The following is a 144179-nucleotide window of genomic DNA, read 5'->3' on the forward strand; positions in this document are numbered from 1 at the left end:
ACTTGGAGGGGTCATACAATATCAAGGAAGTTTCATAAAGATCCCTGTGTTGAAAATTTGGGTTTGGGCATAAAGAGTAGTAGTTCATGGCATGGAAAGGGTGATGGAGAAGAATAAAGAAAGTGATTTTATACAGGATAAAAAAACTGGCTTCCCAACTTTGCTAAGGGCCATCTCAGAGTTAAAGAAGCATTACTATTCATCTGAAAGAACTTACTTTTGCCTGGATCTATCACACTTGCCTGTCAGACTTCTTTAACTTGTGTCTGTAACTACAGTTCATTCACACTCTCATGACCTCTGCAAAAAAGCCTCTGGAGGTTTTTTCTTTTTTTTTTTTGTCTTACTCTTGTCAATAGGGCCTTTTTTCTCCTTCCCTGACTGATATTATTCTTCAAAGGACTCAGTTTATACTCACCAAACAAGGGCAAGATGGCAGCTACAGGGAGTCAGAAGCTCATTCCCATCACATGGACTCCCCTTCTTCCTGAGCTGACCTCTTCAATCCTGCTGGAAAAGTCCTGAGTCTCCTTCACATTGTATTCTTTTTTTTTCATTATTTTTACTTTATTGATTTTTAAAACAAAAATAAATGACAGATGAATGCATTACAGTTCTTACTACACATATACAGCACAATTTTTCATGTCTCTGGTTATATATAATGTATGTTGACACCAATTCATACCTTCATACATGCACTTTGGATAATGATGTCTATCACATTCCACCACACTTGCAAATCTCCTGCTCTCTCCCTTTCCCTCTAATCCCTCTGCCCTATCTAGAGATCATCTATTCCTCTCATTTTCCCACTCCATACCCCACTATGAGTCAGCCTCCTTATATCAGAGAAAACATTTGACATATGATTTTGGGGGGATTGGCTAACTTCACTTAGCATTATATTTTACAACTTCATCCATTGTTCTGCACATGCCATAATTTTATTCTCTTTTATTATAGTGCAAGAATTAAAACCAAGAATCAATAAATGGAATGGATTAGAACTAAAATGTTTTTTTTTTCTCAGCAAAAGAAACAATCTGTGAGGTGAACAGAGAGTATACATCTTGGGAGAAAATTTTTACCCCTCACACATCAAATAGAGCACCAATCTCTAGGATATATAAAGAACTCAAAAAGCTAGGCACCAAAAAAGCAAATAACACAATCAATAAATGGGCCAGAGACCTGAATAGACACTTCTCAGAAGAGGATATGTAATCATTCATCAATTATATGAAAAAGTGCTCATCTTTGACATTAATTGACATTTAAAATGGGTTTTAATAGAGGCAGCAGGAGGGTATATTTGTCTGGTTTACATGTATTGGGATGCTTTCATTTTTAAACTACCTTCTTGTCTAAAGAATGACATCTGATCAACACAGATACTTTTTTTTAAAGCAATCGTCTTTTTTTTTTAAATGAAATATAAGCAGAAAGAATCCATTGCATATTCATGGGAATGAATTTGTGTTTCCCCTGAACTGGTGAAGAAGGGAAAGCAGTCAGCCAATTTCACAGTGGGCCCAACCAGCCAAGCCAGCCCCTGCCTATGTGCCAAAGGGTGCTGCCAATCTAGGGCAGGGTAGCCTATTAGAAAACAGCTTCTGCTTTTATTTTCCATTATATCCTATCCTCACCTAAGATTTACCTAAAACTGCAGCTCCTGAATCTTAGTTTTGGGAAAGCTAGAGAGAGAAGGTAGTGGACAACCAGTAAGTGCTACCTGTGGCAAGAAAGAGGGAGGAGATTGTGATGCAGGATTTTAGCTGCAGTGGGAGAAAGGTCTGAATACATCTCCAGGGGAAAAGTAATTATGGCGTGTGTGTTTTTAACTCATGGTAGAAGTGGAGCAGCATAGTTTGCTCTTTCATTATTGATTTATATGATATGAAATACCTGTGTGTTTATCATGTTCCTCAATCTCCAGAAACCCTCTGTCTCTGGAAAGAGCATTTATTACATATTGTTATGTTTTAGATGTGAGCTTTCCACTTAAACTAATATGTGAGACAATACAAAATGGTTTAGAGGGGATATGATTGGGTCATGAGAGTCTTAAAGCAAAGAATGAAATTAGTCATCTATGGATTGAAATCTCTGAAGCTGTGGGTCCCCAAATAAACTTTTTCTTCTCTAAAATTGTTCTTGTCTGGTCTTTCAGTGACAGCAGTGAAAAAGCTGATTAAAGCAAATGAAACTAGAATGCAAAAAGAAACTAGTGCTAGCAAAGGGAAGATGAGACTTGAACCTATCCAGGGCACAAGGTCTGCAGGTGGTGCAGCTCACCTCTGCAGGAGACATCATGGTGTCACTGTTGCTGTGGCCTGAGAAACTACTTCATTAATCCCCCCCATCAATGAAAGGCCCAGTTTCCCCCTAAGATCTCAATGGGCTGGTTCAGCCTTCTCCACTGCTCTGCTATGAAAGATGGAAGCAATTTCCATTCTGAAGGGGGGACATTGCATGTTTGAGGGCCCACCCAAGGTAACCGAACACATCAGTTGCCTCATTATGCAATATTTATTCATGAGGAAGATGCATTTTAAAAAGGGGAGACTTAAAATGTGGTTTTAACACTTAACGCTTGAGGTCAAAATACTCTTACAAAGCTTACTTATTAAGAATAGTGAAAGAGAGAAATGAAATAGCTATTTCAAAGTGTCACTCCTCTTCTCTCTCATTCATATATACATATAGTCATATTTATATAACTATATTTAGAGAGATGTATAAAATCTATCTATCTATCTATCTATCTATCTATCTATCTATCTATCTAGCTAGCATTTCTCTTTCCAAGAAAATACAAATCAGGAAGGACTGTGATGTAGAAACCCAGCTGCTTTCTGAGACTTTGATACTCCTGCCAAGGGCCTTCTCTAGCTTTTTCCAGGGAATTTCATGTTTTCATTATTTTTTCTCTTTCCTTTTCTTCCTCTGACTCTTCTTTCTTTGCTTCCAAGGACTTTCTGTGTATAATTCACTTTAGCCAGCACTTCTTAGTTTTTAAATTACTATTGTCACTGTCAGAGCCTCTCTTTTTGAAATTGCCATAATTTTCTTCTTTGACTGATTCCCCTAATCCCATTGCTTAACCTTCTCACCCTTTGATACCCATTAGCATGTTGGATGCATCCCCTGGCAATCTACTGTGAGATGGAGCAAATGTGACTCCATTTTGTTTTATGACTTCATCCTGTAAAAGAAACATCTCAAGTAGAAGAGTCATGACTGAGGCAAGATGTTCTTTTCCTTTTGCTATAGCAACCTTTAAGAACAGAAAACTACCTAATGGGGTATTGATTCTGTAAATAGGGTAATGGGCCTCTGTTTCTGTAACTGGTGTAATTGGGCTAACTGTGATTTGTTAAGCTTCCCTCTGCTTGCCTGCACTGTCCTGCTTCTGCAACCTGGCATTGAGTTACCATAACAAACCAAAAACCTCACCCCAAAATTTTAAAGCAATACCAATTTACTCTTTACTGTTCTGCAGTTCCAAAATTGGTCATGCTGGGCTAAAATCAAGGTGTTAGCAAGACTGTGTTCCTTCTGGAGACTCTAGGAGCATCAGTTGTTTTTTTTTTTTTGGCTTGTGGGTCCCTTTTGTATCTTAAAAACTCACCATATCAGGCTGAATTCTTCTTATGCTGCTGCTTCTCTTACTTTTACTTCTGTTGTATCTCTGTTTTTCCTTCCATCTTCCTACTTTCCTTCCATTTTCCTACTTTAAGGACTTTTGTGATTACAGTGTTTCATTCTTCCACCCATGGGTAGGTACCATGCAATGTTTTGCTGTACTGCAATAGGCTCAGAGTTTAATAAAACCTTGTCTCAAAGTTATTTAATTTACCACCTTTTTTAAATAGACAGCCTAATTCTTCTGTGCGTTATAACTTAACTTCTATGGGTTTGAGGGGGTAGGATGTGTACACCTCTGGGGAGTTGTTAATACCTACCACAGATAGCTTCTGCCATGCGACCAGTGCGAGCTTCATAAAAGAAGGTTGGATGAATAAAAAATTGCTAGTGAGTTTTAAATTAAAGAGACAGACTCTCATTTATCTGTAAACCCCAGCTCTGAGATGGCTTCTCCTAGCTCTCGCCTTTAGCCAAATAATGCAGTGGCGAGTTTTACAGAAGAAACTAGTGAGAGAGGGAGAGCACACCAGGGAGTGAGCATTTATTAGGGAACAAAAAATTCAAGGGAAAATCCTATTCAAAGAAGGTTAAGAGGGGCAGCATCCCAAGATCAGGGCCGGCAATTGTGTCTTCAGGTCAGTGGCCAGGCATGCTCTGCATGGCCAGGCCCTCGGACCTGGGAAAGGGTGTGGGATGGCTTTAACACCACTGTGTCCAAGCGCCTCTCACCAGTCAGGGAGGTAACTCAAATTACATGCGAGGATAGCCTCTCACAATAGTTCTTAAAAATAAGAGCATTGCCATTCTGTGGCACACAACTTCAATCTCAGTGAGGGAGGTGAGGCAGGAGGACTGCAAATTCAAAGCCAGCCTCAACAAAAGAAAGGTGCTAAGTAAACAGTGAGAATCTGTTTATATATATATATATATATATATATATATACACACACACACACACACACACACACACACACACACACACACTAGGTCTGAGGATGCGACTCGGTGGTTGGATGGCCCCAAGTTTAATCGATGGTACCAAAAGTGTGGGGATGGTGGTGGGGACTGAGCATTGTGGAGCAGACCTCAATCTAAACCCTGACCTTGAGGCATGTGTAGCAGAGAGCAACAGAGTAGCCCCAAATGACCTGCAAGCACATGGCAAACCATAAAATCTATTATCGTATCACTGGAATATTGAAGTTCTTTGCTGTTATTGTGTCAACAGTAGACTAACTCATCTATAGACAAACTCAGCTTAAAATTTTAACCTGGCTTTGAGAGAAGCCAAAACTTTTCTGAAAATTTCTCATAATCTTTTCTTGGCTAACCATGCAAATTAATTCAGCCTTTTACATTGGATCTTCATTTATGTAATGATGCTAGATTGCTGTCAGTTCTGATCCTTGATATCTTTTTTTTTTTTAAAGCAAGGATTGTCTTCTTCAGAATCCCTTCCATCACAAGGCTCTGGGTCAGAATTAAACAATGAGTAGTACTGCAATAAAATTTTGAAGGAAGAAGAAAAGGAATAGTAATTAATCTTTGAATGCAGCTCCAAATAAGGAAGCGAGCAGAGGAGTGACTCAAATGATGTTCCCACCATAAAAAGAAATCAAATTCCTCTTTCACTGAACTCCAGTGAGAATTTGGAAGGTTCATTCCTTTTCAGATGATGATTGCATTTGTTTAAAATTCATCTTTCGTTCCTTCCTTCTTTTCTTTCTTCCTTCCTTCCTTCTTTTCTTCCTTTCTTCCTTCCTTCCTTTCTTCCTTCCTTCTTTTGTGATTTTCTTAATGTATTACAATTTTTATTGGTGCATTAATATTGTATATGAGAGTTGGATTCATTTTTATTTCCCTTTCTATTCAGATGAAACATTTACTAGGTATGTCCTTTAGACTTTGGAATAGCCTTGCCTGTAATTATCACCTGTTCCAATATAAATATTTTTATTTTTAAAGTTACTTATTATAACATATATTTGTGGCAAATGCTTTCTTACTAGGGCACATACTTGCACTCCCAATACCATATTCCCATATTGGTGTTTTGTATGTCTGTCTTTCCTCACCAACTTGCTTAATATTTTAGATTCATATTTTTCTAGGATTCTGAAATTAGATCTATTGCATTAACTTGCTTTCTAGTGACTGGGTACTCTTGTCCTTGATGAATTGCTTGATTTGGCCCATGGCTTGCCTTGCCCTTGAGCTTCAGTCTTCACATTCCTCACTGTCTTGCTTTCAGCACAGGGCTCTGTGCAGCCCAATTCTATATGTCCTTGACTTATTCAAATCTACTTATTTAATCTTCTTACCTTAAAGAGAAGTTCTTAAGGAGAAAGCACACAGTAAAGAACCAGCTTTACAGGAAGTCCTGCCCACTGTGTGCATGCATGTTCTGGTTTGAGCAGACACAGAAGCAAGGTGCTAGGCATGTGCAGTGGTTTAAGTCCACAAGTGCAAGGCTTGGAAGGAGCAGGACCTTTCACAACCAATCCAGGCCACACAGATGTCACCTTTTACACACACTATGTGCATGAGTGTGAGATCAATGAAGGCAAAAGAAGCATTAGCCTGCTTACCTTAAAGTGGTGTCTATACAAACAAATTTTAAGGTGACACAACCTTCATATTTTAGCAGTCCAACATGTTCAAGAACAAATTAAAATTCTGAGTTTAACATGTAAAAATGCTTGCACAATTAAAAAAATGTTTTTATGCTTCCCAATATTTTATGGTTTCCTAATTGGAAATGGATTCTATTTTTATTGGAAGGGGTATATAAAATCAAATAGCCGAACAAATTGTGCTCCATATATACAGCAACCTTTGTCAAAATGTGGTTCACATGATATTTCCTGATACTAGATAAATAAAGACAAGATTCTGTTTGCAAGGGTTGTATAAAATCAAATAGCTGAATAAATTATGCTCCATATATATAGCAGCCTCTGTCAAAATGTGGTCCATGTGATATTCACTGATACTAGATGAATAAAACCAAGATTGTGTTTGAAAATTTAAGAAATATTAAATTTTATCAAAGTTAGAAGGTTTCTTTTATGTAGGTTTTCTCTGAACCACAGGGCTACTTAATGTCCAGGGCTGGGAGCTAAAGGCACTGATCTACATGATGCTGGACGTTAGCGAAATTGGCAGCACCAACAGAGCCCATGTGCAACTGCTCCCTGGTTTCACCTGTGGTGGCTGTGTGCCACCCTGACCCTGTGGCTTTGCACACTAAAATTGGACAATGGAAGGTGGATATACTGCAAGCTTCCTCACTGTGAAAATAGGAAGTGCAGGTAAGCCAAGTCCAGAAGAACCCAGTGGGAGGACTGGAGGAAAGGACATCATGAATGCCAGTTCTGCCTGATTCTGACCAGTTTGGACACATGTGGAAAATGGGGAGGATGTGTGTGGTTTTGTGGTTATAGCATGACAGGCCTAGAAGTAATAATGCATATCAAGGAGGCCAGAGCCAGCTCTTGGTTCCTACAGGTTTTCTCACATCAAAGGAAGGGGCTTCTTGGATAAAGGATTGCAGCAGGAGATACACTAGTGGTCCTGGAGTGTCTCAGGGTACCACAGTGTACGGTAGTTCTTAAAGAGAAAAGCACACAGTAAAGAACCTCACTCCCTGGAACACAGAGGCAACTGGACATACTTTAAGTGGCCAAAAGTTAGAGCAATTGAGCAATTGAGTAACGAATGAAGTTAGAGTGTATTGTAGCCAAGAGTCAAAATAAACAGTCTTAAGGCCATTTTGGTGTAAACAAATGACTTAATGGATAGGCAAATGTGGAGAAAAGCCCCAACTCCCATGCCAAATATTCTCACATGGCTGCTTTGCCTTCAAGGAGGGGAGCAGAGCCCTCCACTCTTGCTGCCTGAGATACCAGTATTCAATGGAGGAAAAAAAGAGGAATAAAAGAGCCACTTTCCAATGGATCACCTCAGCCAGGGATAAGGGCCAACATCAGCGGGGACCTCACCTCAGTTGTCTGGGGCCAGATCATATGTGAACAGAATTGCACATTGTTTCTGGGTATTCCTCCCGTAAATCCATAACCCCAGTTTACTTGTGAGAAAAACCAAAGCAGTAGTCATTGAAGGTCTTTCTCCCAGACACCTGATAACAATCCACAGCACTGTCCTGGAGAACGTCTGAAGTGAGGATCCTTTTTGTAAATATGAGAGTTGTTTTGTTGACTGTAAGAGGCCCACCATGCCAAAATAAGAGGAATATAGGAAAAGAGGGGGGAAGAGAGGAAAGCTGAGTGGGAGGCCTGTGCATGGCTGTGTCCTCCCAGACCTTCTGTGAGCCTGTCACTATAATGTAAGAGTGAGGCTAAATGCAAAGCTTTGCACTATACTACAACACCTAAGAGGGACATGAGGAAAATGTCATAAATGCCATATTCCCACTACCATTATCATCAGCAGGCTAATGCTTGTTTTGCCTTCATTGGTCTCACACTCATGCACATAGTGTGTGTAAAAGGTGACATCTGTGTGGCCTGGATTGGTTGTGAAAGGCCCTGCTTCTCCCAAGCCTTGCACTTGTGGACTTAAACCACTTCACATACCTAGCACCTTGCTTCTATGTCTGCTCAAACCAGAACATTCATGCACACAGTGGGCACGACTCCCTGTACAGCTGGGTCTCCCTCTGTGTTCCTACCTTCACCCTACACAAAGCTCCCCAGCAGCTGAGGGTGGTCTGTGTCTCTCCTCCTGGATCTGCCCAGGACCACACTGCTTAGCTCATTTCATACTGTCTCCAGTGACCAGCATCCCACTTGTCTCCAGGTCTCTGCCTCTGTTTGTCTGTGACATCTCAGGCAGCATTCTAATCCTGCAGTAAACATTGAGGACTGTAAATTATCAGTGCATTAAAAATGTGTGAGGTGTCTGTTCAAATTAATCTTTCTTACTGAGTATTAACTTTTGCTATGACTAAATTTTCAATGACTACTTCTCTCTTTTCTAAAGATCAATCCATAATCATTTTTCAATTTATTTTTAATAACTGATCTTGTCAAATTTCCAGTTCTTCTTGGATCATTTTTATAGTGATCATTTTACCAGATAATTATTTTCATTTTCCTCTTTCCCCCTATAGTTATGCTTAATATTTGATTCTAATTACATTAACTCTTATTTGTTTGATTATGTCTCTATGCTCTTAGGGTTGCCAATTTGTGGGCTGGAGGTGGAGGACTTGCCCAGCATGCCCAAGGCCCTGGGTTACACCCTCAGCACCACTCCCTGCCACCACACACAGGAGATCATCAAACTGTGTCTAAGACCCATGTTCATTTTAATTGTGTTATAAAAAGAACATTTTAATAAACCTTATCATTTTTGTATTATATTTGCATTACAGCCATAAACACACACATATAATATATATAAATTTATATATTACATATATAATAGTTATATATATATATATATATATATATATATATATATATATATATATATATAAAGTGCTGAGAAATAAACCTAGATGTTTTCTACCACTTACCTACATCTCCAACCCTTTTCATTTTCTCCTTGAAACAGGTTTTGCTGAGTTACTGGAGCTGGCCTTGAAATTTTGATCCACCTGTCTCAGCCTCCTGAGGCACTGGGATTTTAGGCATGTGCCAAAAGACCTGGCTTCCAGTTTTTAATCTTTATTGACCTTATTTCATAGTCTCTTTTTATTGTTTTGTCTTTCTTTTTCTAGTTTTTCAAAATTAACATATAGGTTCTTAATTTTGCTCCTTTTCTCTGGAAGCCAAACCTCAGAGCTTTTGTGGTGCCCTGTGTGTTCACATACAAGCTTCTACCCATTGCTTGGAAGGTGATTTGCAGCTTCAGGAGTCTTGAATGCTTTTTCTTTGTGTGTCTGGAAAGAAAATGTATGCAGAGAACTAATCCATGGAAAAATCATTGATTCACTAGGTGTGGGCTACCAAAAGTGGGATTTAGGGAAGGTGGAAAAAGATTACTCATATGTTTTTTTGTTTTTAAACCAGAAACGATAACCAAATAAGCTAAATACCTGTTAGACATGAGAAATGTCTAGAGTGATCCCCATGATTTTGATCATGACAAGTGTCTCAGTTCACTTCAGTGGGGTTCCTGGTGCCCCTCTTTGTTCACTGTGCCAGGATCCTACCTTCTTTCCCTCTGCATTTCAGGCCTTGATGTGCCCTGAGAAAACTTAATAGGCATTATATTCCCAAGTTATCTTTTTTTTATTTTTTATAACTATATTATTATTAGTTTATATGACCTCTAAATTCTTTAACATTGAAAAGCTGTTATCATTTTAAGTCAAATTATCTGTTTTCTAACAATACAAGTTTTTATATATAACACCCCAAAGATTCTATGCAAAAAAAAAAAATTTGTTAGAATAAACAAATACAGCAAAGTTACAAGATGAAAACCATCAACAAAATCAGTTTTATTTCTTTATATTACAAGTGTACAACCCAAAAAGAAAATTAAGAAAAAGTTTCTTTTATAATATCATCAAAAATAATAAAATTCCTAGAAATAAAATTAAAGATTTGAAAAATTGATACACAAATGTCATTGAAAGAAATTAAAGATACAGATAAATAGAGGAAATCCTGCATTGAAAAACTTACTACTAATGTGAGTGCCACCAAAGCAATTCAAACATTTTATAAAATCCTGATTAAATTTCATTAGTAAGCCAGGCATGGGGGCACATGTCTGTTATTCCAGTGGCTTGGGAGGCATGAGGATCATGAGTTCAAAGTCATCTCAGAAACTTAATGAGGCACTTAAGCAACTCAGCAAGACCCTGTGTCTAAAGAATATATTTAAAAGGTTTGGGATGTGTTTTAGTTTTAAAGCACCCCTGGATTTAATCCCCAGTGCCAAAACAAATTTCATTAGCATTTTCTAATGTGAAAACATCAAAACATCATATTAAAACTGAAGATACTTTGAATAATCAAAACAACCTTAAGAAGAGCAAGATTAGGGGTGCACCCTCCGATTTCAGGGTTTCCTATAAAGGCTCAGGAAGCAGAGGTTTGTGAAGCTAACGGGCATATTGGGTGAGTGGATGGACTCAAACTTTGGATGTGCAGCCAGTGACTTATGACAAGGATACAGGATGGCTCCATGGAGAAAGGACAATCTTCAGCAAAGGGTCTTGGGAAACTGGACATTCATATGCTAAGGAGTAAAGCCAGGCCCTTCCTCACAAAAGCACAGAAGTTAGCACAAAACAATCCAAGACTTGGGCTTAAGACAAAACCTATAAACTTCTCAGGAGAGCTGGAAAGTCTACAAGATTAGATTTTTGATGACTTCTCAGATATGACATCAAAGAATTTGGGGAAAAAACCCAAATGGACCACAGGAAAATCACCACATCCTGCAAAGGCACCTTAGCACACACACACACAAAAAGACTAAGTAGGGAGTCCACAGGGAGAGGGCCCTTGCGAATGATATAGCTGCCAATGAGTTAATATGCAGAATGGATGAAGGACTGCTTTAAATCAGCCACAGCTAAACAAAATAATAAATAAAACTCAAAATACCCCATTTAAAAACTGAGCAAAGCACTTGAATATATGTCCTCCCATGGAAGACACAGAGGAGATCAAAAGGTAGAGTAGTAGACCCTCAGGGGTCAGACCAAACCACAGAGAAGTAACCTCCCAGTTTTAGGAGGAAAGCAAGCAACAATGTGGGAAGTGATGCATGGCTATGACAAGGGGAGCCTGGGCCTTGGACCTTGTTGATGGGGATGCCCAAATGTACAATCACAGTGGAACACAGCATGGAGTTTCATCCAGAAATTAAGAGTAGGATCACCATGCAGTGCAGTCACACTGATCCTAGAACCCAGCTAAGGTACTGGTTTTGAAGATACACTTGTGCACCTGTGTTCACAGCAGTTTATTTTTCACAGCCAGGATGTGAAAGGACCCAGGTGTCCCTGGATGGAGGATTGAAAAGGTAAACTGTGCTATGTAAGTATGATGGAACAGTATTTGCCCTTAGAACAGAACAAACTACTTTCACAGTTTACAGCTTGATTACATTGGTGACTGGCTTCTTTAAAGCAAACACTGTAAGGTTTTACTTACATGAGGTGTCAAGAGAAGTCAAGCCCTTGAAAATTAGACTTCATTGGTTGTCAAGATCCAAGGGAAGAGGAAGCCCATGGGGTTGGCGAAGGAAGCTACTTTCAAGGTTGTTACTGAATATAAATGAGATGTCAGAGAAATTTCAGAACCCCATGGAGAGAAAACTCAAGGGCAGATACTCAGTGAGAGAAAGCAATCCTACAAGGCTGCACACTGCATGATTCTAACTACATAACACTCTGTAAAAGACCATACTGAGGACAGTGAAAAGATCAGTGGTTCTCAGAGTGAAGGAGGCTGGGGAGGGATGGACAGCAGGCATAGAGAAACTTCAGGAGAGAGAATTAATTCTGTATGATGCTATGGTGATGATACATGCCATTATGTTTGCTAAAACCCACAGACTGTACACCATGAAGACTGAACTCTATGAAAATTATGGATAGTAGTTAATAGCAGTGTGTCAGTATTGGTTCATGATCTGGGCAAATTTACTGCCCTGTCATAAGGGTCAATTACAAGGTATAATGTGTAGGGGAAGCAGGTCCAGGGTAACTCTGGGCTTTCTTTCTGTATTTCAGTAAATTTAAAACTGCTCTACAACATAAAGCTAATTGACTGGAACATACCAAATTGTATTGTCAAATTATGTGGCAAGGATATGGCAACATCCAAAATAGCAAACATTTACATTAAAAAAATCATACAATACTTGAAATAAAAAACCTGGTGGATAGATTAAATGGTACATTAGACCCATATGCAAAGAGAATTAGTAAATTGGAATATGGAGTTAAAGAAATCAATCAATGTATAGCACAAAAGCAGAAAGATAGAGAAGTGAAGGTGTCATTGATGGAGTGGTAGGAAAGATAATCTTTATTTGGAAACAGTATTCTGGGAGAAGTGGGACTATACCAAGCAATGATAGATAGAATTATTTCAGACCTGCTGAAAAGCAAAATCTGGGAACTCAGGAGGCCCAATACAACTGTAGAAGAGTAAATAGAAATCTGCTTCTGGACACACCAACAGAGGTACAGCATTGAATCCAATCAGGTATCTTTAAAGCACTGAGAAAAAATAAATAGCCCTCTAAAATTTTCTAACCAATGAAACTACTGTTCTATAAAGGGGATAAAATAGAGATACTCTTAACAAAATATAAACATAAGAAGGCTTACTACCCACAAAAGCTCAGGATATTTTTCTTTTCTTGAGGAGGGTTGAACTCAAGGGCACTTGGCCACTTAACCACATCCTCAGCCCTATTTTGTATTTTATTTAGAGACAGGGTCTCACTGAGTTGCTTAGTGCCTCAATTTTGCTGAGGCTGGCTTTGAACTTGCAATCCTCCTGTCTCAGCCTCCAGAATTGCGGGGATTACAGTACCACAGAAACTGACTCAGGACATTCTTAATAAAGGCCAGATGCATGTCTGGAAAAACAGGAGGGAGTCCAAGGCCACAGAATAACAGGGACACATGTCATGTATTATTGTGATATAAAGTGATAAATTTCTAAATTAGGTATTTATAACAATTAATAAAAATAGAACTGAATTATGTAAGAGCAAATAAGTTCCAAGATTCTACGTATTATTCAAAGAGAGATAAAGTAATATGACTTTCAGTTTCACAGTTTTGAATATGCATTTTAAACTATCTAGAATTATTCCTAAAAGAAATAAAGTATATAACTTCAAATTACTAAAAAAGGAAGATCAAGAAAGCAACAATGAAAATTGTGTCAAAAGAAACAAAAAATAAAAAAGTAAAACTGTACAAAGTTAGATGTAAATTTCAATATTTTCAACATTTCAACATTTCAACATTTTAGTTCTGTCATATAGAGAACTAAATAGTTCTCAAATAGAAATGGCATGAATATTCAAAAAATTTCTATAAAAGACTCTTTTAAATAACTCTAATGAATAACTAGCAATAAATTCAGTGAAATTCAAAATTTTTGGAGAAAATAACAAAGTTTTATTGGAAGATACTATCAAAGAGCAAAATAAATGAAGAAACATTTTGCTGATACACAACGGCTTTTTTAAAAATGCAGTTGCAATATTTTTTGTAACTATTCATTTTTCCTTGTATTTATTAGTTTTGTTTTCTGGATTTTGAAAAGGCTGCAGACTAATAATTTATCTCCAGACTGTTTGAAAGTATACATTCAAGTACAGCAGTTACTCTTATCAGTTTTTCTTTTAGAGGAGTCCTGCCTGTAGTCTTCATCTTCAGGATTTCCTGTTGACTTCATGCTCTTCTCACCTCCCCCCTTTAATAGTTAGGTTTCTAGTTTACAAACCATGGCTACCTTGTAAGTAACAAAATATCTTCTTTTCCTTTCACATCAGACTGTGTCTCTTAACTCTCCCCCTTATTCGAACACCATAACCATTCCAATTATGCTTTCCTCCCTCCTATAACATTCCCACTTGTATTTTTACATAAAGAGTAATGACTTTCACATTCTATTCTCTAACAGTAATTAAGTATTTCCTTAAAAGGTGAAAAACACACACAGAAATTGCATTATGATGGTAAAATATTATTCAATGATTAGCCAAGTTTTATGCTGTTTTGATTTCCTTTTTGCAAAGGTCATGATGCCAATGCTGCTCACAGGGATGTCAAAGCAGAATGCATATTCTCACCCTTCCACCATTTGTTCAAAATCGTGCAGCATTTCACATTTAGTGTTTGGAGGATGTTTTTTCTAAACAGTTTTGCTTTGTCCTTCACGTTGGATGAAAAAAAATATGCCTTCCACTTCATATTCTTAATACTATCGACTTTTTCTTCAGCATGTTGCTAATAATCCACACTGGTATTCCCTAAGTTTACTGATCTCTTAATTTTCACTCAGGCCAAGAATTTGTTGCACACTCAATTTTTTTTCCCGAATAATTCAGTCTTCCTTTTTAATAACATTCTGTGCCCTTGTATTATATCCTGGAATTCGATCGGAGTTTAACAATACAAAGTTTCTGATTTTCTTTGGTTTTAGCCGAAGGTCTCAGTTCCCAGAATCCGCTATAGCCTCTTTTTCATCCCAGCAGGGGTCCCACCATGGTCTAGGGATTGCAGAAGCACAGAGGGCAGGCGCCCAGTGCGTCCAGGCCCCCTCCAAGATGTCCAAGCCCCTTGCTTGCATGTTAACCAAGTCCCTGGGAAGCCTGGGAGTGAGTGGTCATGCTGGCCACCCAAGGCCGGCGGCTTAGTCACTTTTCTAAATGTGTACGTGCAAACGGATGTTCAGGATCACCGAGCCTGCCATGTAGAACTATGGGAAATTCATCTGTAGCTTCCAGGCCAGCTCAAAGAAGGTGAGCAGGGTGCAAGAGAGCCCCTTGCAAAAGACCCCATAGGAGGTAGTGGCTGCTGCTGGGTTTGGGGCCTTGACAGCTAGGGACAGCGGAGCCGCCACAGGAGGCATCAGTGGAGCCATGGACCCAATGCCCAGCACCTGGAATGGAGGTTCCTCCTAGGCTCTGCAGGCCCCAGAGCAATGACCAGGACCAAAGGTCCCAAATAGCAAAGAGGCCACGAGGCTCACAGGCGCCTCCCACTATTTTGAGCATCTTAACAGATCCTCTGAAATATAAGAAAACTCTAGCATCAAACAAACAAAATCCATGGGATCACCAGAGGTTAGTGTATTGATGGACCTTTCTAGTGGATTTATTTATGCTTTTCTTGCGAAAGAGTGTCAATATGATGAAAAGTACAGTGAAAATAAAATGTAATTCATGTTTGCATAAAAACCTAAAAGAATGATGGAAAGGGTAACAGTGAACTTCTATACCCAAACGTATAAGCTACTTAAGGTGAAGCAAAGTGAATTGTATCAAAAACTATAGAAGCCAATCTGTGCTTTGTGCTGGCTGGCATTTCTTCTGATTTCTGTGTTACCTGCATTTCTTGTTCCCAGGAATCACATTTCTCCAGCACCTGTGCTGTCTTCCATTTTACTCTGCTCCTTCCTGCTGTGACCAATTGGCCCTACTTAACATTTTCAAGAAAATGTTGCAAAAGTATACACCCAGGAAATGTTTACAAAATTACATTGAGGGTATGTTGCTGCTTTACAAGATAATATGCAAGGTTTAAAAGGGTATTCTTTTTACATTATACCCCAAAATCCCACTTCAACTCTAAAAGTAGTTTATTGGAAATAAACAATTCAGGGAAAATATATTGTTCCATTAAAGAGAAAGACAAATGTTAGCTGTTAAAATATCGAAATCATCAAATTTATAATATGGAAAAGTACTGAAGTCTTGTAAATTACACCTTTTCTCCCTCTTCTGCCCCCCACAGCCCCTCAACCATACTTGGTTCTCACTTGCTGACTTCTCCAGGTGAAGAGAGGGCTTTGCCAAAATGATGAACTTATGGATGGAAAATAACACAAAATATGGGAAAGCTGAAAATGCAAAATTGGTAAAGTAATTTTAATTTTGCTCTACCTATGTTAAGGTACTTAGAGTAACTTTGTGAAGGAGCCCAACTGTGTGAAGACAGATGTGTGGAAATTGATGAAGTGTGCGCCTTCCCTCTCTAGGGGTGCTGTACAACAAGCATGCTATTCTGCTTCTGGAGCTCACTATTCCCTGGGCACCAGAGACCACCTGTGGGGTTCCAAGCAACCTTGCAAGGTCATGGGGGTGATGCCCTCTGCTGTATATCTCTTGGCCACTTGCACTTCTGATATGAGAGGATAAGGACTGGCTTTCAGCCAATAGTCCTTGATGCCAGGTGTACCAAGGGCAGAGGACGTGACCATGCAGGGAAGGGATGGCTGCCTGCATCAACCACCATCGTGCAGTCCTCCTGATGGCACACGCTGGCTTCTTCTCCTTCACCTGCCCCACTGTTAATGTACAGAAACATCTCAGGCAGGACCAGTGCAATGCTGCTTATCTCTGCAACCCAGCTCCTGACATCCTGGGAGCAGGTAGGATGTCTGGAGCTGGACAAATCACTGCTCTGACCTTCTGACCTGTGGAGGGCAGCTTCCTCTGCACCTTCCCATGGGAGATGGGTTGACCTGACCTACTCTGAGGAGGCCAAGGTGCTCTCTCACCCATCAGGTGGCATTAAGGAAAACTGTTGGGGCCAGGCAAACCAACCAGAGGTGCAGGTTTGCACAAAAATTTCTAACATGGTGATTAGCAGATAGGCAAGCGGATCAGTGCAATTGAGTGTGCTCACTGAGCTCAGAATTGCCTTTTCTCCTCAGGGCAGGAAGCAGAGGTCCTCTGTAGGAATCTGAGGCTTGAGGGAGAGGAATGTGAATACCCTTAAGTGACCATGTAGGGAAGTTCTGGAGCCCTGGAGAGACAGCTTTCCTGGCTGATGCTGTATCTATGATCAGACCAAAGACTACACCACTTTGATTAATGTCACCTTCTAGTCAAGAATTCTGCTAGAGTGCATCCTCTGGCTTTCAGCCAACCCTGAAATGATCAATTATCTATGTGTTCTCATCCCAGGAACAGATATGGAATCAGTAGATTCACCTAGAGCACAGTTCTGTCTTTACAGTGGTGTACTAAGTCCACATGTATTTAATATGATATAGTTTGGTTTAGGCTTATCATATTGACACTTGATTGCTATTAGTGCCATATATATGTGTGTTTATTCAATTTTTCTGCTCTCTTGGGGATAACTGAAATTTTTATTAGTCTATTCTAACTTCTATATTGATTTAAAGCTCAATGTCTTGACATTCTTTTCTACTCCTTGCTCCAGAGATTACAAGGTGCATCTCCACTTTTCACTGTCTACCTGGACTTGGTACTTGACTGCTTCCTTTTAGACAAATTTTGTAATGCGCTATGTCCTTTTATTGATATATAATAAAACCATATTTAAGAATTACAGTTCTGCTTTGAAGAGTCATGTGACTTAAAGAAACCAAGAAAGCAGAAAGAAGAATTCAGCATTGACCAACCTTGTGCCCTCTGTTCCTGACAGATCTGGTCTGGCTTCTGTTGGACTGGAGGATCTATGTTGTAGATTTATGTTAGTATAACTGCTTAGGCAGTTCTTCAGATGATGAAATTTTCATTTCCTTGATCTGAAAATTCTTCTGAAAGGTATTTGCTGCATCTAGGGTTCATTCTTATCTTTCCTGTTTGAGTTCATTGGGTAATTGTCTTCTCTTCATGCCTTTTCAAGTGGGAAATCAGTGTCCTTTACATTATTTTTATTTTCCTCTTTACATTTTTAGTTTATCTTTGGTTTCAGCAATTAGAATAGGATATGCTCAGACATACGGGTTTTTACATTTGAATTTTTATTGGTTGAATGTCCTGGCTTTTTTCCGAATCAGTTGACTGATTTCTTTTATTAGTATTCAAATATTATTAGACATTATCCTTTGAAATATTTCTTCTGTCTTCCTTGTTTTCCTCTCCTCTGGGCCTACAGACACCAAGGATGTCCTTCCACAGGCTCACAGTCTACCCTGGTGTCATCATGTCCTGGCTGTGGTTGATCCTATTAATCTTTTCCTTGTGTTTCAACCTATAGTTTGTATCTGTCTTTCTTCAAGTTTACTCTTTTGCACGTTTAGCAGAGAGGTAGTTTCTCCCATCTTTCCAAGTGTGTTGTGGAACTTTTTTACTGTGTCCTCATAATTTTAAGGTCTAGAGGTGAACATGGATATCTCAGTCTTCTGTTGACTACTTTCTCTATTGACCAGGGAAGCTATTTTCTTACCTTTTCATGTGTCCTTTAACTTCTTACTCTGCTCCAGATGGTGTGTATAAAATGGTAGAAGTCCCTGAGACACATCACTCACGTAGAGTGGCCTGTGCCCTCTCTGGCCAGGCTGGCTCTCTTGGCTTCTCTGCCTGCTTGCTCTGCATTGGAACTAGGGGGTTCTTTTTGTTGTAGCACTGGTTGTATTTTGGTCAACAGACGCTTTAGAAAGTTTGGAGGAAGCCTCAGGATTCACATTCTGGAACCTTATGTCTGAACACTGCACAGCCATGAACCCTGTTCTGTGCTCGACAGTGGTGGCCATCTGTCTGCATCAGGCATAAACTTTCTGACCCCCAGGTGGGGTGTCGAATTTCTGGGCCTGTGGGCTGCCATCTTTCTGCATCACAACAAAACAGGAAGCTCCACCTTAATCAGGATTGTGAACTTTGATGCCACATGTGGCCAATGAAAGTCTTTTAAAGTTGCACTACTTTCTCCTTAAACCCCCACTCAGGAAGTGAAAAGGCTGCAGTCCTCCTTCCCCTTACTAACACTAGTTGACTTCTATTTTTAGGTATATAAAGTTTCCTGTTCTTCATTCTCTGATGGATTCTGAAACTATGGCTCTACAGCAAATCCTGGCAGTCCTGGTTCTCATGGTGAAGTTTCTTGTCCCATAAAGACCCCACAGGGAGAGCAGAGGCTGCTCTTTTCATCTTGACACTGTGGACTCAGGGCCACTCATAGGGATGTGGCAATGAAATTTATCATCTGAGTGTGGCATATTTCAGTGTAAAAGAAAATGATAAAAGTAAGTTGAATTCCATCATCAAGGTGTTCATCTTATTTTTATTTTTATTTAATGCTAAGGACCAAACCCAGTGCCTCACACAAGCTAGGCAAGCACTCTACCACTTATCTACAGCCCCAGCCCAAATTGTTTATTTTTTTAAATGGCAATTTGTTTTGATTTTATGCATATATTTATATTAATCTATAACATTGTTCTTCTCTAAACTATTTCAATCTATAACATTGTTCTTCTCAAAAAACTGTTTCAAAACAAATTATTTTGAAAAGATATAGACTTCATATATCTGCATACACTAAAGCCACCTGTAAAAATACCTGTTTATATGAGTTATTTTTCATTAAGTGAGCATGAGTAGTAATCATGAGGTATATCTGTCTCATCCTAATATCTTCCTACTACTCTGAAAATATATTTTAATTTTTTGTTACTTTGAACATTTAATATAATTTTTTTTAATCATCTTCAAAAGTTGAGTGTTATGATTAATAATTTTAAAATTGCTGGCATTGTAGTAGACTCTTTTCCATAGCTGCATTTTCTTTTTATAAGAAAAGAAGCTCTCCATAGACCCTGAGATACTTGGTGGCTTCAGGGGCAACTCTACATATGAAGGATAGTCTTGATTTCTACTTTCATACTGAACTGCACACAGAGTTCAGCCTTCATGTTTCCCCAGGTACTATATTTCCCTTTTATTGAGAAGCCAAGTAAAAAGCATAAATATAATAAGATACAATGAATGCTCTGAAATTAATTTTCAGTATGATTTTTCATAAATTTTGTAAACTTTGGATTACAAAAATTATAGATCTCAAATCTCTATCTGTATTCATAATATAAACAAATCTAATAGTAATATAAGTTTTCTCTAAATACACTTATAAGTTCAGACATTCAAAATACATTTAATTTCCAAATTAAATCATATGCCATTTGAACTCTCAACAATCTATAACATTGGTGAGTTCTGCTTGGCTTCACCTTGCTTCAACGAATGCTGGGTCATAAAGGTCTTTCTTGTGTGTCAGCCAAATCATCCTATAATAGACATTATATTGCTCAGTTTTCTGGGGTTTTTTTTTTGTGTGTGTTTTTGCTTTGCTTTATGTGGTATGTCTCTTTATCCTTTTCACAGGAGGAGAGGTAACTTCTGAACTGGGCAATAATACAGTTCACTAATGCTTCAGAACTTGACATTTTTGGCAAAAATTTGATTAAATATCGGATTAAATATCTGAAAATAACTATGTAATATACTTCACAAATTTAAGGGAATTGATTATTTCATAATAAATTTATTATAAGATGCTTTGGCTGATACACAAGAGATACCTTTTTGACCCAGCAGTTGTTGAAACAAGGTGGATCCAGGCAGAACCCACCAAGCCAAGGAGGTTCCCCAGATAATACCCACTTCTTCACAGGAAGCATGGTTCAGTTACTCTGGGCAACAGAGCAGAGTTTTCAACCTTAACTTCCCCCAGTGGAATTTCATACCTTGTCCACACAGCCATGAATTCTGCAGGCAGAGCAGCCCATCCCAGATTGATTAATGCTGCAGAAGCTCCACAATTTAGGACATACATTGCTTGTACCATAAAGCTGTTTAATCAAAATTTGCCTTTTGTAATCACCACCACCATACAAATTGCAATTAATGTTAAAATTTTGCTAAATACATATGATTCATAATATACTTACAATTTTTACTTCTTGTTAGATTTAAGAAAGTTTTTGAGCTGAATGTAGTGGCATATGCCTGTAATCCCAGTGGCTCAGAAGGCTGAGATAAAAGATTGCAAGTTCAACCCCAGCCTCAACAACTATGAGGCTCGAAGCAACTCAGTGAGACCCTGTCTCTAAATTAAATACAAAATAGGGCTGGGGATATGGCTCAGTGGTTGAGTGACCCTGATTTCCACACCTTGTGCCACCCCCAAAATTAAGTTTTGAATAAAGAAGTGGATAAACTCTTGAGCCATTATTAAAAATAATAGCTGCTTATCTAGTTAACCACAATAATGGTACTGATATAAAATGGAATTATATAATTTATTTATTTATTTATTTTGCTGCAAAGCCAATGATTGATTTTTGCTTTACTGTCACATACACACACAGGCACCCACACAGGAAGTAAAAATGCTATATGTTAATTTAGAAGAATGCTCATATGACATACATGGAAGGTTACACTTGGTGGCACACATATGAAATCCTGGCCCCTCAGGAAGCTGAGTCAGGAGGACTGCAGATTTGAAGCCAGCCTGAGGAACTTAGTGAAACCCTATCTCGAAAGCAGAATGAAACAATATTTAAAACCTGAGACCTATGTTAAAGCTGCAGTCCTCAGAATGACACATAAATATCTCCTGATGCAGGGCAGATGATGGGCACTGTGCATGGTAGTCTTCCTAGCATGTGTGGGTTTCAGAAAGGCTGTTAGAAGTTTACCTGTGCAGTTGTCTTCAGGTTTTGTGACATTATAACTGTGGAACCACTGTGGCTTCCAGGGAGATGGTAAATGATGATAAATATTTTATGCAAATTATGTTCATCTTTAAGTTTTTTGAACAATGGAGATTTGGTACTTAATTTTTAAATTAAATATCTTCTTCAAAGACGTTTGCTTCTTGGGGTATTATTGCCAACAGCACAGATTTTGCAATAAAGGACAACACCCACCAGGATCTGCAGGTTCTTGGCAGACTTCCAGGACCAAGCCACTGGGCACTGGGCTTTTCCTACATACAAATCACTCAAGACAGATTCTCATGGTTCCCACTGCCTCTGGCTTGGGGCACCTCAATAGTGTTTGTATCTGTAAGGCCAAGCCATGCCTGGAAGGAAAATCTAGCCAGGAAAGACAGATATGTCCCTGCACCATGAAAAATGAGAAAGTCATGGCCCCTGACCATGGATCCATTTATGATGGAGCACTGAGATGCTGGTTTTGAAGGAACCTAGTTATGTGGAGTCTGATAAGGTTTTGGGGGAAAATGGTAAGATTCATTTTTATAATAGTGTTTCCTTTTTTTTCTAACCACTTATTGAAGTGGGAGTTCTGCTGACTTTCAAGTCTCTAGTACCAGGAAGGCCTTGGCAGAGTCTTGCAGAACCCAGTGGATATGGGCCAAACCCACCTGAGGTTCACAGCTTTCCTGCATCTTGCCTTGTTAATGCCACCATTAATGATATACTTTAAAGAAATGCTCAGACAGAATCTCAGGATTAAACGAGAGTTTGTGTCTAGACAGCTGGATGTAAAGATGGAAAGAGGTGGGTCTGTAGCCAGGCTAAGAGTTATAGCAAGTTTCCTTCTAATAGACAGATTTGGGAAGACTGGTGGTCATGGCAACACCTTGAAGCACACACAGTCACCTAGTAAGGGCTTCTTCCATGTTAACTGTATTCAGGAAAATTTATTAAAATGTTATTCATAGTTTAACAAAAGGGATATTGGGACCAGATGAAACATACAGCTTTTTTCAGAGTTAACACAACATGGTCTCACAGAGACAAGCTTCTGCTGCGTGATTGTTTTTGTGGGGTCATGAGGCAAGACAGGAGGTGAGGACATGCTGTTGTTTATGAAGGCAGCAGTGCTTATTTGAATCAATGGCACCTGGGGTCACTCCTGGAGCAGTGACAGGAGGTCTCTTATGCCTAATCGTTTCCCAGAATGTCCTACTCTCAGGAGGGTGTCATCATTCCCTGTTTACCCTTAGTAGTGACCCCAGGCCATTACCACCACAAGCACAGGAGCACCAGAGTGTGGTGGACTGCAGTCCTGAAGTAGGCGTTTTCAGTTTTCCTCCTGTCCCCACCTCAGTGGGTCATGGTATGGATGCCATGATCCAGAATGGATTCTTACCTTCTCTGCTTGACTTCACATGGGAAAAATAGGAACAACATTTAGCTCTCAAGCAGGTTCAATTAACTTTGTGTGGAGAAGTGGTAGGTCCTCACCTCTGGAGTTCACCATAAAGTATGCTTGTCAAGAGAAACTGCACACAAACATAAAATTTAGAGGAACAAACTGGGAAAGAAAGGGCCAGTCCAAGCCTAGGAGTGGGGACCACATGGGCCTTAGGATGGTTCCAAGGGGGCCTTCCTATGCTCCTCTCCACACCAACACCTTCCTCTCTGGGCTTTGGGCTCTTAGTGCCACCATTACAGCACTGAAGGGAAAGCCTGGTGTATTTTCTGTAATAATCATGAGTAAAGTAAAATGCAGCCTTTCACACCACAATGGATCTCACATGATCTCAACTGGTAAAAACACTCCATAAGAGTACCTGCCCTAGGGCAGACTTGGCACTCACAGCTGCATACACTGTGGGGATCATACCAAGCTCCTGGGAGGAAGTGAAATAAGGCCATGCAGAAGAACAGTGATTGACACAGGGTCAATGCTTGGCTGTGCTAAGTCATTATTCTATAATTTATACATAGGTTATTGAGACAGAAAAATGTAAAGCAAAGAATATTTTATCACCTTGACCATGAAAGGAGCATCAAATATCACCAATTCCTGTCATATATCACAGACAAGGAAGCCCATTGCTGGGTTGAGCTTTTCAGCTTCTGACTATTGAAGGTGTTACCTAGTGATTGGGCAGAGGAGGAGTGAGGGTGCAAAGGAGGACAAGAGTATAACTGAGAGTGGCTGAAACAGGTCATGCCAGTGGTGTGGCAGTGGGAAGGGCCTGCATGCTCAGTGAAGGGTGGAGATGCATTCCAGAGACCTGGGAGCCTCTCCCAGGTGCCCTGGGCTGCAGAGTGCATGTGGCTGATTCCCAGGTGTGCAAGCACAATGTTCTTATTTTCACATTTCTCAATTGACTTTAACAGTAGCCTTGAAACTGGTAGCCTGTGCTACAGACTATAACCAACAGCCCCACAAGAGTCCTGCCATGGGCTGCCTGAGATTCCCAGGCTGGCTTGCTCAAGGTGTCAATTTCACAATTACACATTGTTTCCAAAGTCTGAGTGCACAGGCTTGGGAATGCCTTACTCCTGAGGCACTGTCAGCTGCTCCCTTCTGAAACTCCTTGTCACTGCCTCAGTGACAAGATGCCTCAGTCCTGAGTGACTCACAGGAGATAATCAAAATATTTTGTCCATACTTGAAGAAGATGTGAATAAGTCAGTTTTGGGGAAGTCAAAATTAATCCACTTTACGAGGTGTATCAATTTAGAAAAAAATATTATTTTAAACCTGAAAAACATCTTCTGAACAACCAACCTGCTAGATTATCTCATTGCTGTAGATCACTGAATTAAAGTTTTATTTAATTAAATTTTTATCACTCATTTTATTTACATTTTTGTTTAACTTATTTGAATTTTTATGATGAGGTTAATAAAGAATTGTTTTAGTGTTCTCTTTTATATCCAGAATGAGCCATTCACTCATTAAAACGATGAATGTTTGTGGACTGTTGTGTGCCTTCCCACTCCTCCCATGAACATCTCTCACTCATGCTCTTTCACTTATATGGGATCTAACTGCATGGAAGGACATCTGCAGTCTCAGACAGCAGGAGACACTCCTCCATGGTCCCTGTCTCTAATGACATGCTAGGCACGGATGTCTGAGGTTTCATACCAATGTCTCCCAGGGACACAGGGAGGGACAAATACACAGGGACTGATTGACTGATGTCTGACAGGATTTCACTCAGGCTTTCTACTTCAAGCATTGGCTGGCTTCCAATTCTTATCCCAAGGTAGTATTATGCACCTTTTTATCACTTTTTGAAAATCTAACGAATTCATAAGCACACTGTTATACCCTAAGAAAATTGTTTTATCTGAAAAAACAACCCCCAAAATAAATAAATAAATAAACACACAGGATAACCAGTAACTTTGTCCACACAAGAAGTGACATTATTTAAAGAACAATTCTATGGTCTCTGTTAATTTTTGAATCTTTATTTTGTTATTTTCTATAAAAATCATTACAGAACCATTTGAAAATATTATTTGTCCTGGAATCCTGTTCTAGAATACCTTTACAGTATTCAGAATTTCTCTACAAATTGTTTATACATATGTCTGCACATATATTCACACATACACATGCTCATTCACACGTTCACACAACATGTTTGCATACAGATATGCTCGCACACATTCATACTTGCACACACATGCTCACATATGTTCACACTTGCACACACATGCTCACACAGGTGTTCACATGTGTGTACAATATGCTCACACACATATTTCTAACAGTCTACATTTAAGAACTTTACATTTTTCTTTTCCTTTTTTTCAGTTTTCAACATATGAGGCCTTTCATAGTATGTTGTAGTTAAAGTCAAACTGAAGCAATGACATGAAGTAGCCTAGATGCCCAGTGATGGTTGTTTGGAACATGGACTGTAACACAGAGAGGAAGGGTGGGTGGATAGGTAGGTTTGGATATTCCACAGAGTTAATCAAGGATGCATACATACCAAAGTGATTCTTCCTCATGGATAGTTTCTGTTCTTAGGTGCATTGGCTTTTTGATTTGGGCATTTAACATTTTAGCATTTTTTCCATGTGCAACTTGGTGGACATCTGGGACTTTTACCACAGGGTATGAAAAGTTAAGAGCAAATTGGGGGAAGTGAGAGATTGTGCTCTCCTCTGGAATCCTGCCTCCTCCTGGCTACATTCAAGGGGAATGTGCTTCTGTACAGGGAGATGGATGCTTCTTCAGCCATCCTTCCTGACCTGTCCAAGACAAAATTCAGAGGTCACATTGTGAACACACATAGGGCCTGCCACCATTTACCACCTGTGGGAGGGTCATACTTGCTCAAGGGAGAGAGTGTGCAGAGTGGCCTTGGAAGTCCTCTAGTGGGCCTTCCAGATACAGAGTTGTGATGCTTGCCAGGAGCAGAGCCCTAAACTCCAGCTCTGGGCTCCTAAGCCATTCTCCTCTCAGAGTGGACACCAACCATCACACAGTGCCTGCTCACATTTTAGGGCAAAACTTATCTAACATGAACAGTTAAGCCTCTGAGTGCACTCCCTGAGGTGAAGTTGGAATGAAGGTGCCATGCACAGGTCTAAGGGAGCTTACATTCACCCACCAACTGTCTCAAGACCTCTCCACCTCCAGGGAACAGAAGAACACCAGTGCCCTCTCTCTGCTCATGCACTTAGCAACAGTGTTCCCCTTACTGCACACAGCCTTTAAAAGCAAACATTAATTTGCAGCTTAGTAGAGAAATTCTAGTGGATACAAAAGGTTCACTCAAGACCCCCTGGTCGTGTGGAGTTACCATTTTCTCCATCACTTGTAGGTTCATAAGGGTAAGCTTCCTCACTCAATCACTCAGGTGGACAGACACCAGATAGCTATGACTCAAAGCGGAACTCCAGGCTGCAAACATCTCTTCAGCACAACATGGCGAGCACCACAAAGACCTGAGCAGGGCTGCCAAAAGTGTGCAGAGTGCATGGGCAAGGATGGTCTTCAGATGCGTCCAGCCTGCTCACTCTGTTCAGGGTCCCTTTGGGGTAGAGGGCACTGGCATATTATTCAGGCCTGCCTCATTCCCTCTGTGGTCTAATCATTGCACTGTTTCCTGCTTGCTAAAAAATATTCTGAAGATAGAAAAGACCATTTTTGTGCCAGTATGTGACAGTCTTTTGTCCTGAATTATCAGCACCCATTAGAAGTTCAACCATATTCTCCACTGGTATAGATGGTATGCGTGGGCCAATCACTTACTCTTCCCAGTCTACCAACATCCTTCAAGTAAGCACTTGCATCCCTAAAGCCCATCCTACCACAACTTAGGAAAATGCAGAGTAGAGAGAAAAATGCCCACCACCTGGAATATTTCCAGGTCTGAAATGGTTCATTATGAATATTGTATTTGGATACAAATAAAATAAATAAGACTATGACCCCATGTTGGTCACTGGACTAGTGTTCTAGGTGTGTGTGGAGGACATGTGTGTGAATTGCCTGCAGCGGAGCCTTAAGAAGTCTGGGCAAGTAAGGGAAGTGAGGCACCCAGACTTGGTCCTCCACCTGAACTTCATGGCTACTCATGGTGGCTCCACACTTGTTCACCCTGTTGGCAGCTGCTGCCTTGCTCCACTAGACTCCACAGTGTATGCTGCAGCTGTGGCTGTTTCTAGGAAAACTGTCCAAGCCACATTTCCTCATCTTACAGAAGGTGGTTTTTGCTGCATGACACATGATTTGTTTTCTGAGACAGCTTCTCACAAGCTGCCTTGGGGTCTCATGTCTCACCTTTCTCTGCAAGGTCACCAGAAATGCACCCAGGTTTCACCTGAATGCTACTCTTCCTTTTGTTTCTGTAGTTGCCAATTCCTTTACAACACAAGCTTTCAAATTATTCTCTTTAAAGGAAGGTTTAACTTTTTAATATAAAAGTGTTGAAAGTAACAAAGGAAGGAGGAAGGAAGGAAGGAAAGAAAAAGGAAGAGAAAATACTCTAAGCCTAAGGCTATAAACAGAGGGGAACACTGAAGGCCATGCAATCTGAGCTTCAGTCCTGCTCCACAGAACCCAGGTGCTGAGGTGCACAGATTGTTCTTGATAATTCTTCCTGTCTCTTTCTCTTTCTTCTAGAGTGAAGCCCCACACTGGCACCGTGACTGGAGGTCACTGGATCCTCACAGACCCTGAAGCTCCCTTCAAGATGTTTTTCATCTGACAACCAAAATAGCCTTTCTGGCAAGAAGGGAAGGCTCTTCCTCCCTCTGCATGGACATGTCTATCAGGTCCAGGAGGAGCAGCAGGCAGCCCAGCCGTCCAGAGTCCTGCTGGCAGGGAGCAGCCACACAGTTTCCACCCTGTGGGTAAAGTCCACATGCACCCACCAGGCAGCATGGCCATGAAAAGCTGTCCCCCAAATGAGTTGAACAGAGACTTTGCCTGCAGTTTTGCCTCTGCAGCCACAGTTGCATCAGAAGTCCACTTCTCTGAACAGTCCCAACTAAAATATGAGAAACCAGAAAAGGCATGCCTGGCTTATGCACATGGGCAGACCAGAGCTAATCACCATGGCAAGGAACAGCTGCAGAAGATGCACCCTTTGAAAATGGATTAAATGTACACACATTTTGTAATGATTGTAATGAAAGTCAAGTGGATTATAATAAAATATAGAGTTTTATAAAATAAAACTACTCTATGCATAATATTACTGGGGAAATATTTAATAGCTTCTCACTGCATGCTATTGTCAAAGTTAATAATACCCAAGACAAATTTAAAAAGTGGCTTTTACTCTAATGTGATGCAGAAAAATCAGTCATTTAATATGTTAATCAGTATAAATTCAGTAACTATCTATTCAATATGAAGCAAATATGTTTACAATGTTACCTGCCATCTGTTTAATAGATGTGAGAACACTTAGGGCTGGATTCTCAAAGAGGATTGTTGAAAATTTGTTTCAAAATTAGTGGAGCAGATTTTTAATTCTGGAAAGGTTTTTCATGTGTAGGAGCACCTCCACCATGAGACAGTACTTCACAGCCCTGCTCCTGAGAGGAGCGAGAGAACCTGTAATGGATTCCAGCAGATGCTCACAGATCCAAGAGTGGGAACATTTTTTAAAGATAGCTATGAATACTTTGATATATCTATACAGATATAACAGTAGCTCATGAAAAGTAGATGTAGTTCTACACAAAATACTTTGAAGCCCAAATTTATGAATAATTTATGGTTCCATTTGCTCACAACATACACTATTACTGTACTCAGCAATTTTTCAGGATGTCATACTGGAAAGTTTCAGTTTTTCAGTATGCTCCCATTAAAATTAATTCTCAAAGTGCTTTTTGAACTGCTGCTTAAGGATGGATTTTAAATCATTATTTGAAAGAGAGCTGAAAATAAAATTAGTGATAGTCAAGGGGGTTATTGGCAGTGCTATTTTCATTCTAAATTGAGCAGGCTGGACTAGCAGAGGGTCCCGGGCAGAGACCTAGAATGGAGTTTAATTCCCAAAACAGTTTTCTTGCCCCATCTCCATTGCTCTGGAAAGGCTATTTTGCTGCAAATCAAACATAGATCATCTGCATTCCAGGACATTCCCTTTGACCCAGCCCTGTTCTGTTCTTCTCTCTCATTAAAGACATACCAAGTTTTGTGACTAGTTCTGTGGTATTTCATAATAACAGTTAGCAGTAAAGTTTATCTTTAATGATGTGGCTGAACACACCATCTAGTATGCACAAATGTAACTCAGACCAATTGTGTTGCCTGCTATTCTGCACCAACAGTGCTTTGCTTTTGCCCATGCTCTGAGTTATCACTGTGCTACGTCAATTCTTAGTAACAAATCAAACTCACCTCTACATGACAGCCACCCAGAACTGATGCTCCTCATTGTTTTTTACTGGACCAGTTAAAATCAGTTCTCTATTTCAGTTTCTCTCTTTGCTTCAAAGTGAAAAGCAGCATCTGTGTTTTAAATCTGGCTTGCACTTGGTGTGAGTGTTCCTCTGGAATTCTCTAAGGGTACACAGTTCTTGCAGGAAAAATGATAAATCCCATCTTGTAAAAGCCTGGGGAAGGTCTCATTCACAGACTGCTAGGTGGCAGCTCATTCGGGCCTGCTTCCCACTTTCTGTTCCCACTCCCACCGCAGGAGTAAGTCCAGTGCTCCTGCATTGGCACTTTGAAGGAGAAAAGGCGAGGAGGATTTATGCCAGGAGGAGCCAGAGTCTGTAGATCCCCTTTGCCTCTGAACTTTTTTTATGGCTTAAGATGTGAGTGACCTCGGAGCTCTGGCCTTTGGGAACCCACCTATGACATGCACCGTGTACCCACCAAAGCCTGAGAGGGGCTTTCCATGCTGAGATTTCACATGTCCTCACAGGCCACCCCAGGTGGAAAGGTTTTACTGGGTCTGAGAATGATTCTTTGACACAATGTAGGTGTTACCCTAAATGTGTTTTCTGTTCTTGACTTATTCCACAGTGATTATCACACTCCAGTGCTGAGAGCAAGTAAGTGTGTGAGCCCTTGGGCAGATGCAGCCAACAAGTACATGGTCATTCCTCAGGTTTCAGCCCTGCTGCCTCCTGGGTGCCAAGGTTTTATTACAAACACCTCCCCAGTCCTGTCCCCAGGTCTTCAAAACAAATTGCATTTCTGGCTACCAGGAGTTAGGTGTGTGGGCACCTGATTCCACAGACCTTCTGGACACAATGCAAAGTTCAGCAGAGATGTTACAAGATTAAACCCATTGTAACATTATAAACCTCAATTCATCTATTCCTAATGGTGTTTCAATAGTATCCTAGTAACCTCTCCGGAAAAGCTTCATCTGGTCTGTTTTTGCAAGAGCTATTTAAAAGGGCCTTGCATACAGGAGAGAAGGCTGCATTAAATCTCACCTCTGAGCTGTGGGGAGAGGTTCAGGGGCCACCATTGGCTGGAGTATTTGCCAATGTGCAATATGGGAGACATGGTTGGGAATTTTTTCCCTAGATTGATTAAATGTTACTGGCAGAGTTCAAATGCATCATTAAATTTCAAAAGTATAAGAAACTGATTTTTTCTTATGTTGTTGAATGCTCCAGAGGGTTGAGCAGTAGAAGTGAAGGCAGGCTGCCACCCTGTGATCAGCGTGCATTGGGATGGTGCTAATTTGATTATAAAACAGTAATCTCTGAATATTACAGCTATTCAAATAAATATTCTAATTAACCTGAAATGTTAGGCAAATGATACTAATTACAAATATTCTCCTGAGATTCACAGCAATGAAAATGACACTTGCAACTGATATTTCAAGCCAATGTTTCATAACAATGTTCTATATCATAGGCCTTCAGATTATTAAAATGCAGTTAATTTGCCTCAACATCATTTGTTTAATGACATTGGCATTTTGTTTGAAATTATAATAAATGCACATCCCGCTTTCAAATAAAGTTTAAAATGAGTGGTAATCCTTTGGGTAACTTAAGATTCATGTTTAGAGACCTGACACTTTATTCAGTAAGCGGAATAGTTTGAGATTAACTTTCAGCCATTAACCAATTGATTGTTTAAAAATGCTAATTTTCTTCAAAATATAAACAGGATATTTTGGAGTAAAATTTCATGATGCCACCCATGTGACAGGTCTCCCACTGTGAAGCCCTGGCACTTGAACTTTCCTTCCCATTCCTGGGAGAGAAGCTACATTCTAGAGGATGGCTGGTGTCCTTAAAGAACCATTCTACAGGGAAAAGTTTCCACACCCATGCCTGCATGGCACCAATGCTCTTCCCTGAACATCATTTTTACTCCTTAGATGTAGCTGGATTTCAATTTAGCCAACCTCCTATGTTGAGGAGCCTCAGCCTGGTCAGCAGTCCCTCTCCACAGCACTCCTGCCATCCCCTCCAAGCCTAACCAGGCTCACCCTTGGTGGACTGGGGAAGGTGCCACCTCTACAGGGAGTTCTGCACTTTGTCCTGGTGGGCTCAGAGGTCTGCTGTGTGCTGCTGGGTCCTAAAGCTGCATTTCTGGGGACAAGCAGGACAAGGCAGGACTGGCATTGAGGTCTTTATCATCCTGTTGTACAGGTCCGAGGCACAGAGGGGCTGGTCTCAGCCTGCAGTCTGTGACCAAGGTTCAGGGTAACAGGAGGCAGGAGCACCCGGGAAGGGTGTGGGTCACAACTGAAATGTGGAGACACTGGGTATTTGAAGAGGTGATCATGGGGTGAAGAGTTCCCAGGAACTGGAGATTGGGGATGGAAGGGATACATTCTGCACTAGCCTGTTTAACAACATATCAACAGACACTGGGACTAAAATTGTCAGAAAAAGCAAAGAAGATGAGGAGGGCACTGCACTGTGTGCCTAGCAACTTACAGGCTCTGGGGCTCTGGATGGGGACTCAGGGGCCCAGGGCTCCTGCCCTGTTTATGCTGGCACTGGACATTCCTGAAACCCACCAGAGCAGGAAGTGAGCTACAGGATGCCATCTCTGTGTGGCCAAATTGCTTCCATGTGAAGTGTGAAGATATGGCCCTGGAAGGAGGGATATGCTGGACGATTTACCTTTATAAACACTGGTGTAATAAAACACCCAGGCAGTACATTTATCCCTCAGAAGCAGAGGAATTAAAGGAGAGGACTTTCATTTTTGTAAAGTACATAGAGTGGAATAATAAACAGGAGGCACAAATGATGCCTCACAATGTGGACATTAACAAGAGAGCAAAAACTGTGAAGGAGACAGCTTTTACAAAGAGGGATTTCCACACTGAAGAAATGTGAACACTGGTTTAGTGAATGAGCAGGCAGCTGGGATCAGCCTCTTTCCCTAGAATTTTATCCAGAATGTATAAAATCCAGTGCTGAGAAAGGGAATGTTTCCAGAACCGTCTATGTGGAGAACTGAGCTTCCTGCAGGTCAGCACACCCCAAGTCCAGGAGCCCTGGGCCCACAGGCCTCTAAGAGCTGTCAGGTAGAAATACAGCAGGGCACCTTGCTGGAGTTCTGGAGAGTCTAGGTGGCATGTGCCAGCCTGCAGAGTGCAGACCACCAAGCAGATGCAGAGGCAGCAAGAGTGGCATTCTAGCAGAGTCCTGAGGGGCATGTAGCTTCTCAGCAGAGACCTGGAACTTTCAGAGCCCTCTGTGTTCCTGGGAGCTTTTCTGAGCAGCCAGTTAGAACCATGGATGAGACAATCACAGGCCAAAAGCAACATAGAACATTTAAAATAAAACTCATATTCTGGTGATTTTCCTCAGTTGTCAGTGACACACCCAGTGTGGAATCGAGGACTTGCACCCAAGTGTTTCAGGTCTGGTTTTTGAGAAACTCTTCCGTGGTATGAGGCCCAGCCTCCTGGTCCCTGAGAGGATGGTTGCAGGGGTGCCGAGTGCACACATCAGTGACCAAAATATAATCATGGAAAAGGAAAGAAATGAGGCAGAAATCAGTGAAGGAAAGAGGGACATAATAGAAAAAGAGAAAGTGAAAATTAAAACCTCCTTCAGAAATAGGCCAAATCTGAGAGCTGCTGCTTGAAGTTTCAATGGCCCCTGTAAAGTGGTATATCCAGTTCTGGAATGTTCTCTGGCTGTTCTGGTTTTTTGCACATGGGACACTAAAAGTGAGTAATGTGAGGCCTCCAAGGAAGAACAGCCTACTGGAGGCTATGGAGCAGGGCATAAATAGGGCCCTCACATTCCAAACACTATCATTTTTTCCTCTACATATTCAGCATGATGGATACTACTCAGATGCCAAAAAATTTCTGTCCAGTAGCCGGTGTTTGGGTCCTTGTAAAAGAATGTAACTGTATTTTGGGGTTAGGATGTTGGTCCCCAGACACCCTAAAAAATGCAGAAGCATTTACCCAGAAGCCAGAATCCTAAACTGAGGAGGTTTGCATCTACACAGTGGTGGCCTGCAGCACTGTGTGATTTCAGGCAGACAGGCTCTTTTGACATGTTCTCCCGGGGGGAGCGTCTTCAGTCAGGGACCACAGGGCCAACCTGTGCACATCATCCAGCTCCTCTTCTTCATGGTGTTCCTGGGTCTCCCATCCCAGTAGTCAATCACACTCCACACTGGGCCCCGTGGCTGTGCAGGGGCTTCTTGACTGGTCTTCCAAGGATAAGCTGGGTTCTGCCATTGAGGGTTTCCACCAGCACACACGAGCTGGGAGACACATCTGGTGCCAGCATCTTGCCCAGCCAATGCCAGCCCCACATCCACAGTTCTGTAGACCTCAGGATTCCTCCCACCACCATTAGTCACATGTCCATAGATTTCTTTTGTGCACTTGGGTGGTACCTCGCCTGAGCACTATACACAGGATTTAGAACTCTCTGATTCCCATGATGCTGAGAATCTGTACACCTGGCCAGACTGCACCTGAAATCCAGAGTACCTCCATATGGATGGGAATGAAGAAACACAAAAAAAGATCCCCAGCACACCTACAGCCACTAGAGGCAATTCCACATGAAATAAAGAGTGGGGCAAATCAGGTGAGGTGCCCAGGCTATAAAGTCTGTTATTTTGTGACATGTTTTTATGATATAGTTATAATGATGTGAAAGACACTCAACTGGAACCATTAATTTTCTTACCCCATGAAAATTGCCCAAGCCTGTATAATCTTTTTAATCACTTGATATTCATATTTTTACACAGAGATCTCTGAATATGTCATGTGTGTAATACTGATGCAAGACCTGGCACTGTAGGCACAACCAGCAATATGTTTCAATAAGGTAATTTTCTTGCTGTGTAGGAACATCAGCATAGAGCAATCCAAAATAAAAACAGAGTATGACATCTTATTGAAGCATACATCTGGAGAACAAATCTATACCTTATTAGAGGAAAATGGAATCTCAGAATTGTTTTGACAAGTGAAGCAAATGCACACCCAGTTTACATATGGTGCAGTGGAGGAATCAGCAATTAGCCCTGGAAGGACAGCTGGCCAGGCTGATGGGCACGGCAGGGCACCAGGCTCTGGGATGGACCTGGAAGGACAAAGGAGGACACCAAGACAGCATCTGCTTTCATTTCTCATTTTTGCTTCTTTATGTTTAGAGTCAGGGAACTAAGAATTCCTCCAGGGACCACAATGCAGGTAGCTTTCCTGTCCTCTTAAAAGTCAACTGACAATTCTACCTTCCATTATTTTTTAGGGTCAACCTAATTCTGTGCATGTGAAGGGGGAGATATACATACTTTGGTCTTCTTAAATCAATTTAAGCATTGAGATATGAAATAAATACTGAAAAGAATGTCACATTTTTAAATACTGGTTGTGTTCAAACTCACCGTGCTGTAAATCATCTGCTCTGATAACTCCCCACATCTTTATTACCCTTGTGAAGCCTGCAAGGAATGGCAGACTTCTGTCCCTGGGCCTGATTGGTGCTTTCCTAGGATTCTACATCAAAATAGTCAAACACTTACAATTTGCTTATTCCAAGCAGCAAAGATTTCTGAGTTAATCCCCATACAAATGTGTCTGTGAAAACTCAGCAAAACAGAACAATGAGTCACAGGGCACATCCTAGTGTTAAATTATTTCACAGACCCAGCCTCTATTAGAATCCATTCATGTTTTCTCCTTTAGAAAGAAAACTCAGATTACCATGTACAGAATAGGCAAAAATAGCAAAAACATAATCAAGTGAAACTAATAATCAAAAAACTAGAGAGGAAAAAAAGTGTAAAGGAAAAAAGGCTTCTTATTGCACAAAACAGACACAATTTCAATTCTGGATTTTTTAACGATGAACGTCTCTGCATACAATTATCTTATTTTAAGAAATTATTCTGGGATTTGGTGAGGTTTGTGAGAATGAAGAAGAAAATGGATTAAAATCAAATTATAAATACTTAAGCTGCAATAAATCCTGAAACTGAATTCTTCTAGTGATTCTGCATGTGAGTCAGGCTGTGTAGGGACCACTATATACTCAAAAGATTGTGAGGGTGGCTGTGGCACAATATCCGGAAAACTTCTCCATGCCTGCCTCTGCATGCTCCCACTCTAAAGGACTGGGAATTCTGTTGCCCTTGTCTATTGTGGAGCAGGACAGGCATCTAGATGACTTGTGGGCAAGAGTAAATAGAATATTGTGCAATACAAAAATAGAAAGCTGCTAAAACCAGACAACATTTCAAATGTGTGCTATTAGTGTTTTTAATTAAGCATCCCAGGCCCTTCTATTAGGGATAGTGTTTCTCACCAACAGAAATAAAGGCATCAAAGGTTAGAGGAGTCCCTTGCTCCAGAGCCCTGGTCCATCAACCTGTGCACAGCAGAAGGTACTGATGCTCATGCTGCAGGGAAGATCCCTTGGTGACCTGTGTTGGGCATCTTTGTTCCTGTTTGTGCATATTCAGAATACCCACTGTGGCAGATGGAGGGTGTCATTAGCAAGATGGAGCTTTTCAGCAGGCAGGACCAGATAGCTTGAGCAGTGGTGTGGCAGAGACCAATACTTCCCATGTCTGGATGCTGATGGGAGGGGGCTCAGGGAAGAACTTTATGTGCCTGGTGGCTTTGCTCCCAGCCCCAGTTGTTTAACTCTGTGACATTTTATTTAACAAAAGATAAAAGCACTCTTGGTTTCTACTGTTTTTATTAGAAGTCTGTGCACTTTGCACATGCAAACAAGACAGCTAAGAGAGGGTTTATGAACTAGGAAGGACTGAACAGAGGGGCTGGATCCTTATGGTCATCCTTATAATATGCAGAGAGATTCAGCACTGGAGACTCAGAGAGAAAGAGAAAGTGATCTGCTCATGGGGGGGTCTAAATTTTCTGCATTTTGCTCATAACAAAATGTCCATCATGTCTCAGAGTATAGAATATATACAGGATATAGTCACCACAGAATTAACTGGAGAGATTGACTGACCCATATCAAATGTAAATTTTCGCATGTTTTATATTAATTATGTAGAATTGAAGTAATATATATTACCATATTCATTAAAAATACTCTCAGTGACTGTTACCTTCAGTTTTCTCGGTGACTGTTACCCTCAGCACCTGACCTCAGGAGGCTGAATAGAGAACATTTCCTGGCATTCAAAACTTAAGAGGAAATGCATAAAAAAGATGCAATGTGGTTTTTCAAACTTACTCCACAGGATGAAGGAGGCAGTGAGGACAATGGGCCTTCCAGGACCATTGGGAAGGATTCCTGGCCCTTAATGTTAACTCCCTGCAGTCAGTGATGAACAGTGCCCCAGCCCTGTGTCCTAGAAGCTCTTCTTGCTGTCACCTTCTGAGTTTCCTGTGGGCACAGTGTGGGAGCACCGCTCTGGCAGTAAAGTTGGGTGGGGTCTGCTTTGCAAACACCACACACCTCTGTTTTTCTTCATGCTGGTGTAGGCTAGATGCTCCTGACCATCAAGGACTGAGCACAGATAAATCTGTAAGCATGTCAATCCATGCCTTGGAGTCCTTCTAGGCCAGTGGATTCTCAGCAACTGGATACCTTGAATACCTGTGGCCCCATGACAGCCCAGCTGGACTGAGCTCAGTGTGGCCCTGGGTCCCAGGTCCAGGGACCAAGTGACCATGGGGTTAATACTGCAGCTGCAAGGGAACCTATCACTGACTGCTCTTTTCTTCATGGAAATGCCCAAGTAAATGGAGTGAGCTGGTGGAGAGTCCATCTTCTGATGTAAAATATTATTGTTTGGTTGCAAATCAGAATTTTTAAAAAAAAAATTAAAAGCAAAAAATATTTTTTAAAACTGTCTTTTTCTATGCTTTGCTTTATTTTAGCTTGAGAATCCTACCTTTAGAAAACATATTCCAATGTCACATAATTTCATCCTAACACTTCACCTACCACCAGTTCTTAATGCACACTCGGATCAGGATTGTTTTTTTTGCTACACTGAGACAGGGAGAAGTGCAGGTCGGACTTACCATTGTTCTGTATACCTGCCTGGAGGTGTTCTTAACTTGTGAGCACATGCCAGGCTGGCCTGGGCCTGGAGTTGTCCCTGCCTGGTTATGAATACTCCCCAAATGAAAGGAACAATGTGTGGCAAGAATGGCTTATTGGATAGCTTTCACCCATCACCCCATTTTTGCAAGATCTTTCTATTGTGATTGGCAGGAGGGCAGAAACCTGGAGCCTCCTTTCTTGGCCCTATTATAATGTGTACACACACATCATAATACACAAGACATGTAAATATATGCACTTACACTACATAAATACCATAGCCACACCACACTCTTCCATATGTACCCATGAACACACACTACACGTGAACACATATAACACATTTCATATTCTCTGCATGCATTTATGTGCACTGTTCTGTGGGCACAGGGGATACTTGCAGATGGCTGATGCTGACTTGGCACAAGATGCGCCCTTTTTGTGCAGGTATATGCTCTAAGGGACTTCTGGCTTCCGTTTCCTAGCTGTGAATGGGATTGATCCTAACCTGGATCTTTCAGATATCTTGGATCCTGCACCACAGATGAACAGATCACAGAGAATGCACACTCTTACCTGAGCGTGACCCAGGAGAGCTGTGTCTGCTTAGCTCACAGTACATGGTGGGTTTAATGGACTAGATCAGGAGATCCCCTCTGAGCCAACACTGCCATTCCTGGGCCATCCACTGACAGGGGTTTGGGTGCATGCACAGCTCGTCCCACACACACATCCTCCTGGGGTCACACTTCCTACCCTTACTGGTGGCCATCTCACCTTCCCAATGCAGCTGTGAGCTGCCCAGGATCAGTGGGCTCCCACCAACTCCTAGTCTGGAACTGTCATTCTCCAAAGTGTTGCCCAGCAGGGGGAAGGAGCGCCTGCCCCACCTGGTTGCCCCGTGAGACCCTCAAGGCTTGCAGGAAAGCCCAGGGCCCCTATTCACGGAGTTTACCTGACTTGCACTTGCACAGGCAAATACCTTACATGTACCACACATGCCGCATATACCACACATCCACACATTCCACACATCCACACACATAGGAATACATAACACCACACACGTACACACATATACACACATGATAAATATCACAATCACATCACACATGCCACATACCTATACACATAATGAACACATGCTATAACACCACACACTAACATGTACACATCACACATAGCATACACACAAAACCACATATAATACACCCATACTCAAATGCAAACATTCCATACATATCACAGACACATAAGCACACATATACACATGCACTTACACCATGCATTGCAAATGAACCCCCCACCACAGGTATACCATGAACCACATAAGTACCAACATACACAAAAATACATGTACACACACATCATAATACACAAGATGTAAATATATGCACTTACACCACATAAACACCATGGCCACAGCACACTCTCCCATATGTACGCATGAACACACACTACACGTGAACACATATAACACATATTATATACTCCATGTGCATTTATGTGCAAACACACCCCAAAAAACTACCCAGGCCTCATGTATGCCACACAACCATGAACACATAAATGTATACCATATACACCACATGCATAAACAAAGACACACATGCACACACCCCACAAATATCATGCATGTGTCACATGCTGCACACATTCATATACATATGAATACTTTCCATACACCAGAGAAACCTAGATATGCACCTATAAATGCACATACATCACACACTACTGTGCACCCCATACCAAACATATACCACACACACACTGCATAATCACAAACATAAATGTAAACACACATACACATTCAAACAGACACATCCCTACACACTATACAAACACCAGAGTCACACCAAATTCTTCTATATACACACACATGAACACATGCTACAAATACTGTACACATGGCACAATGCACCCACTAAACACTGCACATCCATATACACATGACCACATACATAAACACCACAAACACATGAATTCACATACACTATGGACCATATGTGAACCCAACAAACCACATTCTCACAAAAATAGACACATAAAATCACACACCACACATACTAAGTGCACATGTTCCCTTGTACATTCCATACACATACATAGCTCATCCAGACATAGCATAACACATGCACACAGACACACACTACATCCATATCAGAAACACACATACAAACACCACTTATGTGCATGGACACAACACCACACTCATTAGGCTACGCTGACATGGAGGTTGTCAGATCCCCAGGTCCTATGTACACACTGTGGGATGCTTCTGCGTGCTGCTCCATGGGGCTACACATGGCCAAGCTCCAGCTGAGAGAAGCAACTGCCCTCTGGGATCTGGATTCTGGTTACCCATTCCTGTATTTCCCACGTAGACTGGATGGTGAGCAGGCTACTTTTCCCAAACACTGTCTTTGCAATAAATGTTAATGAGACATATCTAGTGACTGATTGCTTCTGTAGCATCTCCCAGGTCCAGGTTGGGGTAAAGGTACAATCCATGCTCCATAAATCCACATTGAAAGTGTAAGCAAATTGCTTTAACATAGAATTACAAATTAAAATTTATTTAAATGTTTTTATTAGTTCATTTGTCACTACATAAATCTATACACATTTTCTATATTTCAATTGAAAATTTTAAGTCGACAATACCTAGATGTTTATATATTAAAATTCCAATATTTTTTGTCAGAGTCCAATCTCTTAAAATGGTCTGAAGGATAAAAACCATAAAGATACTAGTACTCTGGTTGGAATTTACATGAAGTGTAAGTATGACGTAAATCTTTTAAACTGTTAGGATTGGACACAGAGGGTGCGATCCAGGACAATGGACACTGGTGAACATCAAAGTAATATAACACATATTTCTCCAACAAACTTAGAAAACTCATCAATTCATGGCATAAATGTTTTAAAAATAAATGCCCCTGGAACCAAACGTTAAAAGGCTTCATCACCAGCTCAACTTTGAGCAGGTACAAGATGGAAGGCCACCTCTGTTTCTTCCCCTAACTATTCCAGTTTGCATCAGGTCAGAAATGGATGAGAAAGTCCTTAGAGAAGGGCTGACTCTGTGGTTGCGACCTCCAATCACAACTTAAGTGTAAGGTGTTCTTCCCACCAGGAATCCTAGCCCCCAGCTATTGCTGCTCCTATCTCTGACTGAGCTGGAAGGTAAATTAACAATTTTGGTACCTCTCACAGAATGTCAGACACATGACAGGGGTTCATACTCTCCTGCTTGTGACACATTCACTAGGAAAAACTTCCTGGTGCTCCTCCTGCTCGAGAGCACCATCTCTCTTTGAGTGAACTCACAGCCAAGTCAGGGATCTTCAGACGAGAAACCTTATAGCCATAGCTGTGTTTTGATTGACCACCAGCCTCCAGTGCATAGTGAATGAGAATCACATGTGGCAGGAACATTCTGGAATTTGAGCAATGCATTTTAAGCACTTTCATAAAATGATCCTGATCCAAACTGATTTTTACAGGGTTTGATTTCTAGATTTTATTATCTTTGCTGTCTGCCACTGCCATGTGGGAAATGGTTGGAGAGTCCACCTTGGCTCTGGGGCACCTCCCTCCTGTTGTCTGTGGCATAGAGGCCACAGGACAGCACGTACTTCCTGCTGTCCATGGTGTGGAGTGGCTATAAAATGCTATAATACAAATTTAATGCTCTATAATACAAAATACTAATTTATTAATCTTTGAAATTTAGACCTACATATTTGGGTTTCATTAAGTAGGAGCACTATTTGTGTCTTTTATTACACTTTAGGAATATAAAAGTTGAGACTTCAGTGAGCACAAAGCTTGTACTCTCTGTCCTCCAGAGATGTCATTTGATATCTAGATAATGCCTCTCCACTCATAAGGGACCCAGCATGTCAGGAGGGTTCTATTACATTTGGTGGTGATATTTAATGCTCATGTTCATTCTGCTTCTATGAAGACAAGTTCTCTGCTTATAAACATGGTTTTGACAGGTAAGTGGTCCTAATGGTAGCCATATAAAAACCAGACCCATAAGACCTATTCTCCTAGGTGTGGAACACACATATATTGGTCATCTATAAGCAACAGCTGGCTTGTTGCATGCCTTGCCCCACACACATGCAAGTGTGGAATGAGATGACCACAGACCCACAGAACATGATGTACAGTCCATTGGGGACTGAGACTGTCACTGTTCCTGGGCCAGCACATTCATGCAGGCAGATTCACTGTCATGTTCAATGCCTGCTATGTTTTTTTTTCTTTCATGTAAAAAATAAGAAAAACTTGAACAGTAGAGGGGTTCAGATGCTACAAGTCTACAATGATAGCGTGAATATAGAGGGTAGTGTTCTTGGAAGCAGCAATAAAATTTCAGGGGAAAGAAAAAGGTAATTTTTTGCACAGTTCCCAAGTAAGAGAGCCAGGTGAATGGGTTCTGTGTTCAACTCTTCCCACCTACTAGTGGAATTTATAGTTCATAGGGTAGGTCTCGGTAAGTAGTAAAACACCATTTCTATGTACCTTTACACTTTTTCATGGCTACGAGCTGACTTTGAAAAATCCAGTCACATTACATCTTTGTACTTGTTATTCATTCATTAATTAATCCATTACATTATTTATTTATTTTTTAATTAATTCACTTTTTCTTTGGTTGTCATTGTTCTTACATTAGTCGTGATTACATAATTGCATAAATATTCTGAATGTTAACTTTTTGTTAAATATTGTTTTATGTGTTTATTTATACATTTTTCTTTTCATTGAAATGTTTTTCCTTAGCCAAGCCTGATGTATATTAGACCTCAACCTTTGTTTATGAAGACTAGATAAAATCACATTATTTCAAGTAACTCAAGGATTTATCATCTTGGCAGAACCCTAATCACCCACTAAAGTTGACCCAGTCTTGGTCAACTAAAAGCTGTGTCAAAACTTCTCTTTTTTTCTTATATACACCTTAATAAAAAATTCCTCTCTCACTTTTATATGTTGTAGATCAGACTAACTTTCCAGAGCATCAGTTAATAACCTAGATATATTATCCAACTAGTTCACTATTACTTTTAAATTATTTACATCCTTGACACTAAGAGTGTCACTAATTAATTTTTATTTTTGCAAGATCTCTCTCTTTCTCATATTACAAATTGAAATCAGATATGCTTTTCTGCTAAGAAACACTCTCAGTCTTTAATAAAATATTCTATAAATAAAAAGGGTTTTGTTGATTTTCTTACAGTATCACTAAAGTTGCTGAGGCTGGCTGACTTTAATGTTTTAGAATATAATGTTATAGAAGTTAGCATTATATATACTCACACACAATTGTGTGTGTGTGTGTGTGCGCGTGTATGTATGTATCATTGAATACTCACCAGGAGTATATACAAAATAACAGTAAAGCAAAAGTGAATGAAAAAAAAATGGAATGAATAAATAAATAAATAAATAAAATAGATGGAAAAGTACAAAGATTTTATGTGACTGGGATTTTCAAATGTTGATTGTGGCCACACAAATTTGTAAAGCTACTTGGCAATGGCTTTATACTACCTACTGAAACATACTCTGTAAATTATCAATTCCACTCCAAGGTGAGAAGAAATAAACACATTATCCATTCATCTGACCCTTTCTTGTACTTATGTGCAAGACTAGCCTCAGAAACTTGGCAATGGCTTAAGTGACTCAATGATACACTGTCTCTTTAAAAAAATATATAGGGATTTAACACAGTGGTAAAGTGCCTAAATAAATAACAATTCTTGGTTAAAAAATGCTCTATAACCAAGTAATTATAATTCTAGATATATATCTAAAGAAATTGGAACATCTTTGTTAGAGAAATTACTTCATTTCCATTTTCATTGTAAGTTTATTCACAGTATCTAATAAAAGGATACAAATGAAGTGCATTTTAGATACAAAGTATTGATTAAAAGCTTCCTTCCATCTACTTGCCTTAAAGGCGGCATACTTATAATTCAAACTGCTCCCAAAAAAGGCAAGACTGAGATACTGATTTTTCTGAATACTCCAAGAGATTTTGGTACCTCTGGGCAAATTGTGTAAGACTTTTCTAAAAGTAAGGAATAGGTAAATATTGGGTTTAGAATGTGGACAACACACAGTAAATTACTCAAGGAGGAATCTTAGACACTGTAATAAGGTGTCTGAGTCTGGGGAAGAAAGAGGAAGTAAAATCAGAGTTTGAGATAAAAGTAGACTCTCTGCTTCACTGACTTCTAGATTATTGATTTAATCCAAACAGATATTGAAAAAGGGTTAAGGCTACTAATTACAATGTATCTAAAACAGGTATTTAAAAAGTACCAAGAAAGACCTGAAGGTGTGGCTCAGTGGGCCAGTGCTCACCTAGCATATATGAGGCCCTGAGCTTAATTCTCAGCACCACATATAAATAAATAAAATATAAATAAGTATTAAAAAAATGCCAGGTAAGGGTCCATGGTTGTGGCTCAGTAGAGTGCTTGGCTAGTATGCATGAGGCAGTGTGTTCAATACTGAATCCACATTAAAAATAATAATAATAATAAAGATATTGTGTTCATCTACAACTAAGAAAAAAATTATTTTAAAAAATTACAATAGTGCTATAGCATGTGACCTTCTAATTAACTATGTTCTAATTAAGCTTTTGCAATTGAACTTGCTTATAATTTAAATTAAAGTCCAGTTCCACATTTATTTCCTGCCACACCAGGACAAAGGAGTTTGCTTGAATATTAGAAATGCATCTAAATGTCATTTTAATAAACTTGTCTTACATATTTAAAAACTCACTTGAAAGCCAACTTGGTGGCACAGGCCATAACCTCTGTGGCTCAGGAAAATTATACATGGGTATCATGAATTCAAAGCCACCCTCAGAAAAGCAAGGCACTAAGCAACTAACTGAAACCTTCTCTCTAAATAAATACAAAAAATAAATGGGCTGGGGTTGTGTCTCTGTGCCCCTAAGTTAAATACCTGGTATTAAAAAAAAGAAAAAGAAAAAAGAAAAAAAACTAAATTGAGGACAAATACATTAAAGAAACAAACAAACAAAATAAAACAGAACAAATCCTTAATTTTGAACAAATTTACTACACTCTTGTGAGGATGGCCTTAGGCCTGGCCTAAACAACTCCATTTAAAAAATTTCAGTTTGACACCTGCAGTCTAACTTCTTTAGGCATGCTTAAAGAAGCCCTGCAGTATTGCCCTCAGACATCAACAAATCAATTCCCCTCAACCTGAGAAACAGAGTGAGGCCTCTTGCAAGTTGTCTTCACCTAGTAAGAGAAAAGGGTGAGAAGGCTAGGGTGCAGACCACCAGACCAGATGTTTCTGGCCCTAGAGTAAATGATGTCATGGAAAAATCTGGTGGTAACTAATAAGGATTGAAAAGGGGGTAAAAAAGACTCAAAATTTAGTATAAATAATAGAGCAAATGAACAGATGTTTAGCCAGCTCAATCAAAAATGCACTTGAGCTCCAGAGGCTTATGAGGACTTGCAATGACATCTAATTACTTCTCATCATTTGCATTATCCTCACCACCCCTAACTCTACAGCCACATAATGACCTTAGTGAGAAGGGAAGGGTAAAAGATTATGTGACATTCTTCTCATTTGATGAAAACTTAATTTCAGTGGGGAGAAACTCAATGGGAAAAATAAATCCAAGAGCAAGGTCTCTCACACACCCAACATATATATATATATATTTTATGAATAAAAGTTTCATCACAATTACTTTAAAATTTCATTTAACTTTACTGCTATCTGGTCTTATGAGAAAGCAAATTGTATTTTAAACATTTAAGCAATGCCCTAAGGCAGTAATATTTCTCCAGAGAGAAAAACAATATAACACACGAGTATAATTTAAAAATTTCTATTAAAAATTAAGGACAGCTTAAATCAATTGCCGTAATTTAAAGCACAATATCCAAAAGATTATTATTTTTGACAGTGTAAATTGACTAAAAAATAAATGTATTTTTCAAGCTTCATCCTAAACTTCACTCTTGACCTCTCAGAGATATCTATGTTCACCACAGCTATATTCCATGTTTGAAATCTATGAATACCCTGACCTCAGCAAGGTGAAAAAACTGGACAACTTAGTTCTGTGTCATAGGTTGTGAAATAAACATACCAAACAACATTATGTCAGGGCCAAAGAATAGGAGAGACTCTGAACTTTGAGAGAGTTGCCATCTACAACTCAGAAGAAGTGTACAAAAGTGGACCCTGTTTCTCACAGGATTCTGGGCACAGATTCATTTCCATTTTAGATATCATACCATAAGCAAAAGAGATGAGCATCACTAGAGAGAAAACTCTAGGTCATAAGATAATCAGCCGGCCCCAGGACAGAGTGGACTGTTCACTGTTTTTCCACTCACAGGGGCCAAGATGGACTTGCATGTGCCCATGTCCACCGAAAGGGAAGAGCAGGGGCCGGGAATGTGGCTCAGTGGGTACAGTGCTCACCTCACATGTACAAGGCTAGGGTTCAATCCCCAGCCCTGCCCCCAAAAAAAGGAGGGTGGGAGGGGGCACAAAACAGCAGGTGCTCCAAAAAGGGGATAAGCCCCCCCCCAGCAGCAGTTCTGCTCAGCCCCACTGTGCTTCCGGCAATGCTGGAGTGTAGCCAGGCCTTAGGTAAATAATACTATGCCCAAAAATTAAAATAAGAATGAAAACTTAATCGACTCTTTGGACTTATTCCCTCAGGAGCAATGGCCTCTTGAATCATCTGTCTTGACCTGGACACACCAAGAGAGACCCACAAGAGGACAAGAGCCACGAGGACCCCAGGACCCGGGAGGTTGGTAGATCTGTAGGAAACACTCCTGCCTCCACCAGGGCCCAGTCAAAATCATAGGAGAAACACAGAACACCCAGGCGTGTAAGGTTTTTAGATCTCAGGTTTGTGCTAGTGTAGCTAATGGCTGGACCCAAGAAAGACAAGTTGGACCAAATGTGTGGTAAGTACTAGATACCAGAATCAAAATAGTGACAATTTAAATCCTGCTCCTGGTGTCACTGGCTGTGTGACCTTGAACAAGTGATGCGCCTCTCTGAGCCTCAGATTCTTCATCTGAAAAAATGAGGCTGAGAATAGTAGCAATCTCCCAGAATGATGGATGCACTGTGCTGAGCACAGGGCAGGATGTAACAGAGGCATTCAGTAAACAGGAATGGGGGGCTTTACAAAGCTGTGTGGGAAGACCCAAGAGGGATTAAGTGACTGGCCCACCTGCAGGGACAGGTTCCTATAGACCCACTCAGGACAGATGTGAGAAATTGGTGAGGCAGGGGCAGAGGAGAACTCAGCACCATGAGTCCTCAAGGCTGTCTTCACCAAGGATCAACTAAATAATTAACTAGCAGGTCCAGGACACTTTGCCATGAGTGGAAATACATTTTAGTTCCACCAGTTGTTCAAGGTCCGAACAGCCATTAAGAGTAGCCAGGACTGGACCCTCACTGGTCCAGGTGAATGTCATCATTACAAACAATTAGAAATATTATTAGGAACAGCAAGCCACCAGAACCATACCTAACTGTATTTTGCAGCTCCCTATCGTCTTGTTGAGATTCACTTGGAACCTGCTGCGGATCTGCCGCTTGGGGGAGATGAGGGGCGCCGGGGTGAACTGCTGCTGCACGGACTCACTCAGCTCCTTCAGGTCCATCTCGGCTTTGCTACGATCTGGAAGACACCACCACACCCTCGTAAGCCCAGGCACAGGGTCCGAGTGGTACTCACCACTGAGCTTCCCCCAGCAACATGGGAGGCTGGAGTGATGACCAGCGAGCTCCCGCAGCAGGTGGATTCCCACTGTCAGCTTTCAGGTGTAAGCTGGAGGGTTCCAGGCAGAGAGTCTGTGGGACCTGAGACCCTCCAAAGCCAGAGGAGCTCAGTCTCACAATCAGCTGGGACAGAACACCCGGCATCCAAAATCTGCTCCAAACTCCCCAAGCCCAGTGAGGAGGGATTCTACCCAAATGAGGCTCAGGGCCCCTGGAGACACCTGGGGCTGGGGACCCTGGCTGCCTACCATCCACAGAGGCTTCCTTGGTCATTCCTGGTCTACCCAACCTGGGGATCTGACTAGAAAAGGAAAACATGGGAGAGGAGGTCTTCCCGGCTGTGCCTCCCTTCACCTGACAGCCTCCACAGAGGCCAGGTAAGTAGATTCCTCCTGGACACTAACCTGTGACCAACAGGTCTCTCAGGTAAGAACCAAAGTTCCTCATCATGACTCCCAGGCAAAGCCCTCTGCGATGACATCCCCTAACCCAAGTCTCTTCCGTCACTCCACCAAGGGCTCTTTGTATGATCAAATGGGCCAATGAGCCCATGTTGATGAACTTGCTCTCCCATCCCAAAGCAAGGTAAGAGGAAGAGAACTATGCTGGCCACAAAGGTTCATAAAGCAGTGAGAGATCACGGGGGAGGGGAGCCTGTCTTTTCCTTGACCTTATCCTGTGGCATCCCCTCCAACCCAAACCAGCCAACCCCAGAACACAGGTGAGAAAGCAGGTGACATCTGATCACCCACCAGAGAGGAGAAGCCACCTCTGAGCCTGTTCCTAGCCACTGTGGGCTCATCTCCTGGACTTCACTTCAGTCCCCTGCTGACCCCGCTCCCAAGGCAACCTATTCACTGGCCTGTTAAAGAAGCCCCAGGAGATCATCCCAGAGCTTGCAAAGCTTTCACTTGCTTTTCTCCTTCTGTTTTGGCATGACCCAAAGCCCTTCACCTTCAACCAGTGAGTGCATTCTCCAGCACTGCACTTAGAGAAACCAGTTCATTTAGTGACCAAAAGGAGCGAGGTCCCCAAAACCCCCACCCAACAGAAACAACAAACTGCTCCAACGAACTTCCTTCCCACCCAGGTTAACTGGGAAGGGCTCTTTCCTCAAAACGTGCAAGATTCTGGAAGTAAGTGCCCAAAGCTAGCAAAGACGCTACTGCTGATTCCAGAAAAGCACCCTCAAAAGTCCAGGTGTGCAAGTGTTCCCGCATGTGTGTGTGCACTGTGTGTTCACAGGCCCATCGGAAGGCTGTTCAGAGAGGCCCTCAAGGGAGGGAGGAAGCCTGGGAGGAAAGAACGTTCATTCAGATTTCCTCAAGGAAGAACTAGAAACTCACCTGCACCTGCCTGGATCTTCAGCTTACAAAGAGCATTGATAGTGAAACAGCAGCACAGCGTGCCAACCCCATGGCGAACTAACCGAGGCTCACGTGGAGTGCAAAACACCCCGTGCCTCTTCCTCGGGTGCTTTAATGTTAACGGGGTTAAAAACAAATATGAAGAAACAAACCCCAAAATAAAAAAAATATACATGTGCTGACATATGGCATCCGTCCGGCCCTCAGAAACCCTGACTTACAGTCTGGGAGAGCTGGGGAAACTCCCTAGGTCACTCTTAGGGGCAGCTGTGGTTGAGACCCTGGTGTAAGACCACTTCTGTGAGTAAAGAAATCCTGCACGGCCTTCACCCCAGTAGCTCCATCACCTCATGGGGCTCATCAAGAGACAGCCCTCACCTGAGCCCTCAACCTGTGTTGCATGTGTGTGTGCGTGCATGCCTGTGATAGATGCGGCCCTTCAAGTTTACTCTAGGAAGACTCACCTGTTGCACATTCACAGGAAGAACACAACAAAATAAGGGTTCTCGCCTCGACCAATGGCTACTATGTCCGTTCTTGTTAAGAATAAGCCACCAGGGGCTGTGACTGAAGCACGGGAGCAGAGCTGCTGAGAGACATAGCTGAGTAGGAATGACGCATGGCATTTGGGGTTGAAAGGTGACGCCAGCAAGCCATTGAGATGATTATGGTTATGTTAAGATGTTTATTCAATTGGATATTAGATCCCTGCTGTCCGCCTCAGCCTGCTACTTTGGAGCTCTCATGGGGACTCCCAGAGAGTTCCCATTGGTTGGGGAAGTGTGGTAGGATGGATTTCCGGAGGAGGGTTTCCTGTTGATGTGGTGTGTCCCGGGAGAAGGCCATGTGCCTGGCATTCGCGGGAGTTTTGGAAACAAAGTTTGTTCCTGCTTGAGTGGCTCCTGATTTTGTGCCTAGCCAGACTGCAGCACAGAGCACTTGCCCAGCACATGTGAGGCCCTGGGTTCAAGCCTCAGCACCACATAAAAAAAATTTAAAACATAAAATAAAGATAATAGGTCCATATGCAACTAAAAACAAAAACAAAAACAAAAAAACCAAGAAAGAAAGAAAGAAAAAAATAAACCACCAGCCAGGCATGGTGGCACACACCTGTAATTCCAGTAACTCATGAGGCTGAGGCAGGAAGCTCAAGTGTTCAAAGTCAGCCTCGGCAACTCAGTGAGCCTTGGTCTCTAAATAAAATATAAAAAGGGTTGGGGATGTGGGTCAGTGGTTGAATGCTCCTGGGGTAAATCCCCAGTTCCAAAAAAAAAAAAAAACAAAGAAAGAAATCACCAAGTGTGGGGGGCTGGGCTCAGGCCCTGGGACCTTGGGAGCTTTAGCATTTTGCAATCAGCAGCATTTGGGGCTCTCTCTCTCCTCCACAGGGAGAAGGAACAGTGTCTCTGTTCCTCTGGCTTGTGGTAGCTTATCAGGACTTCTCCTACCCCTGCCCTTCTATATCAGGACCATCTTCAGAATTCACTGTCCTGCCAGGATTTTGAACTTTTCAGTTGATATGAAGACAGCTCAGCCTATAAATGGAAGCCCAGGATTAAAAAAATATATATCTGTGCTAGAGAAAGCCACATTTCTGCAGGGAGCACAAATGAGAACAACTTCTTTAGAGATCAACTTGGCAATCTCTCTCAAAATGTCAACTGCACGGGGCCTCCAACCTCCACTCCACCTCTAGGAGTTTACCCTACGGACACTGACCCCCATGGCCAAAAATCATTATTCACTGTAGCTGTTTTCAATAACCAAAAAAATGAACAACAACCCGGAGTCAATAAATAAGGTATCTGAATAAATAGCTTAAAAATAAGCAGATCTCCTTTGTTTTAAAGCTGTTGGCAAACTATGATGAATGGACTTCCAGGAGCTACAACATGGCGGCTCCTTCAAGGAAACAGTTCGATAGACAAGAGACCCTGGCAGAAGTCCCTCTCAACCAAAACCCATCAGAGGGCTTCCCAGCCCATTCGTTGTAAGGAAGTGAGAGAACATCTGGGCAGCCCAGGCCTGGCTCACACCATGCTCTTAAGGAATGGCTGGTTTCCAAGGGACTGCCCTGCACAGGGACAAAGGTGGCCCCTGTCAGTGACAGCAGAATGACAGCAGCAACGCTCTAGGCCAGACAGCTCTCCACTGCTCCGTCAGCACCTTCAACAGAGCACCTGGGCACACTGTGGCCACCACCAGGAGCACTGGCCTGCTGGCCCTTCACCTCTGCACCAGGGGCTCTAGAAGGAGACAAGAATCCAGCACTGTGTTCTCAGATTTCAGGTTTTGGGTGTGTGATTTATCACTGCCATTAAATCACAGAAGGGGGCCTGAAACAAGCCAGCGGGACTTGGCTTCTGTCTGAAGGAGGAGAGCAGAGGCCGGAGACAGCAAGTGAGGGCAGCGAGCCGGTAGGCAGGAGCCACTCCCTACCCCTCCCCTGCCCCGCCCCACGGCAGTGCAGGAACCTTGACTCACTGAGCCCAGCCATTAAACCAGCTGCCAGGCCAGGGGCCGGGCTTTGTATTTTGGGTTGCTGTATTTGGCTCTCCAAGTAGAGTTTTATGATTTGCTTTTAATGCAGATGAGCCAGTTTTTATTTTAATTTGGGGCACTGGGGGGAATGGGGAGGGGACCTAGGGACACACTACCACTGAGCTGTATTTCCACAGCCTTTTTACAAATTTTGAGCCAGAGTCTCATTAAGATGCTTAGGGCCTTGCTAAGTTGCTGAAGCTTGTCTCAAACTTGGGATCCTCCTGCCTCGGCCTCCCCAGTCACTGGGATTACAGGTGTGCACCACTGCACTCAGTTCCAACAGCCAAGACTTTAAATCTAGGAGGGTACATGCTTATACAGGGAATTCTAATCTTTAATTCCAAACACAGATGCAATGGGCAGGAGCTTCCTCCTTTGTCCCCCATGTTATCACTGCTCAGAGAGAATCTTCACCTAACCCTGACCCCTGGGCTGACCTACCCAAGAAGCACAGTAGACTTCCAGGGCTAGGCCTTTGAGCCTAGCACAGCCCTGGCTCACAGCTCAGGGTTATCAGCTCCATCTTTCCAGACAGGCTGGAGCCGGAAGGCCAAGCCCCACCCAAATCCTGTGTGACTGTGCACAGGTGACTTTGCTTCTCGGTGCCTCCCTTGCCCTTCCACAAAATGGGGCTGTCTTACCTACTTAAAAGGCTGTGCTGCTTGTTTATTTTAAAAAGTCATTTAATCTAGAGAGAGTAAAAATTCATTTTGGAGGAAATCCAGCTCTGTCTGAACAGAGGCACAGATGCACAAATCCCCCAGGGCAAGACCTTGTCCCCAAGTGCTCCCTCCTGGTCTGCAGCCCAACCCTCCTCCACCCCAACCCCGGGCTGCTTCCATCACTATGATTTTGCCTTTTCCAGTGTTCTGTCTATCTGTCCGTTTGTCTTTGTTTTTGTTTTTGTTTTTTTTTAATGGAATTCTGTTTTGTGACTGTTACCGTCATCCATCTGTCTCTGGCACTCTGTATCGCTCCTGTCTGGCGAAGGCTGCCACAGGGACAGACGTGACTAAGTCCACAAATCTCGCACTCAGCCCCAGGCAGGGCTGGAACCCCTTAGCACTGCCCTTGCTGGCCTTCCGGACCCAGTGGATCCTCGCCCATGAGGGACCTGAGATCCCAGCTCACACGCCTTCATCCCTGCTTGGAAGGAGGCAAAACTGCCCAGTGTGTTGGGGACTAGGGGCCTACAGGGAGGGGGCAGGAACCACAGCCAGCACCATTGCCCATGGCCATGCCCCACCCACCAGACACGCCCCAGGAAGGGTCCTGCACTTCCACATACGTGAGTCAAGCCACACTGAGAGACCCACAGTGTCACCAGGATGCCTGCTGGTCACCCTATTTAGGGAAGGAGCTATTCTGGCCTCACGTAACTGACAGAGAGAAATGCAGGGAGCAGGCCACTGCACAGCCTGGCTGCTCGAGTGTGCAGGAGGGAGGAGGCTGTGGAAAAGGAGGCCACCACCCTGGGAATTATAGGAAACAGTCAATGTTCCCAAGGCAGCAAGTGGGTTCCCTTTTGTTCTAGTCACTCTGAATCTGAAACCCCAAGCTCCACCCTGAGTGCCCTGTTCCACCTGGGCTGTGAGAACAGACAACCCAGCATGCAGGAGACCCAGGCTCTAAGGACAGACAGCTGGGCTCCAGCTGGGCTGCTGGGCACTGCTGGGCACCCAAGGTGCTGTCCAGACCTGGTGTCTCCCAGCTCCAGAGGCACTGCATGCCCCTAGCCCTGCCTGTCTAGATGGCCAGCACTCACCTCCCGCAGAGCTGGCCTCAGAGCGCCTGCCACCAAGTGCCCTCTGCCCTTCCCACCTGGGGGCCTGACAAGCATCTTAAACAGACTCCAAGGGGAGCTCTTAGCCCATAGCTCTGCCGCTGGCCAGGGAGTTGGCCAAGTTACCGCATGGTCCAGGAGTTCCATGCCATGAGGATCCTGGGCACCACAGGAAACTCAGCGGCACTGGGGACAAGCAAATGTCCCAGACATGGCCACATGTGGGGTGGAGACACAACTGACCAGACAAATGACTGATCAACAGAGAGTTGTCTTTCTGACACCTCAGGTGAGCACAGGTCCCTCCACCTCTTGGTCTGCAAGCCCTCAATGGACTCACCTTCTGCCCCTGCCCACGGGATGCAGCCACCTCGGCCTCTTGGCCACTCCTACAGCACAGTGAGTGGGTCCTCACCCACCACCTCTAGGACCTTTTTTTTCCCCTAGAATGTTCTTCCTCCTGTTAGCACAGCTGGTTCTTCCTCCCAGGTGTTTACGGAGGTGTGAACCCTCTTGTCCATCTACATTGAGTTCACTCTCTGGACCAGAAGCTTTGAAAGAGCCAGGTTCCTAGCTGACTGGCTAACCTCTCTTCCAGGAGAACAAAAGCAGGAGTCATGACAGAATGGCTCAAAATGACTTCGCACTTGGCTCTTTCACATTACTAGTGCATGTTTGTAACACTTTGGCCTAACAGGTTTATTTTTTTTCTCCTAACAGTAGTTTCTAAATAACCAACTAAAACCCAATGAATTAAAAGATAATAATTCAAGGGATGAAAATCAATATCAGAAAATTACAGGGAACAGTGTATCAGAGTACACTGGCTGCAGAAAAGTTAATACTGGTTCATGGAACTTCTTTTCACCATATATATATATATATATATATATATATATATTTTCACATATCAGTGATCTGGCTTATAGGCTTAAGGAGAAACAAGCTTCTGAACACTGACCTAAGGCCCTTCAAGACAAGAACAACTGCAAATGGGTGTGGTGTCACATGCCTGTTATTCCAGTGACTCAGGAGGCTGAGGCCCCAAGGACTGCAAGTTCAAGGCCAGCCTCTGTAACTCAGTGAGGCCATGCCAAAAACAAAACAAAGTTAAGGAGGGCTGGGGGCATGACTCACCTCACCTTCACCAACTGCGCCTTTTTAATTATCTGCACAGAGAAAAGAGTTCAAAGGTTCAAGAACTACACATAAAAAAGGACATTACAATGGCCAAGTCACAATTGTCTCAGAAAGATTCTGCCAGAAGTGCCAACTGACCCAGGTTAAGGTTCAGGATGCTTCCGGTGGTGGATGTCTTGTCCGTTTTCATCATGATGGGTGCAGTCGCTTGCGGGGAGAAAGGCTTCGGGCTGCCAGACAGACTCCCTGCCTGTCCTGTCTTCATGGAGGCTGGTGAGGCTGAAAAGGTACGGCACCGTTAGAAGACAGACTTACACACCAACAGGAGCACCAGCAGGCACAGGTGGGGCCGGGGGAAAGACAGGCATGGTTTTCATTCTGGCTGGGACACGGGTGTGTGGAAGGAGAGAGTGGGGCTGGCTGGTGGTTGATTTCCAGTGTCACACAACGCTAAGCCGTTAAAGCCACCAGGAAGGTGGCCTCCCAGTCCTCTATTAAACACAAAGCTCTAAGACAAATCGGCTAAGCTGCCAATGAAATTGGTTTGGCCCATCCACGGGTGTAAATCTCAAAATAAACATCAGTAAGTTGCAGCAGCCCCCACGAGGTCCAGATGTGGAGATCAGGAGCAAGGCTGGAAAATGGCATGGCCTCGATGGGCAGGGGGACAGGGGAAGCTCAAACAGCCCACACCTGCTGGGGAGCAGCCAGGCCCAGGAAGCAGCCAGGCCCAGGGAGATCTGCAGCAACTGGTCCAGAGGTTCCCAGACTGCAGATAACCCTTCTCAGGACCAGACAGAGGGAGGGAGCCTTTGGTGATTATCCCCTCCTTCTGTGTTTGGAACTTCAACAGGGGGACAAAGGTGGTCCTGCAGCCTGTGGCTTTGAACCTCCAACTACCTACCACCCACCTGCTGCCTCTGTGCCTCCCTTTGCTGGGGGAGAGATAAGGAAGACAGAAACCAAAGTGCTTCTTTTAATAAAACAAAGAGCCAACCAGAGCCCCTCAGACCCTGCCCGCTGGCCATGGCCACTCGACTGCATTGGGACTGTACCATGGGGCCTGATGGGCTCCTCTAAACCATCTGGGTCTAAAGCCATGACCCACGATAAATGGCCAGTTCTCCTCAGACAGGCAAGCAACCTCAACTGAAGTAACCTGGTCTTGACAGACAGCTACTGATGGCAAAGGGAGCAGGAATGAGACTCCCCAGGGACTTCAAAAACGCTCATCCACTGGGGCAGGGGCAGGCCTCCGCCCCCTCGCTTTCCCAACACAGATATGCAGAAAAGGGACCCCACGGGCTCGCTCTGCACACCAGCTCCAAGGCTCGGTGTCCATCAGCCAAGCTCAGCCCAGCACCTGTCAACTTTATCTTCATGTAATTTGGTGGGAAAGACTGTGGGGGCCTGGAGTAAGCAAGGGTCAGGAGGCAAACACTGCAGTTCCAATCCCAGCCCAGCTGCTGGCCTGCTGTGTGGCCTTGGGCAGGCAGCCACACAGCCCCCAACCTGGCAGCAGCAGATGGGGATGCTCAGAACTTTATCTGAGGGGAGAAGGAAAGCTACACCTCCTGTGGTCACTGTGGGGAGTGAATCTAGCAACTCTCCATCATCCGAGCCTCACCTGGAACCTACCAAGTGCTTGACCCTTGCTTGCTGTTGGGCACTTGTTTTCTATGTCCTCACTGACCTCGAAGGCTTCAGTTTCATCATTGAACCCGTGACTCTCAGCCAGAAGCAAATGCACCCCCCACCAGGACAGGACTGGCAATTTGCATGGGCAATTTTGGTGGCCAGCACAAGTGGAGCAGGGCTGCTGCTGGTAATTAGTAGGGAGAGACACAGGACACCGCTAAATGTCCTCTGACACCCCACAGCCAAGAACTACTTAGCCCCCAATGCCACATGGAAATCTTCTTCTTCCGAGAAGCGAGGGCAGGGGTGAGGGCTAGATGGGCCCATCCACTAGTGCTTAAGCAAGTGCTCAATTAATGGGAGAAATCATCTTGAGAATTAGGTTTTAAAAATATTCAATTAGGTCCATTCTACTGCAAGGACTGGCGGATTGGCAGACTGGCCCAGCCGTGGCACAGAGCAGTCCTTCAACTGGGGGCATTGCTGCCACTATCACCTTCATTTCCACGGGACACAAAGAAACAAGATGAACACAAGGCATTTTAAGGAAACATGTCCAATAAAATCTTTACTATGGACTTTTAAATAATTTATTTGTGTATGTCGTACCTCCTTGCAGACGAGATTTGTGGTAGCTAAAAAGATCCAAATAATGAATTCCCTGTGCAGATGGAGGACCAGAGCTTCTCTAATTCCTATAAACTAGCAAGTCAGGAACTGCTTGGGAACTGACAAGGAGACCTAATCCTGAGGGACAGCAGAGCAACTGAGTGCACAGAACCCAAAACAGAGAGTCCCCTGCTTACGGGGTCAAGTTCAAGTGAAGAGCAGGCAAGTGCAGCCAACAGGGGCTCTAGCAGGACAGTCCTACCTGAGATCCTGCTGTGGGTTGTAGCAACACACAGGATGAAGTCAATTTTTTAACTGTCATATACATGCATGTGTATTAAAAATAATAATTGGAAGCCTTTAACTCTATGGATGCTTTCTTTTTGTTAACCTTTAAATATTAGGATTGAAGAAACGGTCATACCACATGGCTGTGGCAAGAATGAGGTAGTTTCCTCTGGTTTCCAGCGAAGATGGTTCTGGACAGGAGAGGGCCCACTCATCCCCCAGGGGTCTAGGACTGCAAAGCTTCACAGACTCGGGAAGGAACACAGCTTTAGGGTCATCTAGCAACCCACAGATCCCATTTGGGCAGAACTCTATCTCCTTAAGAAAGAGACCTTCCATGCCACCTCCAAATGCACCCTGTCCCAACTCCCCAGCCTGTGTAATGTCCTGTACCTGACCTGTCCTCCTCCTAGCAGTTAATGCCATGACCATCCCCTTGTTAGTTCAAGTCTAAAACCCTCCACCAATGCAATTCCTTGAGCGTCCTCGGGCCTCTAACAACCTGACTCTTCACTGAGGTCTGTGCACCCCACTTCACCCCGCCTCTTCATGACCTCCACTCCTGCTGTCCTGTCTCCACACATGCTGCACAGGGTGCTGGAGGCCAGGAGTGTCTGGCTCCCCTTCTGTGTCAGGCACAGGGGCACACGAAGTACGAAACATCCACCCAACACAAGCCCCTGATCTGAAAATCCAAAACGCTCCAGAACTTGACCTTTCTTTCTTGGTGCTAGGATGGGATCCAGGACTTTGTACTCTAACACTGAGCCTCCCCTGCCAGCCCTGGCTCAGAGCTCTGTGAGCACCCACCACAGCAGGAGTGCAGAATTCCACACCTGACCTCAGGAAGCTGTGCGAGCAACACAGTGGCACCAAAAATAATGCATCAGTTACATCCAGTCCTTGACCCCAAAGGTCTCCAGCCACACCTGGGAGGGGCAGCCAGATTCCACCTCCAGCCTTTACACCTGCCCCCACACTGGCCCGCTGGTCCCTCAATGTCACCTCCTCAGAGCTCTCCCTTGCTGGCCCATCTAAAGAGACATTGGTTTATGGCTCCCTGTGGCTGTGAGAATGTCAGAGAACAGTTCCTCCAGGCTACCAGACCTCCAAGTCACAGCCCAACACGTCCTGAGCAACTACTACATTCACCGAAGAACGAGGACTCTGCTTCTCCTCTCCTTATGGTGGTCATGACAAGCACCAAAGACATAATAAAGACAACCAAATACGACGTTTTCATATAGAATCATCAGTAGAGTCCATCTTCATATGGTGCCCTACTACAAATAAGGCTGGGTGATCAGTGACACAAAGATATAGGGCCAGGGATGCAGCCATGTGGGAGGGCACTTGTCGGGCATGCACAAGGCCCTGGATTCCAGGAAAGGGAAGGGGAGGAGAGGGGAGGAGAGGGGAGGGGACAACACAGCATATTGCATGATGACATAGGAAGATGTCAAGTTGAAGGAAGCTTGGGTCTCTTCCAAAGTATGCGGAATATTGTGTACTCAGAAAAAAGACACAAAATTAAACGTTAAAATTAAAATATTGAAGAATTTCAAATAATCATATCACCAACGCTAAAGTCCAAAAGACTGACATATGACGTATATTAAATCCAAGGTTCTTAACAGGGACTGGAGGGGTAACTTTGCCTCCGGGGACATCTGGCAATAAATGTTCAGAGGCATTTTTGCCTGTTGCAATCCTGTGATGTGGGTGCTCCTGGCATCTCAGGGGAAGAGGCAAAGGAATCTGCTGGACATTTTCCAGTGCACAGGACAGACTCCACAACAGACTTGTCCAGCCCAAATGTCAAGAGAACCGGGGTTGAGAAACACTGCTTTAAATCATTCTAGACATTTCAATTAAACTTTGAAACAGACGCCAATCCTTTTAGAAAGCCATAAATTTTGCCCAAAGGAAGAACTAACTGCCTTTGAAGTCACAAATAATTTAATCAGATTTTACACTTTGATGTATAATTCATGAGTGTTGGCTAAAACACATCATCTATTATCTCCATTTACAAAACCCTGACCTGAGCTAAGTGCTATTCTGACTCCATGAAACATAGGAGTCTTAGAAGTAAATTAGAAAAATGTGCCCCTCGTTCTCTCCCACACACCCGACACTGGGGCCAGTTGGGTGGAGGACTTAATGATTCATGCTAAATGTGCAGAACTCACAAAACTTGAAAATAACGTATATGTCCAAAGGGCTGCACCTTGCACAAGCTCAGGTGCCTCGGGACAGGTGAGCCGAGCGGCAGACTGACTCCAGATGGTCTAGGGTGGGCTAAGAGGTGTTAGGAAAGTGCTGTTTTTAAGAGTTATTTACTAACACAGAAACACACCTGGGGGCTGGGGATGTGGCTCAAGCGGTAGCGTGCTCGCCTGGCATGCGTGCGGCCCTGGTTCAATCCTCAGCACCACATAAAACAAAGATGTTGTGTCTGCCGAGAACTAAAAACTAAATATTGAAATTCTCTCTCTCTCTCTCTCTCTCTCTCTCTCTCTCTCTCTCTCTCTCTCTCTCTCTCTCAAAAAAAATCCTTCTTTAAAAAATAAATAAAAACTCTTAAAAAAATAAACACAACTGGAGGGGTAAGATGCCAGGTGCAGTAGCACGTACCTGTGTCACGCCTACTTGGGAGGCTGAGGAAGGAAGATCCCTTGTATTCAGAAGTCCAAGGCCAGCCTGGTCAACACAACAAGATCTCATTTCAATAATGAAAGAAAATGAGGCTCAAAATTAAAACAAGAACAACAAAAATCCTACACCGTTTACACCAGACATGGAAACCAGAGGATCCATGAACTAAAGCAGTTCACAAATACGTTTGATTCAGGATAGTGAGATTTTTAGAAAATTTGAAACAGTGGGTACAAATTGGGGTAGTTTGCAATTGAAAAACCATTTGCGGATACTCTTGAAATATCACCAATCTGGCAATATGAAGCCTGCTTAGCTCCCTTAGCCAGAACCAGGTGCAAGACAAGGCCCCAGTAGCTCACTCCACATTTTGAGAGCTACAGGTCAATCAAGATCCATTAGTGAGCTATAAGCATCTCCTTTATGATAAAACAAACAAAAACACAGACATTAGAAATGCATCCAGTTATCAGAAGAATGAGCATGTGTGGCAGTGTTACCCAAATGTGCACATAGGCAGACATGTGTGACAGGTTGGGACAGCTGTGTCTTGCTGCTTTCCTCGCCAGTCTCCACCACGTCTGACCTATGCATCTCCATAGCATCCAAGTCCTTGGGGGACTATTTCAAGTTTTCAGTTTAATAGTGTTGACCTATAAACCTATCCCCCTAAAGGCCCTAAAATAACATCGGAGGGCTGACTATGGGAGGTGGGATCATTAGTGACTTTAGTTCTTGTAATTAACAATTATCTTACAACAAAGAATTATTGATGTCACCATGAGATGGAGAACATAGAACTGCATTCCCTGCTCCCTTACTGGTACCCCACAGTGTAGCTATGACACCGAAGGACCATTAGCCCCAAGAGGGGCAAGAGCAGGCCTCAGGATGCTCCCCTAATACATTTTAATGTCTTGCACGGGGATCCTGAAAGCTAATATTGGTGAAGGCATCAATTCTGGCCAGGAGGCCTACAGAGATAAGGAACCAGAAAAACCACTGAGAATGAAAACCACTTTGGCCATCAACCTGCGGGATTCCAGGAACCCGTGAGCTAATGGCTGCCCACTGACCCAAGAGCTTCTCAGAGAGCAAATACAGCCCGGAGAAGGAGGGCACATGTCTGCGCCTCTAATCCTCCAAACAAAAGGGAGATTTCCAAAGTCTCTTAGAAATTTTATAGAATAACTTATTCCAAATTTGTGGCTTTGTGCTGCGACTTGCATATTTTGTCACTGTCATAAACTACTTATATGGTTTTCCTATCTTATGACATGACAGGTCTTCTCTTTAAAGCAGGATTTTGGATAAGCCACAGCTTTGTCTCCATTGTGTCTCATGGGGGCCATTAATAGCTCCTGCTCCCTGTTAACAAAAATGCTCCTGTCACTGGGACAGCAGAGGGCAGCAGGCTGCCATGGGAGGAAGCAGGATCTGTGCCTCCCCTGCGCTCTGCAGGGCCCTCGATGGCACCCATGAGAGTTGCCCCTAACTTTCTCAGTCTGCAGACGTGGTTGTCAAAGTTGGGCCACGGGTGGAATCTCACATGCCACCTGTTCCATATGGCCTGCAAACTACAAGGATTTGACATTTTAAGGTGGCTGGGAGGGAAGAAGGAATTAAAAGTTCATATAAAGCATGCAAGTCACACGAAAATCAAATTCCAGTGTCCACCAACAAAGTTTTATTAGAACTCTCCCACCTCATGTCTACAGCTGCAAAATACACTTTAAGACCTAAAATAGCTACTACTTGACCCCTTACAGAAACAGGGGCCTTTTGTAAGATTAAAATGACTCTGGCTGGGTGGGGTGGAGCATGCCTATAATCCCAGCTACCCTGGAGGCTGAGGCAGGAGGATTGCAAGATCAAGGATTGCTCTGGGGTGCAACTCCTGCCTGGCATGGGTAAGGCCCTGCATTCGATCCCAGTGTCACCAAAACAACAACAACATTCTAAGTGTCATCCCTGATTCCTACATTATTGGGCTCAGGATTAGCCAAGTCCTGAGCACATATTGAGCAAGAGAGTTATAATTTAGGAAAGAAGCTCTGTAGTTTAAAGGGAATCTACTGGCTCTCACCTAAAAACCCAAATGATGAGGAATTTTGTCACAAAGTATAAGGCCATCTATCCCTCACAGAAGGAAGAGAGAGGCTAAATTAAACACATTAGATGTGTTCTAATAGTACAAACTGTATTTTCTTGACATGTGGCCCAGGAGAACTAGTGGCAGTTTACACACCAGCATTTTTTATTTTACTGTAGCAACTTCTGTATTAACATCAGTGAACTTCATGGCATTAAGGGGAAAAAAACAAGAAGCCATTTAAAAACAGGGGCTTACATATTTCACTTTGCATAGACCAAAGCTGAGTTGCAGATCCAACACCCAACAATGGAACAAAGCTCCACAGAAAGTGACGGGGACTCGAAGCATAGCCACCCAAACTGAAATCCCACCTTCTCAAGCTCTCTATGAAAACTAACAGTCCGAGGGTCCAGGGGATCCAGACCATGCTTGTTCTGTGAACTTCGCTTCCACAGAACCATGCGTGGAATTAAAGTATGATTTTAAGGACCTCGGGTAAGAAACAAGAGGACAAAAGGAAAGACCTTCTGACACTGTCCACACAAGCTATGGGCTCCAGGGACAACATCCTACAGCTGCACTGTGAGTATGGGGGACCCCAGGGTACATGGCAGAGCTGCAGTCTGTTATAACAAAGACCCTGCAGCCATCCAGCACCAATGCTCTGCCTCCCTGCAGCCATCCAGGGACAACGCAGGAGAATCGGTGCACTTCTGAGTACAGAGCCACCAAGTCCCCATTATTATTTTACCTTTAGGGCTATTAGCAGTCTCCTGAAGAGCGGATGGCTGATCCTTCAGGACTCTCTTATCTTTAGTGGTTCCACAGTCGTCATATGCTAGTAAGTTCTATTGCTGGGCTCTAGTCTCCCATTGCTTATTATGATAAAAAAAATCTCAAGTGAAAATCGTTTTATGGTGCAAGTGGGAAGATGGGGCGTCGACTGAAGGTGAGCACTTTAGCTCTAAGTCTAAAGCTGCTTCTCCAACTTCACATGTGCTACCCCAGAAAACACCCCAAGACATCTCAGCCTGACATTTAATAAGTGGAGATTTTACTTAAAAATCCACATTTTCCATTTCTCTGGGAGAATATCAAGATCTGAAAGCCCCAAGGCCACATTCTTGCATGGTGGCCACAGGTGAAGTCCCTGAGATAAGGCACATGCCCTGGGTGTCCCCCTCTCCACCATTATCAACAGCCGGCTAACCAGGAATCATCATGCTGGGTTCAGAAGGTTCTCTGTGCCCATATCTCAAAGGCAGAGCAACAAAAAACGAGAATACCACAATTCAAGAAAAGTAGCAAAACCACTTCCTCATGAAGGCAATGACGTTTATAGAATATTTAACACATGACCAAATTTTTTGAGGAAGAAAGAATTCTTTCAAGTCAACATTACTTTTCTTCCTCTCAGCCAGTGGCCATCCCTGCTGGCATCAGTTCCCTGATCCACGTGGGGAGAAGCAGCAGCCAGCACTTGCACAGCGTTTGCTTTCTGGGGCACTGTCCTAAGTATATCTCAACTCCTCTTACTTACAAAGAACCTCCCAGGCACATTGTTAAGATCCTCACGTTACAGAGGGGAAACTGAGGCACTGAGACCATAAGCACCCTGCCCAAATGCTCCACATGCCCCACACATGTCCCTAACAAGCAATATAACTGTGAGACAGGTGACCCTGGAGGAGCAGGACAACTTCAGGGAGACCTGCAATGACATTTTCATATCAACTTTATTTATTTTTTGAATGTGGTGCCGAGGATCAAACCAAATACCTCTCATGTGCTAGGCAAGCACTCTACACCAAGCCAGGACCCCAGCCCCACAAGGACTTTTTACTGTATGTGTTTCTATGATATTTGAGCACGGAATGTGAATGTACTGAGAAGTCAATTAATTTATTAAAATAAAATCCTTAGAGAAGAACAGAGTTATGGGGAGTTTGCTGTGATTAGTCCAAGAGATAGTGACATTAGAAGTGAACTCTAAAAGAATTTCTGGCCACCTCCACTCAGGTGTAGGAATGAATTCTAGTGAGCCTTTTGGAAACACTAATCTCATTTGTAGGTCACACAGAGCAAGGATCTCATCTAATCACTCATTGAAAATTTGCAGGCAGGGAAGCATAACCCTGCAGTTCTCGTGGAGGCTACGGGTTCGGGCTCTCGTGCCCAAGTGGGGCAGGCAGCCATCGGTGAACAGAAAGGGTGAACTACAGCAACCTACAACAACGACGTTGGGCCATCAGACGGCAAGCCTGGTATCAGAACTCCCATAGGGGACCAGCTGGTGGGAGAAGCCTGGTCTCCAGCGTGTGTCCTCCCCAGGGCGTGTCTTCCCCAGCTCCTTCTAGGCTCCAGTTCCAGCACAGCACTGCAGGGGCTGACCCTGACCCACTAGGGACAAACCCTGCTGACCCTTCCACCCGGTTCTGGTGAAGCACCAGTGGCCAGAGGCTCTGGCCCGAAGTCTGCCCACTGGAAAACTATTCCCACCAATCCCGTGACTGACCGCTAGGAGCCTGTCCAGCCCCGCCTCTGGTCTGGGCCTCGGTTCTACATTCAAGGTCCTTTTTTTGCAGCCAGCCTCTCCCCTACGGGAGCCCTTTCCCTCGCCCACGTGGCCTCGGGTCCCCTGTCCCGCCCGTCCTGGAGCTGACCAGTGCTCTTGTCCAGGAAGTCCATGGATTCCTCGCTGGTGCTGAAGTGGCTGGAGGTGGCCTTCTTGTGGGAGTCCTGCTCCACGTTGGAGCCCGTGTGCACCAAGGAGTTGGTGCTCATGGGCGAGCATGTCATGTCCGACAAGTGAGATGACGCAGCCTGCACCGGCGCCCAGCAGGGGCTTGCTCATGCGGATCTTGGGTGAGGCCGTCATGTCAAAGTTGAGCTTGACCTTCTCCTGCTTGTCCGTCTTGGTGCACACCTGTAACCCCAGCTGGGCTGGGGAGGCTGAGGCAGGAGGATCACAAGTTCAAAGCCAGCCTCAGCAATTTAGAGAGGGTCTAAGCAACTCAGTGAGACTCTGTCTCTAATAAAATACAAAATAGGACTAGGGATGTGGCTCAGTGTCAAGTGCCCCTAAATTCAATCCCCAGTAGCTCCCCCAAAAAAGAAAAAAATAAATTTGCAAGTATTTAATAAAATAGTTCTTTTTTCATTGTTGTTGTTGTTGTCATCTAGTCTTTTTTTTTTTCCAAACAGATCCTGATATGTTACCCAGGCTGACCTTGAACTCTTAGGTTCAAGACAGCCTCCAGCTTTAGCCAAGTAGCTGGTATGACAGGCCAGCATCACCACTCCCAACCCAGTTCCTAAATTTTTAATTTGGCTGTACATGTGCGGGTCTATCATAAAACTTAAAAAAAAAAAACCACACACAAGCAAATTCTTCTAAAAGACAAAAGGCACACATGGGACTCGAGGAACATGCCTGGAGTTGGGAAGGAGGCCCCCAGGCCCACACCAGCACTTACTAAGCTGACAGGAGCCGCACATTGAATTCTCCCTCCGCTGTGTTCAGGCTTATGTTTTGGCTCCTCCACCCAGACGTGAGCTCCCCGAGCAAGGGACAGTAGGTTGGCCTCTGGTGCACCTCTGAACTCTCTGAGAAAGGGACAGAGCATTGGCCTCTGGTGCACCTCTGAACTCCCAGAGCAGGGGACAGTGCATTGGCCTTTGTGCCAACGAGCCTGGACTCATGCTGCCTGGTCCCACCAGAGCAGCTGTCTGTGAGCCTGCCCCTCTCTGCCTGCCTCTGGGGAGTCAGTAACCCCTCCTGGAAAGAGGGACTCCCCTGGGGAGAACCTCCCCAGCAGTCATGAGCAGAAAGGTGGCTGTCAGGACACAGGATGCTGGTCATTTCTGACACTTGGAGAACATCTGGACATTTTAGGGTTTTTCTGTCACTGCAGCACTGTGGACAGTCTTTACCAAACCCCCTGCCTGAGCCCGCCTCACTGAACCTGCAAGCTGTGGGGACAGCCTCTGCCCACTGTGGAGCAAAGCCTATACTCTTCCTTCTCACAACTTAAGCCACTCTCAGCGGATGGCTGGCAAGGGAAGGACCAAGAGTTCTCTGCAGGATGGTCCCAGAAGAGGGAGCTGGATGATCGACTTAGCTCCTGGTGCACTTGGTATGTGGGGCAAGCATTGCTATCCCTGTCACCTACATCTCAGTGCACATCCCCATGCTGTGCCAGCCTACAGAATAGGAATCCTAAATCACCAAGACCTCTCACTTTCCCACACTCTGATCAGGACATGGGATCAACAGGCTGCCACCTACTCTTCCAGCTCTTCAAATAAGAACAACAACTCCTGCCCACCCCTGGGACTTGGTCTCCCACCATCCTCTCCTCCCTGCTCCCTGTTCTAATCACACACCAGGTCCACCCTTCCCTGCCTGAGCCTCTGCTCTTGCTGCCCACTCTGCCAAAACCTTTGCACCAGGCCCACCACCACCTCCTGATGGCAATGGCTAGCCCAACAGACTCCTGGGTGTGACCCATCTTCCCAGTGATGATGTCCGCCTGCCTGTTCACTCCAGCATCCCCAGCACCCAGCACCTAAGCTGAGCAGGCTCCAAATGTGTACTTCTTTGAATGAAAATTTAATAAAAGAATTTCCAGCAGATTTCCAGCAAGAGCCATTAAAATCCAAATATGATACCTCCTATCAAACCAGTACCCTATCAAGGAATTTCCATCTGGTCTCCTGACAACGCACTTTTGGGATTCCTAATAAGGAAGTGAGTTACTTTGGAATTCACACTGTTCTTTTTTTTTAATATTTATTTTTTAGTTCTCGGCGGATACAGCATCTTTGTTGGTATGTGGTGCTGAGGATCGAACCTGGGCCGCACGCATGCCAGGCGAGCACGCTACTGCTTGAGCCACATCCCCAGCCCCACACTGTTCTTTGATCTGCAAGACCTCAAGCAAAATTTCAAAATAAAACTGCATTTTCTGTGTATTCCGTGTGAGGTATAATTTGTGCTGCATGTATTTAAACAGACTCCCCTATGCATTCTCCAAACTGCAGGGGTGGGGCAGTCTGGCGTGTGCCTCATTTAACCCTAACAGAACTTGCCAGGAGAGGACTTCAATATAAACCTGCTCCTCCCTGTCTACCAGTTGTTCTGAGCACAGGGCCTCTGCCCTGAAGGCAACTGCTATTAGCTGAAAGGCACTTCCCAGGGTGTGGCGGAAATGGGGAGGGCAGAGATGCTGGGAGGGGAGGCTCACACCTGTCAAAACAGCAGCCCCTGGTAATTTCCAGAGAAAAGTGAACAGAAGGGAACTACCCAGCAGGATGATAAGAGATTCATTTACTGGCAATCTGGGAAAATACATCTGATCCCTGAAAGCATTATTTTGAAAAGCAATTTGCACAGAGATTTAATTTACAACGGGAAAAATAAGAAAATAAAAAAGGACCGCAGCACTTAAAATAGCCCAGGAATCCATTATGATGCCAGTTAGATCAACAAATCCACTAAAGTAAGATTATTTTCTAACGTACCTGGAAAAAAAAAAACTGAAGCTCACACACTATCAAGCTTAACACAGCACAGGAAAAGATTTTCTACTATGAGATAAAGGGTTGGTATCATGACAGTAAATAAATCACAGCCATACCAGCGAACAACAAGAGGAAAAATCAGCTTTTATAAAATGGTAATAATAATAAAAATAATAGCCATACCCTTCACCTCTCTTCTTATCCAATGAAAGTGTCAAAGGTTCGGGTGAAGCTACATGTTTAATGCCCACCTGTTGTGTTGTCCAAAGAAATGGGCATCGACCTGCCTGTCCTTATCCCTCAGGGCTTTTGCAGGCCAAAATGGAAACCCCTTCAGTTTTGCCCAGAACAATGGATGTGGATTGCTCTAGAAGAAAACAGAACCCAGAGTTGGCACACATTTGACAATGAGACACAATGAGATGGAGGGAAGAAGGTGGCCACAGAGGCCCTGGTGGGGTTCCCTAGAAAGGGGGCTATGGGTGCCTGCACAGAACTAGGGAGGGCTCCAATGGGGAGGAGACAGAATCCCAGGACAACAAAACCAGGCTGGAGTCCTGGCTCCGCTGTCACCTGGATGGCTGTGAGCAAGGCACTCGCCTTCCTGCACCACACAGAGCCCTGACGCCCATTCCCCCCCCTTCCCCCCCGCCAAGTGTGGGCTGATGTGCTCTGTGCCAGCACAGAGGGCAGCAGAGGCTGTGTTTATTCTTTTTATTTTTAAAATATTTTTAGTTGTAAATGGACATAATACGTTTATTTTGTTTATTTAGTTTTTTTATGTGGTGCTGGAAATAGAACCCAGGGCCTCACACATGTTAGGCAAGTGCTCCACCACTGAGCCCCAGCTATTCAGGTGTTTATCTCCAAAGGCCCTAAGGGACATAGGCACATTTTAATTCTCCCTTAACTTGCACGGTCATGCCCCTCCAGCCCTCCATCCCCACCCCCTCTACCCACCCCACACCACTGCTCTCTGCAAAATACCAGCTGACATGCACAAGGCCCTGGCTTTGACCTCCTGCGTCTCAGAGGGAAAAAATAAACACCACTTTGGAAATTCAGATCCACAGTGAGAAATCAAGGTGTCTTTAGATCCTGCAAAAACCATGATTTGTTCTCTCTTTAGTTTTTTTTTCCAGATGCCACCAAGGTACTTGGTCCTTCCAAGGAAATTAAGGCCACTTGGGGTGAAGATCTCACTTCACCTTGCAGCGTGCCATGGCCTCTGTCCACGAGCTGGCATCTACTCTGCTCTCATCCTTCACGAGTACAAGGTGACTGTCACAGAGGATAAGGTCAATACCCTTGTTGAGGAAGGTGGTGTAAATGTTGAATCTTTTTGGCCTGGTTTGTCTGCAAAGTCCCTGGCCAATGTCCACACTGGAGAGCTGCATTTGCATCGCAGGGCTGGTGGGGGCGCTGCAGCAGCAGGTGCTGTGTCAGCAAGATGTCCCTCCCCTCCATCCCTCTGCCCCAGAGAAGAAAATGGAAACCAATCATCCAGGCTTCAATCATAAGCTTTGGTCTTTTTGACAGTTTTTAACATTTTGAATAAAAAGCTGAACTTTGCTGTTTGCGAATTTTTAAAAAAAGGAAAGAAAGAAAAAAAATACCACCATGGACTGGAGAGTCTATAACATTAATCCATGAAAGATTTCTAACCTTCTTAAAACAGGCCCAAGAAGATTTGTGGATGACACACTCATCAGTACTTACAAAACTCTCAGCATTATTCATGCACCCTGTGACCCACATCATGCATGTCTTGTCCCCCCACATCCCACGTCCCACACATCCTCCTGCCTGCATCCCACATTCATACTGAATTCCCTTCAACTCTGGGTTCTGCAGTTTTCCAAGGTTAACTAGTTCTCACACATGAACAGCCTAGGAGGCTTATTCTATCTAGGTTATTTTATCAGTAAAAACACGTATTAAAACTTCATCCAAAGATTCGTCTCCTAAGCCCCCTGGAGAAGGCTTTCATCAAAGACAGAGTTCAGAAAATGAAATAAAGAAAGTAAATCCAACTTACACAAGGCTCGCAAAACCACTTATTTCATTTTTGGCAAGCAGCTAGATAACGTTCTGGACATACTTCAATTTCATTCATCTGTAAAACAAAAATACATTAGAATATGTCAACCAGGAGCCTCACATCTCGGAGGCCTTCATAAATGCTTGATGGTTTTTTTAAAGTGTTTATGCTTTTATTTGAATGTCCAGGGGATTTTTTTTTTTTGGTGATTTGGCTGTTTGCTGGATTTGGTTTTTAAGACAAGGTTCTTGCTGTGTTGCCCAGGCTGTCCCTGAACCCTGGGCTCAAGGGATCCTCCTACCCCTGAGGAGCTGGGACTGTAGGCTCACACACATAGTTTGCTTAATGATTTTAATGATTAGGAACACCTTGGAAATAGATCCAACCTTGGCACCACCATCACATTCTGGACCAAGGACACCCCAGGTATCCAGCCTGGACTCTCGCCCCACAACAGCGCATTCCACATGCGGGATCCAGAGCCACAGAAATCTGAACTTTCTTCAAAGCTTCCAGAGACTTCCCTGCACTGGGTCTGCAGGCAGGTTCCTCACCCCTCCCCTGCCCCAGGAACTTGGCAAGGTCTGAGGCATTTTGGATTGTCACACCTGGGGGGGTGCTGCTCCCTCGACCAACAGTTCCCAAATACCAGTCATGTCAATTTGAGAAACTAACAATAAAACCTAAATTCCTGAAGCACCTCAAGGTCACGTGCACCCTGGATTCAGCTCCCCTGGTACCAGCGCTGCTCTCCAAGCCCTTCTTGCTGCTCTGTCCCCCAACACACCATGCTCCACTTCCATTTCTAATCACACCATCCCTACTTTATTTCCAGTGACAACAAACCAAAAATCCAACTCCTTTCCTTTCCCTTTCCTGCAGAAGACAGCACACTTCTCAAGTAACTTCTGGACTCAGAATATACAGCCAGGAAGCTCCTTGATCCAACTTCACAGCCACCATTTCCTAGCTCCATATTTCCTGATCCTCCCCTCTTCTTCGGAAGGAAAAGGGTGCCATCGGTTCCCAACCCCAGGGTTAATAAAATACACTGAATGAGCCAGATGACACAGTATCCACACAAGTGAACAGCTGACAAAGACTTGGAGACTGGTGGCCTTCTGAGTGCTCGCTGAGGATCAACTCAACAATGCCCAACGAGGGGAGATTTTTCTTATCACCATTTTTTCAGGAGGAGAAAATGAGGCCCAGAGAAGTTGAGGAACCTGTCCAAGGGTACCAGGACCAAGGTGGCTGGGTCAGAAAGTAAACCCAGGCAACCAGGCTCCAAAGCCCTGAAGTTCCCCCACTGCATGGTGAGCTGCTGCTACTGTCTCCCATGTCAGCAGCCCTGATTTTCTCTTTATCACCTATCACCATGCCAGGGGCCACTTACTGAAAAACTTATTGACTTAACAGGTGACCAAAGACATGAGTGAATGAAGGGAGGTGGCATCTCCTCCCACTCCACTCAGCTGCTGGGCTCTTCCAAAGGCACAAGGCATACAGCCACCTGTCATCCAACAAAGGCAAACTGGTGACCACAGTGAGGGAAGACCACCACTGAGCTGCTGTGTGAGGTGTAACAGCTCTTCTGGAAGACAACCAGGAAGCATCTACCTAGTCCTCTGCCCTGTTCACATCCTCCGACCTGGTCACTGTGTATCTAAACATTGTGCAAAGTGACCATCAGAAGCAGATGGGACACCCCAAGATGGAGGGGCAACGACATGCATTGTCACCTTAGGTAAAGTGCTGTCACAAGTAGGTTCCACTTAAATGACAAAAAATGTCCATGGATACTACGCAGCCATGAAAAATTCAGTTCTTCCCATGTGTTCAATTACCCAGAAAATAGAAAGTACTCGAATTTCAAGTGAATAGGCAGTTTAGAAAATCTTATTTTCTTTCTTTGTGGACATGCACAGAAGCATGTGCCTCATGGATGCTCCCCAGCCATCCCAGGCAGGTCCTCTTAGGAAGGAAGGGACAGATGCACAAACACGGGTCTTGGTTTCTATTCTTACAAAGGGATCTGGTAAAGAACGCCGCTCCCTGTCACTCTGGTTGTCATCTTGTCCCACCACATCGAGTCTCACATCTCAGAGACCCAACAGGTTCAGCACAGCCTGCAGGTGTCTCCAGGACACCCCGGCCACCCTACGGAACCTTTCACACAAACCTCATCTTCAGGAGGACAGAAAGGACACCAACTCCAAGCCACAGGCTGTGCAGCCAGGGCCAGACACAGCAAGCTCTAGTGACAACCAGGAAAAGAGCTCAGGTCCCTGGCGGTGGCCAGGACCTCAGGGAGAAAACCAAAGCAGAGCATCTTCTCCCTGAGGCCACCGGCAGGCAAAGGTGCTCATCACACTGCAGCCCCTCTCTTGTCGCCTTCACTTTCTTCAAGAGACAGGGACGCAGTTGGCCCCTCAACCAAGCCCACTGTGGCCATGGCCCCCCACCTTGCCTTCAGATTCCAGCAGCCCTGCTCTGGATGCATCTACAAGTCAGCGGGAAACACATGCCTTGTGTTCACAGATTTTGGTGACTACTTTTGCTATTTGCGTCAATTTGTAATTTCCTAGGGGAATAAAAAAATAGGATTGATTCTACTGGAAACACTGTAACACCCCACCTTGCAATTAGATGTCCCCTGACAACATTTAGCTCGCTTTACTCCAGCAGCTGACCAAAGTTTCTGCTTTCTAATGTCAGTTCCAATTATCCGCCCTTCAAGACCAACCAGTCTTTGATGCCTCAAGGTCATCTCCAAAACCGAGCGACTGGTATGGCTTTCCCCATATCATGAATTAATATCTGAAAAAGGTTTTGATCTTCTACAGGCTCAAAAGTCCCGGAGAGGAGCCTTACTGTACCTGTCACCCCAGACTGCAGCAACCCAAGAAGGTGGTGGGGATGTCACCACGTGGCTGGGCCAGGGGCTTCCAAATAGTCCTCCAGGAGCCACAGCAGCAAGCAGGGAAGAACATTCAAGCTCAATTATCAACTAAGCAAAGTTCAGGTTCTTCTACCAGGACACTCATAACAAACCGGAAACCTGGACAGGTCTAACCCAAATCCTCAACTTTGCTCTAAAGCAGGGGATGAGGTAGTTAAAAAAATCATGTTTTCTTTGACCCTTAGAATATTTTCAGAAGTTTTACATTGTTGACAAAGAGATTTCTCTCTCTCTCTCTCACACACACACACACACACACACACACACACACACACGTGCGACCTAGATATCCAACTCCTTAGGTCTGATGACCGTGTAACCAACAAGCCCCGGGAGCTACCAACAGCAGCCCCTACAAACAACCAGGAGTCCCTGCTCCCCTTGCCCCACTGGCCATTCCTGTGGCTGCTGGTCTTCTCCTTCACCCTGACCCCACTCACTCTCTCACATGCTCGATGGGCCTCTCTGTGCTCACCGCCCAGTGCCTCCCCTTTCTCCAGGCCCTGCGGCTGAGGAGTTGACAATGCAGTGTGCGGGCTCCTGCTCAGGGAGCTCCCCTGGAATGCTGGCTGAGGGTCTGCAGTTGTGCACTCATTCACAGGGTACAAAAGTCAGATGCACTCTTGGAAGAGTCACCTCCAGATGCAGAGATCAAGCATATACAAACAGCACCACTCGGGAATCCTGGTGATGCAGCCAGGCCAGTAGAGAGCCCAGGACAGAGACCTCCAATGGCCTGGGGCCTCAGGAAAGGAGTCTTAGAGGCCAAGAGGCTGAGTCACAGGGAAGGCCAGGGAGGCAGAGGCAGGTGGAGGGTCAGTAGCAGGCACCACCCAGCACAAGCACAAGCTGACCTGCAGACCAGGGCACCAGGTGGGCATGACAGGGAGACCTGCCCAGCCAGAGGCAGACAGAAAAGAACCTTAAGGGAGGTGCCAGAGGAAAAATCAGTGGAAATTCTCCTCAGTTCTGGCCAGAAAGCTCCATCCTCCAAATCCACAAACACAACCGTCAGCACTAGATCCAGCACATCAAAGATGCTGGCAGTGAGCCACAGAGCGCAACAGCCCAGCTTCTGACTGAACAGTCGGGGGGGTTCACCCTAACACACAAATCACTGTGAAGTTCATGAAATGATGACTCAGTTCCTGGCCCTGAGGAAAAGGCAAATCAAAACCCCTGGTGACATAGGAGACATTTCACGTCACCCAAGAACGGCCATGTCAAAAAGCTAGGCAGGGTCAGGATGTGGGGCTGCTGGACAGAACATGCCCTCCCGTGGAGCACACTGACATTGGCCCTGTGCATACACACTGGGACAAGAGTGCTCCTGAAGCTAAGATGACCCACTCGATGGTCCAGCACCAGACAGCCAAGAGCCACCGGCACACCTGCCCAGACCACGGGCAACACAGGAGTCCCCGGCAGCTTCCTCCACAACAACCCAAAGAGGGAACCCAAAGACAGAGACCATAGGATCGTCCATCATTAACCAGGGGAAAGGACCGACCTCGGCATTCTGACCAGGTCAAAGATCACCTGGCAACAACAAAAGCATGATCCTCGGTCACGCCAAATCCCAACACAGGGTGTGCACCCCTAACCCGTCCATCTGGAACTCTAGGCCACGGAGGGAGAGCGGAGCTCCAGCATAAACAGGAAGTGGACTGCAAAGCCTCCACCTGACTCAAAGTGTGGCCCTGCGCCCGTCCAAGTCACTGAACATACTCATGATCCTGTGCATTTCCCTGACATTTCTACCTCCGTTCAATTACGGAGTTTGGAGATGACCATCAGAATGCAAACCACGCATCATGGAGCAGTGGACATCAGCTCATGACTTACCATGCAGGTCGCACTGGCCCCGTTCACATGTCACGGCCATGCGCACACAGTGTCCTTGGTCACCTGAAGCCTGATGCTCAACTCTGCAGCCCGATTCTTTGCAAGGGGCAGCAGAGCAGCGCACCAGGCGTGGGGTATCCTCTCCAGGCGCCACGCGGCCACTTACCCACGTTATAAATGATGCAGTTGTGCAAGATCCACTTGGCGTCAGCTAGGAAGGCCTCTGTGCAGCCGTATATTTTCTTTTTAGTGTTCTGGGAAGAGAAGCCACGGGGCACAGTAAGCAGTGGCTCCACACCCAGCAGAACCACCTGCTCCTCACCCCATCCTCTCACCACCACTCAGCAAATTGATTAAGGCTCGTTGACTCATTTCCCATGATCCTGGGAGATCTATGACCCAATTTAAATAAAATGCACCACTGAATTCATCACAGGAACTTGAATTTTGTCATCTTAATGCAGCTGTCATTTGTTAAGAGGTTACTTCCTAGAAGAGGTTGATTTCTATATTTGTATTTATTATAAAGACAGGTCTCACATGAGCCTCCTGAAAACTCAAGGAAGCACACATCACCATCCCCACTTCACACAACACTATGCCCACAGTGTGAAAAATGTATCCTCTTCTTCTTTGGTGGGACTACTAGGGAAGAACCCAGGGGCACTCTACCACTCAGCTACATCCCCAGTCCTTTTTTGCATTTTTTATATAATTTTGAGTCTGGTTCTCACTAAGCTGCTGAGGTTGGCCTTGAATTTGTGATCCTCCTACCTCAGCCTCCTGAGTCACTGGGATGTCAGGTGTGCACCAACACACCCAGCAATGTGTCCTCTTCATAGATACTTTTCATTACCCATATTGAGATCAGCACCATGGTGGTGTGCACAATCTAAAGTGTTACAAATATAATTTTCACCATGGAATTTTAGCATGAACTTGGAAAAACACCTTCAGGCATTAACAAAATAGCCTTATCGTCTGAGAAGCCGATTCTAAGAAGCCACGTCCTTATTGCCAATCTGGAGGTTTCCTAGCGACTTAAATGTTCTCTTCTTCCTTCCTGCTACTCTCAGTAGCACCTCCAAAAGAAAGAGAAGAGGACATAAGGCGCAAATTGATCAAATCACTAATTCCTAGAAGTATGGCTCTTTCAAGTAGAAGCTGGAATCACTCCCAGAATAGCAGGGAGCACATCTCCCAGGACACCCTCATCCTCTGGAAGGATGTCACAGAGGAAAAGAAGTGAGAGGACCAAGAGTTCTTCTCTCCAAATAAAACTGATCTAACTCAGAAGTGAGGAGCTTCCTTGGCATCTCCACACCTGGGGCCAACACAGGAGGCTCTGAGACAGAGGCCAGCATTTTCCAGTGTACAAAGGTCCATGGGGTGGATAATATATTCTATGTAGTCGGGATACTATTTCAAGAGAACGGGCTTCTGGAATGCATCTGTCTGTAAGAGAAAAGGTACACATGCGCAGGCCAGGAAGACCATGCTCCAACCAACATGGGATCGAGAAGCTGAAGAGAACCTCTCCAAAACTGCCAGGAAGGAGGCCATAGGCAGCTCCACTGGCCACCATCCCAGGCTGCCTGGATGTTGATAATCCTGGGCCCAGATGAACTAGTTGGGGTTTTGTTATTTGCTTTACTATCAACATACATCCAAGTAGCAGGTTCTGTTCCATTCCAGTGAGGCTGAGAGTCCCAACACACCAAGGGTCACTTTAGAGCTAGGCCACACCTAGAGGGACTCATCACCAAAACTGACTTGAGAGGGAAATGTGTTCACACCTAAAGATGACACATCAGACAAAGTCTTTTGGGTGCCAACAGATGTTTCTCATACGATGGGAAATCTAGACAGTGAGATTTCGTTCTTGTTTTCAGAGGTCAAAATGCATTCAATACAACAAGTGTGCAAAAAGTCTTTACCTTCACCCATTTGCTTAAGCTCTAACTTGACTCAGCTCAAGATAGCTGGATGGTATTTACTTAGCAATTTTTTTCTTTTTAAATCCAAAGATTTAATTAAATACCAAATTATACCCAAGCAAAGAATCGGGACAGATTTCCTTTTGCAATCACCTGTGTTCACTTCAATCCAGAATGAAAGTTTGACCACTGTAAATTTAAAAAATGCTCCAGATCAGGGGTATGGCTCATGGGAAAGGCACTTGCCTAGCGTGTGCCAGGCCTGGAGTTCCAGAATGGAGATTTCAACAAAATTGGTAACTTTACACCAAACAGAGTGAGAAAGTAAAAGCTTTCTTTATGTGTCTTTTGGTTTAAAACTTGACAGAGTTGACAAATCTAAATACTCCGTCTTTTTGTAAATAGTCATCACGTTCAATCACTCCACAGGAAAAAAAAAATTAAAAGATTTTTTCTTTTCTTATGGTTCCAGGGATTGAACCCAGGGCCTCACACATACTAGGCAAGCTCCTTCCTTGGCCCAAGATTTTTGGTTTTTTAACTAAACTAAAGCTACTAACACAGTTTTGCTTCCATCAATTGAGATTTAATTCAAGAGATAAATAGGTAACTAATTCAATATCTAATTGGCACATCTTAAATTTTTCATCATAACAAATTTCAGAATATCTCAAAGCAAAACTTTTATTTGTTTAAAAAAACAAAACCACAGTGGTCACTAAAAGCAGTGAGATACTCGGCTACTGCATATGCACTTGACTTAGAGAGCAAATCATAAAGGAGGGACCCATCCTTAAGCTTCTTTAGATTCATCTGGAGGGAGACAGAGTCATAATATGTCCATTGTGTCATCATATTATTTTTGACAGAAGATATTCCTCTGCAATTTTCCTGAAAACTATCATAATAATAACAGACACACCTAGGGTATGGCAGGCACTCCCAGCAGGGTGCCATGTGAGGGCACAGCCAAGCCTGGCAGCCTTGCTGTCATACAGTTTCCAAAAGTAGCAAAGGCTGTTCAGCAGGACTCATTTCACAATTGACGGAACTAACCAGATTCTCACCCATTAGGGAAATCTTCCTGGTTCTACACCAGACCTCAGTTATAAGTAAACAGGGATGACCTCCTCTCCCTGAAGTGGAATTCCATCCATGCTGAGGGAAGGAGCACATAGCCCTCAGGGCCAAGGGGCTTTGGAGTTCTACTTCTCAACCTATCAGGACTTTAAGGCGCCACTGATTATTGGACCTCGCGTTATTTCCTGACTAATCTCCTTGGGGACACGGAGAGCTCTCTACAGAGAACTCACTGAATGGCACCGTACCTGATGTTTACTTGACAGATTTAAAATGGGGACACACAAGACAAGTCCAAAGAGTCTGGAGAGGGATCTGAAAAGCAAAGACAACGAGCAACGCGGAAAGCTGCTAACAGAACTAAACGGAGTCTTATCTTCATTTATGCTTACACGCGGACCAATCTTCTTACCCCTGGCTGTTTCATTTTCTGAATGGCAAACTTGAGCAGGTAGGAGAGCTGTTCAATGGTGAGCATTGTCATGGCTTTGCTCTGGGTCTCAATGCACTCTGCTACTGTAATCTTTTACGAGTCAAAAATCATGCACACACATCTGGTTAGAAAAAAAAAATCACAGAGCCATGGGTTTATTCTCCTTCTACTTTTTCTTTTCTTTTTTTTAACATACATATAAAAAGAGATTCCCATCTAAATGTGAATAGCTGTTTCCCTTGGCAAGGACTCCAATCTACCAGACCAAAATATACTGATTCTGTGGGTAGACATTAGAAAGCAACCAGCCCACTGACTACCTTACAAGCAAGTGTCTCCAGCTCAGACAGATGACAGGATCTGGGGGAGGTTGGGGGAGATAGGAATCTGGAAAAGCATCCTTTTCCCAACCTTGGTTCTCAAGAAGGGGATGTGAATGGGAAGGTCAGCGATGCATTCGGGGGAGGGATATCCTCCCAAGATGAACTTTCATCAGCTGCTTATCTCGAGCCTCTTGAGACTCAGAGCTATTGTGCAGGAATGTGGCCCAGCACTGTCTGATGGCAAGAGACAGGGCTCCCTGCACAAAGAACATGGAGGTGGGAGTGGACTAAAAATTAATAGGACTCCATTGTTCATCAGTACTGATGTGAACTCACTTGGGATTAATGGGCACATTTCCAAAGGGCAGAATCTACCTGTCTATCTACAAAGGCAAGAGATGTCATTTCACATGGGAAAGTCCCATCAAAGATGAGAGAGAGAGAAATGATGGAAAGTGGATTCTGCAATGGGATTGTGATATCATATCTTGGGGATTAAGAAGGCCCATGTCCCAGCAACAACAAAAATAGCATCTGCTCCTAAGTCATGCAATGTTCCTCAGCCTCTGTGAAAGGAGCGTGGATAAGTTTTCATGGGTAATTTGGGCTGTTTCCAGTCTTCACTTCTCTGAGAACTCTCAGATGAGTCTGGTTGGTTGTTGAGGAGAAGGACCATCCAAGAGTCACTAGGAAGTTAGAGAGGCTTCGTGATGCATGCATCTCATCCCTGGGCTACCAGATCCTGAAGGGCTAGTCTTGCCAGCAGCCTACCTTACCAGGCAACCCTGGAAGAAAATCAGGCTGTGGATCGTGCACGCAGAAGTCCTGATTGTTTGAATTGCACTTTGTTGGTGGGCTCCACCCAAGGAGAACACTCGGGTTACATGCCCAACTGTCCCTCACTCCCTCATCCCCTGCTTCTACCTCCTGGCTGGCACCACCTGGAAGTGCTACACAAAGCCCTTAGGAATCCTTTGTTGCATAGGTACTTAGGAACGGAAGCTCACCCTGAGGCCAGGGTAAATCAGTTGGAGAATGAGGATAAAATCCTTTTGCTAGACAAAGAGATTCCAGAAGTGTCTTCCTCTTAGAGGACCACTACCTGTTCTGCAATGGGATGAAACAAATGAGAACAGTCGCTTTGGACCAAAGAACACTGGTGGAGGGTCCAGGTCTCGCTCTAGGTGTAGCAGAACAAGATCTGGCTCCAAACACAGGTGGGCATGGGTGGGCGACACCCAGCCCGTCTCTATCTCCGTGGAAGAGTTACCAAGGGAACCAGCAGCCACCTTCCAGCCATTTGGGAGGCAGAGTGCCATCCCAGGGTCTTCACCAGACCAACTCGATGCCTGATTGCTTTTCACCTATTTTCTATTTTCCTCCTTTCCCTGCACAGAAGTAGCTGCAGGGACACTATCTGTGACTTGTTTTCTTTTCCACAGAAAACATCCGAGCAGCCCCTCCAGGGCTCCCCAGATGCGTCTTCATGTGCAATATGAGGCCATTTGCCTTGGGATCCAAGAGACATTCTACACCAAATTACTTTCAGATGATTCTCTTTTTTTTTAGCATTCGAAAGAGCCTCCTAGTCCAGAGTTGCCAAGAACAGATGCTGCCTCAGAACCCTGCAAGTCCAGGGACTGGTTAGCTTCAAGCAGCTCTTGGCTACCCATGAAGTCTACACTGCCTTCACTGTCCCCCTGCTCTGCCCAGGCCGCACCCCTGCCCGGAAGGTTCCCCCAGACAGCGGCAGGGCCCACCTCCATCAGCTCCTTCTCAAATCTCAGAGGAGCCTTCCAGGCCTGGACATTTAAAATGGAATGCCCTGCGGCTCCTGAACTCCCTACTCCCCGTCTTCAATTTGCACCCTTCTTCAAACTCATTATTTCTAACTTCATTTTCACTTCTGTCCTTTTCTGTTAAAAGGAAAGTGATCTGTGCCTACTTTTCTGAGCACTATCCCATCTCCATTAGAAATATTTGTTGTATGAAAGAAAGACTCAGATGGCACAGCCACCACCCAGAACACAGGGCCCAAACTGGGCATCCCAGGTTGGCGGCAGTTGCTGACCTCATGACGCAGCAGGGCACACCCAAGAGAAGCTGTGCAAGAGTGTTTTAGACCATGTGAACTGTTAACGGTTCAAAAGTTATCGTGTAAGACGTGCATTCCAGAAGAAGAAAGGTAGTAGCAGATGTCAAAGTGATTCAAAGACTCAAGAAGAACCCAGACAATATTCCATGTGATCATTTCTCCAAGAGCTGCAGGACCACAGCCAGGGGCAGATGCTGGACCAAAAGGGGGGTGGCTAGGACAGAGCGGGTGGGAGGCAAGAAATATATTTTTCCCCTTATCTAAATTATTATAAATTTTGTAAGTCAAAGGAAGAGAAGAGAGAGGTAACAAAGCAGGTAATGTATTCATTCGTTGGGAACTAACCTCACATTCAGAACAAAACCAGTCCCCCTCTGGTTCTGATGTCAGTCTCAGACACTTAGCGTGATAAACCCAGGGACAGAGCTCACAGCAAATGACTTGGCCTTCCCAGTGACAAACCCAGCAGTAGAAATCAATCCGTCCATTCTGCGGTATAACATCAACAGGGTCTGTGGTGAGTGGCTGCTTCATATAGTAAAACGGACCATGTCTTAGTTATGACTGAAATGTAGGCAAGAAAGACAGGTTTGGTTTCAAAACAAATGTGCATTCTCAACAGGAATTTGAACAAGTACATCAATGACAACACAAGAAAATCACAGCATTTCACATCTACTAAACAGTCGAGCTAGCTGCGGTTCCTCTACTGTCCACAACATTAGCAGGTCATTGGATAACTATGAGGGTCTTTCTCCCTCCCATTTTAAAAGGCCACAGATTGAACACTAGTGTCTCAGAGTCACCAGGTGGCCTTGGCCTATGTAGGTACAAATTTTAACTACCACTAAACAGCCGCATGACCTGGGATGGGTCTCCCCACCTCTGGGCCTCACTTTTCTCATCTGTAAAATGAAGGTGAGGTACCTAACATCACAGGATTATGGGGCTGTGTTCAAATGAGAGGATAGAATGTATAGAATTAACACAGTGCCACCATCACCAATGTCATCCCCACGGTTAAGAGCACAACGTACACAAGTTCTTGGTAGTGGGGAGGGAACCCAGGGAACCCACCTATATGGCAGGCAATAGCTCTACCACTGAGCTACCTCCCCAGCCCAATATAAAGTATTTTAAAGGTCTTCTTAAATTCCCACCCTGGGGCCAAGTGTGCTCCACCAGGAGGATTCCCAAGTTCAAAGCCAGCCTCAGCAACTTAGCGAGGCCCTAAGAAACTCATGGAGACCCTGTCTCTAAATAAAATATTAAAAATGGCTGGGGATGATGTGGCTCAGTTAAACATCCCTGGATTCAATCCCCAATACCAAAAATATAATAATAATTTATTTTTCTTTTAAATTCCCCCTGGGGATACAGCTCAGTAGCAGAGCAAATGTTCAGCCTTCAGGAGGCCCTGGGTCTGATAAGTACCACCAAAGAAAGAAAAAAGTAAAGAAAAAAACCAGAAAAACAGAAAGCTTCCCTCTAAAAGTCCTTAACTCCCAATATGTGAAAAAGAGAAAAAAAAGTGCCTGCACTTAAACTTGGCTCAGCTCTTTATAATAACAGGTCTCCATCAAAAATGGAAATGCATGGTTTTCTTTTTTTTACAAGGCCAGAATGGCTTTCTTTCAGAACACTGGAGCACAGAAAAAAACCAGGGGGTGGGGGGAGAAAGGGACATAAGTCAAAAGTCAGAAAACTATTAACCCCCCCCCACGAGAGGTGGAAGGGTTGAGTAGAGCTGACTGCTTGTGACCCTATAGGGAGGGATGGGGAGTACGCTGCAGGCTGACATTAGCTCAGCCCGACACTAGCTCAGCCAAGTGTCTGCAGGGCAGATTCTACTCAGCCCTGAGGTTGCTGGATTCTGCTAAGTGCTCTAGTCTAAATCTTTGTGTCTCCCTCAAAAGTCCCAAGTTGGTATCTTCCAGAAGGCAGGGCCTCTGAGCACCGATGAATGGGCCTTATCCAGGAGGATACCAGAGAGGCCCTCACCCTCTACCACAAGACACCCTCTATCACACCTCTATCACAGAACACAACTGTGATGGCACCTGATCTCGGACTTCCAGCCTCCAGAAATTTCTGCTGTTGGTAGGTCACCCAGACCATGGTGCTTTCTCACAGCCAATCAAACAGCTAAGACAATTAATGGTATTGTGTCCAAGTACTTCTAAAAAAAATTTAAAGAAAGTAGGTATCTAGTATCATTTCTTATAAGTTCCCTATGAGGAAAACAGAGATTGCACATGAAGAATATTGGCCCTACTCTGCCAGCATTTAAAAAAAATGCTGTTAGGAATGACAGGGTCAAAGGTCAGGGACATCTTCTGGTTTCAGTGAAGGTCACTCCATCTTTGCTAACAAAAGTCTCTGGGCCTTTGTGCCTTGGAGTTTTGGATCAGAAATGCAAACGTGCAATGGACCTTAGGATGTTTTAGTCCAAAACCCTATTTTAGGACATAAACTAAAGCTCAAAGAGAAAGCCACTGATGTGGCCACCCGGTGAGTCCCCCAGATGCCATGAACTGGAAGAATCCTGTGTCCAAGAGGAGCACCTCCCTATCTGTGGATACTGGAGAGGACAGAAAGTGTGCTCAGCCCTGTGTCCCCAGTGCTGGCCTTGCTGTGTCCATGGCCGAGTGCCTTTGCATCCACAAGTTTCCACCCTGTGGCGACTTAGCCCTGAACCCTCACTCAGGCTGTTCTGTCTGTAGAGCCAGGATCTGAGTCTTCTGGTTCAAAGCAGGGGACACCAACTTACAGACACATCAGTTGGTCAAGAGGTTTCTGTGCCACAGAAATGGTCTTCACACAGGGTAAGAGCAAAGCAGCAAATACCAGAGTGGATTGGCTTCCAGAGAAAGAACTGTGAGCAAATCCTTAGAGAACAGTAGGGACTCCCACAGTGAGTGTGCATGGGTGTGCATGGGTGTGCATGGGCAGAGGGAGGAGACAGGAAAGGACAGCTTCTGGTCAGGAAGGACATCTGCTCTCAGGACTCCCTGGGAACTAGAAAGGGAGTGTTGGCTCAGGAAGCCAAACTGGTAGTTTAATTAAGGGCTGAGGGTTATCTGACCACCATTTTCTTTCTGATAGCTCTGAGGTGGCTCCAGGGTGACTGCAGCAAGTCCTCACTAGCTTCTGGGACAGAAGGAGCAATTCAATCTCTGTGTTTTCAACTGTAAAATGGTGATGCACATGGCCCTTCCTGGCAAAACATTCAGACTGACATAAACGTTTGCAACGGCAGGTGACATGGGGCAAATGCTGCTTTGGTATCATCATCAATGCTTCTTATTTCCTCAAGTAGTTTTTCCAAGTGCCCCTGATAACACACGTGGGACCCCCCAGTTGCTCCTCCTCCAATGGGATTCCTAACTGACGAGGCAGCTGCCAGCCACAGGCAGCCACGTCACTTTAAACAGAATGAAAAAATCCAAGTTTCTCCCTGACATTGGTTGATTTCGAGGGCTCATGAGCCACACGTGACTGGGTCAACACCAGACATTGGGGTCTAGGACACTGCCACAGAAACAGCCTGCCTCCCAGGTCGAATGTCAAATATGCTCTGGCAATGAATCCCGGCTGTGCTCTTCATTTCTGCTCTTTCCCTATCCTTTATCTCCGTCAGTTGCCATGACAGCCCCAGAGCCTGAGCAGCAGCGCCAGGATGCCCAATTCCATGAACAAGGAAACCAGACCCACGGAGGTCCACATGCCTACAGTCACAGGGCCAAGGGCAGAGCTGGCAGTTCACTCTATAATTTTGAGAATGAAAATAGATTTGTTCTGGACACATGCCTCTCCCAGGCTCGGGCACTTAATGTGGCTAAGGCTCTTCCCATGAAGGCAACAATCTCATGTAATTCAACCTTCCATTTCCAGGTCCCACTCCAGTGCCCGATAATGCACAGAACAGATGAGCTGGTCACCAGGAACCGCTGCTCAAGAACCACTCAAGGCCCCCTGACCTTGCAGTCCACACAGGGGTGAACATTTCCACCAGTGAGTCCACAGTGCTCTCACGTTCCCTATTTGGAATGTCTAAGCTGCACCAGAGAATTTTAAAGCCAGAAGGTTCCCTAGATGAGACCCAGGATAGTGAAGAGGTTTTCTCGAGCCTCTGACAATCCTGTCAGCCAAGGGTACGGGGAGCCTGTGCTCAGGAGAAGGGAAGGTGACCCTTGGGCTATACCTCTATCAGGGGCCCACACCCTTCATTTTACAGATGAGAAAATGAGACCACCAGGGAGCTGTGTCGCCCAGCACTGGTCATCAGGGGAAATCCTCAGGCCACCGGGAAAACCAGTCCTAAGAGTACAGAAACATGAAGCCAAGGAGAAGCCCCAGCCCCTCAAGAACAATATCCTCATCTCCTGTGGGTTACTGCTCTGTCCCCAAGCAGATCTGAGAACCCGCTGGAAACCTCACACAGGCACCTCTGAGCTGCCTTTCTACACATGCAAATAATAAGCAGTGCCAGGGCAGCCTGCTAAACAGATGCCAAGCCCGGCTCTGAGGAACAGAGCACTGCTGCCCGCTGGTGGCCTGCTGCCATGCTGCACCCAGCCCCAGCATTACCTGCTCCTTGCAGTTGCTGCTCAGTAAACCGAGCTTCTTTTTCTTTTTAATGGGGCTTGTAGAGGTGTCCTGCAGCGAGTGGCCATTGGAAGAATGTGGAGGGCTGGGGGAACTTTCTTTTCTGGTCTGTTCTGTCTGCAGAGTCAGGATCTGAAAGAGACACACAGGACTACACATTTTAAAGCACCAGGGTAGCCAGGGTCCCACAGGAGGGTGAATGTGATGTGGTACATTTTTCCCCAAACTCAAGGTCATTTGCAAGTATACTCCTCCTCCTAGAATATACTTGCCCCCCTTTTTATTGTCCAAGGTCAAAGATGTGCATGACTTTTTTTTTGGAGGGGGTACTATGGATTTAACCCAGGAGCACTCTGCCATTGAGCTACATCCCCATCCCCTTTTTAAAATTTTATCTTGAGACAGGGTCTTCCCAGGCTGACCTTGACTTTGTGATCCTCCTGCCTCAGCCTCCCAATGAGCTGGGATTACAGGCATGAATCACCACACTCTACTCCTATGTGACATTTTTATGAAATCTTGGTTGGTTGCCAAAACAAAAAAAGTTCAGGGCCCACAGGCTGTGATGACACCAGATAAAGTTGAGCAACAATCTTACGTTGGGGTGAGAATGAGCCTCCACCTTGCACACTCATCACCATTCCGGACTGTGTCCCTGTTGACAAGGCCACAACCAAGCTCCTAGGAGGCGTCACATAGGCACCTGCTACTGTTTGCATGCCCGAGAACTTCTTTTCCACATCCATAACGATGGCCAACCAGGAAACGATGAAAGGCAGGTCACCAAGGCCACACACCAGGGCAACGACAGCACCTTGCTCTGTGCAGAAAAGGAGCGCTCCTGTGTATGCTCACAGCTGACAAAACAGAATGGGTAAAAATAATGACCCTGCCCACCGGAAAGTTCTCCCGGCTGTCAGCAATGGGCACTCTGAGACCTTCCTCCCAAGAAATCAATACAAATTACATTCTTATTGATTCTCACCTGAAAAGTACCAGCCCCCCTCTTACCAGACCCCTCTCATTTCCAGCCTCCCTCCCAGTCAGAATCCTTCAACCACCATTCATTCAGTCTTCACCTGCAAGGATGAGAGTCCATCCCATGCCCCAAGGTGGCCTCCTGGGTTATGGACAATAGTGGCACAGCTTGGGACAGCTGGCATCCTGAAGAGCAAAATCTACAGACACAGGAGAGTGGAGAATGCACCCCATGCACTGGGGCTGATGGGATGTGAGATACAGGAAGATGACGATCCCCAAAGATGTTCCTCCTGCAGTTCACCACTGGGCAAGTCTCAGCACACACACCACCCTGCACCACTTCTCCCGCTTTCAGGGTCCAACACCAATGAATGCAAGGCCTCCAAGTGGCTCCCTTTGGTTTTGGAGGGCAGGCAGCCTCTAGCAAGTGCACAAGGCCTGACAATGAGTGGACACTCCTGCCTCACCACCAGGCTTCCAGAAAGTTCTGAACCAATGTTTGGCAGAGGAAATTCAATGCTAACCACAGGTGTCTTGAGGGTGAAGAGCCCAGGGTCTGGGGGAGCATCCCACAGACACCAAGTGGAGGCCCAGAAAGCCCAAAGGGTTGCTCCCAAGGCACAGGAGTCAGCTAGTGAGAAAGCTAAAAGACAGAACCCGGGATAGGCTCCCAAAATAGGGACCATCCCCCAGGGAAAACGGCTTTCCCAGAAGGGTCCGATCCACTGTTTGATGGGAAAACTCACTTTCTCCACACTGCCTGGCTCCACAGACCTCTCCTGGAGCAGAGCAGGAACAAGAGGATCCTACTCAGCCACCGTGTGTTGTGCCCAGAACTGGACAACTTATGTGTCCACGAAGAGCCAGTCTTCAGACACAATGGAATGCTCCAGCCCTTTAGAAAAACAGGCAGCCAGGTGCCATGACCCACACCTGTCATCCCCAGTGACTCAGGAGGCTGAGGCAGGAGCATGGCAAGTTCAAGACCAGCCTCCGCAACTTAGTGAGACCCTGTCTCCAAGAAAAAATTAAAAAGGGCCGGGATGTGGGAGGCCCTGGCATGTTCCCTAGGACTGCAAAACAGGAAGGATCCAAAGGGCACCTCCCCGTGAACTGAAATTGCCAAGCTTTGGTGCCACATTGTAAAAGCAACAGGTATCCAGCACATTAAGGGACCTGTAAGGATGTGACTGTACATCGGTGCTTGTGCATCCTCAAAAGACTCCCACATGAACACAAAAGCACAGCAGGGCTCTACATGGGGACAGGTGGCCGCCTTGGAAGGAGACCTGCAGGGAGTGGAGAGAGATTATTTTTCACTGGATACCTCTGTGTATTGTATTCACTATGTGCCTGAATGACTTTATCAAAATAAGGGAGATTAAAATTATTTATAAAGTTCAGTTACACATTTAATAAAAGAAAGAAAGAAAGCAGCAGGTGCACACCAAAGTCTCTGATGAATGAAGGAGGAGGCCCAATTCAGTATAAAAACATCCCAGGTGGATAAAGTTGGGACTGGATTGAGAACCACAGAAGGCGCTTGGGATTTGCGCTACATGACTCTAGTACACCCCCATAGTCTGCTCAAGTGTCAGAGTATAAATGTTTAAGGAAGGTGTTTTGAGCCAGGAGTGGTGGCGCACACCTGTTATCCCATTGACTCAGGAGGCTGAGGCAGGAGGATCACAAGTTCAATGTTAGCCTCCAAACTTTGCAAGATCTTGTCTCAAAAAATAAATAGGAGCCAGGACGGGTTGCATACGCTTATAATCCTAGCGGCTCAGGGGGCTGAGACAGGAGAATCGAGAGTTCAAAGCCAGCCTCAGCAATAGTGAGGTGAGGCACTAAGCAACTCAGTGAGACCCTGTCTCTAAATAAAACAGGGCTGAGTATGTGGCTCAGTGGTCAAGTGCCCCCCCCCCAAATTCAATCCCCGGAACCAAATAAAATAAAATAAAATAAAATAAACAAATAAAAAGATTAAAAAGGGCTGGGGTATAGCTCAGTGCAAAACACCCCTGGATTCCATCCCAGCCACACAAAACACATACATAGAGAGCAATCAGGCAAAGGCTTTGGTTGGTGTGTTTTCAAGTGTATTGTGAGAGAAGAAAAGCTCACCAGTGGGAGAGGGAGTGAAGGTTTTCAGTGTTTCTCAAGAGAATTTTGGAAGGGAAGGCTCATCCTCACTGCAAGGACCACCTCACCACTCTGCCACTCATTTCCATCAGTCCCCAGATACAAAGGGTCTGGTGATCAGACCAGCCCAGCCAGTGCTCAGATGGCTGCTGGGGCCGGAGCAGTGCCAGCTCCCCCTGGCACCCTGTTATTTCTGTCACTGAGGTCCCCTGGGGTGATGGAAACCAGCAGCAGTAGCAGCAGCAGCACCTGAGAATACACTAGAAATGACAATTTTGGGGCCCTGCTCTGGATCTACAGGATTAGAAACACTGGGGCAGGGCCCAGCCATTCTCTTCAACGGCCTTCCAGGACTAAGGTGCTCCCACTTTGAGATGCTCTGGGTGGTGTGTGTCTGAGGGGACTGTGAGGTCTCAGGCCTGGGGAGGCATCTCCTCCACCTCCCATCACCCTGCGGGGGCTGGTCTGGGGCTCCACAAACAGAGCCAGGCAAGGTGACCAGGCCCGAAAATGAGGCTACATCAAAAAGAACCCTAGGAAGTGTCTTTCCCTCTCAGGGCCTCTGCGCCTGATCTATAAAGTGGGAAAGGAAGAAAGAAAGGGACCCAAGTAGAAGCTCTTCCCTGGAGTCCACTACCAACACAAGGCATGTCCTGCACACAGACACAACTCCCTGGGCCGAGCGACCACAGCCTACTCAGGCTTCTCAGAGGTGTCCTAGAGATCAAGACCACAGGGCCAGAAGATCTCAAAGTCCCTCTGGGACTTCAAAAATCCTTTAATTACATGGGAAAGATTCAGAACAACACCAGAAATTAATATTCCCTTCAACCATTTAGAGCGCCCAACGCAGATTTGCCCAAGTCCACCAGGACACCAAGAGGAAACTGGGGTCCTGAACTGTGGAAGGACGGGTCTGGCCCAGGGTCACCACACTGAAGAGTATTCCAAACTTTCCAGTCTCAGCAGAACATATAAACCCCAATTGTGGGCTAGGGTTGTAGCTCAAGTGTTTAGAGTGCTTGCCTAGCATATGCGAGGCCCTGGGTTCGATCCCCAGCACCACATAAAACTAAACCAACAAAATAAAGGTATTGTATTCATGAACAACTAAACATAGTTTTTAAAACATAAATAAATAATTTAAAAAAAACAATTGTCTGAGGTTACAAAGGCCCCAATTCCCCCCAGAGTTAATGAGAGAGTTGAGTGACTATATCCAAGGGACAGAAATTTAATAGCCTCCAATCAGCAGACACATCTGGCAAGAGCAGGGCCTTATGTGAAGGCTCCGAGGAAGAAACTTCAGGAAACGTCCGCCGGACCCCCCACCCTTCAGAAGTCGGAGATGGCGGTCAGCTCTGACACAAGCCCTTGGCGTCAGACCTCTGGTGGTGACAAGATGGTGGTAGAAATCTGGCTGTCGTCATGATAATGAAGCCACCACAGGGAGCTTTTCCAAAAGGCTGATTCATTTTTTTTCTCCTTTAATGATTTAATTCTGACTAGGCCGTATTGCTAAGCACATTTCATCCACAAACTTGGAAGGATGACAAACAGCCACTTGGACTGCGATGTGGGGAAGGGTTCACCTTTGATCTGAAGGGTTTTTTGGTTCTGTTTTGGTCTGGGTTTTTCTGGCCACTTTCTCTGGGTTAGGGAGACTGGTGACTCTATGGGACTGGCCCACCAGCAACCCTGGGCCCCCACCCGCCCTCCGTGTAGGTCTGGCCTGTGAGGGATCATCCTGGTGAACCGAGCCGGGGAGGGGCAGGGTAATGACTCTGGGAAACAGCTTGGCTTGCAACAGGAAGCAGCACAAGTTTCCCGGCTGGTGACACTTCCCTGAGATCTTCAAAATACGGGAAGTCTCCTGGGTACCAAGAGCCAGCATGTGATGAGATCCTCCCCAGACCTAACTGGGAGCCACCAGAAATAAACCTGCTCACCCCTGCCCAGCCACGCCGGGACTTGAGAGAATCCATCTTCCAAGCAGGCCTGGCCTCGGAGCCTCCCTGAGCTGCAGGTAGTAACAGCCAAGACTGTGCTTTGTCACATGCAATAAGTACAAGGCACCATTTAAAATGCTTCCCTGATGTTCCCTCCAGGTCACTTGTCCAAGGTGGCAAAGCTGCTGAATGGCAGGCTGGGAATTGAACCCAGGCAGTTGTGCTGGCTCTGAGGCCCACGCTGCCAACCCTGGCACCACAGGACCTTGCCCCAGCAGGGCCTCATCCTTGGCTCCAAGCACGAGGACTTCCTAAGTTAGGGCGCAGGGTTGAACAGGTGGCTCTGATTTTGCTTTTGTTTTTGTTTATTTCCCTAACAGCTGTGGGGACAGGGAAGGTCCCACAAGGAGTTGCAGGAACTAGGCAAAGGTGGCACACCATTCTCTCCAACGACAGTCGCCCAGGAGCACATTCACCTTCGAATCTTCCAACGGTGGCATCAGAACCTACCAGGTGCTACAAAAGAGGCTGGGGGCTCCAGGGTCACCTCCCCTCCCTTCCCTGTCTCCACTGAGGTCTCCCAGACAGGCCACACCAGGCACCTCATCCCCACCCACACCCAGGGCCTAACTCAGCACTGGATGCTCTCCTGGGTCTCAGAAATGACACATATTACAGGGAATCATCGCCTCCCACCAGGGGAAGGGCTGAAGTGCCAAGGCCCAGGTCTCCTGTTTCTGTGGGTGTTAACATCCTGCATGCAAGATAAGTGGGACATGCATGTCCACCACTGCAGCTGGGTACCCTGGGTAAATTGGAACAACTGGTCATCCTACAGAGTAGAGGCACCAGGTCGTAGATGACAAAGACAGGCAGTCAGGAAACTGCTCTCTGGCACTAACAGCCTCCAGAACATAGTTCTGCTCTCCTCAGCAGTGTGACCGTGAGGAAGCGACTCAGCCTCTCTGGGCTGTTCTGTAAGATGGAGATAAGTGGCAGAGTCACCAAAGGAGGAGATGAGATGATTTTGCTTAGCTTTCAGGAGAAGACTGGGCACAAAGTGAGCACAATCAAGGAACTATTTCAATCATTGCTCCTTCTCTTCCTCCTCTTCCTCCTCCTCCCCACCACCACCCTGACCCTAAAGCAGAGCATGCCTTCTCCAAAAAGCATGTTAAATCAACCCCACAAACAGTTCACAGTTATCAAATACACCAGTCCATGTGGAATGCAGAATGAGCCAGGATGGATTTCTGCATTTCAATCAGACTATAAAAATGCAGGATTCCCAGATAACAGCAGCAGAAGAGGTCAGAGGAGGCCATGGCAAGGCTCAGACAGCTCTCAGTGACCACAGCCTCGCACAGCCCGCCTCAAACAGGACCACCCGCAGCTGCCCTCCCAGAAGCAGGAAGGTGGAGCAGGGCTGGTCACTTCCAAAGCAGCTGCCCAGGAGCATGGACCCAAGCAGCCTCCCACTGCAGGAATCTTGGGGCCTCCGCTAGGAGCAACTACTAAAAAAAAAAAAAAAAAAAAAAAAAAAAAAAAGGCCTGGAATTTCCTCCTGGCAGAGAGCAGGAATTAGGGAAAAGGATAGGGGCAGGGAGTGAAACTGTCCTTAGAGCAAAGAACCTCAAGCCCCGAGGAGCATGTGAGTCCCCACAGCCCTTGGACAGATGTGGCCTCAGAGCTACAGGAACCCATGGGGAACACGGCACCTGCCTGCCTGGGCCTGCCAGGTCAGAGGACAGCGGCCTCCTCCACGGCCCTGGTGGCTCCTCCAGGACGCCCTCCTTGATGGGAGTTTCCCACCTAGAACCAGGAGATGGGGTGAAAGGGAAAACAAGGCAGTGGGATAAGAGGGTCACTTCCCTGGCAACTTGGGCACTGTGACCTAAAGTGAGCACAGGAATCAGGGAGGGCATGCTTACTGGCCATGGAGGAAGCCTGGCTTCTCTGAGGGCCTGGCCTGTCCTTTTCCAAAGTCACAGAGGTTTGCTTTGCAGACATTCCTGCTTCCAGCTCCTCGGCAGCCTCCTTGGCAACTTCGGCTTTGGGCTCAAATATCAGCTCCCCAGAGAGGTCTTCCTTGAACACCCTGGACTCAGCCTCCTCATCGCAGTATCCAAAAGTTGTGGCGTATTCCCTGGGTCGCCATCCCTCACTGAGGACTATCAAGTCAATTTCTGCCAGGTGCTCAGAAGGCCGAGGCAGGAGGATTATAAATTCAAAGCCAGTCTCAGCAATTTATCGAGGCCCAGAGCAACTCAGTGAGACCCCGTCTCTAAGTAAAATACCACAAAGGGCTGGGGATGGGGCTCAGTGGTTCAACACCCACAGGTCCAATCTCTGGGACCAAAAATAAAATAAATAAGTAAAATAAGTGATTCTCCTCCTTTGCCAGTTCACTGGCTGACTGTGTCTCCTCCTGACTGTGGCTTTCATCTCGGCATGTCTATCCTTTGCTGCAGTCCACAGCTGGGCACACAACCTGGTCAGGTGCCCCAAAACACATCTGGATGAGGAGGTTAGGACCAGAGGGGTGCCAGCCACCTGGACACTCCAGGTTGTCTTCCCCAGCATTCAGGAATGTCTTCAGCAAATCCAGCAGAGCAGGAATGTGGAGTCAACAGCCCAAAGGGGACCTGAAAACAGGAAATTCCCCTCTCCACAGGCACAGGGCCATTCGGGCCCATTTCCCCCTAAAAGAAAGGGATTAAGTGAGGATTTATACCCTAAATGTGTCAGGGCTGTGCTCAGACACACCACTGGAAGACCAAAGTGGGGGAATTGGGAGGCTTCCTGGTCCCCCACTTCCCACTCATCCCACTCTTGGGGAGAGCTATTGTTCTGGAGAATCAGGGGCAGTAAAAAAGAGAAGTGACTTTCCCTGGGGAAAACACACTCCCTGCCAGGAGATCGCAGGCACCTGAGGCCCCCGCCTCTCTGCCCTTTGTCTTAGGGGCCTTTTAAGTCTGAAGCTCTCTTTGGGGACACCTCCCCAGGTCCTCAGCCACTGGGATTCTTAGTTCTGCACCTGCACGGTGAAGCCTCCTGCAGCCAGGACAAGGCCAAAGCTGCCTTTCAAGCCTGTCACCCCATCCCAGCCCCAGGGCAGGAGTGAGAGGAGTCAACCTTCTTCCTGCCTCTGCTCGGCCTCCTCAGCCTCTGCTGGGCCTCCTCAGCCTGGCGAAGCGTCTGTGGCCCCAGACTTGGTCCAGATTTCACAGATGCCCACCTACCCTACCACACAGTCCCTCACTCTTCACAGCCTACTATTTCTGGTCCCACAAAAATAGCCATGGGTTTGAAAGATGGTCCCCAAAGACTAAAGTGCCACAAAGGGAATTAGGCTCACTGGGGTAGAGGAGGTGACAAACCAGGTCAGGCTGGTTAGGAAGGAGAGCCCCACTAGGGTAACAAGGGAACCAGTAATCCAGGATAGCCACCACTGGCACTAAGGCCAGGGGAACCCCAGCAAGGCCTGGGGCAGAGGTGGCCAACAGAAGTCCCAACAGCTGGACATCACTATTCTAAAATTTTTAAATCGGCAGCAGGGCACAGTGGAACAGGCCTGTGATCCCAGAGACTCAGGCGGCTGATGGAGGCCAGCCTCAGCATCTTGGCAAGACTCTCAGCAACTTATTGAGACAAAAAGGATTGGGGACCTGGCTCAGCAGTCAGGCACCCCTGGGTTAGACCCCCAGTACCACAGATAAATAATTAATTGGTTTGATTTTTAAAAATTGGCAGAAAGTAGGGCTAGGGGTGTTGCTCAGTGATACAACACCAGCCTAGCACGATCCCAGGGTTCAATCCTCAGCACCACAAAAGAAAACAAGAAAGAAAGAAAAGTAGAAACTAAATTTTAAAAACCAGATGTGAAGTCACCAAATCAGGCCCTGCAGAGCCCCCATTCCACACAGACCACTGTCCATGGCTACCCCTCAGGTGGTACTGCAGACTCCACTGTTAACTGCTCACAGGGCAGGGATAAGATACAGCCAAGAGGGCAATGAGGAAAAGTGAAAGCCAGAGAAGCAGAACTGGGGGACATGGAGTGGGGGGTTCAGGTTCAGCCTCCTAGGGTCTGAACAGGTTTATCTATACATGGGGAGGGAAGTCCAGATATAAGCACACCACCGTTAACAATGGTCACCTGCCAAAAGAGGGGTCTTCACTTTTTCTCTGAGTGGTTTGACTTGTTTCAAGGAGATCTACACTGATTTTATTGTGATTGGTAAAGGAATAATCCAACAAAACATTTTTCCCTTAAAATTAATTTTAATTGTAGGAAGACACCCTTCATTGAAAAAGGCATGTACTCAGCAGCTACTATGAAGTGACCGCCCCACAGTCAAGAGATGCAAGGGCTGGACACTGGGGTGCAGAGACAGGAAGCAGGCCTAGGCCCCTGGGTTCAGGGACAGGAAACATACCCAAAGCAGGAAAGGAGGCCAAGAGAGGGAAGCTGGCTCTCTATTTACCCCCTAAGGAACCTCAGTGCTTGGGTCTGGCAAAAGGCAGTTGCTCAGGACCTGGGCAAGAGATGCCAACTTGGGAAGATGGGAAGAGAGATCTCATCAAGCAAAATGTCAACTCAACACAAGGCAGAGTATCCACCCGGCACTGGGCCCGGCTGTGTGTGTCCCCCTCCAGGCCCAGCTCAGTTCACAAAGATCCCATTCACTTCTGGAGCCACAGAGGAGGGTAGCCAGATAGCGCTTGCTATAATGGTGGCCCTGTTCTGGGTCTCTTCTTCATCTGTGCTGTCCACTATGGTGGCCTCCAGCCCCGCTGGGCTGCTGTGCACGTGAAGCAGGGCTAGAACCTCTCAGGAAAGAGGTCTGGTTTTGCAAACTGTGAATCAAACACACACTGCCATCCTGCGGCTGCCATATTGGGCAGTAGAAACTTGATATGAAGACCCAGAACAGGCCACAGGCCGGCAGGCAGGCTCCTCCCCATTGGCCTGGAGGGTTTGGAAGGTGAACTCAAGGACCAGAGAGGTGGACATGGCCTTGCCTTTCAGTCCTCCTTTAGTCTAGCTCTAAACTTCTCAGACCTTCAGTGAGCCTAAGAATTTCTGATCAAAACGGATTCCCTTCCTGGGCCATTTAATCACTTTCAAGAGTTATATTGTGTGAATCAAGGGCTCAGGAGGGAGGGCCTGGGTCTTCAGGGATATGGAATACCAGGGGAAGGTGTCCTCAGAGAGAGGCAGCTGGAAGGAGCTGAAGGACGGCTCAGTAAGGGCGCATCACAGGACCACAGGCAGCCAATCTTCAGAGCCCCGCGGGGCATCCCCAACCCAACAGGGAGTCTGCCTCTGCACCGCCCAATCCGCAGCAGCCCCTCAGACACAAAGCAAGACACACACCTGGATTTGTGTGTTAGAAAGAGCCCAGCAGAAACAGTATGTCAAGAAGGAAAGCAATCAGGGAAGGTGCCATGTCCAACAGTCCCATGTCCCTGGAGGGAAAAGATAAGCCACAAGGTGTAGCACACAGAACAGACACCTGAGCCAGGGAAGTATTTTCAGGCACTGGATTATGCTAGAAACCAAGCCAAAAGGATCAAAGTTCCATCCATCAGATAGACAAAGTTCAGTCATTCATTCAAAATAAAGATTCATTGCGCACCACCTACGACAGGCACAGTACTAGTTAAGAGGATGAACCAAAACAACAGGCAGAACTCTTCCTCTCCTAGAGCTTTAAATGGTGGGGTGGGGAGGGGCGTCAAGAAGAGAAAGGGGAGGAGAGAACTTCCAGGTATGAGCAAAAGCCCTGTGGCCAGTAGTGACACTTTCAAGGATCTGTAAGTTCGAGTATGAATGAAGAAGAGAGGAATACAGGGAGTAAGGAGGCCAGTGAGGTGGCAAGAAAGATGGGCAGGGGCAGTTCATGAGGATTTGAGGACGGAGATCTTCACCCTAAAAACCAAGGAGAGCAGGGGGTGTAGGTCAGTGGTATAGAACAAGAGGTGGGATTTGCTTTTCTTGAACTAGAACTGCATGGTCCTCAAAGTCCTGTGAGAAGGCGTGTCCAGGATGGAATCGAGGCACACACGGGACAGCAGAGGTGGGGATCAATAAAGGTGTTTCTTCAAGTCTGTGAAATGCTGTTCTCTAGGTTCCTAGGAGTGCAGGGAAAGGCAGGGATTCCCAGGAGGTTGAAGGGGACCTTGGGGACCTTACAGCATTGCACTCACTCCCACCACAAGCTATGGCCTTCCCAAACATGCTCCGTATGTCACTGGTAAAGAATCCATTATATGAGCCAGCTCCCAAGGTGCAGACCTGTGGTTCCAACTACTCAGGGGGTCAAGGCAGGAGAATGGCTTTAGCCCCGAGTTCAAGACCATCCTCAGCAACACAGCAAGATCCCATGTCAAAAAAAAAGAAAAAAAATCCACTGTAGCCAAATGAAGCAGAGGTTGAGCATCTCGAGTCCAACAACCCAAAACCCAAGATGCTCTAAAATTTGACACTTTTCATGCTGATGTGACATCACAAGTGGAAAATTCCACACCCGGTCTCATGTGACAGGTCAGTTGCAAGAGAGGCCCACTAAAGATACTGCCCAAGATGAGCTACAGGCCACTTGTGGAAGATGCATATGAAACAGTGATGAACTCGTGTTAGACTCTGTTTAAACTCGAGTCCCGTCCAAGATACCACAGTATGCACACGCAAATATTGCAAAATCTGAAGGAAAAAAAATCCCAACTCCAAAACGCTTCTGGTCCCAAATATTTCAGACAAAGAACACTCAACCTTTAACATTACCCAAAACTTCAAGTGAAAATGTGTCAGGGTCTCTAAAAGCTCTTGGGGGCCCTTGGGGTTTACTCAAGGCATTGGGAGGAAGAAAGAGATGGGGCTCCTTTTTAAGGCTGAAAAGGGTCTATTTCTGACCATAGTCCCTCAGAATAGTAATAGCCCCACAAACAAGTCCCAGGGTCAGGCTTCAAATGTGGAGCAGGCGCAGGGTTTCTGCAAGTGAACCCCAAAGCTAAATTAAGTCACCAACGGGGCTCTGTGCCGGGAGGGTGGACCACGTCCCAGCTTCTAGTCAGGCATCTTCCAAGTTCCAGGATATTTCAGATCTTGTTGGAAGAGGAACAATCTGGTGGCTATCTAACTCACAAATACACTCTAGTGCACAGTCCATGAACGGTGCTACTTGGAGAAGTACAAAAAGGCAAAATAGACTTGAAATTACTGATGCTCATTTCTTCAAAGAAAAAAATTCTCAGCACTTCTACACAAAGTGTTTATGGTTTCATTTTCTTAAAAGAGTTTCCTTGAAAAATGACAGAAGGTCTCTATCTCAGAGCCATCCTCATAAACAATCCCTTTGTGAGAATCTTAATTTACATACAACAATGAAAACGAGGATCCTGTACTAATTAAGGTCTGGGGCTGGTTAGCAAATTGTTATAATTGTATATTCTGTAGCATCCCCCTGTCTCTGAAAACATCTCCTACCCAGGCAGATCTAAGGAACTACGGTACCGTGCAGGATTTTAATATCTCGGGCTTCCGCTGCATCTGTGCCTGGTTTCCAAGTGGCTCATTCCGTTATTCTGGTGACATTACACAGACATTTTTTAAAATGTTTTCAGCTTTGTCAGCCTGGCAAACGCATACCACAATCAGTGCTGTGAATGCATGCATGGCAGGATGGTGCATGGCAGGACTGTGCCTCCTGTACAGAGACAGGATTCAACCTGCGCCCATCACTCTTCAAGCTTCTAGAGCCAGACCTTCCAGGGGCTTGTCCTGACTCACACATAGGATGCCCAAAGTCCTGCAAGAACTCTGCTGTGACCAACCCAACACAGAGAATGCAAACTGACAGTCCTCGGCTACTTCTGTCTCAAGATATGTTTTTTTAAATTCATCCAGTCTTTGAAAAGCTGGTGTACCTAGATTACATCTCTCCTCTCTCTTACCACATTTCTAAACCAGGTAGGCCATATCCCTAGGGGTCAACAATGAAATGGATGCACGCGCATTCACAGAAGTCCCCAGAATCCCACATGCCACTGACCTACTTGCTGGGCCCTACACGTATTTAACTCAGAATCTTTGGATATGGTCCATGGTTAAGTGGAAGGCTTAAAGCCAAAGATAAAGTCTGACCACAGTGCTCTTGTCAGCTCATAGGAGCCTCGATTTCCTTCACTACAAAACAGGGACAGCATACCTACACCAAAGCCTTTATCATAGAACCAAATGTGGTCATCTGCAAATTTTTTGGTGAGCCCAGTAAGTACTCACAAAACATGAGCCCCGCAAACACCCCTGGCATCTAGATGACACTTCCTTGGATACGAATGTCCAGTGTCATCTTGAAAACCTGAAAGCTTTGTCTTCTGAGAAGTTAACATTCTGAAAAATGCCAAGGCTGGCATAATGGAAAGGGTGACTTGGGACTTGGTTAACAGGTGAGCTCGCTGGGCAGAGGACACAGAAGGAAATCCAGTCAGATAACCTGGAAGGTTGTAAGGAGCAGACACCGGAGAAAGAGGGAAGAATTCTGGGCCAATCACCAGTGTCCAAGGTTCCCAAGTAGAGCACGGCCCAGGACTGTTTTCTAACTGCCAGCAGAGTACCGCTTCCAGCTTCCCCACATGCCAAGGCGGTCCCTTCCACTCCTTTTGAGAACTCTCTTTTCCCGGGAGGGGATGGTGTTGGTGGGCCCCTTCCCTAACCAAAGGACAGACACATGACACATAGACTCAATTTGTTCCTGAGAGGCACAGAGTGATTCCACTCCCCAGAGCCACCTGGACCACTGGCCTTCCTGGGAGCCTGCTGACCATCTTCCTATCCGAATAAATGAGAGCTGGCTTCCATGGCTCATAACCAAAGAACACAGATGGGAAGTGTCATGTGGGACCAAAGAACTGACTTTCCCAAAGAGAAAAGCAGGCTGGAGGAGTAGCCAGCATTCACTGAGTCAGGAGCCCTGTGCCACAAACTCAGAGGTAACTGGAGCTAAAGAGAGATCAGGCTCCACAGCTGTCCTATTCCACTTTTACAAATGTCCCGTTGGCTAAGCACGGTGGTGCACATCTGAAGTCCCCACTGCTCAGGAAGCTGAAGGAAGGGATCCCAAGTTTAAAGCCAGCCTCAACCACTTAGTGTAGTACAGCTCTAAGCAGCTCAGTGAGACCCTATCTCTAAATAAAATACCAAGAGCTGGCGGTGAGGCTCGGTGGGTAAGCGCCCCTTGGTTCAATCCCTGGTACAGAAAAAACAAATGAGACCTTTGTGCACACAGACTTGGGATCTTGATGTCTCAGCAACCCAGTCAAGCCCAGGCCACTACATGTGTCACTACCTCACCTGGTGCCAGTGGCTCTGTGAGAAAGGTGTCCTGGACACAAAAGCCCCCACCACACCCACCCTCCCCAGGAAAGAGCACTCAGCTCTGCCCAGGGACAGCCTCCAAGAAACACCCAGTAAAGAGGAAGGTCACCCTTAAAACAAGGTGAGCCCCTCCAGGGACTCCCCACCCAAGAAAAGTACAGAGCACCTGGGAGCTCATCCCAAACAACGGCAGAGCAGCTCTCTCCCACTGCCTTGGGGGCCGCAGGACAGGCAGGTGCAGGGCGGTGACCGGGGTCGTGTTCTAGACAGAGGTCCCAAGCCCTTTGCGAGGCCACCCTACATGATCCTTCCCTATTGAGCAGGGGTCAGTCTGGATACCGTTTTCCCATCTCCCTGCACACCCTCTTCCCAGAGGCTGAAGATGCGGGGAGAGCAGAACAGTGAGGAGGACCTGCCCTGGCGGCCCACCTGGACACGCCCGACTCTGCAAGCCTGTTCCAATGGTGGCCAGCCCCTCAGCCCTCACCACGGCCCAGCTCCACTCCGAGCACTCTACAGGTGGGCAACTTCACCTCAGCACTAACCCTATATCCTTGTCACCCCCAGGTGGGGAAACCGAGCCACAAAGAATAAATACTGAACTAGGGAGGAGGCAACCCAGAACCAGGGAATCTGGCTGGAGGAGTTTGGCTTTTGAAACCTCTGCGGTTCCTGACCCCTGAAGGGAGAGGAGGAGTGAGCATGGAGGCCCAGGCCCTTCTAAAATATCCGCATTCTGGCACAAAAACCAATAAATACAGTATGAGAGCAATATCAGAGCGATCAAGGAACCTTCTGGATGCTGACTATGCTCGATTATCTTGACCTGAGTAATAGACCCAAGTGTTCGCTCGGTCATTCGTCAAGCTGTATGTCACAGATCAGGTTAACTGTGCACCAGGACATGGTACACCAAGGGCAGACAGCAGGAGCCACCTTTCTCACTGCTGAAGGGGAAGATTTCAACTAAGGGGACGAAGCTAGAGCTAATCCGTGCAGGAATAGGAAAGCATGGAGTCAAGTGCAGGATCTCATGATCTCACATTTAGCTAACACAGATGGGTACAAGCAGGAGTATGGATAGACAGATGCCTATGCCCTGGTGACCACACAGGTAAATGTTTCCCTGCTGTCAATCAGAGAACCTGGAAGCACAGACACCCAGGAACCATGAGCATGCCCAGCACACAGATCTTGATTTCTTTTTCTTTTCGGTGCTGAGATTGAACCCAGGGCCTTGTGCATGTGAGGCAAGCACTCTACCAACTGAGCTAAATCCCCAGCCCCAGATCTTGATTTCTGATACCATTCTCCAATTAAGAAAAAAAAGAAAAAGAAAAAAAACAGATCTAGGTGAGGTGGCATATGCTGTAACTCCAGATACTCAGGCAGCTGAGGCAGGAGGATCTCAAGTTCAAGGCCAGCCTCCACTACTTAGTGAGACCCTATCTCAAAATAAAAAATAAAAAGGGATATGGATGTAGCTCAGTGGTAGAGGGTTCCTGGGTTCAATCCCCAATTATGGGGAAGGAGGATTCAACTTCCAAAATGGGAACAATGTGCAATAAAATAGATAATTAGCATTGTATTACAACCCAAAGTATGAACCAATTATCCTTAAATTCACACTCACATAAAGGATTAAATAAACAAATAAACAGGGCAGAAGAAACAAAACCTCCCACACAGAAAAGCTCCAAATAATTTCCTTGAGATCCTCCACCCTCAGTAGGTGGAGTGGGCCTCCCACAAAGGACACCATATGAACAGCAAAGGAACTGTCACCAAGGCCAGGTGGCCAAGGTCAACATCAGCACTGATGTAATTCACTGATAACAGGTACCCTTAATGTGACGGAAATGGCACTGTACCTGGGAGGTTCTTCTCCCCAAATCCCATCACGTCAATCCTGAGGTTATCAACTCACCATCTATCCTTAGACGTGCCACATGAACCCAGGGAAGGGGCAACCTACCAAATGCCTGGCCCACGCCTCAAAACTGTCAAGGTCATCGAAAACAAGGCTGAAAACCTGTCACAGCTAGGAATCTGAGGAGATAAGACAACCAAGTATGGTGGATGGGAGCCTGGAACAGAAAGGGGCCTCAGTGGCTAAACTAAGGAAATCTGAACACAGCAAAGGCTTTGTTGGTAATGACATGCCACCCCGACTCGGATTCTGACAAATGCTTCGCACTCAGGATGCTAGGAGCAGGGTGGGGTGGGCTCGCAAGCCAGGTGACGTGGGAATTCTCAGCACTGTCTTTACAACTTTTCTGGAAATCTAAAGTGACTCTAAAACACAAAAAGTTTATTTCAAAAAATGACAGAAAATGAAGGAATGACTCCTTCAGACCAGGCGGCCGAGAAAAGTCACCCTCAGGGAGGAATCCAAGCAACAAGACACAGGCAGCCAGGTCCTAGGGCAGCATGTTCCAGAAAGAGGGCACACAAGCCCCAAGGAGGGCACAGAAGGAGGCCAGAGAGGTAGAGTGGAGTCGGGAGAAATGGCCCAAGGAGAACAGGATGTCACAAGAGGAAGGGAGCAAGGCTGTCCCGGGAGGCAGGGCACCGGGACTTCAGACTGGAAAGGAGGGTGCTGGAAGGTTGGTGGAGGGTGCTGGCAGGTTGGTGGAGGGGCCAGCAAAACAGAGACACTTTTTAATATCCTCCTAGCTCCAGCAGGGAGAGGCCATGGTCACCCAAAGCAGTCACTCAGGCAGCAGAGGGGCTGCCACCGATGACGAGTCAGGAGAACCCAGGCGTGAGATGAAGAGAAGAGTTCCCCATGCTTATAGGACGAGAAGAGGCGTCTCCACAGGTAGATGGGGCCTGGATGTGCCCAAATGTGCCACAATTTGCCCTAAATGCAAACACTGCTCCCAGCATTCCAGAAAGCCCAGATCTTCCTTCTCATCTCTGACCCAAAACCACCGTTTCCCAAGGCACCAGGGCAACTTCATCCCACTTCTGAGATCCCAGAGGCCTATTCTAAAATCAGGAATCCAGCAGCAGCTGCCCATCTCCAGGCCCAACACATGCCCAAAACCTAATGTCGGGACAATTCCTGACAAGTAGGTACACCTAAGCATACATGCAGGGGAAAGATAATCAAAAGATTTCTCCAGAAGTTAGGTTCAGTCATTAAAGGGTCCACATCTCACAATTCATGGACTGTTGCAATGCCAGCTCAGAGGACCACACTTCACGGCTCCCCAACAATAAAAAGAAACCCCCATTCCTTCCTTTGTGCAGAAATAGATAATGCAAGAATTTTACTCACCTTTGGAGCGAGTAGAAATATCCATGCCCTCTACCACCTCCTGTTCTGTTTTTATTTCCTCTTCAGCCAAGCTGAAATAGAGCAAATTATGTTCATGTTTAGGAGGGATAGAACCTGCCTGGGGGCAGCCGCTGAGAAGCCTAGCCACACCCCATCAGTAAGACAAACCCCCATCCTTCTCCACCATAGGGGAAAGAACAAACCTGATTTCACAGTGTTAAGATTCCTAAAGGACTCCTTTAAAACACTAGATGGTTTTTTAAGTCAAATTACTATTCCAGTTGTCATGCTATTGGGTATGCAAAGAAGCAAATCTTTTTGGATACACAATTACAACCTACTCCTTTGGGCTCATGAGAACCCAGCCTTCAAATAAACAAGCTTCTCACTGCCAGCACTGGGTTAAAAATCAGGCAGCAGGAAGGGTTCACAGAGTTCCCAGAGTTTCATCTCTAAACTCTACAGTGAGTATTTCCCAGACTGCTAAAATCTTACAATTCTCTGATGAGGCAGGAACTCAAGGAGGGGGGAAAGATACAGGTTAAATTACAAAGTAGTAAAATATACCCAGACTGACTAGAAGAAGAAAGAGCTGATTGCAAAACAATTCCAACAATCAGCATCGACTCCACAAATTAGGGGTGTATGCACCCCTCAGCCCCCCATGGTGCATCCTTGTAGAGAAGGCTTGGCTCCCTCTGGAGCTGTGACTAATTATCCTCCCCCACAAATGTGGAATGAGGAAAGACCCTGCCAAGAGTCAGGGATGGGGAGAGAAGGAAGGTAAGCAAGCACCCTTAGCTGGAAAGTCTTCCAGAACCTTCTTCCTCTCTGCTGGAACTTGGGCCATTCCAGATCTTCCCCCATACCACCTCCCAAGCCAAGCCCAGGGAAGAAGTGAAGTTGTGAGTTTATAGGTGTGAAGAAGGGCTTGAGGTGCTAGAACTTTCCACTCAGCCACCACTCAGAATGCGATTCCATCAGACCATAGTTCCACAAGGAGCAAGAGGTGCATCGCCAACTGACAGGGCTGGAGTTTTCCTTTGGGAAGACTCAAGCCAGGGCAGGAAGAAGGCTAGAGAAGAACATCCTGTCTCTGTCAGGCTGTCTGAGACAGTGACAAGGCAAAAGAGTCCAGAAAGCCGACCTGGGCCTGGAACCCCAGTGTAGGATGGAGATGTGTTTAGAAGTGCCCCAGGTTTGCTGGGAGAAGAGTTCAGGATGGGCGGCAGGCAGAAAGGAAAAGATGATAGCTCAGGATTAAATCACAGGAATTCCGGGCCTCCACTCACTAGTCCCAGCAGAGGAGGAGAAGGAGGCTGGTCTGGGTTTAAATCAGGATATTAACACATTTAACATTCCAATATTGGACCCCATTAACAATTTAATTTACACAGCATCTGTAGAGAAGCCAGTGACACAAATCACCAAAGAAACAACTGACATGTTGTTACAAATGGTTTTCATCAGAAGAGAGCAGCCTGCTAAATTTAAACACCTCACTAACATACAATAACACAACAGTCGTCGGTGGCTAAGCTATTTATGCAGGATTCTTAAAATGGCATCTGACAACACTGCCTCATTCCTGGATTGAAGCTAAAATGGTAGCAGTTTGTTCAATAGCTGAGCCTGTGTCTAAGCAGCCCTACTAGTTTCAAAGCCACCTTCCTAAATATCAGAACCAGGAAGAGCTCGACCAAACGACACCAACAACCCAAGGCTTAGAAGCTTAAAAAAAAGAACCTGCAGTGACAGGGAGAGAGAGTTTGTGAAGTTGAATGTTCTTGAGAAAAAGCCTTCCCTTTCACATTCTGAGCCTTCAACAGGAGGCTCTGGGATGGGGCCCTCTTGCCCTTGAACTAGGTGGGTGGAAGGTTAGGAATCACACTGGCAGACAGACAAGTGTTTGTGCAAACAGGAAATGTTCCCAGGAAGCAGGCTGGGGTGGGGGCAGGGTGGGGGTGGGTAGAAGCCCACGCCCCCTTCTCAGTGCAGGGTGGCCAGCTCTGCATCCATCCTGCAAATTAGGTAAAATGAAAGTGCTTCTGGAACAGCAGGCATCTGCAGAGCTAGGCTGGAGGGCTGCACCACAGGCTGAGGCCAAGGTAAAATTAAAAGGCTGTTTATAAGCCTGAAAACGGCCACCATCCACCCAGCCCTCTGCAGAGCCACCCCTAAGACGTTAACATCAAGGAAAGACAACCCCAGTCTGCAAAAGAGAAATCCTAAGTCCCAGGTTCCCCTCTCCAAGGAACAGTATACTCACAAATTAGGTTTTTGTCCACCCCCAACAGGGCCCTGAGAATGAGCAATAAGTTTTCCAAAACCCATTTTTCAGAGGCCAAACTAATAGCCTCATGGTGGATAATGTCATTTACTGTTAAGGTCTGAGAATTGGCCTCAGGATTCCTCCAGAGCTGGGAATGAGGAGTTTCAAGGTGACTGCTATTTTGCTCCAGGCGAGAAAGAGGGCATAGAGCCCAGGGCCAAGCCAGGGCGAGGATGAGGATGGGCACTGGCTCAGTGCCGGCTGGTAGGTAGGTGACCGTGATGGGGAGGGCCAGCCTGGCAGGCTCAGGCTGCAGACCTGGCGTGGCCACTGCCTGCTTGATTGTCTGTAAGGAGAGCAGGGGGTGGGGGGAAGGGCAGCCCCAGTGCAGCAACCTGAGGCCAAGGGTGAATCCTTACTTGTTTGTGCATTTTAAGAACAACTTGGAGCCTCCAAACAGGCCGGCTTTCAGGTCTCTGCTGCAGGGTGGGGAAGCCCCCCTTGAATGTATCTTTCTTTTCAGAATCAACCAGAGGCAAAACAAGATCCAGGGCTGACTAATGTTTGGCTGCCTCTGCCAGAGGACAGAAGGGGAGAGAAGGCCGAAGAAACAAAGAAGGTCACCCATTGGAAGTGGCTGGTCCTTCCAAAACCCACCCCTGCCTGTAGGTTTTGCTAGGTTATTGCCACCCAGCTTTCTGAAGAGTGACTCAATCTTCTACTTCTAAGATCCCTACTGGATCTTCCAGGGAAAGAAAAGGGGGATGTTTTGTTTAAAAGAAAAGTGGTTACAAGAAAGAAAGGAAAATGACTACTGTTTAAATCCCAAATTTATAACCAAGAGGCCCTCATTGTTTCTTTCTTTCTGATTCAAATCTTTGAGCTCTTAATTACAAAAGTAGCTGGACTTGGCTCCAATGGCCTCACTAAGTTCATGCTCAGCAATTAGAAAAAACTCTGAAGAAAGTTTACTGAGTGATTATATGTAATTAATTCCTAGTTAAAGACTGAACACTGACCATTTTCTGGAGCTAATAAAAGCCATTGCTTCCCCCTCCCCCTCCCCCACGTGAATACCACTTAATTTCCCAAAGCAGAAAGTGCATCCATCCTGGAGGGTCTTGGAGGGAAAAAAAGGAATCAAAAGCTCCAGTGTGTCTGTGTTTGTTCCATGCAGCTGTCATTCTCTTTGGGGACCGAGGAGGCAGAAGAAAAAAGGAAAACAGCCCATCATTATGTTCATCCTCTGCAATTTAGCAATGTGGCAGAAGAACATTCTACCTTGATGAGAGAAGCAAGGGGGGAGGAAGGAGGATGCCCGAGGAATGAAATGTAGGACTCTTCAGCCTGGGGATCTGCTTTTCCTGAAAGGAACAAAGATGGTAGTAGAAATTTCCAGAACACCCCTTCTCAGTCCGGCCACTGCAACTGTCAATCTTTAACCTTTCCTCCCAGTCTATTGGTTCAAGAGCGAGAGAGAGGAAGCCCATTGGGATGCTCTGTGGGCCCACAATGCTGTCTCTACCTCGTCCTGCTGCAATGCAGACATTCTTTCCTCTTAGGAAGTGGGAAATAAAGGCTACTTTGAAAAGCAATTAACTTTTTACTGACCCATGCTTGGTGATGGCCACAGTACCAGAGGAAAAGTGACCAGCTTGATCCAGGGGCTGGGAAGGTGCTGGGGCAGCACACTTGAAAACAGGTCTTAGCTTTCCAAACCTGTGGGAGCCATTTTAATGCAAGCTTTTAGAGGACAGATGCTCTGTCCTTAAGTCTCCTTGCAGCCCAACAAACACTGTATTATGCAAACACTGAAGGCACCAAACCAGGTGTCTTGTGATTAGATATTGATTCTAGGAAGAGCATGAGAAGCTCAATATGAAATTTCCATTTAGAGCAAGGAGATAAGAACAAAGAAAATAGCTAAGTGTCTGAACTTAAGTTGGGGGTGGGCTGTTTCATATAAAATATCACCACCCTCTGCACTTTGACTCTAAGATGCTGACCCACCTTAGACTTCAAATTAGAATCTGGTGCATTTCTCCTTATTCAATGGACCTTCATCCAACTGGTGTCAAAATTTGGGTGGCTGGACACTACTTTAAAAAGAAAAAAAGATTAACTGACTTCATCAAGTTGGCATAACACAGATACTGAATATATTTCTAGCACTTAAAATCCTGCTGAATTGGTCTCCCAGCTGGAAATGTATGGAATGAATTTCCAAGGGAATTCTAAAGGTAACGCTAAGCAAAAGTGGACATTTTTTTCACTTTTAAATTCTAGCTACAGCATCCAGAGATCAGGGGAAAAGTAGAAAAAGACAAATAAAGCCAAGTCAGGTCAGCGTGCTTACAGATGTGTGGGTCAGGTGTGGAAAAAGGCCAACTCTGCTGATCAGTTGAGTCCTGAATGAAATCAAGTTTGGTGGTGGATGGGATTTTGCACTACGTTTAAGTAACCCTAAAACTAAGTACTGACACCCCCATGCCCACACACACACCAACAGTTAGCTCCCTGCCCCCACCCCATGTTTGTAGGGCTCTGTGACTCTAAGAACAAGAAGTTGCATTAACTTACAAGAAGCAGACCTCCTACGCAGAGTCCTAAGATCCAAACAAACCCAGTTAAAGGTATAGAAGCAAGTGACAATGCCCTGAACATTTCTCCCCTGGCTGAGGGTAAACAGGAAGTGAAATCTTCCCTCCTAGCTGCAGGTTATCAGGAAAAACAGTGGATTCAAACAGTCACCTGAACTCCAGACTCTTTTTAAAAGCTTTTATTTCGTTCCTGCTAATGAAGCCCCCAGCTGCTGTAGCCAAGACCCCCTCTTCCAAACAGACCCCAAATATTCACAAAAACTCTGGCTACATGGTAACAGAGGAAATGGATTGCTTTACTTACCAAATAAATGTTCAAGTAACTGTCTCATTTTTCCACAGTTAGGAAGAGAGAACAGCCTGGCAGATTTGGGACTTGATCAAAAACGAAATTGCTTAAGAGTTACATGGCATTATTAAAAACACACACCAGCACCACAACAATACAACCCAACAACTGGATAGGGAATGCTGTCAGGAGCCACAAACATGATTTTATTTCCTCTGCACTCTATCACACAGGAGCACAGAGGATGATACAATGTTTAAAACAATAGCCATTTGAAGGAAGATAAAATTAGATCCATATTTTACATCAACCATAAAAATAAGTTTCAAATGAATTAGGGAGCTGAATTTAAAAAAATAAAACATTACAAATACAAGAAGCAGCCATGGAGTAAATTCTACTTTAAACTTTGTGTAGGAAAAGCTTTCTAAGGATAATTCAAAATCTAGAATCAACAAAAAGCAAGATTGATAAATTTCACTATATAAATGTCTTTGAATGCTTTGTATAACAAAACCACTATAATGAAAAATCAAAAAGCAACTGACAGAGACAAAAGATTCACAACATATATGGCACAAAGGGATAATAATGCAAATATATGAAGAACTAATTTAAGTAAGTATGAAAGATAATGTGATAGGCAACTTTGAGGCTAAAGAAAAATAACTTTGTATACATGCTTTTAATCAAAAGAATAAAATAAATATCCATATGTTCATAATGATATAATAAATAATCAAATAAATAAATGACGGAAAAGCAAGAGCTCTTTCACACAAGTTCCAATTGATAAACATATAAGGAAAAAAATTCAGAATTACCATTAGATAAACATCACAGTAATAATTGTTGAAGGAAGGATCCACCAATGGATACTAAAATTACTGGGCAATATTTTGAAGAGAAATAGTGTTTGCATAGTCTGAAAGTATGTCACCCAAGATACTTATCAATTGCAATAATTTTATAGGGGAGAAAATGGTCAGACACCAACTTAATCAACTGAGAAAGGTAAACATGACCAGCAATAAGACATGTCAATATCATGAACTCAATATGACCCATTGAGAAAGTTATAATATCATTTTGGTAGTATTGTCACCAAAAACAAACAGCCTCAATCTAATCATGAGAAAATATTAGACACATCCCAATAGAATGGCATTCTACAAAGTAAGGGAGCAGTATTAATCAAAAGTGTGAATATCGCAAAAGATGAGGAAAGACTGAGAAACTATTATAGGCTGGACTGGAATAAGGAGAAATAAAACTAAATGTTATATGGAATTGTCCTGAGCCTCTACTATTTAAAAAAGAACATTAATGGAAAAATTGGTGAATTTCATAGAAGGCATGTAGTTTAGTTTCCAAAGTTACCAATGTTAACATAGTGTTCTTAACCATTATATTATGGCTAAGACATTAGTCTTAAGAGACATACAATAAGGAATAGAAGGTAATTCTGTAATATTTTTCATCTATTTTACAGCTCTAAAGCTGGTTTAAAAGAAAAAATTGTTTTCTAAAAATTCTAATAGGAAGTAGAGAAGACTGTTAGGTCTTATGATGTTAGGAGTACCCAGCAAGGGATGTTTCCCAGCCCTTAAAACTCTGGGGCCTTTTTTGCCTATGTTTATATAAAAAGCTTCAGTCTGGGTCTGCTAGTAAGTTGAGGAACATAGCTTCTACTGTAGTAATGAGGATGACATAACTACTGAGTTACAGGGCTCCATTTACCATCCTGCCTCCTCACTGACCATGAATAATAATGAGAACCTAATAATCAGTTATTAAATCATAATGAATGACCATCTGACCTGAGCTGAAATTTCACTGTACAAAAATTTTCTAAGAAAATGTAAAAAATAAGGCATTCTTAGCTTGTTGTTTTTTAAGAAAAAAAGGTGTACATTGCAGAATTACTTATCATAGCCAATGGGTGAAAAATTAATATCTCAAACTAGGGAATTGGTTAATAACTTTTAGTATATCCATATTGTAGAATGCCAACAAATAATTAAAATATTGTTGTAGACTAAGTATATTCTAGATCATGTTCCCAAAAATTAAATAAGTGATATAAATAAATATCACCTATTATATATATATATAATTTATATTATATATATAACCTATTATATATATATATATATATATATATATGTATGTTACACATATATAAGTATTTCCTATCACTCTATTTAGATAACAAGATTGAGAGAAAATGAGAAAATTTGGTGAAAAAACATTCTTTAAAATGTTAACAGTAGACAGTATTGGGCTGGGATTGTGGCTCAGTAGTAGAGTGCTTGCCTCGTATGTGTGAGATACTGAATTCGATCCTCAGCACCACATAAAGAAATAAAGATATTTTTAAAAAGAGAGTAGTTACTATTGATTGATGAGCATATATCCTGTTTTATTTTAAATATTATTATTTTTAAAACAAACTAAGGAGACTTCTGGTTTTAAAATGGTGAAGGAAATACATCTGTACCCCTTTTCTTCTCCAAATTCACCTTGCTACAACAGGCAGAAAACAAATAGAATATATACGAGGAGGGAATTGCCCAATATAGAGACCAGTAGAGAGGCCCACAAGAAGATAAAGCCAAGACCCACCTGAAAACACAGAGCTCAGACAAAGCCTGCAGAGCACCAATTCTCCTAAGATGCGGGAGAACCCAAGAAGAGCAGATGATGATTCCTTGTCTAAACAATGATGTTGGAACATGCAAGCTTGTAGTTGAAACTTCTTTGGTCCTCATTTGGCACTCAGAGAAATAAGGAATCTGGGGCTGCAGAAAGAACCACACAGACATCTCAACAGAAAACAACCTGTTGGTGAGATGGGGCAGAATGGAGAAAGATTCAAGCTGACCCCTTTGGTTAACAGTGAAAAAGTAAAGTCCAATCAATTATCTTGTATACAAACCCACACTCACACAATCCTGTTATAAATTGTATTACCATATTAGCTAAAATTAGGTTTACCTATATAACAACCAAAAGAAGCCTTAGAATGATAGATGACTATTTTCTGTCCTTGAAAAATTTCAAGAAAAGGATTTGTATGATAATTGAGTTTGTCATCAAAGAAACAGCTCCTAACTTTCTGCGCTGATATTCACGTGGTTTTCATGTTCCTGATCACCACACAGTCACCTAATAACTTTCGGAGCACTTTTGGATAGATGAGAAAGAAGACCCCATCCCCTTCCTACTCTGAAGGTGCTTACTTTGAAGCCACAATCAACACTTATGTATTCTTGGACAGAGTTTAGTCACATGGCCAAAACCAGCAGTAAGGAAAGCTGGGAATTTTAGAGTTTTATCTGGGCACAATGACAATGAGTAGAATTGGTATCTGTTGTTATAGAAGGGAGAAATGGATGTTAAAGAATGTAATTAATAATTTCTACCATGATTGCAAACCAGATAAAAAGCTTCACAGCTCAGAAGCACAACCTTGTCTTGTCTCCTGTACTCATGCTATTTGATCATCTAAGATTTTCATGCATTAGGTGGAAAATTACAGTCTGCAGAAAGCACAAAGTAAAAGTATCAAGTCAGTCCCACCCAGGGCAATCCTGATGTGCACAATCAGTCAATGGAGGGGCAGATGTCACTCTCACATCTCTTTCATATCCAAGAAGGAATGCGTGACAATGCTCTAAAAGTGAATAATAATATTTTTTAACTCAACAAATATTTATTTAGCATCTACTATGTAGATGGCTTTATGCCTGCTTGAAAATTTGTGGGAGTGTGTGAAAATGTGAAAAATGAACTACAACAGCAAAAAGTATTTATTTAACAGTAATGAACAAACATCCCATGGGATCCTTGATCTCTTCATTCTGAGAATGGTTCATTGCTTAGGCTCCTTTAGAAGGCACAGGCTTAATCTCTAAGTGAGTAGCCTTACTTAGAGAGCAACCTTTCAGCTCATGGCTTCCTGGGTGCTTCCTTTCCAGACACTCCAAAGCCTCAGCTTCTCTTCTTATCCTAAGCGTTAATGAGCCAATTCCCTTCCAATAAATTCTGCATTTGCTAAGTTAATTGCAGTTTGTTGCAAATAAACAGAATTTTCTGTTGACTAAGACAGATAACAATTTCTGTATTCTATAAATAAACAGAAATTTTTGGTGACTAAGACAGATAACAAAAGTGAATTTGATATTTTAATATAAGAAAGTAGCCAATAACTTTTTCTGACATTTGATAAAATTCATGTCAAGAATACAGCAACGAAAAGGAATTTCTTCTACAAAGAAATAGATTAAATATAAAAGGAAAGAAAAAAGCCCAGTAATAAATAAGGTATAATCTTAGTGAAAATTCTTAAACCTGACACTAGAAGCATAGTAAATCCATTTGGGTGAAAATAAAGTGAGAGGGGAATAGTTAATAACTGTGGCAATATGCTAAAGCCTGTTTAATCAAATGGAAGTTATAATTAACAACTTTCTAAAATACACTAGCAGCCCTGATTTTCTTAATTACATATCATTACCCCTGAATTTACATTCATGGGTTGAGTTTAGACAATGTAAATGGCTGAAAAAAATGTTTCAAACTATCACCACTTGACATTGCCTCTTGCTTAGCCCGAACAGCTTAATTTCAGCAACATAGCCACCTTTCACTTAGTACAGTGTTTATGCAATCATTTGAGTATCCTATTACGCTTCTGTAGTTATTTACTAAAAAATGAATGGGCAATAAAAAGGTAAACATATCAGTGCTACTAATAAGTAATATATCTTTCCCAAGCTTATTATAATGAAAACCAAAAGAGACATCATTAGTTGTATCAAAAATAGCAGATCTCTTCCATCAGTTAACATCCTTGCAGTCAAGTTCTCAAATTGAAACTTAGTTTTAAATGAATAAAATGACCTTACATAAAGTGTATAAAAAGGTAGAACTACCATCATGTTTCCTAAAACTTCTGGTATACTTAAGGATTGTTTATTCTTCTGGAAACAGTTATCCATTATAATACCCAAGTCAACAATTCACTGTCTATACATCCAATTTCCCTCACAGTCTCAGGAAACTCTGATGTGCTAAGATAATGGACTGTCTCTAGGACGAAACTGGCACAGAGGCAAATTATGGGGGAAAACTCAGTTCTCTTGATGTCTACTAGAAGTTCTTCACAGCACAAAGTGGTTTCAATTGTTCTTTACTGACAATATTGTCTCTTAAGTAATAAAAGATACAGAAAGGATACTGCTATTTTGGATCATCTTCTAACGGGGAAGAACTGAATGGTTACCATGTCATCCTGGAATTTGTAATGTGAAAAGGAAATACTGAAGCTGATGTGTGCTGAAGATTTTAAGACAGCAAATGTCAAAAACTTCAAAGATAAGGAGGGAGTTACAGCACAAATGGGAAGAGCTCAGACTACAGACTCAAGAAATGTGTAGGTCGGAGCCTCAGTATGTCATTGAGCAAAGTGTTTTACTTCTCTAAGTCTCAGTGTTTTCCTCTGAAAAGTAAGGAGAGCACAGACTGCCTGGGAAAATCACTTAGCCTAATTTTTTAATGGGCAAAATAATAGTATAGACCACATATTTTTTCTTGGAAGAATTAACTCATAAAATCCATGTAAAATATTTAGCACTGTTTAGTATATATTAAGAATGTTTAAACCTAAACATAATATTATAATCAGCGTTTTATGGACTCTAAAATTCTAACAAAAAATTGAAGGATTTATGAAAGAAATTTAGTCTTATCTGATAGCTCAGATTTAAAATGAATAGAAGATGGAATAAAAGAAAATATGGCTAAGAATGAGAATCAAAGGCTATCAACAACGTCTAAGAATATAATGTTAAAAGGCAAGTGCTCAGAAAGAAATTAAGTTGTATTTCTGAGGACAAAAGGACTTCTCCACCTACATTTTGAGGAAAGGAGAGGGACAGAATTTACATACTCTTTAGGAATTATTTTGCAAAGTCACCAAAGGAAAAAGAGAAAGCAGAGCTACTTGATTTCAATTTGAGATCTACATTCTCCAGAAGAACGGTTTTCACCTGAGAAGGAAAGACGATGCTAGGTAGAGAGAGTCTGTATCAAACTGTAGGGATAGAAGAGAGGAAGGAAGACATAGAATAATACTTACAAGGATCCAGTCATCCTGATGTATGATCTTGGTGATAGCTCACAACTATTTCTAGGATCATAAATGCAATTGCTGGGGTAAAAAGATTTTTTATAACAAGGAAGCTCTGCAATTGCTCTGACAAACAAGCATCTGTGAGCTAGAAATAATGCTCATTTAAATAAATTGGCCATCTAGAGTTTTATAGATTTTGTTGTACCTTATAAAACATACTTCCTTTGATGCCTTCCCATGTAGAATATTTAATTATTCAAATGAAACAAAATGCTCCTAAAGTCAATCAACCATTTATAGACAACATCCATTATAAAAATTTGCTTTATTCTTCTGAAAACTGACAAGAAGGTCAATAAAACTAATCCTAACCATCCAACAAGGTTTTAAATACTTGTTTGAGTGCTTAGTATTGAGTACTTGTGTGCCAGCTGAATTGAAAATGTAAGGATAATCCCATCTTCCTATAAAGTAAGATACATGATCATGTGAGCAGGTTAGTGGTCAAAGCATCATTTAAAATACTAAATACAGTTTTTTTTTTTTAAATGGCATCAGGAACAGAGATGAAACAATAGTTATAAGTTGAGATATAAAATAAAGAGAAAGGGGATAGGTGGGATTGCTACAACATAGCAACTTGTATGGCACTACAATCCAGAAGGGGCCTCTGACAAATCACAACAGACTCAAGCTTTTGGCACAGGGATAATTGTGGGTGCCAGCTGGCTCCTAGCCCTAGTTAGACAGGAGGCTCAAAAGGACTGGGCCTCAAAAAGGTTAATGGAATTTTGACAGATGCAGAAGAGGAGGTAAACAAAACAAAGCAAAACAAAACCTCTAAAGGAAAAAAAAACAAATGGACAAAAATGGACCCCATAACCAAAGACTTCAAGCTCATCAATATGCTTACATCACTAATTCATAAAATTTTCAGAAAGATGCAAAAGATGTGGCTGAAAAACCTATTGAAAATCATAAATAACTTTGAGTATCAGAAAAAGGAGTTTGAATTTAATTCTTAATATCCACCCTAATAGCTATGATTTACTGAGCACCTGCTCTGTGACATAATGTTGACATGTATTATCTCATTTGTCACAACTACCTTCCAAGGAAGATAAAATTTATGACATTCACTTTACAAACTGAGGCTTGAAGAGGTTTATTAAGCTGTATAAGTTCATAACACTAGTTAAGTGCTAAAAGTGAGATTCACATCTATAGCTCTGTAAGTCCAAAACAACCAGAACAACTAAGTTATACTCCCTTGACTGTGGAAAAAAATGGAAGCAAAGAACATTCTTTAAAGAGAGAGACATGATCAAAACTGCACTTGTGTAAGATGAAACATAGTTGGGGGTAGATTTGTTGCCACTTATTTCTTCAAAGCTAGCAACAGAACCTCTACTTCGTGGGGTCTCTGGACTCAGAAAAGATCAAAGCCATTTTATAAAAGGCTCACCTGACTAGAGCAAGCCCACTGAGGATAATTCCCTTTGGTTAATTCAAAATGAACTGATTAGGGACCTTAATTACATCTGAAAAAAATCCCTTTCACTTTGTCATATGATGTAACCTGGCTACTGGAATGGCATCCACTGTATTCATAGGCCTTACACCACACAAAAAGGAAAGAGATCACACTAGAAATGGTGTTCTAGGGGTCAGAAATTTGGGGGACCATCATAGAATTCTGCCTACCACATTCAACAACTTATTTGATGCAATGCAGAGACAAAGACCAGTCAAATCTTTTAGCCTGAATGTCATTAAGAAAATATTGATGTCATTAACAGACATGGCCCATCAGGAGAAGAGGTTTAATGAGAAAGATAATGAATCTTGCATGGGGGTATTCATCTTGGAGTACTGGTGCACATCCATTTATCCTAAACCAATTGCATCTGCTCAGTTCAATGGTTCCTAATGTTCACTTAAAAGGAGTGGAGAGGGCTTCTTACATCTGGAACTGACTCTAATATAAAGTACACAATTTTCAAAAATGTAACAAATGGCCATGAACTTGAGAAACAATTAGTAAGTTATATTGAAGAGTCATGTCTTCTCTTTTTAATTCAACAACAACCAGTCACATAAGTTTTTTTTTTAATTGAGTTGTATTAATAAATGCTTCTTTCAGGCTCTGTTATTTTTGAGAAATATCCAAGCATTTTTTTCCCTCCAGGAATGTTTATCTTAAAACATATTCAGTAATAGCTGAATGAGTTGCTCAGCAGGTAGATAAAAGAAATACCCAAAATAACACAGGAAATATTCAGGTTATACTGATATAAATTAGAATAAATAATCTAAACTCTCATTTTAAACCATCTGAATCATCCCATGACTTTGAGATTCAAGCAGATCATGTATTCCATGGTTTTCACAGTGAAACAGAATATTAGTACAATATAGAAAAGAAATTCTTACTAGATGTCTTCTTAATGCCAAGCCTTATGCTAGAAATTTCACATATGCTATCTCATTTCATTCTGATAACTCTAACATAAGATATTATTAGCCTCATTTTAAAAAATAGATAAGGAAGTTGAATCTGAGAAGTTAAACATTTCCCCCAAGCTAGGAAGTAGGAATAGCTAGGTTCCAGGCCCAAATTTTTCTTATTCTTTATATCGTGTTCTTCCACTATTAATTTTTCTTCAGTTCTCAGATAAGCTATAACTTTCTCTATGAGGCCTTTCATGTCCACCCCCTGGATCTTCCAAGACTATGTTAGCTGTACATTCCCACCATATTTTCCCAGAGCAACAAATTAGTGTCCATGATCAATAAGTGCTAGAGCTGTAGAACACAGATAGCAAGTGTAAAGCTTGGATTTGAATCCTATCCTAAGTTTATAAATTTGCAAAATTGACTAAACCTCAAGATTTTTCAATAAAATAAGAGTAATACAGCTCAAGGGATACTAGGCTTAATGGATAGTTAAGAGAAAATCTAGTGAATATGATACCCCTGTATTTATCATCCTAAAATGTTATTCATTTTATCAGACTTTGAGATTGCCCATTTACTTTTCTGTGTTTCACATTGAATTATAAAATCATCCCTAAAACAGAGGCTATGTCTTCTGAGGTGTAGTTTTCCCTTGAACTTAGCACTGTGCCTATCTGTTACATGGGAGGGACTCAACAACTTCTTTTGGGAGAGGGAAGAGAGGAGGGAAGAAAGGAAGGAAGAGAAAAGGAAGGAAGGAAATAAAGGAAGAGAAGGGGAGGAAAAATGAAAGTAGGGAGGGAGGGATGAGGCTGCCTATTATACAGGTGTTCTTACTTTCCTTGGCACAGCCTCAATATAAGTGAGAATACATGCAGATGAAAATAAACTATTATATCCCTTGAATTATATCTAAGCATCAGAAGCCTTAGAAAGTGGAGTTTGTTAACACATCCTTAATGCCAAATACGGTCTACAAACCTGATAGTTAACTGGTGCCTAAACAAGGACAGAGCCCAGGCAGTCTTTCAAATGTGAACATTCTCCCTCTTCAAGAGGAATGATTGCCATGCTTAGCCTTACAGCTAAACATGAGTGACCTCCCTATAGCCTCAAAACTGCTCAAAGGGACTTCACGACCACTGCACGGAACTCAGTTCTGTTAACCAGTTAAGTGAGTTTACAAGTGGATCCTTCCTTAGTCTCCAGATGAGACTTCATTCAGCCCCTTTGATTTCATCCTCTGAAACCCCCGCAGAAATCCAGCCACACCATGCTTGGATTTCCAGCCTACAGAACTTCAAGCTAATAAATGGTTGTCTGAAGCCACAACCTTGGTAATGTTACCAAGAAAACCCTAAATAAACACTACAGCTTAAAAAAATGCCCCCTCCTAAACAACTACTAACTCCAGTGCTCTTATGGAAAATGCCCAAGGCTCACATTATTTATTTGATTCATTTCAGCTATGACTATTTCCACTTTGTCACCTTCAGCTTCTAGCAGGCCAGTTCCTGCTTTTATTTTTCTGATGAAAAGACCACATTTGGATTTCACTACATGTTATTTGTATCCATTTGAAGGCCTGTGTGCCAGAAAGAACAAAGTATCCAAAAGATTGTGCTTCATTAATATAGGGTTAAGTAGTTCAGGCACTCATAGGCCATGATGTTTGCCTATGTCTTATAACAAAGGCCACCTTAAAGGTAAAAATGCAAATTAGGCAGAAGTAGCCACAGAGAGGAGAAAGGAATATATGATCCCTATTTATTTGTGATGCAAAAATCCATTATTAGGAACAAATCTCAGATAGCCTTGTGGATGCTGCATTATTCACCCAAGCCCCACTGCACTTAGGAAGTGATGGTTAAATATTGAAAGTCTGATTAGGAGAAGGAAGTGGCTTTCTGCTCTGTCTTGTAATTGCCTTGTCTGATTTTTCTCATGAACAATGTATCACTGGAATTTTTGACTATGATAGAGTGCACCCTCCTGGGAGTTCTGCCCTTAAGGCTAGGACTACAGCTCTGCGGGAGCTACCTGATGGAGTACTTCATACATCTCCTCTGCACCTGTCATCTCCTCTTGCTTTGTCAAGCCCTGGGGTGGAACTTATGAGTCTCTTCCCAGCCTGTCTCCCTCCAACCTACTGCCTCTTGCACATTACAGCAGCCTAATGAGTTGAAGAGACAGAGCCAGCCCCGGCTTCTTATTACAATCACATTCCATTTCCTTCAAATAAACCTTGCTCAGAACAAAAGCAGGGACTTCTGGGCACAGCCTTTGTTGTGGATGTTTAATCATAACATTTTGGTGGGACCCAGAATATTATGATGATTGCTTTTAAGTAATTTGCAACATACATGCTTAGCAGATGATGTAACTGCAGTTTGGTGCTGTGCTTCTTGCTCCGTAGCTTTATGTGGCGTAGCTTTCTATGATGTTATATTTTACAAATGCAAACAGATATATTTCCCATGACCTTAACCCTGACAAATAGAGTTGTTTTATGTATTTCCCAGTTAAATTTTTGAGTGTTTCAAAATTTGATATGGCTTCTCAGTACTTGTGTTTTTCAGTTTTAACTATTTTAGATATTTCAGGAATGTCTTAACACTAATGAAATAGTAGGATAACAAGAATAGTTTTAAAAATATAGTCTATGGCTTTTAAGAATTTATTTTGAACATGTTAGTTTCCCTTAAACTTTCCTCTAAACTAAAATGATAGGAAAGAGCTTTTGAAATATAGTATTCTATCAAAAAGAATACCCAAGGAGGGAAAACATGTAGAATACGGTTTGTCTGAATACAGATGTAAAACTCTAGCAAGGAGAATTCACAATACATTGAGATCACTCCATAACAAATAAGTGAGATTTATCCTAAACGAGCTGATATATAAAGTCTATTTAAACCATCCCATCTCAAATGCCATAAATGTTTCAACTAACCATTTTCTCTTTTGTGAAGTTTTTTCCTCATTCTAAGATCTAAGGAGACAAAATGAGTTTTGAATAGCTGAGAGTGCATCTTATTTATGCCTGCTAATAAAGGCATTTTTCCAATGGATCCTTACCACTGTAGTGTAGTGACTAAGAGTACTGGCTTTCAAATCAGATGGGCTTCAGATTAGCACACTGTTTAAAGTTTGTTACATCTGATTTTTAAAATTGCAACTTCTTATTTTGAAATAGTTTTAGGCCTACAAGAATGTCCAGAAATAGTACAGACAGTTCTCATGTACCCATCACCCAGTTTCCCCTAATTATATCATCTCACTTAGCCACAGGATATTGTAAAACCAGGAAGCTGATGTTGGTACAACACAGTATCAAGTGCAGAGCTTATCTGGATTTCATCAGATTTTGCATTGGCTATTATTTGAGGGGAATGTGTGTGTGCATAGATAGTTCTACGATTGGTATAATCATTGCCACAATGAAGATAAAGAATTACTTTATCAACACAAAGAAACTCCCCTGAAGTATACCCCAGAAGTCATATCCTGCCCCCACACTCAACATCTGGCAACCACAGACCGATTCACCATTAGAGATATGTCACTTCAATCATCTTATATGAATGGAATCATTCAGTATGTAATCTTTTAAGAGTAGATTCTTTCATTCAGTAAAACTCCTTTAAGATCCATCCAAGTTGTTATTTGTGTCAATAGTTAATTCTATTGAGTTGAGTAGTATTCAGTATTATAGATATTCCACAGTTTGTTGTCCATCTACCTCCTGTAGAATATTTGGGTATTTACCAGTTTTTTTTTGTTTTTGTTTTTTGGTATTGGGGATTGAACCCAGAGATGCTTTACCACTGAGCTACATTCCCAGCCTTTTTTTAATGTTTATTTTGATACAGAGTCCTGCTATGTTGCTTAGGGCCTTGCTAAATTGCTAAAGCTGGTCTTGAACTTCAAGTTGTCCTTCCTCAACCTCCTGAGTCTCTGAGATTACAGGTGTGCACCATTGTGCCTTGATTTATCTGCAGTTTTTGACTGTTCCAAGTACAAATGGGTTCAGGGTGTATCTCAGTGGTAAAGCACTTGCCTAGTGTGCATGAGGACTTGGGTTCAATCCCCAGCAGCACAAAAAAAAAGAAAAAAAGAAAAGAAAGGAAACTATTATGAATATTCATATACAGATTTTCTTAATTTTGTATTAACACATTAATTGTATAAATTAATATGACATTTCCATACACGCATGTAGCTATCATGCCTTGATTGTATCCATCATCTCTTGTTCTCCCCTTCTTTCCTGCTCCTTCCAGTTACTAATAACCCCTCTTCTATATATATACACACACACTCTCTTCTAAATATATACACCCTTCTAAAAGTAGAAATATATTATATTTTATATATTATACTACATATATATAAAGTATATATATATATAATAAAGTATATATAATATATAATTGTGTATAATATATATAAAGTATATAATATATATACTGTATATATTCCACATATGAGGAAAAATATGCAATACTTGTTTTTCAGTGTATGACTTATTTTGCTTAACATTATGTCCTTCACCTCCATTCATTTTCCTTTAAATGACATGATTTCATTCTTCTTTATAAGTGAATAATGCTCTCCTGTGTTTATATACCAAGTTTTCTTTAACCATTCATCTGAAATTGAACATGTAGTTTGATTCCATATCTTGGCTATTGTGAATAGTGTCACAATAAACATGGGTATGCAAGTATCTCTTTTGTATGCTGACTTCATTTCCTCTGGAGATATACCCAGAGGTGGTATAGTTGTATCATATATTAGTTCTATGTTTAGCTTTTTGCATAACCTCCATATTGTATTCTCTAGTGGCTATACTAATTTACATTTCTACCAACAGGATACAAGTGTTCTTTTTCCTGTACATTCCGATCAGCATTATTTAATTTTTGTTTGGTTTTAGATAATAACCATTCTGACCAGTGTGAGATGCAATTTCATTGTACTTTTGATTAGCATTTCCCAGAGGGCTGAATATATTGAGCCTTTTTTCATATATTTATTGGCCATTTACCTTTCTTTTGAGAAGTGTCTGTTCAGATCATTGCCCATTTTTTGGCTGGATTACTTGTACTTTTATTGTTGGGGGAGGGGATTATTTGTTTATTTTTGGTTCTTTACACATTCTGGATATTACTCCTCTGTCAGGTGAATAGCTAACAAAGATTTTTTTCCTGTTAGTTTTCTCTGTTAATGCTTTCTTTGCTGTACAGAAAATTTTAATTTGTAGGCCCATTTGTAGATTTTTGTTTTTGTTTCTTGAGCTCTTTGAATTCTATTCAGGAAATCATTGTCTGTGCCAATATCTTAAAGTGTTTTCTATATGTTTTGCTTTGTTTTCCCTTCTGCTTCCTTCCTTCTATCCTTTTCTCTCAGGACTGAAGATGAAACCAGGGCACTCAACCATTGAGCTACATCCTCAGCTCTTTGTTTAAAATGTTATTATTCTTTTTATCCATTTTTAAATTTTTATATGGTTCTGAGGGTCGAATCCAGAGCCTCACACATGCTAGGCAAGCGCTCTACCACCAAGCTACAACTGCAGTCCCTCAGCTCTTTTTTTTTTTAATTTATTTGTTCATTTTATATATGTTTACATGACAGTAGAATGTATGTTGACATATTATACATATATGGAATGCCACCTCCCATTCTTCTGGTTGTACCTAATGTGGAATTACATTGGCCCTGTATTCATATATGAACATAGAAAAGTAATATCCAATTCATGCTACCGTATTTCCTAACCCCATTCCCACTCCCTTCCCTTTGTTTCTTTTTGTCTATCCAAAGTACTTTTATTTTTCCTCACCTCACCTCTTATTGTGAATTAGCATCTACATACACATCAGAGAGAACATTCAGCCTTTGGGTTTTGGGGATTGGCTTATTTTATTTAGCATGAAGTCTCTAGTTCAATCCATTTACCAGCAAATGCCATAACTTCATTTCACTTTATGGCTGAGTAATATTTCATTATGTATATATACCAAATTTTCTTCATCCCTTCATCTGTTGAAGGGCACCTGGACTGGTTCCATAGTTTAGCTATTGTGGATTGAGTTGTTATATACATTGATGTGGCAATATCACTATAGTAGGTTGATTTTAAGTTCTTTAAGTACATATCAAGGGATGAGATAACTAGGTCAAATCGTGGTTCCATTCCAAGTTTTTGGAGGAATCTCCATACTATTTCCAGAGTGGTTGCACAAATATGCAATCCTACCAGAAATGTATAAATATTCCTTTCCCTCCATATTTTCACATACATTTATTGTTACTTTATTCTTAATAATTGTCATTCTGACTGGAATGAGGTGAAATCTCAGTGCAGTTTTAATTTGCATTTCTCTAATTGATAGAGATGTTGAACATTTTTTCATATATTTGTTGACTAATTATATTTATTCTTCTATAAAGTACCTATTTTCCATTCATTGATTGGGTTATTCGGGGGGGTTGGTGTTAAGTTTTTGAGTTCTTTATATATCCTAAAGATTAATGCTCTATCTAGGTGCAGGTGGCAACAATTTTCTCCCTTTCTGTAGGCTCTCTCTTCACATTATCAATTCTTTCCTAACTGAACAGACACTTCTCAGAAGAGGATATACAACCAATCAATAAACATATAAAAATATTCAACATCTCTAGCAATTAGAGAAATGCAAATCAAAACCACCCTAAGATTTCATCTCACTCCAGTCAGAATGGCTTCTATCAAGAATATAAACAACAATAAGTGTTGATGAGAATGTGGGGGAAAAGACACACTCAGACATTGCTGGTAGGATTGCAAATTGGTGCAGCCAATCTGAAAAGCAGTATGGAGATTCCTTGGAAAACTTGGAATGGAACCACCATTTGACCCAGCTATCCCACTCCTTGGTTTATACCCAAAGGACTTAAAAATAGCATACTACAAGAACACAGTCACATCAATGTTTATAGCAACACAAATAGCAATAGCTAAATTGTGGAACCAACCTAGAGGCCCTTCAATAGATGAATGGACAGGAAAACTTTGGTAAGTATACACAATGGAACATTACTCAGCATTAAAAGAGAATAAAACCATGCATTTGCAGGTAAATGGATGAAGTTAGAGAATATAATGCTAAATGAAACAAGCCAATCCCAAAAAACCAAAGGCCAAATGTTTTCTTTGCATGAGGAGGCTGACACATAATGGTGACGGGGGATGGGAAACATGTGAGGAATGGAGAAACTTTAGATAGGGCAAAGGGGAGGGAGGGGAAAGGAGAGGGCAAGAAGGGAATAGGAATTATGGTGTAGTGAGACAGACATCATTACCCTAAGTACATGTATGAAGACTCAAATGGTGTGAAAATACTTTGTGTATAGTGATTTGAAAAATTGTGCTCTATATGTGTAATATGAAATGAATTACATTCTTCCATCATGTATAACAAATTAGAATAAATAATAATTTAATAAAAAGAAGCTTTTTAGTTCTGATTCCATCCCATTTGATGGTTCTTGAATTTCAGACTTCTTTCACTTTAGGAGTCTTGCTAAGGAAGTTGGTTCCTAAGCTGACATGATGTGGATTTGGGCATACTTTTTCTTCTTTTAGGCACAGGGTCTCTGGTTTAATGCCTAGATCTACTTTGAGTTGAGTGTTGTGCAGGGTTAGAGACAGGGATCTAATTTCATTTTGCTGCATATGGATTTCCAGTTTTCCCAGCATCATTTGTTGAAGAGCCTATCTTTTCTTCAAAGTATATGTTTGGCATCTTTGTCTAGTGTGAGATAACTGTGTTTATGTGGGTTTGTCTCTGTGTCTTCTATTCTCTACCATTGGTCTACATTCTGTTTTGTTACCAATACCATGCCATTTTTGTTGCTATAACTGTGTAGTATAATATAAAGTCTGGTATTGTGACGCTCTTGCTTCAATTTTCTTAAGAAGGATTGCTTTGTCTATTCTGGGTCTCTTATTTTTCCAAATGAATTTCATGAGTGCTTTTTCTATTTCAATGAAAAATGTCATTGAAATTTTAATAGGAATTGCATTGAATTTGTATAGCACTTTTGGTAGTATGGCCATTTAGACAATATTAATTCTGCCTATTCAAGAACAAAGTTTTTCCATCTTCTAAGATCTTGTTCAATTCATTTCTTTAGTGTTCTGTAGTTTTCATTATAGAGGTCTTTTGCCTGCTTTTTTTTTGTTTATTTGTTTTTTTAGATTGATTCCCAAATATTTTTTTAGGCTATTGTGAATGGGGTAGTTTTCCTAATTTCTCTTTCAGCCGATTCATCACTGATATATAGGAACACAATTGATTTATGGGTGTTAATTTTATACCCTACTATTTGGCTGAATTCATTTATGAGTTCTAGTAGTTTTCTGGTGTAGCTTTTTGAGTCTTCTAAATATATATTCATGTCACCAGCAAAAAGGGATTGAGTTTGAGTTTTTCTTTTTCCTTTCAAACCTTGTTCTTTCTTCTGTCTAATTATTCTGGCTAGAGTTTCTAAGATGATGTTCCTCAGCTCTTTTTATTTCTTATTTTGAGACAGGGTCTCTTTAAGTGTCCAGGGTGGGCCTTGAACTTTTGAGCCTCCTACCTCAACCTCTGGAGTCTCTGAAATTATAGTTGTGCACCACCATGCCCAGCTTTATCTGTTTTCTTCTAGTAAAAATTCAATGTTTCAGCTGTTACCTTAAGGTTTTGGGGGGCATTTGACTTGATTTTTGTACAGGGAGAGACATGAAGGTCTAGTTTCAATCTTGTGCATGCAGATATTTGGTTTTCCTAACACCATTTGTTGAAGAGACTGTCTTTTATCCAATTTATATTTTTGGCACCTTTGTCAAGAATCATCTGGTTGTAGATGAGTAGGTTTTTTTCTGGGTCCTCTGTTCTGTTCCACTGATCTGTAGGTCTATTTTTATGCCAATATCATGCTGTCTTTGTTACTGATTCTGTAGCATGTTTTAAAATGAGGCATTGTGATGCCTTCAGCATTGCTCTTTTTCTTAGGATTATTTTGGTTCTTGGGGGTATTTTGTGCTTCCAGATAAATTTTAGGATTTTAATTTTTTTTCTGTGAAGAAAGCCATTTTAATAGAGATTGCATTGAACTGCAGATCATTTTCAGAAGTATGGCCATTTTAACAATATTAATTCTTTTCAATCATGAACATGGGAAATAATTTTCACCTTTTAGTATCTTCTTCAATTTCTTTATAGAGTGTTTTCTATTTTTCATTGTGTAGGTATTTCACCTTCTTAGCTAAGTTTATGACTAATGTTTTTAAGAATATTGTGGATGATATTGCTGTTATAGCTTTCTCACACTTCATTTATATTTATATATTTACACACACACATATACACACACACACATGCATGCACACACACATACATACATAGAAAAGCTACTGCATGAAGCCAACTTGATCATGGTGTATGATACTTTTAAGATGCTATTAAATTTGGTTTGTAATTGAAGAATTGTTGTCAGTTCTTCAAATGTCTGATGAAATTTAGCAGTGAATTCATCTGATCATGGGCTTTTCTTTTTTGGTAAATTTTCTATTGCTACTTCAATTTCATTGATCTATTTAGTTTTTTTTTTTTTTTTTACATTCGGTAGTTTGATTTTGGTAGGTTGTGTGTCAAAAAGTCTATTTCTTCTAAATTTTCAATTTATTGGCATATAGTTTTTCAAAATATTCCCTAATGATCCTTTACATTTTAGTGATATCTGTTATAATCTCCCTTTTCACCTCAAATTTTATTTACTTGAGTATTTTCTCTGTCTCTTTTAGTAAGTTTAGTTAGTCGTTTGTCAATTTTGTTTCTTTTCAAAGAACCAACTCTTTGTTCCATTTATCTTTTACATTGTTCTATTAATTGCTATTCCATTTATTTGTATTCTGACCTTTATTTTGTTTTTCCATCTACTGCTTTGGAGTTTGGTTACTTCTGTTTTTCTAAGACTTTGAGTACATCATTAGACTATTTAATTGAGATCTCTCTCTCTCTCTCTCTCTCTCTCTCTCTCGCTCTCTCTCTCCCACCTCTCACCCACCCGCCTCTCCTCCCCCACCCATATGGGCACTCATTGCTATAAATTTCCTTCATAGTACTCCTTTCATTCTATCCACAGGTTCTGGTATGTTTTGTTTCCACTTCTGTTTGATTCCAGGAATTTTTAAATTCCACCACCCCTGATTTCTTCAATGACCCAATATTCACCCAGAAGGGTGTTGTTTAATCTCCATATGTTTGCGTTATTTCTATAAATTCTCTTGGTGTTGATTTCTACTTTCATTCCTCTGTGATCAAATAAAATGCAAGAATTATCTCAATGTTTTTTGAATTTGTTAAGTACAATTGATCTATTGTGTAATGTAACTCTGATGTTTCTTTGTTGAGTATTTGAATTGATGATTTATATACTGGTGAGAGCCACCCACTATTATTGTATTGGGACTGACTCTACCTTTATGTCTAGTAGTGTTTGTTTTATAAAACTTGGTGCTCTGATATTTGATACATATATACTTATGATTATTATGTCTTCTTAATGAAAATATAATGATTATAAGTACATATGCACCAAATATCAATATTGATATCAATATTGAACACTATGTAGAAACCTTCTGTGGTCTTTTAACTGCTCTTGTCCTAATCTATTTTGTCAGATATAAGTATATAAGTCAGACATAATCCTTGCTTTTGGATTTCATTTCCATACTGACATTTTTAATCTGTGTATGTTTTTGCAAGTGGGGTGAGTCTCTTGAAGGAAGCATATTGTTGGGTTTTGTTCTCTAGTCCAATCAGTCAGTCTATATTTTAATTGGTGAATTCAGACCACTTACATTTCAGGGTTGTTTTCAAAAGGTATGTAGCTGTTTTATTGTTTTGCTGATTTTCTTTAGGTTGTTTTGGATTTTTACATTTATTTCTTCCTCTCTTATTCATCTTAGTTGATGGGTTCCTCTCTTTATTCATCTTATGTCTAAAGGAAAGTTACTATAGTATATATTATATTATATATAGTATAATGAAAACTATATGACAATGTTAAATTCATTTCTATTTTTCATTTGTGGGTCTCCATTTGCAGTACCATCTATTCTTTCGCATATTCTCACAATTTTGTTTATCTTTCTTCCTGTTATAGGTGTAGGATTACCTTAAGTATCTTCTGTAATGCTGGTCTATCCATCATGAATTTCCCTAATTGATGTATATCTTATGAAGACTATTTCCTCTTTGCTTCAGAAAGATAACCTTGTTGAGTTTAATAGTCTTGATTAAAAGGTTTTTTTTTTTCCTTTAGGACTTGAAATATATTGCAATGCCCTCTTAGCCTATAGAGATTTTTCTGAAAAGTCTATTATAATGGGTTTGCCTTTAAATGTGACTTATCATTTCTCTCTTATAATTTTTAATATTCTTTGCTATACATTTTGACAATTTAGCTATAATAAGTCATAGAGAGATTCCTTTTTGCTCATGTCTATTTGGGGTTCTAAATGCCTCCTGTGCCTGGATGTCTGTCTGTCTCAAGAAAGGAGAAAAGAAAGATTAAAACTTAAAAAGGGGTGAGAACAAAGAAGACAAAAAACAAAAATGTATTAATACAAAATAAAACTGTCCCCCTCACTGAGTTACTCAAATGAAAGGGCAAGAATGAATGTTTGCAACTTAAGCTAATCAAAGCTTCTCTCTGAGTCTTCTTAGGCCATGCACTGCATGGACAAAGCAAAGGCTGCGGGGTACTTGCTCCCTCTTCTTTCCTTTGTAATGCTCACCTGATAACTAGCAGGAGTGATCTTTAGCTGAAGCTACTTGAAATTCCTCTCAGTTGCCTTGCTCAGTGAAAAGAGCTAATGCAGAAAGCAAAGTTCCTCAGGTAAAATTCCTCTCTGGAGCCTTTTGGTCTATGCATTCCAAGGGCTGAAAAATGCCAGGGAAGCAGCATGTCAAGGAACTAGAATACAATGCAAAACTCCAATAAAAGATTTCCTCCAGAAGTTTTACTGTTGTTGGTGGTGGTGGTCTTGTGTATTTGTGTTTGGATTTTGAATGTGTGTGGATCTAAGGATTGAATTAGGTGGCTTTTTAACCATTGAGCTGTATCTCAGACCATTTTTATATTTATTTATTTATTTATTTATTTATTTATTTATTTAAATTTTGAGACATGGTCTTGCTAGGTTGCTATGGTTAGACTCAAACACAATTTTCCTGCCTCAGCCTCCTTAATCACTGGAATTACAGGTCTGTGCCACTGTGCCTGACACTCAAGGGCAGGATTAACACTGGTGCTGTGGTTTATCAGAGAGCTAGCATAGAATGCAAACTCCCCAAAGATTCTCTCTGAGCATTTGGGCAGCATGTTCTGAGAACAGGCCTGACACCAGCTCTGCAGAGTATATGAGGATGCTCATGTAGCTGGAGAAAGATACTGGAATCATAAAAGAACTGCACTGGGAAGTGAGAGCAGCAGGACTCGCATACATCTGGTGCCTCTGATGCTGGTGTTCCTGGACTTGGCTCCCAAGTGAAATCACACCTGACTGTAACATCCCCAGGATCACCAATTTTAATGGGAAGCCCTTCCACATCATAGTCCAGTTTCCTACTCCATAGAATTTTCAGCAGGTTTGTGTGAATTCTCACTCACAGGCCAAACTGACTCATGAGGCAGCTGTCCTTTGATCTAGTACACTGCCAAGGACACAGGGTCACAAAGAGAGGAAAATCCTGAGGCATTTGATTTTCAGAGTAGCAAGCTCAGATAATCGGGCCTTTCTCAAGATGGCTCCTGGTCACAACACCATGAGAATATGTTGGGAAGTGCAGAGATCTTCTCCAGAGCCAGCTCACTATGCAGATTCCATGTCTCTTATCTATTTAGACTACATGGCTGAATCCTGCAGTAGTGGAGCTCACTAGGGCTCTCTCTTTTTTTACCTATACATCAGCCAAAGAGATATACCCCTTTCCCTGCCCTACTGCTTTTGTGCTATTGGTGTTAGGGTGATCTATTTCTCCCTCTATTTAATTATCCAAAATCTATGGATTTCTTTGCTCTCCTCCATTGTATTCAGCACTCCCATGGGTCACCCACCTCAACAAGCAGCTACATTCCTATCCTTTTGATTCTACCTCATGGAAAGCAGGTAGGTTCTGGATGCCTCTGATCTGCCATCTTGGAACTCAAGTACAGATTTCATGCACACAAGAGATTGTTAGGTCATATGGTTTCTGTATGTTTAAGAGAAACAACTCATATATTTTACAAAGTGGTTAAACCCTTTTAAACTCTTTGTCTGTGCTTTGTATTACCAGTATTTTATAATTTGCCTTTTCTAGTAGGTGTTTTGTGGTAACAAATGTAACTTTAATTTGCATTTCCCTAGAAGATGATGCTGAATATTTTTTATGTATTTATTTGTCACTAGTATATCATCTCTAGACAAGCATCTATTCAAGATTTTTGCCCATATTCCAATAGAAGTGCTTATTTTCTTACTACTGAGTTTATAAAATTCTTTATGTATTTTGGATACAAGTTCTTCATTAGATATGTGGTTTACAAATATTTTCTCTCACTCTATAGCTTGTTTTTTCATCCCTTTAGCAGATATTTCACAAAGCAAAATCTTTAAACTGTGATGAAGTCTAATTTATCAATTTTGTTTTCTCATTAGTGCAGGACAGGGTTAAATATTAGGTGTCTATGCATAGGCTTAACCTGAAAAGACAGTACATTACTGCAGCACAGGGATTCAAGGGTTGTTGTGGACTGAATTGTGTACACTGCCAAATTTACAGGTTAAAGCCCTAGTCCCAGTGTAACTGTTATAGTTTAGATATGAGGTGTACCCCAAAGTCTCTCATATGTGAGACAATACAGGAATTTTCAGAGGTGAAATGATGTGACTGTGAGAGCTGTGACCTATCAGTGGGTTAATCTATTTGATAGATTAATAATTTGAGAAGACTAATGGGTGTTAACTGTAGGCTGGTAGGGTGTGGCTAGAGGAAGTGGGTCACTGGGGAGGTGCTCTTGAGGATTATATTATCCCTAAGCGAGAACTCCTTGCATTCAAGCTGTCTTTGCTTCCTGGTTGCCCGATCCTGTGCTGCCATGCCCTTCCACCATGATGTTCTGCCTCATCTTGGATGCAGAGCAATTCAGTCAATCAGCGACAGACTGAACCTCTGAAACCATGAGCCAAAATAAAGTCTTCCTTCTCTAAGTAGTTCTTGTCAGCTGAATTGGTTATAGTGATGAAAACCTGACTAACACAGTGACTATATTTGAAGATAAGATCTTTAGGGAGGTGATTAAGCTTAAATGAGATCAGAACGTAGGAACCAAATCTGACAAGGAAGAGACACCAGTTCTTTTTTCAGTCTGTATCTACAATGTAGAGATGAAAGGCCATGTAAAGATACAACAAGACGGCAGCTGTCTAAAACTAGGAATAGAGGCCTCAACAGAAATTAATTACATCTGCACCTGGATTTTGGTCTTCCATACTCCAGACCAGGGAGAAATGAATTTTTTTCTTGTTTAAGACACCAACCCCGTGTTATGGCAAACTCCCTCAGTCTGTTTTCTGCTACAATAACATAATGCTATAGACTGAGTAAATTATAAACAAGAGAGTTTTATTTGGCTCTTGGTTCTAAAACTTTGGAAGTCCAAGATCAACAGCATAGGTCTAGTGAGGGCCTTTGTAATGTATTATAACATGGCAGAATATATAACATGTTAAGAGGACACTTGTGAGAGAAAATCATTCCCAAGATAACTAACCTATTGCCATGATAATGACTCTAAACCATTCACCATACAGTACCCCATGACCAAACTGCCTCTTCAAGATCCAAACTTGCAACACTGTTATAATCACGATTAAATTTCAGCTTGAAGTTTGAGGGAATTTTCAAACCGGAGCACAACCAGAGCAGAAGAACGAACATAGGATGTCAGAATTCAACCAGCAATCTCTATGGGGGAAAGGCATCATCTCCTTTTTTCAAAGTGATTAGAGGACAGGATTCTGCACATGGATTCTACTAGTCCTGCAGTGTGCACATCAAGGTGGAGGAATGGAATAACTTGCTCATAGGACTCACCTTGAGAAAAGGCAGGTATGACTAAAACCTTCTGATTCATTGAGCTGGACGTTCCACAAAGAATTTTTCATATTTCTTTCTTTGGCCAGAGAGCCCAGGTTTCTTTTGTGGTTATTTTGTTTTTTCTGTGCCTGTTTCCAAGTTATCAGTCTTAGCTGTGCCAAGTTCAGGACATACAGGAGACAAGAAAAAAAAAATAAAAATAAAAAACCCAGGGAACTAATTTCTAGGTAATTCCTGAAGTTTCTAGGCCTCTAGTTAAACTACTTTTTCTTCTCTATTTTTCAGATAGAAAATTCCTGCATATTTTGTTGTGAGAAATAAACTTACATGTTTCCACTCTAGGATGTAAAATATCTTTTAAAAATTAAATTTAAAAGATTTCAGGAGACCAACACCAACATTCTTGGAAATTTTCTAGAAATTACCTTGATTGAGAGATACCTGAGAATCTGACTGTCTAACATAGAAGAGGAAATGATGAACTTGATAGGTATGGCTCTTGTTTCATGTTTTTCTTGCTAGTTTTTGGTTTTTGTTTTTTGTTTTTGTAGCTCTGGGAATCAAATTCAGGGCCTTTCACATGCTAGGCAAGTATTGTAGCATTAGGTTGCATCCCCAGCTCCTCTGATTCCATTTTTGTGTGGCTTTAGGCAAGTTACTGTGCCTTTCCTAGTCTCACTCTCTTCATCTATTCGAAATAATTGGACTAGATCTGGATTAATAATTAGCTGTCATCTCTCATGCTAACAAAATGAAATAGGAAAACTTTGCTGAGAGGAGCCCTATTAAGACCATGATTAGGCTTGGTGAGAAGGAGCACTGTATTCAACTAGCAATGTCTGCCTTGTGCATAAGATAAGATCATGATAGAATACATACTTCATTTTATTCTTGTTATAGAAAATCTTTAAAGACTTCCTGGTTCCAAAATTGTAATATTTGAAACACTTTTCTTGAACACTGAGTAAAATAAGGGAAAATACTTTGGGGGTGTTTCTTCAGAAGTAAAATTCTTAAAAAAATAATCCTATACAAAACCCAAAAGCATAATACTCAAATGTTATTCAGTGATGACATTTCTAGTAGAATTAATACTGCAGCTCAAGCAAATTTTTAATTTGATTTAAGGTTAAAACTTAGAAACTGATTGATTAGCTCTAAATATCTCTCAAAGATCACTCTTCTCAGCAGAGCCTTTTGATGGGACTGAATACCAGTTGGTCCAAGCCTGAACTTTAAAGAGGATGTGAAGACATTGTGTTGATTGAAGAGATCCATATTACTTTAGGCATATGCTTAGACTCTCAAGGGACAAAGTTGACATTATAAAAATTAAGGTAAAGGCAGAATTTTCATTTCATAGGGCCTTCCCAGAGAGCCAGAGCAGTTCTTGTAAAAGAGCCAAACTTTTTATTTCAAAAGAGCTTCAAACCACCTTAAAGTCATGATAAAAGCCACATTTGAGGTCTTCCATACAGAGGAGGAATTTTTTAGAATTTGAACAGAATGTATTGAAAAGAGATCTTAGTTCAGAGTGAGTATCAAAAGGACAAGATACATATACATAATTCTGATTTTCCTCCTAAAGTTAAGTACATATCCAACAAGAACATGTTGTTTTTCAATCTCACATTTAGTTCAGAGGAAATTAAAATGATGATCATTTTATTTTTCAAATGTATGTAAGAAGGGCCAGAGATATAGCTCAATGTTAGAGTATGTGCTGAGTATGCACAGGACCCTGGGTTTAATCCTCATCACTTCATTCCATTGGAGACAAAAAACTGATAGATTGTAGAGTAAGATATAAGAAGAATTTACAACTTTGAAATGAGTCCCATGAATTTTGTTTGCACAGCAGGATGATTTGGTGGAAACACTCAGCAAAGAGAATCTGGGAGACAGAGTAGGAAAAAGAGAAATAAGGAAACAATTTTAGATTTTGGATAGATTGTACTTCATGTGTTTGGGGCACACACAAAGGAAGAAATCCACTGGATAGTTGGAAAAAATGGTATAAATCAGGATACAAAATATAAATTGGGAGCCACCAGCATATTGGGATATAGAGTAAACAAAAAACCCTAAAGGAGAGCAAAAGAGAGTTATATCTCATTACATCAAAAAGTTTTCAGTTGAGATATGTGACTAATAAGCACAGAAATGACATTTTTATGTAGAATGAAGATACTGGACATGCACCTCCTCTTTACCTCTATTGTATCATGAAGTTGATTCAAAACATCTTAAACACTGACAAAAGAAACAAACAAGTGAGCTTTGAAAAGTTGAATCTGAAATACACAACAGCTTACAGAAATTCCAGTCTGACAGAGAAATCAAGAAAATCCCCAAGAGGTTTGAGTCTATGATACTAGATGGCAACACAAGTCCAAGTTAGCAGTATCTTCTACTTGTGCACAAAGAAAAGAGACATGAAATCCTGAGGCTGAGATCTTTCAACTTCCCCATGAAAGGTGGTCAGAAGGTATCAGAGCCTTAGCAATCTGGCAAAAGTAGGAAGGCAGTTCTGTTCTGTTGTAATAGAAGTTAGAAGAAGATGCAGACAGGGTTTCAAGAGTAGAGATTCTAGACACAAGAAGATATCCATTATCATAATTAAAGTGCTTCAAGTTTGGGGGATGAATTTCAGAGAAAAGCATTAAACACCTGATCAAATACCATATTTATTTAGTTTTACCTTCCTGGTATTCTGAAATCCAAGACCGCTGTCCATTTTCACTTCTGATCTTTAGGTTGAGACCACTATCACCTTTTGCCTAAATTCTTGAAACTCCCTCTTACCTGGTCTCTGTCTCCAGTTTTGCTGTTTCACTCTGAATTCACTCTTGTCACTGAAACTTGGGTAACATTTTAAAAGAATAAATCTGACCATATCACCCACTTTCCATCCTGAAGCCATTCTCAGAATGTTTTACAGACTAGATAATGGATGAGATAGTTGACAAATATTATCTGTAAAGGTCCAATTTTGGCCATACAACTTTTCAGCTCTGTCACAGTCTTTCAGTTCTGCCACTATGGTATAAAAGTAGTCATAAATAATATGCAAATAAATATGAATTGGTCAATAAAATTTTGTTTAAAAAAGAATAATGTGATAACCCCGTGGACTACAGGAACAAAGGACTTTCTCTCTTTTCATTAGGCCAGTTGGACAGCAAGTATAGGTCTGGAGACCCTCAGAGAGATTCTCCTGCAGGGAGTAAGCTGCAAGCTGCCTACATACTGGTGAAAAAGATGAAATGTGTTGTAAGAGCAAGACTTTGCTTTCCAGAATGTCTAGGCTGGTGTTTTTTTCACCAGATACAGTGGTGGATGCAAAAGTACAGAAGATAATGGCTAGAGGGGAGATCAATATCAGGGAAGGGGCAGGGCCAAATCTCCATCTCAGGATGTTACACCAGAGTTTCATTCCCAGTAGGAAGAAAGCTATTTGAGCTTTGAGTCCAACAGTAGCAGTGCTGATATCACCAGTGGGAATGATTGAAAGTAACAAGGGGGACATAAGTAGTGGGAAGGTAGTGATGGGTTCACAGGAATAGAAGATAATGAATAAAGAATTGCAATGAACCATCAGCAGAAAAGATCAGAGAAAATACTATAGAAGGAACTCAAGCAGAAAGAACTCAAAAGATCTTTTCCATACCCATGAAAACATTCAGAATTAACTGGGTAATACTTCAAGTGGTGACCCTTTTAAACCATGATGATTTGTAGAGCAAAAAGGAGTTGTATTATATATTTTTTATACTTAGATTTATTTATTTATTTATTTTTATGTGATGCTAAAATAAGGCTCAAACCTAGTTTCTCCATGTGCTAGGCAAGTTCTCTACCACTGAGCTAGAATCCCAGCCCCAGGTGCAACTGTATTTGTTGTCACAGGCTGATGAGGTGAGAGATCTAGGGTTTATATATGTAATAGCTGAATGCTCCCAGAAATTCAAGAGTAAGTGGGCATGGATTTGAGTTTTATTCATAACAACATTAATATTCATTTGAGCCTCTGAGGTAGGGGGAAGGTGACATGGAATTAAGTGAAAAACAGATTTATGTACTTACACTTAATTCCATGTCACCTTCTCACTATCTCAGAGTCTCAAAGACTGATCATATTTGATGTTAGCAAAATGTGCTTATCCTATTTTATAAGAGAGAGTGCTGATGGATATGCAGGATCTACTTAAAGAAGTAGAAAACTAGCCCTAAACCCCCTTGCTGATCTAGTCCCTCCTATATGTTTAGCCTCATATCATATCAGTATCCATTTTGCTTTTCTTTTTCAAACGTACTGGTCTGGTTTGGTTTTTAGGAACCACAATTCTCTCTCCTTCTTTCAGGTCTTGCAAGAGATATTCCCTCTACTTAGAACACTCTCAGGCTCGGAATGTAGTTCAGTTGTAGAGCACTTTCACAGCATGTACATGGTCCTGTGTTTAATCCCTAGCACAACAAACAAAAAATCCCACTGTCTTCCCTATTCACATACCCCTCCCTACCTTTGCCTAATGTACTCTAGACATCTTTCTGATCAGGAAATTCTGTTTTAGATTCCAGTGGCATTGTAGCATAGTGGAAAAAGTTCTGGTCTTTTCTTAGTCCTACATCAACTTCTCTTTATCTGTTTATTTTTGATCACTTTACCTTTTCTTAAAATTAATTTACTTATTAGAAAAAAAACAGAGATAAAAATATCAACTGTACACAACCCAAGGAGTATTCATAGAATTATGCATAATAATAGGAAGGGCTTTTAATAGTACAAGGTGCTGTTTTGAAACCTCCAAGGGCCTCCCTATTGCTCAGCCCAGAGTTTCTCCTCAGGGTGCTCCTGGTATTCCCTTCTGCTCTCTATAGTAGGTCCAGAGATTCATTTTTCTTTCCTCTCTTGTAATAATTTTCACTACTTAATCTCTTGAAATCATGTTGCTCAAAACTGGCTGCTCTCCCTACTCTTGATCATATTTAATGACACAAAGCACACAAGTTGTCTGACTCATAATTACCCCCCCCAGGAAACAAAACTATCAAACTTGGTGTTGTTAGTTACAGAGTTCTAGAAATATTCTATAGTTTGTTCATTTTTTCTTTCTTTTTTTAAAGTAACTAAAACTTCCTTTGACTTCTGCCTTCCAGCTTTCTTTTCAAATATGAAGTTCAACAAAATTTTCTTCTGCTTCTGACTGACAGCAAAATCCCTACAAACTCTCTCTCAAGGATGTTCTTCCTAGACTGAGAATGTCATCAATGAAGAAATGTTGTCTCCTTGTCTTAGATCACTTTGTAACCTGAATTCTCCAGCTGAGTTGATTCCACAGAGCCTCAGCCCCTATGGGTATGATCTGAAAGAGAGGATACACATGATCCAGATATTGTTACTCCCAGTGACACATATACATTACTAAATAGACATAGAGTTCTTTCCAGCTGATCCCAGCCCAAGCTCAAGTGTTCAACTCAGTTCAGCCCTTCAGCTAGTCATCATCAATCAAAAATTAGTGAGGGAGGTAAAGCCAATTAGTTGTAAATACCATTGAGGGAAAACTTTTTCTGAAAGTTTACTCAAAGTATTGGTTTAAACCTTTGCATAAAGATTTCATTTTTACCAGAATTGGAAAGTGTCCTCAACTCTGTAATTTATATGATCTCTGGCTCCCTGCAATGATGTTTATTTCAGATTGATACATTGCTCTAAGAAAATATTTATTAAACTGAGCAATTCTGTTTTGGGTAAAAATTTATAGACTAGAATAAGCTTTATAAGGTGATTTATTCCACTTTCCAAAGCATATTTGTACTTCACTTTCTACAATTTATTTTTAGGTGCTAGGAACCAAGACTTTTGCAGTCACCATTGGTGATCTATATATATGCTTTCACATCTTCCTTATTGGTAGAATACGATTTCATTTGGGTATTCATACAGTTTCCTTTGTTCTGTTTGGGTAGCATGCCCATTTTGACTAGAGGGTATCTATGATTTTTCAATTATTCAGTACTTTGAATATTACTTTCTTGTAGTTCAACCTTTGCACAGCCATGTGCTCATGGAAGAGGCTCCTCTTTGCTGCTAGGAATTAATGGAAATTTGTTTAAGCCAAAGTGATCTCATTCCCATTGCCAGTGATTGTTTTAGGATTTAGTAAATAGCCCATCCTGGCCAGTGATATGGGAGGGTAAGTATGATGGGAAAATTTCTGGGGAAAATGTGTTTAGTCTTAAAAAAAGTTACCCAAAAGTCTTCACAATAAAATTGGCAGATTAACTTATTAAATTCATGTATTCACCACCAGTCCCTTCCAAAACCTCACTAAAAAGACACCAAAGGAATTTCCCAATAGGCATAAATTTCTAACAAGTAAAATAAGAGAGGACAGAAGACTAACAAAAATTTTAAAAGCCAGCAAACCTTTAGATAAGTGGGAACTGACTTGCAGACACACAAAAGCCAAATGTGAGTCATTATTACAAAAGAATCCTTAAAAGTCTCAAAAAGTGGAAACTAATGATATATATAAATCCCTCTTTTAACAAAGGATTTTGTTAAGTCTCTATAAGAAAGAAAGAAAATAAAGGGAAGGGAAGGGAGAAAAGGAAGAAAAACAGATACCCATGCCACCTCTGCAAATCTATTAATTGCCTCTTTCCACAATGAAGGATTACTCTTTAGAAGGGATCAGAGTATCTCTGAACTAGGGAGCATCAAACAAAGTTGAGGATGAGGTGGAAAAGAGCAGGGAAACTAATTAAAATACTACATACTAAATATCAAGATCTTCAGCTCTCTTCTACAAGTTGGGTTTCCAAAATAATGGCAGCCAGAATTGTACCTTTCAGTCAGAGACTGGAGATTCTTCTCTCAGTAATCTAGTCCAGCACAGGAGGAAAAAAATTAATGATTATGTTCTTAAAAATTCTTCCAATAGGGCTGGGAATAGTGGTGCATACCTATAATCCCAGCATCTTGGGAGACCGAGGCAGGAGGAACAGGAGTTCAAAGCCAGCCTCAGCAAAAGAGAAGTGCTAAGCAATTCAGTGAGACCATGTCTCTAAATAAAATACAAAATAGGGATGGGGATGTGGCTAAGTGGTGGAGTTTCCCTGGTACCCCTCTCTCTCCAAAAAATTTCTTCCAATAAATTTGCCCCACCAGAATATACAACAGCAAAATTCACCATTGGCAGGGCTCAATCACATGCAGTTTCCAAGCTTTTTAGTGGCCCATTATTAAGTAATTAGACTACAAAGGATCATCAGACATTTGAGGCTGGCTCTAAGATTAAGGAAAGCATCCAAAACAAACTAACAAAGCACTGAGAAGACAGCTATGATACAGAAGAAGAAATCAATGGCTTCAGAAAATCAATGGCTTAGATACATAAGATGTATTTTGCATCTATAAGACAAAAATGAGATGTTATTTTATAAGAGGGGTGGAAGAGAGACTGAAAGAACAGGAAAGAGTACTTGAAAATTTAAAATTTTAGTGAAAACATTGAAATATAAATCTCATGATTCTCTGAAAATTGAAGAAAAGGTAGGGAAGGGGGAGAGAATGCAGGAGGGTAAACAGTAGAAAAAAAATGGTCCAATTTCTAAATTAGAGAATTTCTATAAAAAGAAGATAAAATCATGAAAGATGATAATTTTTAAATTCTCATGATGGAGTTCATCATTTTCCAGATTGAAGAGGTCTCCTGAGACTGAAACACAATTAATAAAAACACTAGAAACTGAATTTTTATGTCACCTTCAAAACTCATATATTGAAACCTAATAGCCAAGGTGATAATATTAGAATGTGGGGCCTTCAGACAATGGTTAAGGAGTGAGGGCTTTGGTCTTATAAAAGTGGTTCAAGTTAGCTAGTCTCCCTTTCCACCGCATAAGGACACAAAGTGCAAAATACTGTCTAAGAACCAGAAAGTCTTTTTCAGAAACTGAGTCTGCTGACATCTTGCTCTTGGAATTCCCAGCCTCCAGAACTATAAGAAATAAATTCCTATTGTTTTATAAGCCATTCCGCTTATGGTATTTTATTATAGCAGTCTGAACATTCTAAAACAGGCACAAAATCATAAAATTTCTATTGGGGAAAAGAGTAGGAAAAAATTAATGGTATGGGCAAATTCATATTACATACTACAGATCAAGAATCAAAATGCCAACACCACAGCCTAGAGATAAAAGGGAAAGGCCCACCCCACATTTGCACTGAGAGCCACCCTGTGCTGGGGTTTCCTATTCACCAAAGCGTGATTCCACAAACCAACCTCAGGGTACTTATAGGCTTGAGGCTGCCACCACCACAAAACTTGGATATTGCCACTATTATCAAGGGACAACAATAAGGACCTGGTATAACATCAGCAAGGTCCCTGTGGCCTGGCTGTACCACAAATTTCTCTATTGGGGTGCTAAAAGTTATCCTGCTGCTGAGGTAACAGGGAATTTTGTATGGGGTTGCCTATCTCTTATTTCTCCTACTAACATCCAACTTCTTATTATTATCCTCACTAATCATATAATCTAATACCTCCATATTCTCAAATCCTACCTCATAAACATCTCAGCCAACCTCTAAGTCCCCCCTTTTACCACTAGAAACTGTAAACCACTATGCAAACCTATTGACTATACGGTAGAAGATAACCGAACTCATCATTTCTGATTATAGTGACAAGTGTGTAAATGTAAAAATAGAAACTAACTGATATATGGCTGCATATTGGATACATTAAATGCTGTATTATTGATCTCTTCCTTAAAAGTGAGGTATCGGTAACTTATAGGGACACTATAAGATAATAGGGCAGAAACTGTAATACTTTCGATCCACACTTCGAGAGAGGAAGACACATAGACATCATGAAATTAACTAAAATGATTTGGAAATTAAAGAACAACCTAAGTGAGCATATATAGGAAAAATTGATCACTCCAACAAAGAGAGAACAGAACAAATACAGGTTGCAAGAGATTACTTCAAGAAAGAGATAGAGACACTGAAAAAAAACTAGAAATCCTTGAAATGAAAGAAACAATAATCCAATTAAAAACTCAATAGATAGTATCACCAACAGATTAGATCACTTGGAAGCAGGACCTCAAACAATGAAGACAAAATATACACTCTTGAAAATAAAGTTGATCTCACTTGAAGATGGTAAGAAACTATGAATGGAATATCTAAGTATTATGGGATACCATCAAAAGACCAAATTTTTAGATTTATTGGTATAGAGGAAGGTTCAGAGACTCAAACCAAAGGAATACACAATCTATTCAATGAAACAGTATCAGAAAATTTCCCAAGCATGAAGAATGAACTAGAAAGTCAAATATAAGAGGCCTATAGGACACCAAATGTACAAAATTATAATAAATATACACCAAGACACATTATAATGAAAATGCCTAGCATACAGAATAAGGATATAATTTTAAAGGCTGCAAGAGAGGAAAATCAGATTACCTATAAGGGAAGACCAATTCAGATCTCAGAAGATTTTTCAACCCAAACACTCAAAGCCAGGAGATCCTAGAACAACATATACAAAACTCTAAAAGATAATGGCTACCAACCAAGAATCTTATATCCAGCAAAATTAAGCTTCAAATTTGACAATAAAATAAAAACTTTCCATAATAAACAAAAGCTAAAAGAATTTACAGCCAGAAAGCCTGCACTATAGAACATTCTTGGCAAAATATTCCACAAGAACAAAATGAAAAACAACAATTAAAATCTGCAAAGGGAAGAACTACAACAAAGGAAAAGCCAACCAAAGGAGAAATCATGTCAAGCTAAATACCAAAAATAAACAAAAATGGTCAATAATACATATAATTAATGTCTCTTTTAACCCTTTTTTTCCTTTGTGCTGGGGATTGAACCCAGGGACTGTGCATGTTAGGCAAGCACTCTACCAACTAAGTCATATCCCCAGAACTTTCAATCCTTTTTGATAAATTTTTACACATAAAAATTTTAACTACAATATCATCTAATTTTTTAGGTTTTTGTTTATTTTATATTTTTTGTTTTCCATTTCTATCCACAATGTTATACAAATATTTTCTTTAAAAGTTTTAGCATTTTATACATATTTTAATATATAATTAATCTGATGTGTATATACATTGCCTGTGATATGAGATGAGGTATATTTTACTTTCTTATAATTAAAAAAAAACATTATTCAAGATTCAATGATGAAAAATATCAATCAGGGTAAAAATTGTTTAATAAAGTGTGTGTAAAGGTAAGGGCAAGGTTGAGGGAAGCCAACAAATTTCGTGAAGTACCTTTCCTTCCATAGACTTGGAGAGGTAGGAGGTGAAAGGAGAGAGCCATTATGAAAACCTTGTAGGAGAAGGCGACCTAATTGAAGTTATTCCCACCAAAAGCATGAAGAAACCAATTCACAGTCTAATTGAGTCTTGTGGGGAGGAATAAAGCATCTTTCTCTGCTCTTATATTCTAAGTTCATCTCTTTGGTGTCCCTTTCTAGTGTAACTCAACAAGAAATCACATAATAAGGAGATTTATCATTCAGCCTACAACATATATCTCACCAAAAGGTGAAAGATGGAGAAAGGAGCGAATATGGCAGCCATTGTTTACATGAAGCTACTGAGTACTTGAAATGTGTCTAGTCTGAATTGAGGTGTGCTACATGTTAAATAGACATTAGATTACAAAGAATTACGAGGACAAACAAAAGGAACATGAAATAGCTTAACAACAATTATTTTCTTTGCAAATTTTGTTGGTAATCCATGGGTTAAATAATTTCTCTAGTTGTTTAAAAAAGAAGTAAACAAAAACAAGGTAGGTAACATATTCTATATCTTGATTGTAGTACTATATGTCTCTCTCTCTCTCTCTCTCTCTCTATATATATATATATATATATATATATATATTGCCATTTTTAATATTTATGTTGTCAAAAATCATGTAATTATAAAACTAAATAGGGCAAATCGTACCATATGTAAATTATATCTCAACAAACAGGACTCTAAAAGGAAATCTAGCTCATAAAGTGATTTTACAGTATTTGGCACACACTAACTACCTGATAAATAATGGCTATCATTATGATTCATTAAAACAACCAGCATCAGGTTTATTCACAGTGGAGTAGGAAAGGGGAGCATAGGAAGAATAGATGAACTCTAGATAGGGCAAAGAGATAAGAGGGGAAGGGAGGAGGCATGGGGTTAGAAATGGTGGTGGAATGAAATGGAAATCATTATATAAAATACATGTATGAAGACACAAATGGTGTGAATATATTTTGTATACAACCAGAAATATGAAAAAATATGCTCTACATGTGTAATATGAATTGTAATACATTCCACTGTCACATATGACAAATCAGAATTTTAAAAAAAGATTTCATTAGCAGAGGAAAACCACTTTGAGTTAAGCTAATTGCTATAGAGGATTTTGAGTACTCAATCAGATCAAAGGTAAATGATGTCATCCACCAAAAACTGTAACTGTGGTTTTATGAGAGCAAAACATGGTATTTTCTAGCTATGCAAAAAGGACATAGGTTGTGAAAATCGGACTGACATAAATATAGCATAGTGGTCAGGAGTAAGGGCTCTGGAGATGGAAGATCTGGGTTCTACTACTTGCTAGCTGGGTGACCTTAGGAAAATTAATTTTCCTTTCAGATTCTCACCGTAAGCTTGAATCATATTCCCTACCTCGTTGCTCGGCAGACTGAATGGAAATTAAAATACACATTCATGTTTTTGGCACAGAGTTCTAAAAACTGGCAGATACTATTGTGAATTATTTTTATCAAAGGAAATGTGTGTCTTTCTAGTCCCTGGAGTAGAGCACATACAGATGGCTTGTGCAAAAGTGTGCCAGATCACTAAGGAAATACTCCAAAATAAATAAAGAGGAATCAGAACCTGTAAAAAAAAAGATTCAAAATGCCATCAGACTTGTCTACATTAACACTGGAAGCTAAAACCTTTCCCAGCAATTCCTTCAGACTTCTGAGTATAAATTACTTCCAAAGTATAATCTATATCCAGCCAAACTATCAATCAAATATGAGGATAAAATATATCTTCAGCTATTTAAAGTCTCAAAAATTATTTTCCATGTACCCTATTTCAGAGAGCTACTAGAAGATTTACTCTACCCAAACAAGAGAATAAACAAAAAAATGAAAAGCAAGAAATCCAGGAATCAGGGGATTCAACTTAAGAATTATATCCAGGAAACTCTTGAGACAAAGGTAGAGAGACAACCCAGGATGGATAAATGAGCAACAGCCCAGGGAGAAAATCTATCCATTATACAAAATACATGTATGAAGACACAAGTGGTGTGAATAGGTCAGGAGAATATGGGAGATATACTCCCAAGAAAATAAGATTGAAGAGTGGAGCTGTTAAAGGCATCTGGGATCCATGAAGAAAGAAGCTTTAGCTCAAAACCAAAATGTTGACTAAGCAAATAAGAAAGAGAATTAAACTGTGCCCCATATGTCATCATTGAACCACCCTAAAACCATCTAAATCTCCATCTGACACCTTGTGTTATGTGAGATAGTAAGTGTTGCTTTCAGTTTTCATTTCTTTTCGTTTTTATATTCCTTGTAGCCAAAACCATATAATTGATATGGAGACTCAATTCCTTCAGAGAAAATGGGGCAAGATGTCTGGTATGTGGTTTGGAAAGCCATCATGATTAAAGGCAGCCTCATTAGTCACCTGGACAGTTTCATTTGCTTTTTCTTTCTTGCATCTATTCAATCTCCTTTCTCTAGTCATCACCTATGGTAGGGGAAGAAAAGGGGCACTGGGATTATGTTGATATGAAATTGGTTATGTAGAATCACCTATC

At 42.6% G+C, this 144179-nt stretch overlaps 1 protein-coding gene and 1 pseudogene across 6 annotated transcripts; both read right to left on the bottom strand.

Moving 5' to 3' along the window:
- Positions 1-14813: 14813 nt before the first annotated feature.
- Positions 14814-15236, bottom strand: LOC144374456 (small integral membrane protein 10-like protein 1; annotated as a pseudogene).
- A 10072-nt stretch (positions 15237-25308) lies between these two features.
- Positions 25309-108046, bottom strand: LOC110597360 (MYND-type zinc finger-containing chromatin reader ZMYND8-like). Of its 6 annotated transcripts, XM_078037283.1 has the most exons (14): positions 106616-108031; positions 102334-102404; positions 85195-85453; positions 84579-84728; positions 80334-80552; positions 77550-77691; positions 74287-74374; positions 69311-69388; positions 67524-67639; positions 64413-64701; positions 59634-59699; positions 54600-54740; positions 47371-47523; positions 25309-26060 (listed from the first exon to the last, which is right to left on the bottom strand). In XM_078037283.1, exons 10-14 carry the CDS (start codon positions 64546-64548, stop codon positions 26002-26004), a joined length of 555 nt encoding a protein of 184 aa, XP_077893409.1. In that variant the 5' UTR covers positions 64549-64701; positions 67524-67639; positions 69311-69388; positions 74287-74374; positions 77550-77691; positions 80334-80552; positions 84579-84728; positions 85195-85453; positions 102334-102404; positions 106616-108031; the 3' UTR covers positions 25309-26001. The 6 variants fall into 6 exon arrangements, 5 of the variants coding, with proteins under 5 accessions (XP_077893409.1, XP_077893410.1, XP_077893412.1 ...); XM_078037284.1 differs by lacking the exon at positions 85195-85453; XM_078037286.1 differs by lacking the exon at positions 64413-64701 and having other exon boundaries at positions 106616-108013.
- Between the last annotated feature and the right edge of the window lie 36133 nt (positions 108047-144179).

This window comes from Ictidomys tridecemlineatus, unplaced genomic scaffold (assembly GCF_052094955.1).
Source record: "Ictidomys tridecemlineatus isolate mIctTri1 unplaced genomic scaffold, mIctTri1.hap1 Scaffold_70, whole genome shotgun sequence".
Lineage (NCBI taxonomy): Eukaryota > Metazoa > Chordata > Mammalia > Rodentia > Sciuridae > Ictidomys > Ictidomys tridecemlineatus.

What these genes read in the sequence shown, in the direction of transcription:
- LOC110597360 (XM_078037284.1), bottom strand. Translation starts at nt 64,548, where the DNA reads ATGACATGCTCGCCCATGAGCACCAACTCCTTGGTGCACACGGGCTCC. An exon ending in CATCCTGAACCTTAACCTGG is followed by an intron (nt 47,524 to 54,599) that starts GTCAGTTGGCAC and finishes GGTGTCTTCCAG; the next exon opens with ATCGTAGCAAAGCCGAGATG. An exon ending in GAGCTGCAAAATACAGTTAG is followed by an intron (nt 26,061 to 47,370) that starts GTATGGTTCTGG and finishes TGTCTTGGACAG; the next exon opens with GTCAGGAAGGATGGCTGAAG.